The 129,936-nt window shown below is 41.4% G+C and overlaps 2 protein-coding genes, 4 long non-coding RNA genes and 39 other non-coding genes across 48 annotated transcripts; 21 read left to right on the forward strand and 24 right to left on the reverse strand.

The window, feature by feature from the left end:
- Positions 1-223: 223 nt before the first annotated feature.
- On the reverse strand, positions 224-4,824 carry LOC131705102 (uncharacterized). The gene is made up of 3 exons (XR_009310189.1): positions 4,058-4,824; positions 2,070-2,361; positions 224-1,017 (listed from the first exon to the last, which is right to left on the reverse strand). It is a non-coding gene; the product is annotated as an uncharacterized LOC131705102 (long non-coding RNA).
- Positions 4,825-9,745: 4,921 nt separating this feature from the next.
- trnae-uuc (transfer RNA glutamic acid (anticodon UUC)) lies at positions 9,746-9,817 on the reverse strand. The gene has a single exon. It is a non-coding gene; the product is annotated as a tRNA-Glu (tRNA).
- Positions 9,818-11,911: 2,094 nt separating this feature from the next.
- trnae-uuc (transfer RNA glutamic acid (anticodon UUC)) lies at positions 11,912-11,983 on the forward strand. Its single transcript has one exon. It is a non-coding gene; the product is annotated as a tRNA-Glu (tRNA).
- A 396-nt stretch (positions 11,984-12,379) lies between these two features.
- On the forward strand, positions 12,380-12,451 carry trnaw-cca (transfer RNA tryptophan (anticodon CCA)). The gene has a single exon. It is a non-coding gene; the product is annotated as a tRNA-Trp (tRNA).
- A 2,157-nt stretch (positions 12,452-14,608) lies between these two features.
- trnae-uuc (transfer RNA glutamic acid (anticodon UUC)) lies at positions 14,609-14,680 on the reverse strand. Its single transcript has one exon. It is a non-coding gene; the product is annotated as a tRNA-Glu (tRNA).
- A 7,761-nt stretch (positions 14,681-22,441) lies between these two features.
- LOC117395825 (small nucleolar RNA U3) lies at positions 22,442-22,656 on the forward strand. Its single transcript, XR_004543736.3, has one exon. It is a non-coding gene; the product is annotated as a small nucleolar RNA U3 (small nucleolar RNA).
- Positions 22,657-23,334: 678 nt separating this feature from the next.
- trnal-cag (transfer RNA leucine (anticodon CAG)) lies at positions 23,335-23,416 on the forward strand. The gene has a single exon. It is a non-coding gene; the product is annotated as a tRNA-Leu (tRNA).
- A 298-nt stretch (positions 23,417-23,714) lies between these two features.
- trnai-aau (transfer RNA isoleucine (anticodon AAU)) lies at positions 23,715-23,788 on the forward strand. Its single transcript has one exon. It is a non-coding gene; the product is annotated as a tRNA-Ile (tRNA).
- A 170-nt stretch (positions 23,789-23,958) lies between these two features.
- On the reverse strand, positions 23,959-24,040 carry trnas-aga (transfer RNA serine (anticodon AGA)). The gene has a single exon. It is a non-coding gene; the product is annotated as a tRNA-Ser (tRNA).
- Positions 24,041-26,194: 2,154 nt separating this feature from the next.
- On the forward strand, positions 26,195-26,409 carry LOC131705443 (small nucleolar RNA U3). Its single transcript, XR_009310399.1, has one exon. It is a non-coding gene; the product is annotated as a small nucleolar RNA U3 (small nucleolar RNA).
- A 678-nt stretch (positions 26,410-27,087) lies between these two features.
- On the forward strand, positions 27,088-27,169 carry trnal-cag (transfer RNA leucine (anticodon CAG)). Its single transcript has one exon. It is a non-coding gene; the product is annotated as a tRNA-Leu (tRNA).
- Positions 27,170-27,468: 299 nt separating this feature from the next.
- On the forward strand, positions 27,469-27,542 carry trnai-aau (transfer RNA isoleucine (anticodon AAU)). Its single transcript has one exon. It is a non-coding gene; the product is annotated as a tRNA-Ile (tRNA).
- A 170-nt stretch (positions 27,543-27,712) lies between these two features.
- Positions 27,713-27,794, reverse strand: trnas-aga (transfer RNA serine (anticodon AGA)). The gene has a single exon. It is a non-coding gene; the product is annotated as a tRNA-Ser (tRNA).
- A 2,150-nt stretch (positions 27,795-29,944) lies between these two features.
- LOC131705379 (small nucleolar RNA U3) lies at positions 29,945-30,163 on the forward strand. The gene has a single exon (XR_009310334.1). It is a non-coding gene; the product is annotated as a small nucleolar RNA U3 (small nucleolar RNA).
- Positions 30,164-30,841: 678 nt separating this feature from the next.
- trnal-cag (transfer RNA leucine (anticodon CAG)) lies at positions 30,842-30,923 on the forward strand. Its single transcript has one exon. It is a non-coding gene; the product is annotated as a tRNA-Leu (tRNA).
- A 298-nt stretch (positions 30,924-31,221) lies between these two features.
- Positions 31,222-31,295, forward strand: trnai-aau (transfer RNA isoleucine (anticodon AAU)). The gene has a single exon. It is a non-coding gene; the product is annotated as a tRNA-Ile (tRNA).
- Positions 31,296-40,450: 9,155 nt separating this feature from the next.
- On the reverse strand, positions 40,451-43,038 carry LOC131705103 (reticulon-4 receptor-like 2; the record flags this gene model as incomplete). Its single annotated transcript, XM_059007313.1, has 3 exons — positions 40,451-41,408; positions 42,155-42,412; positions 42,814-43,038. Coding segments are annotated over 3 exons (1,314 nt in total), but the record flags the coding sequence as incomplete, so codon positions are not given.
- Positions 43,039-52,375: 9,337 nt separating this feature from the next.
- On the forward strand, positions 52,376-58,860 carry LOC131705104 (uncharacterized). Of its 2 annotated transcripts, none has more exons than XM_059007314.1 (22): positions 52,376-52,490; positions 52,571-52,632; positions 52,724-52,813; positions 53,251-53,378; positions 53,456-53,602; positions 53,717-53,797; positions 54,452-54,622; positions 54,727-54,823; positions 54,917-55,137; positions 55,213-55,363; positions 55,457-55,665; positions 55,781-55,898; positions 55,985-56,184; positions 56,262-56,376; positions 56,501-56,670; positions 57,354-57,406; positions 57,482-57,609; positions 57,687-57,876; positions 57,965-58,106; positions 58,352-58,445; positions 58,532-58,636; positions 58,722-58,860. In XM_059007314.1, the coding sequence occupies exons 1-22, from the start codon at positions 52,465-52,467 to the stop codon at positions 58,829-58,831; spliced, it is 2,808 nt and encodes a 935-aa protein (XP_058863297.1). In that variant the 5' UTR covers positions 52,376-52,464; the 3' UTR covers positions 58,832-58,860. The 2 variants fall into 2 exon arrangements, with proteins under 2 accessions (XP_058863297.1, XP_058863298.1); XM_059007315.1 differs by having other exon boundaries at positions 52,574-52,632.
- A 7,375-nt stretch (positions 58,861-66,235) lies between these two features.
- LOC131705105 (uncharacterized) lies at positions 66,236-69,089 on the reverse strand. The gene is made up of 4 exons (XR_009310190.1): positions 69,069-69,089; positions 68,630-68,650; positions 67,961-68,014; positions 66,236-66,971 (listed from the first exon to the last, which is right to left on the reverse strand). It is a non-coding gene; the product is annotated as an uncharacterized LOC131705105 (long non-coding RNA).
- Positions 69,090-76,178: 7,089 nt separating this feature from the next.
- Positions 76,179-80,495, reverse strand: LOC131705106 (uncharacterized). 3 transcript variants are annotated; one of them, XR_009310192.1, is made up of 3 exons: positions 79,724-80,495; positions 78,028-78,319; positions 76,179-76,972 (listed from the first exon to the last, which is right to left on the reverse strand). It is a non-coding gene; the product is annotated as an uncharacterized LOC131705106 (long non-coding RNA). The 3 variants fall into 3 exon arrangements; XR_009310193.1 differs by having other exon boundaries at positions 77,698-78,319; XR_009310191.1 differs by having other exon boundaries at positions 77,373-78,319.
- Positions 80,496-81,714: 1,219 nt separating this feature from the next.
- Positions 81,715-81,786, forward strand: trnam-cau (transfer RNA methionine (anticodon CAU)). The gene has a single exon. It is a non-coding gene; the product is annotated as a tRNA-Met (tRNA).
- A 6,271-nt stretch (positions 81,787-88,057) lies between these two features.
- Positions 88,058-89,765, forward strand: LOC131705107 (uncharacterized). The gene is made up of 2 exons (XR_009310194.1): positions 88,058-88,168; positions 89,444-89,765. It is a non-coding gene; the product is annotated as an uncharacterized LOC131705107 (long non-coding RNA).
- An 831-nt stretch (positions 89,766-90,596) lies between these two features.
- trnav-uac (transfer RNA valine (anticodon UAC)) lies at positions 90,597-90,669 on the reverse strand. The gene has a single exon. It is a non-coding gene; the product is annotated as a tRNA-Val (tRNA).
- Positions 90,670-92,385: 1,716 nt separating this feature from the next.
- On the reverse strand, positions 92,386-92,457 carry trnaw-cca (transfer RNA tryptophan (anticodon CCA)). Its single transcript has one exon. It is a non-coding gene; the product is annotated as a tRNA-Trp (tRNA).
- A 1,054-nt stretch (positions 92,458-93,511) lies between these two features.
- On the reverse strand, positions 93,512-93,622 carry trnal-caa (transfer RNA leucine (anticodon CAA)). The gene is made up of 2 exons: positions 93,585-93,622; positions 93,512-93,557 (listed from the first exon to the last, which is right to left on the reverse strand). It is a non-coding gene; the product is annotated as a tRNA-Leu (tRNA).
- A 347-nt stretch (positions 93,623-93,969) lies between these two features.
- Positions 93,970-94,042, reverse strand: trnak-cuu (transfer RNA lysine (anticodon CUU)). The gene has a single exon. It is a non-coding gene; the product is annotated as a tRNA-Lys (tRNA).
- A 2,140-nt stretch (positions 94,043-96,182) lies between these two features.
- On the forward strand, positions 96,183-96,388 carry LOC131705538 (small nucleolar RNA U3). Its single transcript, XR_009310491.1, has one exon. It is a non-coding gene; the product is annotated as a small nucleolar RNA U3 (small nucleolar RNA).
- A 716-nt stretch (positions 96,389-97,104) lies between these two features.
- On the reverse strand, positions 97,105-97,215 carry trnal-caa (transfer RNA leucine (anticodon CAA)). The gene is made up of 2 exons: positions 97,178-97,215; positions 97,105-97,150 (listed from the first exon to the last, which is right to left on the reverse strand). It is a non-coding gene; the product is annotated as a tRNA-Leu (tRNA).
- Positions 97,216-97,562: 347 nt separating this feature from the next.
- Positions 97,563-97,635, reverse strand: trnak-cuu (transfer RNA lysine (anticodon CUU)). Its single transcript has one exon. It is a non-coding gene; the product is annotated as a tRNA-Lys (tRNA).
- Positions 97,636-99,781: 2,146 nt separating this feature from the next.
- On the forward strand, positions 99,782-99,987 carry LOC131705539 (small nucleolar RNA U3). The gene has a single exon (XR_009310492.1). It is a non-coding gene; the product is annotated as a small nucleolar RNA U3 (small nucleolar RNA).
- Positions 99,988-100,703: 716 nt separating this feature from the next.
- trnal-caa (transfer RNA leucine (anticodon CAA)) lies at positions 100,704-100,814 on the reverse strand. Its single transcript has 2 exons — positions 100,777-100,814; positions 100,704-100,749 (listed from the first exon to the last, which is right to left on the reverse strand). It is a non-coding gene; the product is annotated as a tRNA-Leu (tRNA).
- A 347-nt stretch (positions 100,815-101,161) lies between these two features.
- trnak-cuu (transfer RNA lysine (anticodon CUU)) lies at positions 101,162-101,234 on the reverse strand. The gene has a single exon. It is a non-coding gene; the product is annotated as a tRNA-Lys (tRNA).
- A 2,147-nt stretch (positions 101,235-103,381) lies between these two features.
- Positions 103,382-103,587, forward strand: LOC131705540 (small nucleolar RNA U3). The gene has a single exon (XR_009310493.1). It is a non-coding gene; the product is annotated as a small nucleolar RNA U3 (small nucleolar RNA).
- A 716-nt stretch (positions 103,588-104,303) lies between these two features.
- Positions 104,304-104,415, reverse strand: trnal-caa (transfer RNA leucine (anticodon CAA)). Its single transcript has 2 exons — positions 104,377-104,415; positions 104,304-104,349 (listed from the first exon to the last, which is right to left on the reverse strand). It is a non-coding gene; the product is annotated as a tRNA-Leu (tRNA).
- Positions 104,416-104,762: 347 nt separating this feature from the next.
- On the reverse strand, positions 104,763-104,835 carry trnak-cuu (transfer RNA lysine (anticodon CUU)). Its single transcript has one exon. It is a non-coding gene; the product is annotated as a tRNA-Lys (tRNA).
- Positions 104,836-106,983: 2,148 nt separating this feature from the next.
- On the forward strand, positions 106,984-107,189 carry LOC131705566 (small nucleolar RNA U3). The gene has a single exon (XR_009310518.1). It is a non-coding gene; the product is annotated as a small nucleolar RNA U3 (small nucleolar RNA).
- A 716-nt stretch (positions 107,190-107,905) lies between these two features.
- On the reverse strand, positions 107,906-108,016 carry trnal-caa (transfer RNA leucine (anticodon CAA)). The gene is made up of 2 exons: positions 107,979-108,016; positions 107,906-107,951 (listed from the first exon to the last, which is right to left on the reverse strand). It is a non-coding gene; the product is annotated as a tRNA-Leu (tRNA).
- Positions 108,017-108,361: 345 nt separating this feature from the next.
- Positions 108,362-108,434, reverse strand: trnak-cuu (transfer RNA lysine (anticodon CUU)). The gene has a single exon. It is a non-coding gene; the product is annotated as a tRNA-Lys (tRNA).
- Positions 108,435-110,580: 2,146 nt separating this feature from the next.
- On the forward strand, positions 110,581-110,786 carry LOC131705541 (small nucleolar RNA U3). The gene has a single exon (XR_009310494.1). It is a non-coding gene; the product is annotated as a small nucleolar RNA U3 (small nucleolar RNA).
- A 717-nt stretch (positions 110,787-111,503) lies between these two features.
- Positions 111,504-111,614, reverse strand: trnal-caa (transfer RNA leucine (anticodon CAA)). Its single transcript has 2 exons — positions 111,577-111,614; positions 111,504-111,549 (listed from the first exon to the last, which is right to left on the reverse strand). It is a non-coding gene; the product is annotated as a tRNA-Leu (tRNA).
- Positions 111,615-111,961: 347 nt separating this feature from the next.
- Positions 111,962-112,034, reverse strand: trnak-cuu (transfer RNA lysine (anticodon CUU)). Its single transcript has one exon. It is a non-coding gene; the product is annotated as a tRNA-Lys (tRNA).
- A 2,146-nt stretch (positions 112,035-114,180) lies between these two features.
- On the forward strand, positions 114,181-114,386 carry LOC131705542 (small nucleolar RNA U3). The gene has a single exon (XR_009310495.1). It is a non-coding gene; the product is annotated as a small nucleolar RNA U3 (small nucleolar RNA).
- A 716-nt stretch (positions 114,387-115,102) lies between these two features.
- trnal-caa (transfer RNA leucine (anticodon CAA)) lies at positions 115,103-115,213 on the reverse strand. The gene is made up of 2 exons: positions 115,176-115,213; positions 115,103-115,148 (listed from the first exon to the last, which is right to left on the reverse strand). It is a non-coding gene; the product is annotated as a tRNA-Leu (tRNA).
- Positions 115,214-117,773: 2,560 nt separating this feature from the next.
- On the forward strand, positions 117,774-117,979 carry LOC131705503 (small nucleolar RNA U3). The gene has a single exon (XR_009310455.1). It is a non-coding gene; the product is annotated as a small nucleolar RNA U3 (small nucleolar RNA).
- A 715-nt stretch (positions 117,980-118,694) lies between these two features.
- Positions 118,695-118,805, reverse strand: trnal-caa (transfer RNA leucine (anticodon CAA)). Its single transcript has 2 exons — positions 118,768-118,805; positions 118,695-118,740 (listed from the first exon to the last, which is right to left on the reverse strand). It is a non-coding gene; the product is annotated as a tRNA-Leu (tRNA).
- Between the last annotated feature and the right edge of the window lie 11,131 nt (positions 118,806-129,936).

Below are 129,936 nucleotides of genomic sequence, written 5' to 3' on the forward strand. Positions count from 1 at the left end.
GTTAAGAAGCAATGGTATGCAGCCCATTAAAGTGCTAAAAGGTCTCTGGCGCACCCTGATGGAAACAGTATTGATTTTCCACTTCAAGCTGCCCGCATGATAACTGTGGTATACTGTACTGGGTCTTGAGGTACCGCAGATTCACCATGGTATCAGGGAAGTTTCCACACAACACACTGCAAGAGGCTGAGCAATGCAGGAGGAAAAAAAGAGAAACTTGCACTCATAATAACAATCTATTTAATATATTACTAATGTGATGTAACACAATCAGAATGCTCAACAACATGATGAACACAGATTTTGGTGAGTTTTTGATCTGAACAGATTGTGATTAGGGGTGACCCTATTTATCAAGCAAGTTTATTCTTTTGTTTTCAGTTAATATTTCTGTATTTAGTTAAATGCACTCCTGTTGTTTAGGTGTCCCCAAGTGTCTGCATTTCTGAGAATGTTCTCAAGTCCTGTAAGAGCATGCAACTGACTTAACTTCTTCACACTAAGTGCAGAGATAGGATTACACATATGTGTGAATGTTATGGTGTCTTGTGCGGTTTCCTAACTGACTGAATCTCTTCCCACAAACAGCACAGTGATAACGTTTCTCTCCTGTGTGAATGCGCTGGTGCCTTTTAAGCAGTGATATATGATTGAAACTCTTCCCACAATCAGCCCAGGAACACGGAGTCCCTCCTGTGGGATTTCCCTTGTGAGTTTTAGGAACATCTAATTGACAGGAACTCTTCCCACCTTTAATAGAATGAGGAAAGGTGTTCAGGTTGCCCTGGGTTTCAGAATTGTTAAAACATACAGAATGTGGCGTCTCTGTACTCTCCACAGTAAGTGGGTGTCTGTCTTGTAAGGAAGGGATTGTAACTGAGTGAGTTCTCAATGTCTTCACATATTCTTCTTGGGGTGTCGTTTCTCTGTGTTTCTTGCACTGTGGTTTGCCTCTAGAAGCGTTTTTGCACTGGGGTGATAGAGTGGAGTCGTGTTCTCCTTCATCTACTTTAGAAGCTAAAGAAAGAAAGAGAAGAGAGACAAAGGTTATTGTACAGCATTTTTCCACATGCACTGTTCTGAACACAAGTGAATGAGCAGTTCAGTGATTGGTTGCTTGAGATGAGGTGGATTCATTCACCAGTTAGTGTCCCGCAAGTTTCAGTCACAGCAAAAATGATGTCAACATGTCAGCCAAGTGGAAAATGAAAAACATGCTTTTTTTTTAATGTTTAAAATGGAATATTTTAAATCGAGCCAACAGAGCATCATGAAAAATCCTATTTAGTACCTGCATTTTGATAGTACTGCAATGTATCTAATATTTAATTTGTTTTTTGATAATTAATAATTAATATAGAAATTATCTGTTGAGCTGGTCTGCTGCACAGAACACCTCCACACACATTCTTACTGTACTGTGACAATAATAACACAGCAATGCTTACTGTGAGACACACAAAAGTGAAATGTGGCATTGCGAGCAAACATTACAATCCTCGGGATAGTTGCAGTGAGATGAGCGTTTAAAAATGATATTGTATTTGCATAAAGTGTAAGAAATAAAATAAGACTCATGTTGGTGATCCTGCTGCATACATTCTCCACAGAAATTCTCTACTGAAATGTTTCTTCTGGTGACGCTGAGCAACCCGACTGAATTTGGCATCACCCAGTGATGGGACATGTGATCCCTGCAGCTCTGTAAAGCTGTGGGAGCAGAACTGCAAACAGCCTACCAGGAATGAGGAAAGGCAAAGATCTAACACAGGGGTGTCCATCCAGACACAGGAGAATCACTTTATATAACTGAACCTGTTCAATGTGGAGTGGAATGGCCTCCAGGAGCGTGATTGGACACCGCTGATCTCACAGCATTCTAAAGAGGCGTGGCAGCGGCTGCACATCTAGCAGGTGCCTCAGAAGCAAGCACAGTGATGTCCTTGTTGACATACTGGTTGGGCAGCTCCCCTTGGTTAAAATATGAATCTCAAGCACACTGCTGGTGTTCAGTACCAGGTTCTGCAGGATGAATAGGCAGCTCAATGCTGCTTGTTTTGTAGGATTACCTCTAAATCCCAGTTCACATTCAGATGGAGAGTCATCACACAGGTTGGATCCCAGCTTGTTGTTCTCCTCAAGGGTACAGACATGATTTTCATGAGGAAGTTCCTCTGCGATGGGGACACATTCCTGCTCTATGAATTCCTCTTTAATAGGAACACATTCCTGTTGAGGGACCTCTTCATCTTTAACACATGCCAGCTCTGTAACCTGCATTAGACTTGCACAGCACTCCTGCTTCTATCTTTGGCCCTTCCTGTGCTTCCGATTCAGGGATAGCGTGGCTCTCTTTGGGATCTGTGGGAAACAAAACTGTATACAATTAGATCTCTTACTTACCAGCTAGGTTTGTTAGTTGCTTTGATCAGGGATTTAAAGTTACTGTTCCTCAGTTATTTCGTATAGGGGTGAGCCGGTATAATAGTTTGGTGGTTTAGGTACATGATGGCATTGATACCATTCCTGTTATTCTACATTGCAATTATCGGTTAACGCTGTGTTTGTGTTCCTATGAACAAAGTGAAGGAAAAGGCATTTTCATATGAACATCTTTTTATTCTACGTCCTGTACAAAACAAGTCTCAGTGCTGCTGGGCTTTCTCACCTCCTGTAGCCTCACACTGGAGCATTGCATCCACTTCTACCTCCCTGTTAATCACCATCATGACCGCCGTTCTGCCTTTGCATTGTTCTAATGCAAACATCCATTTCTCTACTGCAAACATGCTTAGAAACCAAGCCAGGAGACTTGCAGTCTTAGCAAAGTGTCTGAGGAATGTCTTTTTGTTACCTGATCCTGTATTGTGAGAACGGTTTTGAAGGAAACGGTCAACGCAGAATACAAGTTTCAATGTGTCAAATACAATGAGCAGACAAGCGACTGCAGCAGGATAACCTGCTTATTCTCAAAGCAGTTTCATTTAAACAGGTGATTTACACAACTCAAACTTTTTCAAGTGCAGCAATATGTTTTTTGTACAAACTCCACCTGTGTAATAATCATTAGCAACAACACTGGAAGCTTACTTGTGCAATGTCAGGTGACCTGTAGATATAAATCCAATAACATCCCTTGTAGTATTAAAATACATTTGTAATGGTGTGGCTCTCCCTATTGTATGTATCCCGTGCAAACTCATCTCTGCTCTTAAATAATAACCTGGATTAGTAAATGTTTATAAGCAATATGAGCGATCGTTTCCTAATTCTGCTTACCATCAGCTGAACAAAGTACTTTATTTAGAGACTCAATCTAGAGACTCAATAAAATGATACAATTCAGTTGACACCTTACTGTGTTGTATTTACTTCCTCCAACTTCAACCCTTAATTGAACTTGTGGAACCACTCGGGTCCAAAATCTTACAGCGGATTGGTGCAGGCAGGGTGCTGCTGCCGCCCCTTTATTCACACAGTGAGGTCTGGAAAGATCGTGTAAATGTGTGTGTGTGGAACAAGAAGGAAACAGCACTAAAGCAAAAGAACGAGCAGCGAATGAGCCGCGACTGTACCAAAGACAAACTCAACAGCACTGGAGCGGAATACAATGAAACCATTTATCTAACAATAGATTCGCAGTCAAACAGTTCAATCAAACACTGAAACCCCATGTGCTGCTGCCTGTATGTTGATATTAGATCACAAATCATTATTCTAACCCTCTGCAATATGGTCTGTGACTGTCTCAGTGGGACTCTATACAAGACATCACTTTACCAGAAGGATACCATTGAAGCCTCTTAAATTAGACTGGTTAAGATTTACCAATCTAGTACTTTCTAGAATACCTATTTAAATATATAAAATAATACAATGCCTTGATTAGACTCCTTCTAGCCAATATTAGGACAGAACTGTGTTATTAACAACGCTTATAATAATCAAACACTTTAAAACGTGTCCGAAGAGAAATTCTAACCAAGATCTTTCCAATAGAAGGTGGTTTAAGGTGTTTGATTGACCAAGCAATACCACACAATAACATCAATCTTACCTTGAAATATTAAAGGTTGTTTAGTGTCTGCATCTGTAGCGTTTATACACCCTCGCACAGCTTTCAGCTCGGTCTCTGATATTTCCAATCTCAGCTTCAGACTTTCATTCTCTTTCTCCTTTTTGTTCCATTTCCACTCTGAATTCAGTGAATTTGCTGCCGACAGCTTTAGTAATCGCACACAAGACGGTGTGTAGAGCCGCTTTCACTGCGTGCTCGATGGTAGAGGCGAGCTCGTCTTGAGCGACACGGACACACTGACGCGTCCATCTTCACTGGTTTGAGTTTCACACTGGTCTAGCGGAATCCTCTTTTCATTCAGAAACACCGCCTGCGGTTTTTATTTATTAATATTTATTTTTAACTGTAGCCTTCCCATTCAAATATATTCATCACTTCTTCTGGTGTGATAAAGAAAGAACACAAACAACATGCTTTGCAAGGAGTAACTTTACTTTGGTCTTTCAGAATCGCGCAGAGCTCTGCTGGAGCTTCAACGCGTTTGTTTCTCAGTAAATCATCTCATTGAAAAGCTCGACTAGTCTGTAGCTGCGACTGACGCGCTCCGCTCTGTGTGTGAAATTCAACACAGAAAAGGGATGCTTTCCTTTTCACGGAACTCCGTGCAGGTGATAAACAAACACAAAACTCACTAATTATTAGAAAACATTTCATCCCAGCCTAAATACTTTAAACAGCAGGAGACAGCGTGTTGTAAAATCATCACTGACTGCAACCACCTCTCCTCACATGAACAAAACAAACCTCTCTATTTCCTGAACTGACATGAAAGCGTCACTAGCAGAAGGCGGGTCTGGTTGGAGTCATCGCGTATTATTGGCTCTAAACACTCTATCCCCAGCATGTGAGACTGATTGGCTGTAGAAACACTCTATCCCCAGCATGTGAGCCTGATTGGCTGGCTTCCCTGTCGGAGGCGGATATTAAACTGGATGTCAGAGTTCGCCATGTTGGCTCTTTCAGCGCTGTGTTCAATGCGATGCATTCAGGCGCGTTAAGTAAGTGAGCCGCTCAGAAAGCACACGGAGTTTGAATTTCAATGACTTAACGCTCTGCTACAGGAGAGCGCTGAGCGACTTTTAAAAATGGAGAATAATAATGATTTGCTTGTTAGTGTTTGTGAGGTGATGGTTGATGAAATGGCCCCGTGTGAAGTTACTGTCCCCTGCTGGACCTCGCTGAGTTCGGCGCTCTGTTTGGACTGAACCTCATATCTGGCTGTGTTTAATACCGACAATACCGACGTTAATAATGAACATTATGAATAATATTAATACTACAAGCCTAATAATAATACATTAATAAATATAAAACAGCTCTACATTTAAAAAGAAAAATGAAATTAAATGATACAAATTCGAAAACAACAATTTTTACATTATTGTCTACATGCATCATCTCAAATAATTACAATGTCATTCATCAGACCCTTCGGCGTTGTCTTTTGAAGAATTAAACCTGCCAGATCGAACGCAGGCTAACAGTCAATCAATCAATCGATCAATTATTAATATATATTTTCTATAGCGCCTGATATGCGCTTCACAAAATCTACTTAAAAACAAGAAAATATCTAATTGTAAGCCTGGTCGAACAAAATAAGTCTTCAGTGTAATTTTAAACAAAGAGCGCTTTCCAGGATTTAAGATGCTTTAGAGAGACAGAATATTGGAATTGGCAGCCGAAACTGGGGGATAAAACTGCCTGTGATCAAAGTGGGCAAAAAAGTTGCATACTTTGCATACTGTATTTGGTAGAAAAGAAAACGGATCATCTCTGATTTGCAACGTTTCCATGGTTTGGCCCGGCCGCTGCCGTGTGGCTGGTTAAAACGATGAGTTCAGTTTTTTTTTCATCTGCTGCTTGGTAATTCTGTCATGAGGCAGCTGTAGCAGAGTGGCGCAGCGGAAGCGTGCTGGACCCATAACCCAGAGGTCGATGGATCGAAACCATCCTCTACTAGCTTGTTTTTCTTCTGTTAGCAGAGTAGTTTTTCTAAAATATTAACTGAAGGCAATTAATTAATATTACATTTCGCAATCAAGGATAATATAATGCGCAAGGATACTTGTCCATCATAAGAGCTGAAATAAATTATAGCGCTTTGAGATTATATGTTACTAGCGGATTGTTTAGAAATGTACCTAATTATATTACAACTGTTCTAAAAAAAGAATGTTATCTCGAAAAATGAGCCTTGTCAAGCTGAAATAGCTCAGCTGGGAGAGCGTTAAACTGAAAATCTAAAGGTCTCTGGTTCGATCCCGGGTTTCGGCAAACAGCAAGAATTTTTTTTGTTTTGTATTATTTTGAACTAAAAAACAGAGCACATTTTTTTTCTTCGGTGTAATTGGAAGAAATAACAACTTATCAGAGTGCCATTTTCTAATGTGATTAAGAAACGCAAAAAGCATCGTCCCTGGGTGGGCTTGAACCACCAACCTTTCGGTTAACAGCCGAACGCGCTAACCGATTGCGCCGCAGAGACCATCCTGCTCAGCCCAAACTGAGACACATCTAAGAAGAAAGCAACACTGGACGAAAGTCTAATCTCAATGACATGTATGCAAACCAATGCAAGCAAACTTCAAGCCATTTATATTTATTCCCAAATAATACAAACTCTTCAATTGCTAAAAAATATTTAAAAATCTCCCTTTGCGCTTCTCGGAAGGCATACGATGGAGGGCGCACTGCAGTTTTTCAGTATGGGGAATATTACAAATCAGCAGACTATGCTTTAAAATACACATGTAGGGCGGGCGTCTCTGTTACAAAGAATTGTCACACTTTGTATGTATCTCCATAATGCGTTGGGACTAAATACGCAGAAACATTAAAACTATTTGGAGAATGCGGGCATCGATCCCGCTATTTCTCGCATGCTAAGCGAGCGCTCTACCATTTGAGCTAATTCCCCTTGAATTGAGCAAGTGATTCTCATAGGCTACATCGCAGCTTGATACGAGCAATTCAGATTGTCTGACTAGTCTGCCAATTGCAAATTCAAAAAATAAATAAATAAAATAAAAAGCAAATATTTCGACGAGAGGTATGCTTTCAATTTCTTCAAAAAGTAGTCTCAGCTCGTTGATTCAGTCGCTTTAAAATCCACCTCTGTGTCCCGATGCAGCAGCGCTGTGTGCTGTGGCTCGAGCTTGTTTGACGAGGCAGGCAATGCAAAAATGCCAAAACTTGCTTTTGTATCACATGACAAACTTAAGGTCTGCTTTAACGGCTTGGCTGTCTCAAGTTAGTTTGCATTGTTAATGTAACACCTCGTTGTTGCCCAGTCATTGTATCATATGAAGTAGAGCAGCGGAAGCGTGCTGGACCCATAACCCAGAGGTCGATGGATCGAAACTATCCTCTGCTAGCTAGTTTTTCTTCTGTTAGCAAAGTAGTTTTTCTAAAATATTAACTGAAGGCAATTAATTAAAATTACATTTCGCAATCAAGGATGATATAATGCGCAAGGATGCTTGTCTTTCATAAGAGCTGAAATAAATTATAGCGCTTTGAGATTATATATGTTACTAGCGGATTGTTTAGAAATGTACTTAAATGATAGCCTTTAGGTGTAATTCGGGGGATGCCGTAGAGGGCTCTCTCCCGCTTTGCGTTGCTTTTTTCTTATCCTAAATCATTTTCTTTAGCCTATCTTTCCTTCCCTCCGTGGCGTCCTGCCCTGTAACGTCCGCGATCTCTTCCGGGTGGAAGCTGATCCCAGTTCAGCCTCATTTAGTATTTACAGCCAATCACACAATGCAGCGCTCACCTCGTCATATTTTAGGGCAGGGCCAGCGCTGCTCCACGTATGGTATTGGCTGCCCCTCCTGTCTATCTCTCTCTCTTTTTCTACTTTAACCCAGCACTATTTCCGCTTCCTTGTTTGTTTTTTGTTGTTCGTTTCTTTCAATGCTGGCCGTTTCTCTGCTCAGCGCTCGCGAGATAGTATCTGCTGTTTTCCTACCTGCTCAGTCTGCGCCGTTCAAAGCGCAGCGTCATTCTCAGCTTGCTCTGCGTTTTCATCAGAAAGACTGTTCCGACGTCACCGCTGCACTGCAACTCTTTCACACCGGCGCCTCACAGACCATGGTTACCACGGCAACGCCTCATCGAGTGACTACTGGGAGTGGTAAGTTGCCATGACGACCAGGCAGCTTTAACAGGCAATGCGAGCCTGTGCCTCACTACTGCAATCTTCTGGCTCCTGCTGCTGCGCTTTTGCAATATGAGAGCTTCAACTCGCCGAATTATGACATCTAAATACTGCAGGCTCCTCTTCTAGACCTACGTTAACTTACTTATATCATCACTAACTGTTCTAAAGCAAACGTTTTATCCATAGACAAGGATTTTAATCGCAATAACCAAATATATGCTACCCTGCTTCACTGAAGCCAATAGTTTCAATTCCAATCGCAACCTCGAGATGGCAGCATAACACCACAAACTACATAATTTAAACTGATTTGCTATCGCTGCGAATCTCGCACACTCCAAACTTTCTAGCAATTCCTGCAGTTCGTTGTCTTTCCGAGGGATTCTCAGTCCCGTCCTGCCTCAACCTCTTTTGCTTCATTTATTAATTTGATTATTTCAAATCAAAACCCCTCCCTTCGAGGATCTGGTCATGAAGCCATGCTTATCAGCTTTCTGAGATGTTAAGAATCCACTGTCACATTAATTTTCCAGCTTCCTTGCATCAGGCCATTCCTGCAGCCTTCTTGCTCCCGGATTTGCACTTCGTCATTTGCCCCCCACTTCATCAAGGCACTTTATACAACTTTCAAAGTCCATTTCATTCAAATTGAGCTTCCAGGCACATACGGAAACTATGTCCTATGATTATCAACATTTCAGTCAAGAGTCCTCCAGCACCGCAATAGACAATACACTCTTAGACTGCTCCTGATCAAATCAATAGGTTTTGCAGCAGCCTCCGAGCAACGCATTCTCATCCTCTCAGGTTCTGCAGAGGCCTCAGATCTACGCATTCTTCATCTCTGCCCAAAGGCAGACCCATCTCCGACATCATCTTAAACGCCTTAACTCTCAAATACCAATTTCCACTACATTCAGCAGCTCTCTGCTCTCTACAGCAGGCCACTGCACACTACTGACAGCATTCCATCGTTTCTCTGTTTCCGTCTGTCCTAAACGGAGGGGGTTCTCTGTTTTTGTCTCTCCTAAACGGACCCGAGACACATTTCCTAAGCTCTCACCGCTGCCCAGCTGACAGCTTAGCTGCCTGAGGATGCCGCACTGAGTTGCGAAGGATCTGTCCTTTTGTCTTGTTGGTCCCCTTCCTGTCTCTTGTTCCACTAAATGCCCAGCAGCCAGAGGATGCTGCTTGACCCGTCGGGAGCGAGTGTCAGATTGTTGTATGTTATGTGTTTAAACTTTGCTCTTTCTCTCTCACTTTTACGTCACCCCTCTCAAGCCCTCGTAGGCAACCAGTGAAATGTGAGGTGATGTGAATAGAGACAAATACATTGCATCATTCTGTGTGTATATATATATATATATATATATATATATATATATATATATATATATATATATATATATATATAAATTTCAAGTAACTGTAGGTTTATCATCATAATGAAAACACATTACACATGACCACAGTTCTGTAACAAAATGACAATAACAAAGACGTTCTCATACCGGGAGTCGAACCCGGGCCACCTGGGTGAAAACCAGGAATCCTAACCGCTAGACCATATGGGAAGCTGATTAACAAACTCCTGGACATGCAACAGTATTATTATTATTATTATTATTATTATTATTATTATTATTATTATTATTATTATTATTATTATTATTATTATTATTATTATTATTATTATTTATTTCTTAGCAGACGCCCTTATCCAGGGCGACTTACAATCGCAAGCAAATACAAATACATTCAAGTGTTACAATATAAGTCATACAATAAGAACAAGAAATACAATAATTCTCAAGTGTGACAAACCACAATTCAATAATACAGCAGATAATAGTGAAAGTTACATCAGGATATGATTAAGTACAAAATACTACAGATTAAACACTTGGCAGATTACAATATTCTGAGGTACAGGATTAAATGCAGTAAAATAGGGGGCAGATAAGAGCAAAATAAAGCATATTTAAATGAAGGGTGATAGTGTCCCAGGATACAACAGAGGAGTTCTACAGGTGCTGTTTGAAGAGTAGCTAGTATACAGTAGCTAGTATACAGTACAATGATGGTAAAAAACCACTAATTCATTACAAACACGTTACAAATTAAAGCAAACTTCAAGCCATTTATATTTATTCTCAATTAACACAAACTCTTCAATTGCTAAAAACTATAAAAAATCTCCCTTTGTGCTTCTCGGAAGGCATACGATGGAGGGCGCACTGCAGTTTTTCAGTCTGCAGGAATATTACAAATTAGCAGACTGCTTTAAAATACACATGTAGGGTGGGCGTCTCTGTTACAAAGAATTGTCACACTGTATGTATTTCCATAATGCGTTGGGACTAAATACGCAGATATATTAAAACTATTTGGAGAATGCGGGCATCGATCCCGCTACTTCTCGCATGCGAAGCGAGCGCTCTACCATTTGAGCTAATTCCCCTCGAATTATGCCAGTGATTCTCATAGGCTACATCGCAGCTTGATATGAGCAATTCAGATTGTCAGATTTTTGGCAATGTAGTCTGCCATTTGCAAATTCAAAAAATAAATAGATTAACTAAATAGCAAATATTTCGACTAGAGGTATGTTTTCAATTTCTTCAAAAAGTAGTCTTAGCTCGTTGATTCAGTCGCTTTAAAATCCACCTCTGTCCCGATGCAGCAGCACTGTGTGCTGTGGCTCGAGCTTGTTTGACGAGGCAGAAATTAAAATGGTATTGAGTGCTGACAAGAGTTTGGTATCAGCTGTTGATTTCCTTGAAAATCTTTTATAATAAAATGAACACATTTATTCATTTTAAAAATAAGTAAAAGTCAACTGTCAGAAGTGAAATTTGAACCCACGCCTCCATTTGGAAACCAACACACACAATTCTTTACAAAGTCCTTGCTTGTGCTAGAGTGCTGCAGCAAGTTAGTTTTTGAGGTTTGACAGGTTGGTCTCTGTGGTGCAATCGGTTAGCGCGTTCGGCTGTTAATCGAACGGTTGGTGATTCAAGCCCACCCAGGGACGATGCTTTTTGTATTTCTTAATCACATTAGAAAATGGCACTCTGATACGTTGTTATTTCTTCCAATTACACTGAAGAAAAAAATGTGCTCTGTTTTTTAGTTCAAAATAATACAAAACAAAAAAATTCGTGCTGTTTGCCGAAACCTGGGATCAAACCAGGGACCATTAGATTTTCAGTCTAACGCTCCCCCCCCCCACAAAAAAGCGCTTAGCATGCGACAAGTAGCGGGATCAATGCCCGCATTCTCCAAATAGTTTTAACGTATCTGCGTATTTAGTCCCAACGCATTATGGAGATAAATACAAAGTGTGAGACGCCTGCCCTACATGTGTATTTTAAAGCACAGTCTCCTAATTTGTAATATTCCCCAGACTGAAAAACTGCAGTGCGCCCTCCATCGTATGTCTTCCGAGAAGCACAAAGGGAGATTATTTATTTATTTATTTATTTATTTATTTATTTATTTATTAGCAATTAAAGAGTTTGTGTTAATTGAGAATAAAAATAAATGGCTTTAAGTTTGCTTTCATTCGTAACGTGTTTATAATGAAATATCGGTTCTTGTGTTTTTACCAATCATTGTACTGTATACTACTAGCTACTGTTGCATGTCCATGATTTTGTTCCTCAGCTTCCCATATGGTCTAGCGGTTAGGATTCCTGGTTTTCACCCAGGCGGCCCGGGTTCGACTCCCGGTATGGGAACGTTCTTGTTATTGTCATTTTGTTACAGAACTGTGGTCATGTGTAATGTGTCTTCAATATGATAATAAAGCTACAGTTACTCGAAATATATATATTATATATCTACAGAATGGTGCAAATGTATTTGACTCTATTCACATTCCCATCGCGTGGAACCATCGCAGTTTGTTTTTAAATTATATTAATCCCTGGTCAAGACAAAGTCTCTCTGGGGTGGGACGATCATTAGAATGCGGATGTAAGGTCTCCGGTCCCATCATAGAAGCAAGATAGTTTATTCACAAATAAATACCTACACATTTATTTTTGTTTCTTTTTTTGGTAAATTGACACATTGCATTCTGTCACGTCACGCTGTGCACTCTAGGATTGCATAACAAGCATGCACTACGCCAGGACTTCGTGGCGCAACGGTAGCGCGTCTGACTCCAGATCAGAAGGTTGCGTGTTCAAATCACGTCGAGGTCAAAGCCGTCTTTATTTCTATTCCACTATATTTCATTTTTTAACGTGCCTGGATTTGAATGTCTCTGGACATTTATTTATACAATTTATACAATTTATTGATTATATAGCGACAAACAAATTTCAATCAAGTTCCAGTCTCTCTGCCATTATCTTGCGCTGCTGTGTTTGGTCAGGTAAAAAGGGCGTGACCAGAGCGGTATGGGCAATCCCGTTAGGTAGCTTGCATGTCAATCTCTCCTTCTTTTCTATTTATACACCCAGCACTGCTTCCGCACTTCGTCTGTGTTTGTTTTTGGTCTGTGTTTGTTTTTTTGTTGTACGCTCCTTTCACTGCAGGTCATTTCTCTGCTCAGCGCTGGTAGACAGTATCAGCTATTTTCCTACCTGCTCAGGTGATTCTTTTCATCATTCAGCTTTTGTATTTTTCTGCAGGAGCTCCATCGTTAGTCTTCTCTGCTCCCTCCAGTCTCCAGCGCAGCTACAGCGCCGTTCAAAGCGCAGCGTCATTCTCAGCTTGCTCTGCGTTCTCATCAGAAAGACTGTTCCGACGTCACCGCTGCACAGCAACTCTTTCACACCGGCGCCTCACAGACCATGGTTACCACGGCAACGCCTCATCGAGTGACTACTGGGAGTGGTAAGTTGCCATGGCGACCAGGCAGCTTTAACAGGCAATGCGAGCCTGTGCCTCACTACTGCAATCTTCTGGCTCCTGCTGCTGCGCTTTTGCAACATGAGAGCTTCAACTCGCCGAATTATGACATCTAAATACTGCAGGCTCCTCTTCTAGACCTACGTTAACTTACTTATATCATCACTAGCTGTTCTAAATCAAACGTTTTATGCATAGACAAGGATTTTAATCGCAATAACCAAATATATGCTACCCTGCTTCACTGAAGCCAATAGTTTCAATTCCAATCGCAACCTCGAGATGGCAGCATAACACCACAATCTACATAATTTAAACTGATTTGCTATCGCTGCGAATCTCGCACACTCCAAACTTTCTATCAATTCCTGCAGTTCGTTGTCTTTCCGAGGGATTCTCAGTCCCGTCCTGCCTCAACCTCTTTTGCTTCATATATTAATTTGATTATTTCAAATCAAAACCCCTCCCTTCGAGGATCTGGTCATGAAGCCATGCTTATCAGCTTTCTGAGATGTTAAGAATCCACTGTCACATTAATTTTCCAGCTTCCTTGCATCAGGCCATTCCTGCAACCTTCTTGCTCCCGGATTTGCACTTCCTCATTTGCCCCCCACTTCATCAAGGCACTTTATACAACTTTCAAAGTCCATTTCATTCAAATTGAGCTTCCAGGCACATACGGAAACTATGTCCTACGATTATCAACATTTCAGTCAAGAGTCCTCCAGCACCGCAATAGACAATACACTCTTAGACTGCTCCTGATCAAATCAATAGGTTTTGCAGCAGCCTCCGAGCAACGCATTCTCATCCTCTCAGGTTCTGCAGAGGCCTCAGATCTACGCATTCTTCATCTCTGCCCAAAGGCAGACCCATCTCCGACATCATCTTAAATGCCTTAACTCTCAAATACCAATTTCAACTACATTCAGCAGCTCTCTGCTCTCTACAGCAGGCCACTGCACACTACTGACAGCATTCCATCGTTTCTCTGTTTCCGTCTGTCCTAAACGGAGGGGGTTCTCTGTTTTTGTCTCTCCTAAACGGACCCGAGACACATTTCCTATGCTCTCACCGCTGCCCAGCTGACAGCTTAGCTGCCTGAGGATGCCGCACTGAGTTGCGAAGGATCTGTCCTTTTGTCTTGTTGGTCCCCTTCCTGTCTCTTGTTCCACTAAATGCCCAGCAGCCAGAGGATGCTGCTTGACCCGTCGGGAGCGAGTGTCAGATTGTTGTATGTTATGTGTTTAAACTTTGCTCTTTCTCTCTCACTTTTACGTCACCCCTCTCAAGCCCTCGTAGGCAACCAGTGAAATGTGAGGTGATGTAAATAGAGACAAATACATTGCATCATTCTGTGTATATATATATATATATATATATATATATATATATATATATATATATATATATATATAATTTCAAGTAACTGTAGGTTTATCATCATAATGAAAACACATTACACATGACCACAGTTCTGTAACAAAATGACAATAACAAAGACGTTCCCATACCGGGAGTCGAACCCGGGCCACCTGGGTGAACACCAGGAATCCTAACCGCTAGACCATATGGGAAGCTGATTAACAAACTCCTGGATATGCAACAGTAGCTAGTATACAGTACAATGATGGTAAAAAACCACTAATTCATTACAAACACGTTACAAATTAAAGCAAACTTCAAGCCATTTATATTTATTCTCAATTAACACAAACTCTTCAATTGCTAAAAAATATAAAAAATCTCCCTTTGTGCTTCTCGGCAGGCATACGATGGAGGGCGCACTGCAGTTTTTCAGTCTGCAGGAATATTACAAATTAGCAGACTGCTTTAAAATACACATGTAGGGCGGGCAACTCTGTTACAAAGAATTGTCACACTGTATGTATTTCCATAATGCGTTGGGACTAAATACGCAGATATATTAAAACTATTTGGAGAATGCGGGCATCGATCCCGCTACTTCTCGCATGCGAAGCGAGCGCTCTACCATTTGAGCTAATTCCCCTCGAATTATGCCAGTGATTCTCATAGGCTACATCGCAGCTTGATATGAGCAATTCAGATTGTCAGATTTTTGGCAATGTAGTCTGCCATTTGCAAATTCAAAAAATAAATGGATTAACTAAATAGCAAATATTTCGACTAGAGGTATGTTTTCAATTTCTTCAAAAAGTAGTCTTAGCTCGTTGATTCAGTCGCTTTAAAATCCACCTCTGTCCCGATGCAGCAGCACTGTGTGCTGTGGCTCGAGCTTGTTTGACGAGGCAGAAATTAAAATGGTATTGAGTGCTGACAAGAGTTTGGTATCAGCTGTTGATTTCCTTGAAAATCTTTTATAATAAAATGAACACATTTATTCATTTTAAAAATAAGTAAAAGTCAACTGTCAGAACACACAATTCTTTACAAAGTCCTTGCTTGTGCTAGAGTGCTGCAGCAAGTTAGTTCCCTTTCAAGTCGAAAATAACCATCAAGGTATGGGACATTGCCGTCAGGCAGTAGGGATTGGCTGAGCTTTATGTTAAAGCTGCCGATAGGCCTCCGCGCAAGCTGCCGTGTAAGCCCACCCCCCTGGGAGCTTACTATACGCAGCGCGCGGAGAGTCACTTCCTCTTTTGCCTTCAGCATCAGTAGCGGTAGGACTTAGAGCTATTTAACTGATTGTACTCACTAAAGCTTAGGCTTGAGAAGCTGGTTTATCCCCTTCTCCGTGTTTATTTCAGTCATACTCTCCGGAGTTATTATTGTTTATTATTATTGTTATTGTATTATTATTTAGGATTATATATTGTTTAACATTATATATTCCTTTTTGCTTTGCTTCGGCATCGCGTTCTTCGTGGTCTCCATCTTTCCTCTGTTCTTAATTATTATTGTGTGGGTTTTTTGTATATATATATATTTTGTATATATATTTATATTTTATTGTATATATATATATTGTTATATATATTGTATATTGTGTGTTCGGACGCGTGTTGCGTTGGCCTTGGCCCACGCGCATTTTGCATCCTCGGTCTAGCTTAGGCTAGACCGTGTGTGTGTGCGGGTAGTCTGCTCTGCAGTCTTCCCCCGCGCGGCGCATTCCCACCACGTGGTATTGCACTACACTCCCTTACCTTCTGCAGCGTCCACAAAAAAAAAAAATCCCTTCACTATACAGAGGAAGACAACCACCAACGTGCAAAATCCACAGCACCTTTCAGGTAGGTATTGCACAGCATCAGACACTGTACCAGCACTTAGCGTCTCCGCTTGGCGGGTCAGCTGACGCTTAGGCGTCTGTGCTAGCGTTCCACGCTCGGTACTCGCGCATCGGCGCTCGCGCTCCGGCGCTTTTGGTGTCAGCGCTTGTGCGCTTGGTGCAGCGCTTCGGCGCTTTGTGCAGCGCTTCTGCGCTTGGTGCTTAGTGCTTCTGCACTTGGGGCTCAGTGCTCGACGCTCGACGCTTCGGCGCTCGGTGCTCGACGCTCGGTGCACGTTCCATCAGCTCTTGGTGCTCGGTGCTCGACACTCGGTGCTCGACGCTCGACGCTTCGGCGCTCGACGCTCGGTGCTCGACGCTTGGCGCCTCGACGCACGCACCCTCGACGCTCGACGCACGCACCTCGGTGCTCGACGCTTCGGCGCTTGGTGCTCGACGCACGCACCCTCGACGCACGCACCTCGGCGCTCGACGCGGCGGCGCTTGACGCACGCACTTCAGGTGCTCGATGCTTGGTGTCTGACGCTTAGGCGTCCGACGCGCGCACCTCGGCGTTTGACGTGACAGTGCTCGACGCACACTCTTTGGTGCTTGACGTCAATACTAGACGCTTCGGCGTTCTACTATGTCTGGGTTCCACCGTTGCGTGACCTGTCAGGCCAAGTTGCCTGCCAGCGACCCTCATGAAGACTGCGTCGCATGCTTGGGGCCGGACCATGCCGCATCTGCCCTGGCAGATAGGGCATACTGCCAGCTATGTGCAGGGTTTCAGACACGCACCCTTCGCCAGAGAGCGAGGAAGGCAGTTGGAGGTCGTTCCCCATCCTTGGGCTCGTCCCACACCGTCTCGGCCCCACCGTCATCGATCGTGTCGCTGCCGGCGACGTCTCAGCTCCCTCTGAGCCCATCTTCCCAGCTTACAGCTGGTCAGAGATCTCCAGCCAGGCGTGCTCGGGAAAGTTCCCGTTAGTCCCTCCTCTCGCGGGGCACGCCCCCGTCGGGAGTCTCGATCCAGGTCTCGATCGCCTTGCCGGAGAAGGCACTCTCGCTCCCCTCTGAGGGGTAGGCGTTACCAGGACACATCTGGGGTGGCTGAGCTCACCTCCAAGATGTCACAATTTATGGAGCTCATGATGGGACAACAATCCCTCCTTATGACCCTATCAAATGTGGCGCCTCGGGCCCCAGAGCTAGTAACCGGACCCAGCACTAGTCAGCTGACGGTTCCTCCACCAGTGCCCCAGGAAGTAGAGTGGGACGCAGATGCTGTCTCAAGGGACGCATCTGATGCAGACCCGCTCTTTGAGGACACAGAGCCTGAGGTGGCATCCCAGCACTCTGGGCAGGACGACCCTGAAGTGCTGGATACTAATGACCCTATCTGGTCAGTGGTGGAGAGGGCAGCCCGTCACTTAGGCGTGGATTGGCCTGCGTCAGAGCCAACACGACGCTCTTTATTTGAGTTGCCATCGGCTCCGCCGCTTCAGTCCAGGATGCTCCCGGCATTCCCGGATTTTATTAAGGAGGTGCAGTCCACCTGGGGAGCCCCGGCCTCCGCCCCGGCGACTTCTCGCAAGGCTTCGGCTTTTACCATGCACGGGGCGAGCGAAGCTGGATTAGCGTCCTTTCCGCCAGTGGGCGCCGCGTTCGCCGTGCTAGTAAAGGCGCCGACATTATCGGGGCTGGCTAAGGACCATTCCTGCCCTAACAGGCTGTGTAGGATTACGGAGGCCCACCTAAAAAAGGGTTATGCCGCGGCTACAGAGGCAGTTAGACTGTCTAACGTGGCCAGCCTCCTGACACTCTACCAGGCGGCGCTGATTCGCGACCTGCCTGAGTCCCCATCTGTCGGACTTAGAACCGAGCTGGGTGCAGTTGCACAGCTTTTGGTTAAGCTGGCTCAGCTGAATGTGCGAGCACAGGGCAGGAGCATTGCTTCCCTTGTAGTGGCAAGGAGGCAGCTCTGGCTCTCACAGGCCAGTGTACAGGAGCCTGATAAGGCCCCGTTGCTAGATGCTCCTATATCCCCGGGGCACACGTTTGGCCCAGCGGTGGAGGAGATGCTGCAACGCTCCGTCAAGGCGCGTGAGGCGTCGCAGCAGTTGGCTAAGATGTGGCCAAGCAAGCCTTTCCAGCCAAGGCGGCCGCAGGAGCGCCAATGGCGCAGGGCGCCGCCGCAGCAGCAAGTGCACCCACAGGGCAGTAAAACCGCCCCTTTGGGGGTTTCAGCACGCAGCCAACCTGCGTTTGCAAGACCGCAGCGTGGAGGGTGGCGCCCCAGAGGAGGTAGCAGACCACGCCCTCGTGGCTCTGGTCAGGCCCCTCGTGAGCGAGTGCAGCCTAAGCAGCCCTGAGAAACCCTGGCAGCCATTAACCCACCCCTACACTGTTACACAGCTTCTGTTCTGGCAACAATGCACCAACGACATCTGGGTGCGCAAGACTATACTCACCGTGTACACCCTTCAATTCCGGTTAACCCCCCCCCCCCCCCTTCAGGGGAGTGGGGGTAACTGCAGTGAAGGACTCGGTTCAGTCCTCAGCTCTAAATGCAGAAATACAGGCATTGCTCAAGAAGCGTGCCATTCAACTAGTAGACCCTGCTCTGACCGACCAGGGGTTCTACTCCAAGTACTTCCTAGTGCCAAAAAAGTGCCCTATTTTAGATCTGCGACTACTGAACAAATACCTACGGGTGTTGTCGTTCAAGATTCTTACGCACAGGCACATTGTCCAGTCTGTCCGGCAGGGCGACTGGTTTACCACCGTAGACCTCACAGATGCATACTTTCACGTTCCCATCTGTCCGGGTCACAGGAAGTACCTACGTTTCGCATTTCAGAGCAGGGTCTACGAGTTTTGTGTCCTGCCATTCGGCCTGTCTCTAGCTCCTCGAACCTTTTTGAAGTGTATGGACGCCATTTTAGCCCCCTTGCGGGCTCAAGGCATCCGACTGCTGAACTATCTGGACGACTGGCTCGTCTGCGCGCAGTCAAAGGAGCAGTTGGCACAGCACACAGTGATGGTTACAGACCATCTTCAGCGGCTAGGTCTGAAGGTCAATTCAGAAAAGAGCCGCCTCGTGCCGAGCCAACAGACCGAATTCTTGGGTCTGCATCTGGACTCTGTGTCCATGGAAGCGACCCTGTCGACACAAAGAGTTGCCTCACTGGAGCGGTGTCTCTCCCTATTCAGGTTGAGAGAAACAGTCAGCATGGAGCTGTGTCAGTGCATGCTGGGGTTGATGGCTGCTGCCTCGCAAGCCCTTCCTTTGGGCTTACTACACCAGAGACCTCTGCAGGCCTGGTTCAATGCCTTCGCGTTGCATCCGCGGAGAGACAAACACCGCAGGTTGAGGGTATCCCGAACCTGCTGGGAAGCACTGCGCTGGTGGAAAGTTCCGTCGAACATCCGCCAGGGTGTACGCTTGGGTCCCATCTTCCGAAGGGAGGTTATTACGACCGACGCTTCCAACCAAGGTTGGGGAGCAGTCTGGAACGGGTCGGGGACTCGCGGAGTGTGGTCAGGACCCTGGAGGTCGGCCCACATCAATGCTCTGGAACTCAGAGCGGTGGACCTTGCCCTGCGGCACTTCTTGCCAGTGCTTCTAGGCAAGCACGTGTTAGTGCGGTCAGACAACACCACGGTAGTGGCGTATATCAACCGCCAGGGCGGCTTGCGGTCCCCCGGTCTTCACCGGTTGGTAACACGGCTGTTGCTTTGGGCTCAACCGCGTTTAGCCTCTCTGCGGGCGGTTCACCTACCGGGCAGAGTCAATTACGCAGCGGATCTCCTGTCCAGAGGAGGTCCTCTTGCAGGCGAATGGCATCTTCACCCTCGGGTGGTAGAGCGTGAGACCACGCACTGCCCCCTATGGTTCTCGGTGAAGGACCTCGACAGCCCCCTAGGAGTCGATGCACTGGCTCACGAATGGCCGCCAGGGCTCCTGTACGCATTTCCACCGATTCCGATGCTCCCCGCCTTCTTGGAGAAGGTCAGGGTAGAGCAAGCGACAGTGATCCTGATCGCTCCTCGGTGGCCTCGGAGGATATGGTTCCCGAGTCTAGTGCAGTTGTTGCACGGTCGCCCGAGGGAGCTCCCTCTGCGAGCGGACCTGTTGTCCCAAGCCCAAGGAGGGCTATGGCACCCGAACCCCAAGCTCATGCAGCTATGGGCTTGGCCCCTGAGCGGGAGCGCCTGTCAGCCTTAGGGCTTTCGACGGCGGTTATATCCACCATTCAGAGTGTGAGAGCGCCCTCTACTCGGTCGCAATATGCGTATAAGTGGCAATTGTTTCAGAGTTGGTGTCTGGCTGAGGGCCATGACCCGGTCTCCTGCCCTATGGCAGTGATATTACAGTTTCTGCAGAAGCTGTTAGATGAGGGTAAGTCTCCCTCTACACTTAAAGTGTATTTGGCCGCTATTTCGGCTTGCCATGTACGCATTGACGGGTTATCACCTGGTTGCCATTTCCTGGCATCTCAGTTCCTAAAGGGCGCAAGACGCTTGCGGCCTCCAAGGTCGACCAGTTTACCGTCTTGGAGCCTTGATGTGGTGCTAGAAGCCCTTACCAAGGCACCGTTCGATCCTCTCCACAGTGTGGATATGAAGTTCGTGTCTATTAAGACTGCGTTTTTGCTGTCAGTGGTATCAGCAAAACGTGTGGGCGAGTTACATTCACTCTCGGTGCATCCATCATGTACTCGTTTCGCAGGAGACGGTTCTAAGGTCTCCATGCGTCCAAATCCGGCCTTTTTACCCAAGGTCCTGCCTCAATATCCCCGTTTCACATGAACCAAACAGTCGAGTTGATGGCGTTCCATCCTCCTCCTTTTTCTTCCCCAGAGGAAGAGCGGTTACACATGCTCTGCCCTGTGCGGGCATTGAGGTGTTATATTGATCGCACAAAGACTGTGAGGCAAACAGAACAGCTGTTCATATGCCATGGTTCTAAAACTTTGGGTCAGCCGCTGTCTAAGCAACGCCTTTCTCATTGGATAGTGGATGCTATTCAGTTAGCATATGATACTATGGGCCTTCCGCCACCAGGGCAGTTGAAGGCACATTCCACTAGGGGTATGGCAACATCCTGGGCCCTCTTTAGAGGGGTGCCGATGTCTGACATTGGCGCTGCAGCCAGTTGGGTTACAACTCATACATTTACGAGGTTCTACCGGTTAAATGTACTGGAATCCTCTGCTCCGTCATTTGGAGCATCTGTGTTGCACTCTATGACGCCTCAGGTTGCGGACGTCTAGAGTGGTTGACAATATGGTGTGACTATTCCACCTTGGGACAGGTGTCATTGCGAGCATAGACGCTGAGGCGCAGCTCCGCATATGTGTAGATGTACTGCCTACGCAGTTGCGTTATGACGTAAGGCTGTCCTACTGCCGAGAATCCTCCCTCGCGACGGCTTGGGTACACTGTTCCCATACCTTGATGGTTATTTTCGACTTGAAAGGGAACGATAGGTTGCGGATGCAACCCCGGTTCCCTGAAAGAGAAAATAACCATCAAGCCGCCAGGTCGCTCTGGAGGCCTTCACGGCCTGAAGGGCAAAAGAGGAAGTGACTCTCCACGCGCTGTGTATAGTAAGCTCCCAGGGGGGCGGGCTTACACGGCAGCTTGCGCGGAGGCCTATCGGCAGCTTTGACATAAAGCTCAGCCAATCCCTACTGCCTGACGGCAATGTCCCATACCTTGATGGTTATTTTCTCTTTCAGGGAACCGGGGTTGCATCCGCAACCTATCGTTTTATTGGATAACACCCTGGGAGCTCGACAGAACAGTGTGTATGCATATTGCTAAAATGGAAACCAAATATACACGATTCAAATGGGAATCGTATTCAGATTTTAAGCACAAATTAGATAGACTTCACAGTGCAAAGGAGGAAGGCAGACAATGCAAATGAGGCAACTGGCTCCTACTTTTTAAATCATACGAGAAACTTGAACCCAATTAAGCTTTTAACCGCCTGCAGTCTGGAATGAGTTTGAAATGTTGTTGTAACACCTCACTGGGCAACAGCAATTGCATTATATGAAAGCTCCTGTTAATTTGTCAGCGGCACAGCTACCGGTGCCACTCAGAGTTGGAGGGAGACGGTCGGCCACTTGCCCATAAAACAATACTTTCAGGGATCATTTCTATAGTGATTTGCTAGCAAAATGCGTTTTTAAAGTGTTTGGACTCGCTATCCACGAGGAAGAGTGAGAGTGTTCGCTTTTGAGCGTGAAGGAGACAGTGAGTGTTGTTTTTGGCCAACTGCTCCCTGTTATTGATGACCCCTCCAGTGTTCCTTAGGGGGCTGGAGGAAGCGGACACGTTCTGAGTGGGTATCTTGCCTAAAGGTACTCAAGACGAACTACAGTTGCAAAGCACTGCTGCTTTTTCGACGATTGATTAAAACTATCAATCTGACTGAAAACACGGATCACATTAATTGTGATCGGTTTGATACCAATAGGCTTACATGACAGGTATTGTGTATAGACAAAGTCATATACACAGAAATGAACACGGACAGTGTTTATTAAGGGCTGACTCGTTGAAACGTTCGAGAGATCTCGGTGTACTGGACAAATATACTGGATTTTTTCCATGTCGTAATTGTGCCGCCTGTGATAATGCGTTTGAAACTAGAGATAATGTGAGACAATGTCTGTTACTGGCGGATTGTTTACAAATGTACTCAATTATGTTACAACTTTTTTGTCTACGAAACATATCTGTAACATTTATGTAATGCCTGTGTGTTTTTTTCATGAAGTTAATTTGCTAACAGACTGTTCTGATTTGTTTCTAACCGTGAAGCGATCGCTCTGTTTGCCGTATATTTTCTTTCTGTAAGAGGAGTGTCCTTGTGATCCCATATAGAATGCGACGAAACAGGTCGCCCTCCTTAATATAAACAGAAAAAGAATAAGTTCACGCACACCCCAGGTGATTTACTGTAGCGTCAGACATTGGAGATTCAGCAGTGTACTGCAGTGTTGGGCAAAGTCGACGGTGTCAGTCAGGATGGCCGAGCGGTCTAAGGCGCTGCGTTCAGGTCGCAGTCTCTCTGGAGGCGTGGGTTCGAATCCCACTTCTGACAAACCTTTTTGTTCATTTATTTCTTAAAACGTCCACCGAATGCTTTGTAATTTGATTTGTTTTTCTTGTTAGTATTCGAATCACAAGGTCGTTAAATGAGAGAAAGTCACCTCAAGCCTGCACCTCACCACATCCTTCACACTGTTAAACTGCCTCATTATGACGAGGCCTCTAATTATGCCTTTCCGATACTTTGAATGTGTTATTGTTGAGTTTAACATGAGAACATCTTAGTAGAACAATCATAATGTCCGCAGGACTTATTTTCCTCGGCTTCTAGTAACAAGCTTTGAGTGTGTGGCCGGTTAGCTCAGTTGGTTAGAGCCTGGTGCTAATAACGCCAAGGTCGTGGGTTAGATCCCCGTACGGGCCACGGCTTTTCTTCTTTAAAGAAACCACAGCATTTGTAATGGTGCCAAAATGAACAATCTTTAACAAAATGAACCGAAGCGATATGAAGTACAACCAGTAATATTTCAGACTTCCTGAGCTTTAAACATGTATTAACAATGAACACATACAATCAATTAAAAACAAAGCTTACGTAGTGGGCAGGATTCGAACCTGCGCGGGGAAACCCCAATGGATTTCTAGTCCATCGCCTTAACCACTCGGCCACGACTACATGCTCGCTCGGTTGTTTGTGAAAATCTCCAAAAGAAGTAAACGAAACCCGCAGTAATGCTGTAGATGGCAGTATAGGCTAACTAATGAACCGAAGTCAAATGCCTTTGTTGAAACTGTCAGATTTGTACAAGGCAAGCACACGTGGGAAATGTAAATACAATATAATTTTTGTTAACGTTCATAATAATGAATACATCTTTATTTCAAAATACGTAGCTATTTAACTGATCTTTTCAAAAAAACACCCCCATCCACAAAACAAAGTAGTTATTTATTTCAACTGAAAAATTGACTTGCTTCATGGCTGTTCCCAGAGCACTCGAGCACGTTCTGGCTAGCGTGAGCGGACTTAGCAGATAACAAGATCTACAAAATATCACATGCTAATAAAACATACCATAATTATGTTCGTTTTTATTATACATGGTGACTTACAGAGACTAGGGTGTGTGAACTATGCATCAGCTGCAGTGTCACTTACAGTTACATCTCACCCGAAAACGGGGCACAAGAAAGTTAAGTGACTTGCTCAGGGTCACACAATGAGTCAGTGGCGGAGGTGGGATATGTATCGGGGGACCTCCTGGTTACAAGCCCTTCATCTTTAAACACTGGACCATGCAGCCTCCTATAACAAAATCACACCCCAGATTTGACTCCCACCCACAATCCCTGGCATAGAAGGCCAGTGCCTTATCCATTAGGCCACAAGGGCTGACACGATAAACACAGTTGGTAGTACTAAAGAAAGAGGGAACAATAGTATCGTGGTTTAATACATCATATCCAAGCCATCGTTGGTGTTCAAACACAGCAGAGTGTTACATTGGGAAAGGGCCGTACTTGTCAGTACGTATTTGATATTCATGTGGGAAGATTTAAGATTGTGAAGAAGTTTAAGTATGCTGCGTATTTGCGCATTGGGAACCTTACATAATTAGGTTTTTGATTAATGCCACTTTCTTACGGACAGTAATCAAGGTGACGATACAAGACCAGAGCCAATAAAGCAGTTATTTTCCTGTCCTTTCATTACCATATTCTAGTGTGCTTGTTCAGAATATGCGTGAATCGTGAAAACATCTTGCCAATATGTGAACAAAGCCAGCATTCACTTTATTGATCACCATGTGTATTAACCGCTATTGGAAAACAGATGATTGTGTTAAAGATGTTAATAGATTTTTAATGTACACGTTTTAGAGCTAAACGTTTGTTGAGACAGTTCAGGCGCTGTAGCAGTGTTTAACTATTTCCTGGATGTTTGCCTTTTGGTCTTACTCTAGAAAAAGTAATAATAATACTAAAAAGTAGGCAAAACCATTTTTTGAGAAACCGCATTTGGGAGAAAAACTAACAGTTTGGAAACGCATTTGCAAAGGCATTGGATTCTATTGTGGTGTTTCCGAACTGTTGAACGTTTCTCATTACATGCAGGTTTATTGGCTTGACAAAAAGGCGATTGACGAAAAGAATGCTGTCTCGATAGAAAAATCGCGTCCAGCTGAAATAGCTCAGTTGGGCGAGCGTTAGACTGTAACGGTTCCTGCTTCGATACCGGGGTTTTTGCAAACAGCACGACTAGGGGTTTTTTTTTAAATTAATTTTTTGAATTAAAAAAAAAACAGCACATTTTTTCTTCAGTGTAATTGGAGGAAATAAAAACGTATTATAGTGCAATTTTCTAATGCGATTAAGAAATGCAAAAAGCATCATCCCTGCGTGGGCTTGAAACACCAACCTTTCGATTAACAGCCGAACGTGCTAACCGATTATGGTGTTTTATTGGATAACACCCTGGGAGCTCGACAGAACAGTGTGTATGTATATCGCTAAAATGGAAACCAAATATACACGATTCAACTGGGAATCGTATTCAGATTTTAAGCACAAATTTGATAGACTTCACAGTGCAAAGGAGGAAGGCAGACAATGCAAATGAGGCAACTGGCTCCTACATTTTAAATCATACGAGAAACTTGAACCCAATTAAGCTTTTAACCGCCTGCAGTCTGGAATGAGTTTGAAATGTTGTTGTAACACCTCACTGGGCAACAGCAATTGCATTATATGAAAGCTCCTGTTAATTTGTCAGCGGCACAGCTACCGGTGCCACTCAGAGTTGGAGGGAGACGGTCGGCCACTTGCCCATAAAACAATACTTTCAGGGATCATTTCTATAGCGATTTGCTAGCGAAATGCGTTTTTAAAGTGTTTGGACTCGCTATCCAGGAGGAAGAGTGAGAGTGTTCGCTTTTGAGTGTGAAGGAGACAGTGAGTGTTGTTTTTGGCCAACTGCTCGCTGTTATTGATTACCCCTCCAGTGTTCCTTAGGGGGCTGGAGGAAGCGGACACGTTCTGAGTGGGTATCTTGCCTAAAGGTACGCAAGACGAACTACAGTTGCAAAGCACTGCTGCTTTTTCGACGATTGATTAAAACTATCAATCTGACTGAAAACACGGATCACATTAATTGTGATCGGTTTGATACCAATAGGCTTACATGACAGGTATTGTGTATAGACAAAGTCATATACACAGAAATGAACACGGACAGTGTTTATTAAGGGCTGACTCGTTGAAACGTTCGAGAGATCTCGGTGTACTGGACAAATATACTGGATTTTTTCCATGTCGTAATTGTGCCGCCTGTGATAATGCGTTTGAAACTAGAGATAATGTGAGACAATGTCTGTTACTGGCGGATTGTTTACAAATGTACTCATTTATGTTACAACTTTTTTGTCTACGAAACATATCTGTAACATTTATGTAATGCCTGTGTGGTTTTTTCATGAAGTTAATTTGCTAACAGACTGTTCTGATTTGTTTCTAACCGTGAAGCGATCGCTCTGTTTGCCGTATATTTTCTGTCTGTAAGAGGAGTGTCCTTGTGATCCCATATAGAATGCGACGAAACAGGTCGCCCTCCTTAATATAAACAGAAAAAGAATAAGTTCACGCACACCCCAGGTGATTTACTGCAGCGTCAGACATTGGAGGTTCAGCAGTGTACTGCAGTGTTGGGCAAAGTCGACGGTGTCAGTCAGGATGGCCGAGCGGTCTAAGGCGCTGCGTTCAGGTCGCAGTCTCTCTGGAGGCGTGGGTTCGAATCCCACTTCTGACAAATCTTTATTGTTCATTTATTTCTTAAAACGTCCACTGAATGCTTGGTAATTTGATTTGTTTTTCTTGTTAGTATTCAAATCACAAGGTCGTTAAATGAGAAAAAGTCACCGCAAGCCTGCACCTCACCACATCCTTCACACTGTTAAACTGCCTCATTATGACGAGGCCTCTAATTATGCCTTTCCGATACTTTGAATGTGTTATTGTTGAGTTTAACATGAGAACATCTTAGTAGAACAATCATAATGTCCGCAGGACTTATTTTCCTCGGTTTCTAGTAACAAGTTTTGAGTGTGTGGCCGGTTAGCTCAGTTGGTTAGAGCGTGGTGCTAATAACGCCAAGGTCGCGGGTTCGATCCCCGTACGGGCCATGGCTTTTCTTTTTTAAAGAAACCACAGCATTTGTAATGGTGCCAAAATGAACAATCTTTAACAAAATTAACCGAAGCGATATGAAGTACAACCAGTAATATTTCAGACTTCCTGAGCTTTAAACATGTATTAACAATGAACACATACAATCAATTAAAAACAAAGCTTACGTAGTCGGCAGGATTCGAACCTACGCGGGGAAACCCCAATGGATTTCTAGTCCATCGCCTTAACCACTCGGCCACGACTACATGCTCGCTCAATTATCTGTGAAAATGTCCAAAAGAAGTAAACGAAACCCGCAGTAATGCTGTAGATGGCAGTATAGGCTAACTAATGAACCGAAGTCAAATGCCTTTGTTGAAACTGTCAGATTTGTACAAGGCAAGCACACGTGGGAAATGTAAATACAATATAATTTTTGTTAACGTTCATAATAATGAATACATCTTTATTTCAAAATACGTAGCTATTTAACTGATCTTTTCAAAAAACACCCCCATCCACAAAAACAAAGTAGTTTTTATTTCAACTGAAAAATTGACTTGCTTCACGGCTGTTGCCATAGCACTCGAGCACGTTCTGGCTAGCGTGAGCGGACTTAGCAGATAACAAGATCTACAAAATATCACATGCTAATAAAACATACCATAATTATGTTCGTTTTTATTATACATGTCGACTTACAGAGACTATGGTGTGTGAACTATGCATCAGCTGCAGTGTCACTTACAGTTACATCTCACCCGAAAACGGAGCACAAGAAAGTTAAGTGACTTGCTCAGGGTCACACAATGAGTCAGTGGCTGAGGTGAGATTTGTGCCGGGGGACCTCCTGGTTACAAGCCCTTTATCTTTAACCACTGGAACACACAGCCTCCTATAACAAAATCACACCCCAGGTGGGACTCGAAACCACAATCCATGGCTTAGAAAACCAGTGCCTTATCCATTAGGCCACAAGGGCTGACATGAAAAGCACATTTGGTAGTAATAAAGAAAGTGGGAACAATAGTATCGTGGTTTAATACATCATATCCAAGCCAACGTTGGTGTTCAAACACAGCAGAGTGTTACATTGGGAAAGGGCCGTACTTGTCAGTACGTATTTGACATTCATGTGGGAAGATTTAAGATTGTGAAGAAATTTAAATATGCTGCGTATTTGCGCATTGGGAACCTTACATAATTAGGTTTTTGATTAATGCCACTTTCTTACAGACAGTAATCAAGGTGACGCTACAAGACCAGAGCCAATAAAGCAGTTATTTTCCTGTCCTTTCATTACCATATTCTAGTGTGCTTGTTCAGAATATGCGTGAATCGTGAAAACATCTTGCCAATATGTGAACAAAGCCAGCATTCACTTTATTGATCACCATGTGGATTAACCGCTATTGGAACACAGATGATTGTGTTAAAGATGTTAATAGATTTTTAATGTACACGTTTTAGAGCTAAACGTTTGTTGAGACAGTTCAAGCGCTGTAGCAGTGTTTAAATATTTCCTGGATGTTTGCCTTTTGGTCTTACTCTGGAAAAAGTAATAATAATAATAAAAAGTAGGCATTAACCATTTTTTGAGAAACCGCATTTGGGAGAAAAACTAACAGTTTGGAAACACATTTGCAAAGGCATTGGATTCTATTGTGGTGTTTCCGAACTGTTGAACGTTTCTCATTACATGCAGGTTTACTGGCTTGACAAAAAGGCGATTGACGAAAAGAATGCTGTCTCGATAGCAAAATCGCGTCAAGCTGAAATAGCTCTTTTGGGAGAGCATTAGACTGTAACGGTCTCTGCTTCGATAGCGGGTTTTGTAAACAGCACGACTAGGGTTATTTTTTAGTAATTAATTTTTTGAATTAAAAAAACAGCACATTTTTTCTTCAGTGTAATTGGAGGAAATAAAAACGTATTATAGTGCCATTTTCTAATGCGATAAAGAAATGCAAAAAGCTTCATCTCTGCGTGGGCTTGAAACACCAAAATTTCGATTAACAGCCGAATGTGCTAACCGATTATCGTGTTTTATTAGATAACACCCTGGGAGCTCGACAGAACAGTGTGTATGCATAGAGCTAAAATGGAAACCAAATATATACGATTCAAATGGGAATCGTATTCAGATTTTAAGCACAAATTTGATAGACTTCACAGTGCAAAGGAGGAAGGCAGACAATGCAAATGAGGCAACTGGCTCCTACTTTTTAAATCATACGAGAAACTTGAACCCAATTAAGCTTTTAACCGCCTGCAGTGTGGAATGAGTTTGAAATGTTGTTGTAACACCTCACTGGGCAACAGCAATTGCATTATATGAAAGCTCATGTTTATTTGTCAGCGGCACAGCTACCGGTGCCACTCAGAGTTGGAGGGAGACGGTCGGCCACTTGCCCATAAAACAATACTTTCCGGGATCATTTCTATAGTGATTTGCCAGTGAAATGCGTTTATATAGTGTTTGGACTCGCTATCCACGAGGAAGAGTGAGAGTGTTCGTTTTTGAGCGTGAAGGAGAAAGCGAGTGTTTTTTTTTTTTGGCCAACTGCTCCCTGTTATTGATGACCGCTCCAGTGTTCCTTAGGGGGCTGGAGGAAGCGGACACGTTCTGAGTGGGTATCTTACCAAAAGATACGCAAGACGAACTACAGTTGCAAAGCACTGCTGCTTTTTCGACGATTGATTAAAACTATCAATCTGACCGGAAAAACGGATCACATTAATTGTGATTGGTTTGATACCAATAGGCTTACATGACAGGTAGTGTGTATAGACAATGTCATATACACAGAAATGAACACGGACAGTGTTTATTAAGGGCTGACTCGTTGAAACGTTCGAGAGATCTCGGTGTACTGGACAAATATACTGGATTTTTTCCATGTCGTAATTGTGCCGCCTGTGTTAATGCGTTTGAAACTAGAAATAATGTGAGATAATGTCTGTTACTGGCGGATAGTTTACAAATGTACTCAATTATGTTACAACTTTTGTGTCTACGAAACATATCTGTAACATTTATGTAATGCCTGTGTGGTTTTTTCATGAAGTTAATTTGCTAACAGACTGTTCTGATTTGTTTCTAACCGTGAAGCGATCGCTCTGTTTGCCGTATATTTTCTGTCTGTAAGAGGAGTGTCCTTGTGATCCCATATAGAATGCGACGAAACAGGTCGCCCTCCTTAATATAAACAGATAAAGAATAAGTTCACACACACCCCAGGTGATTTACTGTAGCGTCAGACATGGGAGGTTCAGCAGTGTACTGCAGTGTTGGGCAAAGTCGTCGGTGTAAGTCAGGATGGCCGAGCGGTCTAAGGCGCTGCGTTCAGGTCGCAGTCTCTCTGGAGGCGTGGTTTCGAATCCCACTTCTGACAAACCTTTTTGTTCATTTATTTCTTAAAACGTCCACCGAATGCTTTGTAATTTGATTTGTTTTTCTTGTTAGTATTCGAATCACAAGGTCGTTAAATGAGAGAAAGTCACCGCAAGCCTGCACCTCACCACATCCTTCACACTGTTAAACTGCCTCATTATGACGAGGCCTCTAATTATGCCTTTCCGATACTTTGAATGTGTTATTGTTGAGTTTAACATGAGAACATCTTAGTAGAACAATCATAATGTCCGCAGGACTTATTTTCCTCGGCTTCTAGTAACAAGCTTTGAGTGTGTGGCCGGTTAGCTCAGTTGGTTAGCGCGTGGTGCTAATAACGCCAAGGTCGCGGGTTCGATCCCCGTACGGGCCATGGCTTTTCTTCTTTAAACACAGCAGAGTGTTACTATTATTATTATTATTATTATTTATTTATTTCTTAGCAGACGCCCTTATCCAGGGCGACTTACAATCGTAAGCAAAAACATTTCAAGCGTTACAATACAAGTAATACAATAAGAGCAAGAAATACAATAACTTTTGTTCAAGTAAAGTACAAGTTTGACAAACCACAATTCAATAATACAGCAGGTAATAGTGACAGTTACATCAGTATATGATTAAATAGTGATAGTTACATCAGGATGTGAGTAAATACAAAGTACTACAGGTTAAAAACTTGGCAGATTACAGTATTCTGAAGTACAGGATTAAATGCAGTAAAATAGGGGCTGATAAGAGCAAAATAAAGCACATTTACATGAAGGGTGATAGTGTCCCAGGATACAAACAGAGGAGTTCTACAGGTGCTCTTTGAAGAGGTGAGACTTAAGGAGGCGCCGGAATGTGGTCAGGGACTGGGCAGTCCTGACATCTGTAGGAAGGTCATTCCACCACTGCGGAGCAAGGGTGAAGAAGGAGCGGGCTTTGGAGGCAGGGGAGCGTAGCGGTGGTAGAGCTAGTCTTCTAGTGCAGGCGGAGCGGAGAGGTCGAGTGGGGGTGTAGGGAGAGATGAGGGTCTGGAGGTAGCTGGGTGCAGTCTGGTCAAGGCATCTGTAGGCTAGTACAAGAGTCTTGAACTGGATGCGAGTGGTGATCGGGAGCCAGTGGAGCGATTGGAGTAGTGGACTAGCGTGGGCGAAGCGAGGCAGAGAGAACACCAGGCAGGCAGCAGAGTTCTGGATGAGCTGGAGCGGACGGGTGGCGGACACAGGGAGGCCAGCCAGGAGGGAGTTGCAGTAGTCTAGGCAGGAGAGTACCAGGGCCTGGACCAGGAGCTGGGAAGCATAGTTGGTGAGGAAGGGTCGGATTCTTCGGATGTTGCTCAGGAAGAATCGTCAAGTGCGTGCCAGAGTGGAGATGTGCTGGGAATAAGAGAGGCAGGGGTCCAGGGTGACTCCGAATCTTAGCTGAGGAGGAGGGAGAGAGTGTGGTAGTTTCCAGAGGAACAGTTGTTACAAAAAAGTTAGTCTATAATATTAATCCTAACAGAAACAATAGGCTTCCCAGCCATCAGCTTGGAAGCAGAATGGAGATCAAATCGGACGAATAACAAGTGCAAAATGGAATGCGGAAATCAATGTAAAGGCAGTTTAAATAAGAGCAGCTGCAATACATTAAATAGAGTTATATTTAAGAGCAAGTAGTAACTGCAGTAGAGTATTTAATTATGGATGGACCAAACTTGCAGGTCGCCACTGTCACATTTTCCAGGAAATCACGGCTAATACTGAGAAAGAAAACAGATGAGAACCTAACAGAAAACTAGTGAAAAACACTGCATTGATTACCTGAACTTGTCAAATGTAGCCTACTGAATTGCTGAATTGTTGGGGGGAGAATGGCGCATCCAGCTGAGGCGCTTCATCTGAAATGCAGCGTGTGCCCTATAGCCTGGAGATCGCTGGTTCCAATCCAGACTATGCCATCTCCGAGGGGGCGGCGCACAGTTGGCCGACTGCTACCCGGGTTGGGTTGTCTTAGGTCAGCTTGGTAATCATTGTCTCAACAAGCTCCAGCAACTCCTGTGGCGACCGGTTGTCTGCGAGTTGTGGGCGGAACTGCGTTTCCTCCAACACCGCTACAGCCAGGTGCGGTTGTCTTTGCTGTTGCAGTGTGACAAGAGGAGGGTGGCTGACGGCGTTTGTTTCAGAGGATGCGCATGATGAGTCTTCGTTCTGCCGAGTCGATACGGGAAGTTGCAGCAGCGCCATAAACAAAACAATTGGATATTCCAAATTGGGAGATTTTTTTAAATATTACAACAAAAAAATTAAATAGTTAAGCTTCAAAAAATCTATTTTTGACTGAGCGAGTTAAGTGTGTATGGTAACCTGACAACACAACACGTTGAAAACACAGAAAAGACGCTGAGAAAAAAAAAAGTTTCCTATTTTCTGTTTAATTAAGAAAATACAATAAAAAAAGATTATTCTCTTACTTGTCTTCCTGCCATATCCCCTCTTTTTTGGTCAAATATTGAATATATTCGTATTCAAATTCAAACGACTGTTCTTTGTTCCCATGATGCATCAGTGATGGGCTGGGTTTTAGCGATCGCGATAATTTCTGATATTTTACAGTGGCTGGACTTTATAATAATAAAAAATGAAAAAGGGTAACGAGCGACAAATGCATTAATTTCTGTAGATTTGTTCTATTTTAATGGGTTATAATTTTACAAATTTAAAAGACATTCATTAAGAAAAGATAAAACTAATTTAATCACCTTTAAGAATTATGTTTTTATTGACAGAAATATATTTGATGTATGTGTGTTTGGCATGAAATCAAATAAAGTCCCATTGGATTTTGCTTGAAAAGAGGAAACACAAAAGATGTTTTTTTAGTTTTTTTTTTTTTTTTTAAATAAAGCATTTATTCAACATGTTTGTTTTTTTTACAAAAATACAACACAATACAACACGGAATGTTTTTTTTTTGTTAAAAGAATGACAAAAGTTAAAATATTTTCTCGTTTTTTTTCTGTTTGTTGTTGGGCTGCCATCTTGGTAAGAGCTTGTCAATTGTCGCATGTGAACAAAGCCCCTACCAAAATGTCCAGTACAGTACAGTACAGTGCTGTTAGATTAGACTGGACTGTATTGAATTAGCTGGCTCTCAGATCCCCAGTACAGTACAGTGCTGTTAGATTAGACTGGACTGTATTGAATTAGCTGGCTCTCAGATCACCAGTACAGTACCGTGCTGTTAGATTAGACTGGACTGTATTGAATTAGCTGGCACTCAGATCTCCAGTACAGTACCGTGCTGTTAGATTAGACTGGACTGTATTGCATTAGCTGGCTCTCATATCTCCAGTACAGTGCTGTTAGATTAGACTGGACTGTATTGTTAGCTGGCTCTCAGGTCACCAGTACAGTACCGTGCTGTTAGATTAGACTGGACTGTATTGAATTAGCTGGCTCTCAGATCCCCAGTACAGTACAGTGCTGTTAGATTAGACTGGAATGTATTGAATTAGCTGGCTCTCAGATCTCCAGTACAGTACCGTGCTGTTAGATTAGACTGGACTGTATTGAATTAGCTGGCACTCAGATCTCCAGTACAGTACCGTGCTGTTAGATTAGACTGGACTGTATTGCATTAGCTGGCTCTCATATCTCCAGTACAGTGCTGTTAGATTAGACTGGACTGTATTGTTAGCTGGCTCTCAGGTCACCAGTACAGTACCGTGCTGTTAGATTAGACTGGACTGTATTGAATTAGCTGGCTCTCAGATCCCCAGTACAGTACAGTGCTGTTAGATTAGACTGGAATGTATTGAATTAGCTGGCTCTCAGATCTCCAGTACAGTACCGTGCTGTTAGATTAGACTGGAATGTATTGAATTAGCTGGCTCTCAGATCCCCAGTACAGTACAGTGCTGTTAGATTAGACTCTACTGTATTGAATTAGCTGGCTCTCAGATCCCCAGTACAGTACAGTGCTGTTAGATTAGACTGGACTGTATTGAATTAGCTGGCTCTCATATCTCCAGTACAGTACCGTGCTGTTAGATTAGACTGGAATGTATTGAATTAGCTTGCTCTCAGATCCCCAGTACTGTACAGTACTGTTAGATTAGACTGGACTGTATTGAATTAGCTGGCTCTCAGATCCCCAGTACAGCACAGTGCTGTTAGATTCGACTGGACTGTATTGAATTAGCTGGCTCTCAGATCCCCAGTACAGTACCGTGCTGTTAGATTAGACTGGACTGTATTGAATTAGCTGGCTCTCAGATCCCCAGTACAGTGCTGTTAGATTAGACTGGACTGTATTGAATTAGCTGGCTCTCAGATTCCCAGTACAGTACCGTGCTGTTCGATTAGACTGGACTGTATTGAATTAGCTGGCTCTCAGATCATGAGTACAGTACAGTGCTGTTAGATTAGACTGGACTGTATTGAATAAACTGGCTCTCAGATCTCCAGTAAAGTGCTGTTAGATAAGACTGGACTGTACTGAATTAGCTAGCTCTCAGATCCCCAGTACAGTGCTGTTAGATTAGACTGGACTGTATTGAATTAGCTGGCTCTCAGATCCCCAGTACAGTACCGTGCTGTTAGATTAGACTGGACTGTATTGAATTAGCTGGCTCTCAGATCCCCAGTACAGTGCTGTTAGATTAGACTGGACTGTATTGAATTAGCTGGCTCTCAGATCCCCAGTAAAGTACAGTGCTGTTAGATTAGACTGGACTGTATTGAATAAACTGGCTCTCAGATCTCCAGTACAGTGCTGTTAGATAAGACTGGACTGTACTGAATTAGCTGGCTCTCAGATCCCCAGTACAGTGCTGTTAGATTAGACTGGACTGTATTGAATTAGCTGGCTCTCATGTCTCCAGTACAGTACAGTGCTGTTTGATTAGACTGGACTGTATTGAATTAGCTGGCTCTCAGATCCCCAGTACAGTACAGTGCTGTTAGATTAGACTGGACTGTATTGAATTAGCTGGCTCTCAGATCCCCAGTACAGTACAGTGCTGTTAGATTAGACTGGACTGTATTGAATTAGCTGGCTCTCATGTCTCCAATACAGTACAGTGCTGTTTGATTAGACTGGACTGTATTGAATTAGCTGGCTCTCAGATCCCCAGTACAGTACAGTGCTGTTTGATTAGACTGGACTGTATTGAATTAGCTGGCTCTCAGATCCCCAGTACAGTACAGTGCTGTTAGATTAGACTGGACTGTATTGAATTAGCTGGCTCTCAGTTCCCCATTACAGTACCGTGCTGTTAGATTAGACTGGACTGTATTGAATTAGCTGGCTCTCCGATCCCCAGTACAGTACAGTGCTGTTAGATTAGACTGGACTGTATTGAATTAGCTGGCTCTCAGATCCCCAGTACAGCACAGTGCTGTTAGATTCGACTGGACTGTATTGAATTAGCTGTCTCCCAGATCCCCAGTACAGTACTGTGCTGTTAGATTAGACTGGACTGTATTGAATTAGCTGGCTCTCAGATCCCCAGTACAGTACAGTGCTGTTAGATTAGACTGGACTGTATTGAATTAGCTGGCTCTCAGATCCCCAGTACAGTACCGTGCTGTTAGATTAGACTGGACTGTATTGAATTAGCTGGCTCTCAGATCCCCAGTACAGTACCGTGCTGTTAGATTAGACTGGACTGTATTGAATTAGCTGGCTCTCAGATCCCCAGTACAGTGCTGTTAGATTAGACTGGACTGTATTGAATTAGCTGGCTCTCAGATCCCCAGTAAAGTACAGTGCTGTTAGATTAGACTGGACTGTATTGAATAAACTGGCTCTCAGATCTCCAGTACAGTGCTGTTAGATAAGACTGGACTGTACTGAATTAGCTGGCTCTCAGATCCCCAGTACAGTGCTGTTAGATTAGACTGGACTGTATTGAATTAGCTGGCTCTCATGTCTCCAATACAGTACAGTGCTGTTTGATTAGACTGGACTGTATTGAATTAGCTGGCTCTCAGATCCCCAGTACAGTACAGTGCTGTTTGATTAGACTGGACTGTATTGAATTAGCTGGCTCTCAGATCCCCAGTACAGTACAGTGCTGTTAGATTAGACTGGACTGTATTGAATTAGCTGGCTCTCAGTTCCCCAGTACAGTACCGTGCTGTTAGATTAGACTGGACTGTATTGAATTAGCTGGCTCTCCGATCCCCAGTACAGTACAGTGCTGTTAGATTAGACTGGACTGTATTGAATTAGCTGGCTCTCAGATCCCCAGTACAGCACAGTGCTGTTAGATTCGACTGGACTGTATTGAATTAGCTGTCTCCCAGATCCCCAGTACAGTACTGTGCTGTTAGATTAGACTGGACTGTATTGAATTAGCTGGCTCTCAGATCCCCAGTACAGTACAGTGCTGTTAGATTAGACTGGACTGTATTGAATTAGCTGGCTCTCAGATCCCCAGTACAGTACCGTGCTGTTAGATTAGACTGGACTGTATTGAATTAGCTGGCTCTCAGATCCCCAGTACAGTGCTGTTAGATTAGACTGGACTGTATTGAATTAGCTGGCTCTCAGATCCCCAGTACAGTACCGTGCTGTTAGATTCGACTGGACTGTATTGAATTAGCTGGCTCTCAGATCCCCAGTACAGTACAGTGCTGTTAGATTAGACTGGACTGTATTGAATTAGCTGGCTCTCAGATTCCCAGTACAGTACAGTGCTGTTAGATTAGACTGGACTGTATTGAATTAGCTGGCTCTCAGATTCCCAGTACAGTACAGTGCTGTTAGATTAGACTGGACTGTATTGAATTAGCTGGCTCTCAGATCATGAGTACAGTACAGTGCTGTTAGATTAGACTGGACTGTATTGAATAAACTGGCTCTCAGATCTCCAGTACAGTGCTGTTAGATAAGACTGGACTGTACTGAATTAGCTGGCTCTCAGATCCCCAGTACAGTGCTGTTAGATTAGACTGGACTGTATTGAATTAGCTGGCTCTCATGTCTCCAGTACAGTACAGTGCTGTTAGATTAGACTGGACTGTATTGAATTAGCTGGCTCTCAGATCCCCAGTTCAGTACAGTGCTGTTAGATTAGACTGGACTGTATTGAATTAGCTGGCTCTCAGATCCCCAGTACAGTACAGTGCTGTTAGATTAGACTGGACTGTATTGAATTAGCTGGCTCTCAGATCCCCAGTACAGTACTGTGCTGTCAGGTTAGACTGGACTGTATTGAATTAGCTGGCTCTCAGATCCCCAGTACAGTACAGTGCTGTTAGATTAGACTGGAATGTATTGAATTAGCTGGCTCTCAGATCCCCAGTACAGTGCCGTGCTGTTAGATTAGACTGGACTGTATTGAATTAGCTGGCTCTCAGATCCCCAGTGCAGTACAGTGCTGTTTTTAAAATCCATAAAAATGTTGTAAATCTTAAATTCCTGAGATCTAACACTTATGAAAATGAATGAACAAAATAAACAAATAAATACATAAATGAAAAAATCAATACACAACTTTATAAACAAATTCCTAAAATTACACAAATTCAGGCAATCCAACACCTTTAAAAAAAAAGTACAAAGTAACACGGAACAGTCCATTATAGTTAGTATATGGGGTGATTGGTCTAAGGCTATTGTGCATATTATTATCATTATTATTATTATTATTATTATTATTATTATTAAAGTATTATTACTAGTCCAAACTCCCTCACCCCTCTCTTTGACTGCACCTAAATGGATCAGTCCCTTCAAAAAAAAAAAAAATAGTCATTTTGCACTGAAATTAAATAAAATACATGCAATTTCAAAGTAAAAAGAAAACAGTTTCAAATTGTAACATCTGAAACACATTTTGTATATATATATAATCTTTAAACATCTTAAAACAGTTGCAGAATATTTTGTAGTGATTTTCATAGCAATTAAGAAAGTCAAAGAGAGAGAGAGAGAGAGAGAGAGAGAGAGAGAGAGAGACATAAAACTGGGAAAAAAAGGCAAAACACTTTAAAAGAAGTGTAATTTGTAATTCATTATGAACAGAGCTGCACAGAGCAGGTCTGTAGGAAACTCAACACTGCAGAGCTGCACAGAGCAGTTCTATAGGAAACTCAACACTGCAGAGCTGCACAGAGCAGGTCTATAGGAAACTCAAGACGGCAGAGCTGCACAGAGCAGGTCTATAGGAAACTCAACACTGCAGAGCTGCACAGAGCAGGTCTATAGGAAACTCAAGACGGCAGAGCTGCACAGAGCAGGTCTATAGGAAACTCAACACTGCAGAGCTGCACAGAGCAGGTCTATAGGAAACTCAACACTGCAGAGCTGCACAGAGCAGGTCTATAGGAAACTCAAGACGGCAGAGCTGCACAGAGTAGGTCTATAGGAAACTCAACACTGCAGAGCTGCACAGAGCAGGTCTATAGGAAACTCAACACTGCAGAGCAGCACAGTGCAGGTCTATAGGAAACTCAACACTGCAGAGCTGCACAGAGCAGGTCTATAGGAAACTCGACACTGCAGAGCTGCACAGAGCAGGTCTATAGGAAACTCAACACTGCAGAGCTGCACAGAGCAGGTCTATAGGAAACTCAACACTGCAGAGCTGCACAGAGCAGGTCTATAGGAAACTCAACACTGCAGAGCTGCACAGAGCAGGTCTATAGGAAACTCAACACTGCAGAGCTGCACAGAGCAGGTCTATAGGAAACTCAACACTGCAGAGCTGCACAGAGCAGGTCTATAGGAAACTCAACACTGCAGAGCTGCACAGAGCAGGTCTATAGGAAACTCAACACTGCAGAGCTGTACAGAGCAGGTTAAAAGGAAAGACAGATCAACACTGCAGAGCTGTACAGAGCGAGTCTATAGGAAAGACAACATTTCATTTTTTTATATAACTTTTTAGATTAGTTCCTTTTAAAACAGTGCTTTCACTGGGTCTCTCTCAAACACTTTCAATGAGACTCCCTATCACACAGCAGTTTCAATAAGACTCACTATCGCACAGCAGTTTCAATAAGACTCCCTATCGCACAGCAGTTTCAATAAGACTCCCTATTGCACAGCAGTTTCAATAAGACTCCCTATTGCACAGCAGTTTCAATAAGACTCCCTATTGCACAGCAGTTTCAATAAGACTCGTTATCACACAGCAGTTTTAATAAGACTCATTATCGCACAGCAGTTTCAATAAGACTCCCTATCGCACAGCAGTTTCAATAAGACTCCCTATTGCACAGCAGTTTCAATAAGACTCCCTATTGCACAGCAGTTTCAATAAGACTCCCTATCACACAGCAGTTTTAATGAGACTCATTATCACACAGCAGTTTTAATAAGATTCATTATCGCACAGCAGTTTCAATAAGACTCCCTATCGCACAGCAGTTTCAATAAGACTCCCTATCACACAGCAGTTTCAATGAGACTCCCTATCACACAGCAGTTTCAATGAGACTCCCTATTGCACAGCAGTTTCAATAAGACTCCCTATCACACAGCAGTTTCAATGAGACTCCCTATTGCACAGCAGTTTCAATAAGACTCATTATCGCACAGCAGTTTTAATAAGACTCATTATCGCACAGCAGTTTCAGAGCAGAGCTGGTCTATAGGAAACTCAACACTGCAGAGCAGTAATTGAATCGTAATATCTTTTCAATATAGACTTTAAGGGGAAATTCACAAATGCTCTTCACATGGTTTCAGGAAAAAAAAAGTGGAGGGTGAGAGAGAGGGAGAGGGTGAGAGTGAGGGAGAGAGAGAGGAGAAAGAGGGACGCGTCTGGACAAACGCCTCTGGACTTCCCGTTTGCTTCTTTCAAACAATCCAACTTGTAACAACGAATAGTGGAGTCTTCGTTTTCATATTTCTCCCAGTAGTCTTGCTCTTTAACTTTCGTCAATGTGGACTCAGCTTCGTAACTTTTGGTTTGACTTTTATCTGGACTGATGTAACTGTTGTCTTGCTGTTGTCCTTTCTTTCCATCCAAGCCTTTAGATTTGTCCGAATTCCCCCCGCTTGCCTTGCCCGATTTGGGGAACCACCATCTCGTTCTGGTGCTGAAGGTGTAAGTGACGCGGGCTCTCGGATAGTAAGGCATCATGGGGCAGGGAGCGAAATCGATTTCTCTCAAGAACCTCAAATCTAGACCTTTCCTCTCCTCGGGACCGGCGCAGAGGAGCTCGGAGCTGGAGATCCGGACCTGACGGAACCATTCCCAGAGAGGGCGGGCCTGGCAGGAGCAGCTCCAGGGGTTTTCGTTGAGTCTGAGGAACTGCAGGGATGAGAGATCGGAGAGGGCCGAAGCAGGGAGGTCTGTTAGGGCGTTGTTGAAGAGGAAGAGGGTGGTGAGGTGACCCAGGTCCCTGAAGGCTTTGCGGTTGACCTGTCGCACTCGGTTCTCGTGGAGGAGGAGCCTGTCCAGGTTGACCAGCCCTCTGAAGACATTTTCAGACAGGACTCGGATTTGGTTGCCGTGGAGGAAGAGGTGAGTGAGATTCACCAGGTCTGAGAAGAGATTGTCCTGAGAGGGGGAGAGAGAGGGAGGGGGAAGGGGAGGGACAGAGATTGATATTTGGCACATGAAAATTCAGTACTACCAAAAAGTTGTATGTTAAATTATATAATTAAAATTATTTGTGTTATAGCTCTCCTGTATGTATCTGCCTCCTGTCACCCCTTCCCCCCCAGGAGCAGGGTTGAGACAGACTGTATTAGATAGGATAGAGGGGGCTCTCCAGGAGCAGGGTTGAGACACACTGTATTAGATAGGATAGAGGGGGCTCTCCAGGAGCAGGATTGAGACACACTGTATTAGATAGGATAGAGGGGGCTCTCCGGGAGCAGGGTTGGAGACACACTGTATTAGATAGGATGGGAGGGATGGGGGGGGGGCTCCAGGAGCAGGGTTGGAGATGCACTGTATTAGATAGGATGGGGGGGGGGGGGGCTCCAGGAGCAGGGTTGGAGGCGCACTGTATTAGATAGGATAGAGGGGGCTCTCCGGGAGCAGGGTTGGAGACACACTGTATTAGATAGGATGGGAGGGATGGGGGGGGGGGCTCCAGGAGCAGGGTTGGAGATGCACTGTATTAGATAGGATGGGGGGGGGGGGGCTCCAGGAGCAGGGTTGGAGGCGCACTGTATTAGATAGGAGGTCTCTCTCTCTCTCTCTCTCTCTCTCTCTCTCTCTCTCTCTCTCTCTCTCTCTCTCTCTCTCTCTCTCTCTCTCTCTCTCTCTCTCTCTCTCTCTCTCTCTCTCTCTCTCACCTGGATGTGTTGCAGCAGGTTGTCCTGCAGGTAAAGGAACTGCAGGCTGTAGAGTTTTTTGAAGATGTTTCCGGGCAGGGTCCCCAGCTGGCAGCGGTATATGTGCAGGCTCTGCAGCTTGTCCAGCCCCCGGAAGGAGTCAGGATGGAGGGTGCGCAGGGAGGGGTTATCCCCCAGGTCCAGCTCCTCCAGATCTCGCATGTCGCTGAAGGAATCGGGTTTGATGGAGCTGATGTTGTTGGAGTAGAGCCACAGGACCTGATGAGAGGGAGAGAGAGAGAGGTGGGCAGTCAAATAGTGTCTCTTAAAAGATGGACCCCCCCATACATTTTCTATTTGTCTCCAACATCCTACCTTCCTGTAATTATATATGTATGTTTAAAAAACTCTGTAAAAGACTACATATATGAACAAAATAAGTATGTAATTGAATTACATTTAGATTATTGTGTGGGCTTGCACGTTGTTGTTTCGGAGGACAAAAGCTTGAGTGTGTTTGTCTATCTCCAGCCTCTCCCAGCCGAGAAGGAGTCACTGCGGGGGAGATCGCAGCAGCAGCAGCAGTGGTGAGGCAGACATAGTCTTAAAAACAATTTATAAATTGGGGGAGAAAAGGGGGTTACCCATAAATGTGAAGTGTGAACAGGGCAAGACGGTACCTGTGTCTGGAAGCCGAAGGACTCTGCCTGCAGCTCTGTGATGCGGTTGTTTTGGAGGAATACTCTCTGGCTGTCATAGGGAATGCCGGCCGGCACCGCCGAGAAGTTCTGAGACTGGCAGCTGACCATCATCGGGGAGGGGTAACAGACACACAGCCTGGGGCAGGAATAGGCAGGGCTAGGGGAGCAGACTGCCAGCCAGAGCAACAGCCAGACAGACACCGAGCCTGCGTGGGGAGAGAGAGGAGAGAGTGTGAGAGAGCAGAAGGGAGGGGAGAGAGATAGACTGATAGATAAACAGAATGACAGACAAGACAGAAAGGCAGATAAACCAATATACAGACAGATTTGAAGTCATGTCTCAATGAACATTTATTCAGTTGTCTGTCATAGATCTCTCTAAGAGTGACCCCTGACCCCGATTGACCCAATGATATAATATTCTCAGCACATAACAGAACTGACTGGGCGAACAGTCACTCAGAGAGAGGCTCGGAAACTTTGGTGACATTTATAGAGGAACCCGAATACTCGGAAAAACAGGAACGCCTTCTATAATTCAGGGAAGACAATGAATAGAGAAGAACACTGTCAATGAGTGTGTGTGTGTGTGTGTGTGTGTGTGTGTGTATGTCTCTCAATGTGTGTCTGTGTCTCGGTGTGTTTCTATCTCAATGTGTGTGTATATGTGTGTGTGTGTGTGTGTGTCTCAGTGTGTGTCTCTCTCAATGTGTGTGTGTGTCTCTCAATGTGTGTGTGTGTCTCAGTGTGTGTCTATCTCAATGTGTGTGTGTGTCTCTCCCAATGTGTGTGTGTGAGTGTGTGTCTCGGTGTGTTTCTCTGTGTGTGTGTGTCTCAGTGTGTGTCTCTCTCAATGTGTGTGTGTGTGTCTCTCTCTCAATGTGTGTGTCTCAGTGTGTGTCTCTATCAATGTGTGTGTGTGTCTCAGTGTGTTTCTCTCTCAGTGTGTGTGTGTGTCTCAGTGTGTTTCTCTTGCAATGTGTGTGTGCTCCAGTGTGCGTATGTGTGTCTCTCAATGTGTGTGTCTCTCTCAATGTGTGTGTGTGAAAGCCTGAACACATTTCACTCCAGATTAGCACTCTCACACAGCAGCACATCAGCAGCACGGTGGAAATGACTTCATCAGGAACAAGAAGCCGCTTTATTTATGGTGGATCTGTTGACCTACAAATCTGATTATAATATTTTATTATCTTTAACAATAATAGGGGACTCCCGAGTGGTGCATCCTGTAAAGGCACACCCTGGAGTGCAGAATGCACTGTTTCGAATCCGGGCCTATGCCACCGCCAGCTGTGGCCAGGAGCTCCTAGGAGGTACCTAGGGGATTCCTAGAGGATTTCCAAGGGGCTCCCAGGGGACAGTGCACAATTAGCAGAATGCCACCCAGGCAGGGGGGCTCAAGTCAGCTGGGTAATCACGGTCTCACCGCACACCAGTGACTCCTGTGGGTGGCCAGACGCCCGCCTGCCTGCCTGCCTGCCTGCCTGTGAGCCGGCTGTGTTACACTGGGCTTGCAGTGTGAAAGAAAGAAACAAAAAAACAAAGAAAGAAGAAAGTGGACAGCTTGACTTGACAGTTTGAAGTACGGTGTTGTTTCAGAGGACTAAAGCTTGAGTGCGCTTGTCTGTCTCCAGCCTCTCCCAGCCGAGAAAGAGTCACTGCGGGGGTGGGGGGGGGGGGGGGGGGAGGAGGGGAGGTGTGGAGGTGGGGGGGGGGGGGGGTTGTAGAAGCAGTGAGACAGGGGCTGTCTTAAAAACAATTGGGCATTCCAAATTGGGGAGAAATCACGGGGTAAAAATAATTGACGATTCCAAAAAAAAAAAGAAATTAAACTTTGATATGCTTTGATGTTAACATTTGAGGGGGTGACTGCTTGAAAAGGCATTTGTGACGGGGGACTGCCCCGTCTTTAAGAACGTGGTTGGGACTGGCAGGGGGGTTAAATTCCTCCGTGCCAGGAAAACATGTGAGAATGTGGCTGGAGCCCTAATTGAATAATCAGCAATTATTTATTAATTGGGCTCCAGCCACAGGGGATAAAAGCTAGGGGAGAGGCCCTGGCTAGGGGGAGTGTTCTAGAAGGAGAAGAAACAAGAGTGTTTTGTGTGTGCTGGGTTTCTGTTTGTTTGTTTTTGAATCCAGTGAAGGCAAAGCCCAGCCTGGAAACCTTTATTTTTGTAAGTTTTGCTTTTTTTGTTTTGTGTTTATTTTATGTTTAAAACCTTTTTGTTTGGCCCTTGTGCCGGTTTATTTTGTATTTTTGTTTATTAAAAACTTTATTTTTGAACATTTAAACTGTCTCTGAGTCTCAACCTCGGTCATTTTATTATTATTATTATTATTTATTTCTTAGCAGACGCCCTTATCCAGGGCGACTTACAATTCTTACAAGATATCACATTATACGATATTTCACATTATACAGATATCACATTATTTTTACATACAATTACCCATTTACACAGTTGGGTTTTTACTGGAGCAATCTAGGTAAAGTATCTGCCCAAGGGTACAACAGCAGTGTCCCCCACTGGGGATTGAACCCACAACCCTCCGGTCAAGAGTCCAGAGCCCTAACCACTACTCCACATTTCCTGTCACAGCATCCCTCAGACAAACGGTTATAAACTTCTATCTATCTTTCAGTCTCCAGAATTCCAGGGAGTAATTTGTTGATTCATTCATTAGTTCATCCCTTTACACTTCCAAACGAGTCACTCGTTCTCGCTTTCCCTCTTGCTGTTCTTTCTCTCACTTCCTTTTCCTCCCTCCCTCTCCCTCCCACTCTCTCATTAGTTTGTTTAATTTATTTATTTACACATTCATTCACAATTTGAGTGATTCACTATTGCCCTGCAAGCTGTTTGAAAACCAGAATGATTGGTTTACATCATAGACACGCAGAGACACAGGTGCACATTCTGAAACACGCACACAGTGACACATGCACAGAGAAATACGCACACTGACACACAGAGAGACATGAACACACATACACAGGGAAACACACACACACTCACTGAGACATGACCACACACACACACACACAGGGTATACAACTTAATAATTAGCTTGTCAGCTTGTAACCTGCTGATGCAGCCCTATGGCATAAACTTCAGTTAAAAAAGACTATGCCAGTTTCAATAAGACTCCCTATTGCACAACAGTTTTAATGAGACTCCCTATTTCACAGCAGTTTCAATGAGACTCCTATGGCACAGCAGTTTCAATAAGACTCCCTATGGCACAGCAGTTTCAATGAGACTCCTATGGCACAGCAGTTTCAATGAGAATCCTATGACACAGCAGTTTCAATGAGACTCCTATGGCACAGCATACATTCTACTGTTTAGCAGACTCTGATATTTTATTTCTTAGCAGACACCCGTATCCAGGGTGACTTACAATTGTGATATTATTATTTAAATACAATTACCCATTTATACAGTTGGGTTTTTTAATGGAGCAATCTACGTAAAGTACCTGCTTGCTCAAGTGTACAGCAGCAGTGTGTGTGTCCCCACCTGGGACTGAACCCACACAAGAGCCTCTGGTCAAGAGTACAGAGCCCCCCTGACCACTACTCCACACTGCTGCTCCAGATATTGATTGAGACATCTGAAATCTCTTTATAATACACAGCAGCAGATACTGATATTGATTAAGCATGTCTGAAATCTCTTTATAATACACAGCAGCAGACCCGGATATTGATTGACATCTGAAATCTCTTTATAATACGCAGCAGCAGATACTGATATTGATTGAGCATGTCTGAAATCTCTTTATAATACACAGCAGCAGATACTGATATGGATTGAGCATGTCTGAAATCTCTTTATAATACACAGCAGCAGACCCTGATATTGATTGAGCATGTCGGAAATCTCTTTATAATACACAGCAGCAGACCCTGATATGGATTGAGCATGTCTGAAATCTCTTTATAATACGCAGCAGCAGATACTGATATTCATTGAGCATGTCGGAAATCTCTTTATAATACACAGCAGCAGACCCTGATATTGATTGAGCATGTCTGAAATCTCTTTATAATACACAGCAGCAGACCCTGATATGGATTGAGCATGTCTGACATTTCTATCAAACGGAAAACGACTAAAAATAAGGAATACTAAAAGGACCATGTTCGCAAACTCAAAACAAGCGATACAAAGAAATACATACATAGACTAACCCCGTATATTTAATAATATAATATAGATTGTGTTGAATATATATGTGAATGATCAAATATATAACATTTCAAAGTACATAAATGAATATTTGAAAAGAGATGAAAAAAAATAAACAAACGAAGTCTATCTGCTCATTTATGTTATTAGTTGCTCCTCACTGCGTGTTAAACTTAACAAAGACTTAAAATAAATGACAATAAATAAATAAATCAAACACGTCATTGTCAATGTAAATCCATACTGCTATAAGATTCAGTATTTATTTTTACTTACCTTTGACATTTCGAGCACGGGAACCGCTTCGTAAATTCGACCGAGTCCCCATTTCTACTCTGTGCCGGGTGTATTCGTGTGCGGCGCTGCTGCTGCTATCTCTCCGCTGGAGTCTGGTGCTCTCTTTCGGCTCGACTGCGCCTATTATAGAGGGCCACTGCCTACGAAGCACTTGGGGGCTGCGACGGGAAACCCACACGGGCCAAGCCGGGGCATTGTGCGCTAAAGGCGGGGGACAAAACCCGGCACTGTGCCCGCTGACGGAGCTCAGAAGCGAGGGAGGGGGGAGGAGACTCCGAGGAGGTCTATAAAAAGTTCAATTTCTCCGCTAAATATCAAAAGAAAAGAGGAAGGGATGAATGAAGAAAGGATGAAAAGAAGACGTCTGCGTCAATTTTTAATGCTATTCCAAATTAATACGGATCTTATTTTTTTTTTTACTTTGAAGGTTATGCGCTCTAAGACACGGCTCACACCGCCGTTCACTCGCAGACTGACAGGCGCTCCGATACGGCAGGAAAGTTATAGGGGAGCCGCTGCAGGATTGAGGCTCTCTTTAGGACCATGGGTTAACAACTCCTGCACTAGATGGATGGACAGACAGACAGCTAGCAAGTACTTTACCTCCTAGATTGTTCCAGTAAAAACCCAACTGTGTAAAAGGGTGGCAGAATTTGTATACATTTGTGATTCTTGAAATGTGTATTATTATTATTATTATTATTTTATGTAGGCTGTGTGTGACAACTGTAAAATAAATAATAGGCTACTAATGTAAAAATAATGTGATATCGTCATCTCAACACTTAATGTGTCATGAGTATATATTGTTATTTTCCTTGTATAACACTGTACAACTGCTGCGTCTGTGTGTGTGTGTGTGTGTGTGTGTGTGTGTGTGTGTGTGTGTTTTACTGGTAATAGATTTGGTTTGAACCCCCCCCCCCAAAAAAAAACAGTTGAACAAACCTCTTGCAGATCCTGTTCATGTTACAAAGGTAAAAGTTATCATCTTACAAAGCCTGGAGACTGTTCGTGTAAACTGCAAAGCAATATTAAGTCTCTTGGATGATGATGTTAATGTTAAAATTTGATGACCCATATTATTTCAAAGATCAAAACTAATTGTCTCCCAGCAAAACCACAGCAACCTACAATGACCATATTGACACTGTCAGAAATATGTGATTTTAAAAGGACAAGAATATAACATCACTATTAATAAGTAGATGGGTTCATACCTTTATTGACTTGCATTTGGTTCACTGCTACTTAAGTTGCCTTACACTGCTGGGACTGGTAACTGCTGCTGACCGGTAAGACTGGTGCTGATACTGCTGGGACTGGTGCTGACACTGTGACTCCTGCTTTGAAAGAGTTTAGCACACAGTTTCTCACTCAACTTTAATATTCTTTTGTCTGTATAAATCGACGATAGGAAGTAGTACAGTACTTCAGGCGGGAGAAACCGGTCGCAGAGGTCCCGGTGCTGCCTGGCGCACAGGCCGGGTCGCTATAGATGCAAATACACAGCCCGAGATTATAGTAATGTGAAGAAATAAAAAATAACATTTTATATATATATCAATTTTACACTCTTAAAAAAGAAAGTGGGTACATTTTTTATTATTATTTTGGTCTTCACAATTAAGAATTGAGTCGATTTTTACCGAGGGCCTCGGCTGCCTCAATGTGTACACTGTGATTACGCGCCTGGGCACAGCCAGCATGCAAGCAAGCTACAGCAATAAAAACGGAGCTAAATCAAATAATACAATACCTTTCTCATGTTGTTTTTCTTCCTCAGTTTTTTTTCTTTTTACGCTTCTTCGCGCCAGATTGGTACATTCTTGATCTTTTTTCAGTCACAATTTGTTCGCAATCCTCAAAGAAGCCACCGGAGGCAGATATCACCGTGTAACAATTTTTTTTTTTTTTTTTGGTTCCTGGGTAGTAAGTGTTATTTTCTAATTGCTTATGCCTCAAAAGTATAGAAAATGACTATTATTCCCCACAAACTTTGCTTTTGTGACCAGGACAGTGATATTTTGAAATTTACCTATTTTCCAGAACATTCCAGATAGATTCAGTGCTGAGTAAACTTGGAGTAACTTCTAGAACTTTCTAGAACTTTCCAGTAATATAAATAGTAGTATAAATACAGGGGCCGTAAGCCCACCAGTTCAGTTTAGTTCCAGCTGCCTAAGTGGATACATATCTGCATTTTTCTGAGATGGCATCAAGAGGCTGCAAGCATCCGGCAGACGCATTTTGCTATGTCTGCGGCAAATTTATCAAGACAAGAGTGAAAAAGTACTCCGTGGAAGCATCTGCTAAGATGTGTGAGGCCTACAAGGCATATTTTGGCATGCCTGTCGGGGATCAAGACAAACCCTGGGCACCTCATTTCACCTGCGAGCACTGCAAAAAAAACTCTGGAAGGTAAGATGGACAATTATTGCTCGGAATTTTATGTTATAAAATTTGTTAAAATTTTTAAAATTGTAAAAGTTTTTAATTTTAAAATGTTTTACAATTTTCAATGTTATTGAATAAATATATCATATATGAAAAATGTTGCGAGAATCTCTTACACATTAGTCATGGGTGAAATAAATGTATTTTTGTAGGATGGTACAGAGGGGAAAAGAGAGCCATGAAGTTCGCTATCCCAAGAATTTGGCGGGAACCCACTGACCACTTAAGCAACTGCTACTTCTGCATGATGGACCCTTCCAAATGTCGGACTGGCAAGAATGCACCTGCTATCACGTATCCGGACCTTCCTTCATCCATCGCCCCGGTGCCACACTGCCATGAGCTCCCCGTACCCACTCCTCCGGAGAGAGAGAGCAGCCGTCTTTAGAAGTAAAGAGAAGGGTCTTTCAGGTACCTTCAAGACTTCTTCCCTAAGCTGTCTGAGGCAAAGTTCAAAGCCGGTGTCTTCGTCGTACCACAGATAAAGAAGATCCTGGAGTGCATTGAATTCCCCAAGAAGCTCATTAGTAAGGAGAAATCGGCTTGGAACAGCTTTGTCGCAGTGGTTCGGGGCTTCCTGGGCAATCACAAGGCCGAAAACTATGTGGAGCTGGTTGAGACTCTGGTGAAGAACTACGGCACAATGGGCTGAAGGATGTCCCTCAAAGTCCATATCCTTGATGCTCATCTTGATAAATTCAAGGAGAACATGGGAGCGTACTCGGAGGAGCAAGGCGAGCGCTTCCACCAGGATATAATGGACTTTGAACGCCGCTACCAAGGACAGTATAACGAGAACTTGATGGGAGACTACATTTGGGGGCTGATTCGTGAAAGTGATTTACAGTATAATCTTAAATCTCGAAAAACTACTCACTTCTAAATCTTTTGTAGTCATTTTTGTATTACTTTAGTATAAATACATGTTAATTTGGATTCATATGTTGTTTTTTTCTGACTTTATGTGAACCAAAAGACACAAATTCGTCCGTTTTCTCATTGGAAAAAGGTAAATTTCAAAATATCACTGTCCTGGTAACAAAAGCAAAGTTTGTGGGGAATAGTAGCCATTTTCTATACTTTTGAGGCATAAGCAATTAGGAAATAACACCTACTACCCAGGAACAAAAATTGTGTTACATAGTGATATCAAGACGACGGAACAAGCCTGCTTGCTGCTACAAAAGCGGCACTATACTGAACTTTACCGATGCGTTAGGAATAGACACCATTCATTTATTCATGCTTTTACATATCAACTAATTGCATTCCGCATTTACAGAACATACATGATTATCGTGAACATTTGATAAAATCAAACAATCAAAAAATTCCACTGACTTACACTGCTTTCACTTTTTACCATTTACTTCTTAGCCCTTAGCTTGCGTCTCAAAGCGTGATGATGTTGGTTTTGTTGACTCAGTTGCCATGGGAACGTTTAAAACTCCGCGACAAACTTTACTCAAATGCACAGCTGTACAGAACACACCCCCTCAGGCATGTGCTGTCTATTCACGGGAACAGACTACTGAACCAGTTAGTTCAGATGAGCGCTGGATACACAAGAAACAATCTGACAATTTCACAAATAAACCCGTTTGTGTTCAAACCTATGAGAGGTGGAATGTAACAAAAATGTGAACTGCAAAAGCCGGAGCGTCAAACATCAACGACAAAGTTCAACATTTGAATTGAAGTAACAGCTGTCAAATAGACAAAACTCAACATTCGAAGATAATATGCCAAATTGAAAATGCTCAACACACTAATTGAATTAATTATACATAAAATAATGAATGTAATTAAGCTCAATAATTGAAATGTGAACTTCAAATCTTAAATAAATTGATTACAATTCAAATTGCCAACACGCCATCCGATTTGTGTTGATTCTGTTCTAAATCAATACTGCGCGTTGTATTTCAGGTTAAGCGCTGTGCTTTCCATTTGCCACTTGGTCATTCTATTCCCCGGGACTGCCCCTGTCATGGCAAATCTGACATGCTAAAGAGATGCTTTGCACTGTTTCTTAAATCAAGTGGCCTCAAATAAATTGTCTACTTTAATATATGCTTAGCCTACCTATCAGTCTGGGGAAATTGTAAAAATGGGTAATTGACTTGTGAATGTTAACATCAGAACTCGAGCTGTCATTCTCGTCCCCTCAAACTGGCGCAGGCAACACATCTGCCTGGATTCCTGCATGATATAAATGTGTTTCTTCATTTGCGCGGCCTGCTTTTTATTATTCATTGGGGTTTGTTTACTACATGCCTCCATAGCTGAGCCTTTAATCAGACAGTCCTTGTCGGTGACAGTCCAGTTTGTTCCGCACGTACTTCTGCCAAACTTAAATTCAAAGTACAATCTTCTAAATGGGTTATTATTATTATTATTATTATTATTATTATTATTATTATTATTATTATTATTATTATTATTATTATTATTATTATTATTTATTTTAATTAACATACTGATTGAAAATTAGAGGACTAATATGAAAGAGGTGCGCGCATCAATTGCAGCTAATTAGCTCCCATTAGCACCTGAACCTCTTTATAAACCCATTGGGCTCTAAGGAACACCAAACTTAACTACTGACGGGTTTGTTTTTATTATTGTTTCTTTATAACGGTGAAAGAAGTTCACGGTTGGGGCTGCCTTGGATTTAATGATGCCGTGTTGTCTTAGATTTGGGTAATTGTTGATCTTTTCTCTACTTTTAGAAACGTTCATTTTATTGTGTGTTTCTCACTTGCGTGTTTTTTTTTCCAAAGCAGAATAACATTGCTGTTAGCAGTGTTAGTCACTGAAGTTTGGACGCAGAACCCCCCTCTAGGTACGATAACGGTCGCTTCTGCAGAGCTGTTCTTTCAGCTTCCTGTTTATTTGCCGGTTGTGTGTTTTTCATGTATCGTTGTCTTCTGCAGGCTCGGTGAGGACAGAATGTCAAGGGAGTGTTATGATGATGATGTTGGATAAGTCTTTTGTTGGAAAGTATTTTCGTATCAATGTGATTGGTGAGTGATCAATTTTCTTGAATGGAAAGCTTTTGATGTATGTTTTTGAAGCGTGTTGACTCGTAATTTAATAACCTGAATTAAGTACAGAGCACTCCTGCGCTGTATGGCATCAACCAGGCTTCGTTTTTTTTTTCAAATACAGGGTATGAAACTCTTGCGTTGGCTTTAAAAGCATGTTGCTGATCACACTAAATAGACCTGTGCTGCTACAACCTTAGTCAGATTTGTTGACTGCAAGTGCGCAGAATTAGAAATAATTTACTCTAAACCTATTGTTCCGAATGGGCGTATAATTCTACAAATATAAATAGTTTTTTAAAAAATTGCAAAAAGTAGATGGGACGGGGTGGTGGGGGTGTTCACGTTGTTATGTCTCTACATTGTTTGATCATGTGTACAGTTTCTTAAAAGGCCAACTGAATTTCTTTCTATAGACAATAAGGGGGCGCTTGTGTCCCTCTCTCCAAGACTGGCTGCACAGTGTGGATATAGCTTAACTGTTGACTTCTTTGGAAATGCCAAGTTCCTTGCTTCTGTGCTGAGCTGCTTTGCTCAGAACACAGTGAGTCATCATTTTATTTCTTGTAAACTTGTTTCTAATGGTGACATGCTGGGACTAACTTTAGCCTTTGTTTCCAGAATGATGAGACCTACAAGCTGACAGTACAAATCAGTGTCTTCTCAAACAGTGCTATGACTTCAGCTTCCTCCTATGTTCAGAGCATGACATGCCGCTATTCTCCATGGGTGGAGAGGGAGATTCTGTGTGAAAGAAACTACATGGAGGTAAGGGCTGTCAGGATGTGATAATGCTGTTCAGTATAACTTGTTGTGTTGTGTGGGTATTTTAATTGTCATTACAGAAGTGCTTCACTCATGACTAATGTGAATTCTCTTTAGGTTTCTGTGAGAAGAGGTGTGCCACTTATTGAGCCAAACTTTGTTCAAGATGATCCTGATTGGTCCCTTGCATACCCTGAGGTAGAATCATGTGACTTTGCATTTGCTTCATTCACATCCCATTGGTCTTGCCTAATTGAGGTCTAATCTACTGTCTCATCTAGTTTGAAGCAAAATCTAACGGCCCCCTTAACTTTAACCTGTCTCCCAAGAGGGTGGTCATATTGGAATTGTGTAACATTTAAGGCATTGGCTTTGTATACATATTCTGTGATTTGTTGTGGTAAAACATGGTTGTGGTGAAGTTAACACTTTCTTGTCAGTGTGTAAGCTTTGTATTTCAACCACTTAGGTAGTGGCTTCATATGTGCAGGGTTACAAACCCTTCATGATATACCTTTTTGAAGTCTGTTGTATAGGAGCAATTTCAAGTATTGTCCTAAAGATTGGTACACGGATATTAAGGTCCAGTACAAATGAATGGCTACAAACTCTGCCTGTGTCCGATCCAGACCACATGCTTTCACATAGGCTCTTTCGTACGCAGTTGTATTTGAGGATTTACTCTGTTCCTTTAGAGACGTTTGGTGATCATATAACGGTTTCAGTGATACATTTCACCCTTCAGTTTTAGTTCATGTTTTATTAAACAAGCCATCTGCTGTGACAAATCCTTTAGACTGGGGATGCTTTGTGTTCAAACTCCCTATTCTAATGGGGTTTTCTCTTTGCTAGGCAACTGCTGCTGACAACAGCATCTGGAAAATTGTGTTCCATCTCCCAGCAAATAGAAAGACAACCATGACTGTTGCTCAGGCCATGACAAATGGCTATGGCATAAACACTACACCAAGTCGAATTCTGGTTAGAGCTGCATACAACTCCACAGAAAGCCAGCCTCAGGTGGTAAGTAGTCTAGGCTTCATTGTTCTCTAGTACAGTATATCCAGACTATGAAGGTAGACAAGTCTTGCTTTTGTTTTAGTAAAATTCCCCCTCCCCTCTAACAGATCCAAACTGTACCAATGGCTGTGATAAGGTCAACCACCTTTTATAAGCAAAGATGGATGGTCATGATGGTGGACACTGCAGTTACATGTCCTACTGGTGAGTAAGCTTATTGAGGGTAATGGTGCTCAAGAACTGTTCTATGTTTTAAGTATGAATTTTCTATACCAAGTCTATGTTACTTTCTGTCAGATGGAACAGCCTTCACAGAACAGATGATTACATGGAATGTTCCCCGTGTTCTACCTCCTCTTGTTCCGACACCACAAATTACTACCCTTGATGTTCAAATGGGAGTTGATGGTCGCAAGCTTGACCCTGCAACGATTCATAATAGAGATTATAAACTGGATGTCGGTCCCCAGCTAATCACTGTAAAAATTCCTGTGGGAGCTGATGGTGGATATTATAAGGTATGTAGAAGTTCAACAACTTCTAAATCCTTCTCATTTTAAAGCTTGCTTCCTAAGATGCTTCTGTGCTTTCAGAGCCATGTATTGGACAACACCTATGTGATCTCTTACTCTATTGAACCAATGCTGGAGCATACCTGGCAAGATGGGCCTGAGAAGACCAAGTACACAGTACTTCATCCAATAACCACTCCTTTCATGCCTCGGCCTCCAGTTGTCACAAACGGTATGTAGAACTTGTCCACATGCAGTAAATCAAAGGGATTTGTTGCAGTGCTCCACTTCATAGCCTTCATTTAACTGCATGCTTTAATTTCAGACACTGTTCCTAAAGCCAGAGTGTTCAATGTGACCCTGGGGACATTCCTGCCTGATGTGGAGCTGGTCAAAATTATAGTTGGATCAGAGACGTTAACTGTGCCAGAAGCCAACCTAAAAGGTTACAATGTCCAGGAGCATGTCTTTCCCAATGGATCCAAGACCTACACTCTCCAGGTGCCATTTGAGGACCCCAATGTGAAGCAAAAGGTAACATCCCACCTGTTCAACCATCCAATTGCCCTTTGAAAATACTTGCTTCCTGTGGATGTGTTGCTTGCTGTCTGACTTTGGGTTTAATCCTACAAACCCATGTTTCTTTCAGGTAACTCCTCCAGATACCAGAACCTACATTCTGCCCCTGACCTACTTGCTGAATATAGTGCCAGAGAATACACCCTTTACTCATCCTGCTGTAGTTGAAGCCATTCTCAAAGACATCAGTAAGTGCCTGACTGTTTGTGGTCTACAATTACCCTTTTCTGACCAATCCAGTCCATTGCCCTGACAACTGCTCTTCCTCTTGCAGTTCTACCTATAGTAACTGGCTACTGTGATGGTGCTGCATTCTATACCATGGTAACATATGGCAACATGGGTCGCAACTGGGTTCCTTTTGTGGGCTCAAGAGAACTTGGTGGAAGTCTGCTTGCCCTGTACAAGTATAATGCCAACGCTACCAATTTCTGGATGACTGTGCCATACAATTCAGTTGATGCCACATATGAAGTAAGTGATGGAGCTTTAATGTGTTTTTAGTTGTCTTGGGTTCAACACATTACTGACCTGATGTATTGTCTCTGTAGGTGATCAGTTCTTCAGGCATCAGAAGCAGACTTGACTTGACCTTGAAGGATATTGGGACCATGGTTGTGGTGGCTGACTTCTCCCTGTCCTGCAGTTTCCCTACAAAGATGATTGGTAACTCTCCTGCGAACAAAGCATTCTTTAGAATAGCTGCTTTTGAGATTGGAAAAAGGCTGCATGAAGTGGTATTGAAGCTATAATCTGTTTCCTTAACCTGGCTCCAAATGCTGTGTTTCAGATTGCTTCACCAATGGAACTATGGCAGCTCTTGCTGTGAAAGTGGAATCTGTCCCCAGCTTGTCTCCAAGTCAACTAACTCTGAGGGATCCAAGTTGCCGGCCTCTTCAGTCTGATGCTATCAATGCGGTTTTCTACTTCAATGTCAACTCCTGTGGCACAACTAGAAGGGTTAGTATTGACACATTTAAAACCATATTTTGAGGAGGTTCAACATATTGACAAGTTGACCAACACCCCTGGATCACTCTGGGGAGCCATGGTGACTGGTGTTTCCATCAGCTGAATTACTTGCATGAAATGTGTACATCTGAAGGATGCCACCTTTGTATTGAACTGCTTGTCCAGTTGACAAAGGTGCTGCGACACATGACTCTTGGTTTATGGCATTGCATGTGCTGCCTATAGACCTTTTTGGGTCAATGGCAGTGAACTGGAAGGAGCGTACTAACTGGGGAAGATCCAGTGGTTAGTACGTAGGATGGGACTAAACTAGTACAAGAGTTGATACCAATTGCAGCTCAAGAGTCGCCAGCTGTGTATTCAAATGTATATTTGCAACAAATCCAAAATAACTGCTGTTGCCCTCTTAGCGGTTACTAAAACAATACCAAATTAGTCTAGCAGTTTCTGTAGACAGACTTGTGGTATCATACTAACTGTAACAAACATAAGGTCCCAAAAGTGTTCATAATCAATGATTTTTTATTTTTAAATTGTGAAATGGGTACAAAATTAGTACACAGCTGGGGATGATCCTGAGTACCATATTAGCTAGTCTGCAACTTGGTATGCAGCTCCATACTAAATCTACAAGTTCATTGCAACCTGAGCCTTTTGTGATTCTCTTCCAGTTTGACAACAGCCTCCTGACTTATGAGAATGAAGTGCTGTTCACATCTTACCGGTAAGGATTGCAATCAAAGTGAGTATCCTTTGTGGTTGAGCCTGAAACTCTCTTAACCCCATCTCCTCTTTCCAGGTTGAGAGTTGCCTGTCACTATCTGGTCAATGACACCAAGGTAGTACAGTTCTTGTACCAGAATAATCCTGCACCTGTAGTCCAGCCTGGCTTGGGGGACCTTGCAGTCATCATGCAGCTTGCATTGGGTAGGACTGGGCAATTGAAATAATATAGATGCTCTAGTGTGTTTCCACCTATAAAATTCTCCCTTGCATCTCTGCAGATTCAACCTACAATGACTTCTATGGAGCTCGGGATTACCCTGTTGTGAAGTACTTGCGAAGACCCTTGTATTTTGAGGTAGAGCTCCTGTACAGCAGGGATCCACAGGCTGAATTGTTTTTGGAGAACTGCTGGGCAACCTATTCTGTTGACAGGAATAGCTCTCCAAAGTGGGATGTTGTTGTGGACAGGTAAGATGCAGGAATATGATATTGCTGCTACAAAACCTAGGAAATGGAGTTGTGGCTGACGTGCTCCTGACCTACTTTCTCTTTCTAGTTGTGAGAACTCTGCAGATGAGTACTTGACCATCTTTCACCCAGTCTCCAGCAATGCAAGAGTGCTGTTCCCTTCCCATCTGAAGAGGTTTGAAGTGAAAATGTTTTCCTTCACAAGCGGCCAGGATGCACTGAAAGGACAGGTAAAGTGGAGTGTTGGGATGGGGATCTTGTACCACAATGCATGGTTTGGATTGCTTTGCAAGCAGTAAATAGTCGCTGTTCTCAAATCTTTAGTGAGTTGGAATGAAAACATGTAACTGCACTTTTGCAAGAAACACTTATGATGCAATATATTTGTTTTTTCAATTCAGTAATCCTCATTGGATGATGGTACTGCCTGATCTATTGATGCTAGTTTTGCTTGACAAGGTGTGCTGTCTTTCAGATTTACTTCCACTGCGGTGTTGTGATATGTGATTCAACCCGGCCATCAGACAGCCTCTGTAGCAGACGGTGCATTCCAGGGAAACAGAGGAATGGTAAGAGCTCTGTTTGAGAGGAGGGGACATTTTGCATGCTTTTTTGTCAATTTGTTTTGATGGACTCCTCCTAATTCCTCCTGTAGGTCGCAGTGCTGAAGGGATGGATGGTGGTGCAGTAAAGGTGTTTGTGTCTTCTGGCCCAATTGAGCTGAAGAGAGATGGATCCCTTCACTTTATGCCTAGAAGTGGTAATATGCATGATGTGAACACAATTGCAGTTCAAGTAAAATATAACTCCTTTATTCCTCTAATTATTTCTTTCTTCTCTTGCAGCCCAATTCAATGTGTGGTCCCTTCTGGGAGCTGCAATGGGTGTGTGTTCAGTGGTTATCTTTGTAGCTGGAGTTGTATCTTTCTGGAAACTGCCAAAAAGTGTGTATTGATAAATAAAAATCTTGCTTGTAAAAGCTTATTTTTTTTGTGCTTGACTAATTCTACACTTTATGTCAGAATGGCCATGTCAATGGGATTTCCTCCTCCTTGCTGTATCAAATGCTTTGATTTTCCCTGATCAGGCCATTCTCAATATGGTGTGTTACTCAAGGACCCTTCACTAATTCACTGTGTGAACCTGGGGGCAAAGACTTTCCTCCTCCATTGAGCTGTAACCCTATTTTTATATTGAACAGTAACAGGGCAATTACTATACCTTCAGATATTTAGCATGATAAAATTTAAGGAAGAAACCCCCCTTCATTTGTCCCTTTTATTAAATATGTATTAGGTAACAATTTTCATACATAAATTCTATTTCCGTATACAATTTATAGTGTCATGAACCAGGCTTCAACAAGAAACAAACTAGAGCCCCGCTTCACTGATTTAAGAATATATGTTTAACTGTTAATTATTTTGAAGCCTTGTGTGTAGAAATAGTAATGGAGGGGGGTTCATTTGAAAACAAAAGCTGGTGTAAAGTTAAAAGCTGTCCACCAAAGCCAGGCTTTTCCACTTTCCCTTAGGTTGGGCCCTTCTCCCTGACGGATTCTCTTGTCTTTTTTAAATTTACATTGTGGTGGCTTCATAAATGATTTTCCCACTTGTTGGTTTTTGTAGGCTAGGTATCCTCTACATTACGACTCATCATACAGTCACTGTGCTTCACATCACTTCCAGCTCTTAACTTCTAGAATAATTCCAGGTGTGTAAACTTCCCAATCTTCAGAATACAGTAAGCTTTTATTAACTTATATCCAATAATAAAACTAGTGGAAAATCCTTCCAATACAGCAATATGTTCCATACCAGGAACTCCTTTCAAAAGTACAAACTAATTGTCTTCAGTTGAACTGTATGTGTTGTTGCTCCTCCTCACTGTGTCATCTGTGTTCTTTAGTGTTTACTTTCCACACTGAGTTCTATAGTTCATTAGCTATAAAGAAAACTACCACTTGAGGGTGCAGTGCATAAAAAAGGAGCACATACCAATCCATAAACCATAATAATTACACATACCTAAATAAACTAAAATAAGAATACATTCCTGTGACGAGATGAAGTGATCCCCTGCTGTAAGCCATCCTCCCAGCGGGCTGTGAGCCAGCCTAGAAGGCCCCAACAGAGATGGTGTGACGTGGCAGTTATACCTTTGGGGCGGAAGTCCCGAAAGGACGGTCACCATCTTTGTTGAGGGCAACAACACGGAATGTCCTGTAATGTCCCAGAATTGGGAGGAGATTAAAATGCCAATTGCTGATTGGTGTTCTGCTGATTAGGGGGCGTTCCGCGGCACATAAAAAGGGGCCGTGTTGTAGCAGTCGAGGGTGGTATCTGAAAGCACAAAGGAGTGTGGGAGAGATACTGAGGGATAAAACCAAACAAATGCTCACTGACTTTTTTGACAGACATAAACAAACTAATTCAAAAGAGAGACAGCCAACCAGGAGGGTGGACACCAGAAAGGCAAGGACAGCCACCCAGAGTCTGGATAATTTTACTTTGTTGTTTGTTTTGTCTCTCCACATTTCAGTTAGCGTTTCTCTTTTGTTTGGACATTTTCTTTTGTTTGTTGTCCTGATTACCACTGTTTGCAGACACTAATAAAGGAAAAGAAAACAACTTGTGTCATATCATACCATTGTCTGGACTTGATTATTTTTACACCTCCACCCAACTCTGCATTCCGTGACAATTCCTTTTTTTAATAATCAAAATTCCAGTTCAGCTCCTACATACGTTTTTGCAAAAGCAATTATTTTTGCTAACATTTCAGGTTCTAAAATCACTATTTCCAGCAGTGCAGTTCCTTCCTGTCTGTATTGGTCATACTTTAGGGCCCATGGGAAGCCTGTGGCAGGCATGCATTCTGGTTACCATGTGACTCCTTGTTCATTGGGACAATTCAGGCTTTTCCAATTGCAATGCATTGTGGTACATTCTACACCTCTTGGTCACTGTTCACAGCAGGACTACACTTCCCACAATCTTTTGGCGTGTGAGTTGAAGAGCCTAAACTATCCCAGTGTGTTCTAGTGTGCATGAAGTCATATGGTAACTCTGCCTGTGAAGGCCTGTTTCAGAGTCCTGCCCCATGCAGTCTCCCTTATTTTGAAAGCTCAGTGCTGACAGGTATACATATTATAAAACACACACATGCAAAGAACAGAATTCTAGAAACAAACTTTATTATACAGTTCTGTGGGTGATCGTGTTCACAAAAACTAAGTATATTAAGTATTAATCCAAATACATGCAAAATATAAAACATTAATATATCTCTTACATTTTTGCTTAGTGTAGTTTGTATTACTCCCGTTAGATAAAAAGAAAATCGAATACAGTGGCTAATGCAGCCTCCATCGTTCAGCCACAAAACGGTAAAACTGCAAACAAACTACAATTCCCAGAATCCCGTACCAGTTTCTGTAGTCCCATGTGTGATGCCGTAGGTCTGGCTGCCTCTGAGTTGTGATTACACAGGCATAATCTACTTATTAGATTCCTTCTTGCTTTGACATGCTACTTTCAATATGCAAGTTTAGGGTGAAATTATCAACACTCCTTATATATACCTTGTTTTAGCATCACAAAAAAGTGCTACTTAACAACATGTTGTTCTCTTCATGTTTGAGTGTGTGAGTTATTGGAACTGAATTCACTACACTGGAAACACCGTGTGTAGTACGGGGGGGTGTAATGTGTTGATATTATAAAGAGGATGGAGAGTTTGATGCAAGACTCGATCAGACACAGGCACATTCATATTATTAAACCTGCTATCAGACTCTCCGGCGTCGTCACTCTGAGTGCTCTTTGAAACAGACTTAGTTCGTATTTATATTCATGTTGGGTTAATCAGAGATGACTATCGGCGGCCCGTCTGTAGTACTACCGGAGATTTTAATTGCACAGTTTGTACCGCTCTGTGCAGCGCCGTCCCGTTTGTAACACGGTACGTGAACTGCATTCTGCTAAACAAAACATCACAGCAGCAGCAGCGCCATCTACTGGACAAAACCCAGACATACACGTTGAAACAATGATCAGTTCAATATCTACAAAGACTAAACAAGAAGCTATTAGCGAAGCCCCGAAAAAGAAAATATTATACAAAACGGTTTAAAATCATATGTTTTAGATATGATTTAGATATTCGAGTTGGATACCTCGGAAGCCAGCGGAACTCCAGCGTTTCTCTGACAACCACTGATAACCACTCCCGTGATGATCGGCGCTGCCATGACAACCCGTGACATCACCCGCACAAGTTACAACACGTCGAGTCATTTTTTTGTAGCACAGTATTAACGTGTTATTGTTTTCACAAAATAACATCAATAAGATTATCAGATCACCTGCTAGTGTGTACTAAACAAAACCTCAAATATCAGTGAATTGATACAGAGACAAGCCGTGGCACCAGCAAGAGATACAAATGTATTTACTTATTTATTTGGTTAAACTTGAATCCAACCTTACATTTTAACTTCTTGAAGTTACCACAGTGTGTCTGTGTATGAATTACTGACGAGTAATATTTGTGATTTGATTACTCTAACAGATGAACTGATAATGTATGGATGTTATTTTGTGAAAACAATACAATATTAAAAAATAAATACAACATTTAATAAATAAATAAATAAATTATACACCAAACTGTAGCACATTTTTTTAGTCTTAATATCATAACAAATATACTTATTATAAATACGTATCACCTTTTATTTGTTGGAAAACGTTCTGGAACTTCTAGTAAAGTATTTTTTTTTAATACAGTGCTGTTTGAGTTAAAATATTGTTTTCTTCAAAATTAATATACCAGCAACGGTGTGTTAATTTAACGAAGCGCCTAACGCCGCTCGGAACGTTCGCATTTTTAAATCCTAACGGTCTCTCCTCAGCTGAGCGGAATGTTCACAAGCCGGTTGCCTAGCAGCGTCTCCCCCTCCTTCTCTGCCCGCCCTTTCGCCCTCTCTCGTTGCTCCAGCTAGGAGTTCAAATTTAGCTTCGTTATATCTGCGCAATTTTTTCCTAATTTTTACAATTTAGCTTATTAGGGGCTTCGTGTTTTTAAAATGGTTCAGGTGCAGTCCGGGCAGACTGACTGGAGCATCATTACAGTATACCGCACTGCGTTCAGCTTCGTGTGGCGGCTGATACACAAAATAATGAACGACTGTTAAATAAATCACATGTATTGCTTTTTAATGCTAAATATGTATCTGGTATTCTAAGTATTATCTACAATGAATAATTCAGCTATATTCATATTCATAATGTAATACAGTATTAAGACAGGGTCCAGTATTAGAAATAAATAAACACGCTTTAAGAGAAACAGCAGTGATATATATTGTCCATTCCCATACATTCTCTATATGTTTCTACATTGTGGTTGCACAGGGATAAGGGACTCAGTGATGTTAAAAAAAGAAAATAGAGCCCACAATTAACCAATATAGAAAGGAAGGGGGGAGAAATGTATTGCCTGTGTGCAGTACCTTACACATTTCTGTGTCTGCCCAGTTCTGAATGCTGTCTAGATCACTTTGAATGTCCTCTGCTGCTGCAACAGTGTTTGCCACTCCTATTTGGAACTGCAAACACAAGTCAAAAAGGAAGTTAGAAAGGCCAAGAGAGATAGATATAAATGAACATTGCTAAGGGGGCTAAAACCAATTCCAAAATGTTTTTCCAATATTATAACAGCAAGAGAACATTCAAAGAGGAGGTTAAATGTCTAAGAGATACAAATGGCAAAATCATAGATGAAAAAATAAAAAATAGCAAATATATGAAATGATTACTTTTCACAGGTTTTTACAAAGGAGGACACGGACAACATGCCCCACATGTCAACCTGTTTCTATCCAGTTTTAAATAACTTTAGCATAACAGAGGCAGAAGTGTTAAAGGGACGAGGAGCTCTTCAAATAAACAAATCCACTGGGCTGGATGAGATCCTCCCAATAGTACTCAAAGAAATGAAAGAAGTTATTTACAAACCGCCAACCAAGATCATGCAACAGTCTCTTGACACAGGGGTTGTACCGACAGACTGGAAAATTGCAAACGTAATACCGATCCACAAAAAGGGAGACAAAACCGAGCCAGGTAACTACAGACCAATAAGTCTGACTTCTATTATATGTAAACTTATGGAAACTATAATAAGATCCAAAATGGAAAATTACCTATATGGTAAAAGTATCCTGGGAGACAGTCAGCATGGTTTTAGGAAAGGGAGATCGTGTCTAACTAACCTGCTTGACTTTTTTGAGGATGCAACATCGACAATGGATAATTGCAAAGCATATGGCATGGTTTATTTAGATTTTCAGAAAGCTTTTGACAAAGTCCTGCTAAAAGATTAATTCTCAAATTGAATGCAGGTGGGATTCAAGGAAATGCATGCACATGGATTAGGGAGTGGTTAATATGTAGAAAACAGATTAGAGGAGAAAACTCAAAATGGAGCGAGGTAACCAGTGGTGTACCACAGGGATCAGTATTAGGTCCTCTGCTATTCCTAATCTACACTAAGGATTTAGATTCTGGTATAGTAAGCAAACTTGTTATTTACAACAACACAAAAATAGGAGAAGTGGCAAACACTGTTGCAGCAGCAAAGGTCATTCAAAATGATCTAGACAGCATTCAGAACTGGGCAAACACATGGCAACTGACATTTAATACAGAAAAGTGTAAGGTACTGCACGCAGGCAATAAAAATGTGCATTATAAATATCATAATATGACACCTATTGAAACAGAAGTGCAGCGCTTAGAACACATATACAAATAGAACTAATCCACTCTTCTATTAAACTGTGAACTTAGTGTTTGATTGAATCCATCTCTGTGTTTGTATAGCCTGGAAACAGGCATCAGTGCCTTGCATAGCTGCACACACTGCCATCATTCACACTGACCACAAGAGGGAGCCAGAGCACCACTGCTGTTTATAATGTAATAACACAGTAATAAGACAATTGACATAGGCATCAGTTACCTCCCCAGTCAGCCCAGTTCTCCCATTGTTAACACAAAGCTCCTCACATCCAGTCATCTAAACACTACAGTGTGGTCTGTGTCTGTATAGAGCAATACTGAAATTGAAGAAGGAATTTATGAAAAATACCAAGGAGTTTATGTTGACTCAGAAATGTCTTCATCTAGACAATGTGGGGAAGCTATAAAAAAGGCCAACAAGATGCTCGGATATATTGTGAGAAGTGTTGAATTTAAATCAAGGGAAGTAATGTTGAAACTTTACAATGCATTAGTAAGACCTCACCTAGAATATTGTGTTCATTTCTGGTCACCACATTACAAAAAGGATATTGCTGCTCTAGAAAGAGTGCAAAGAAGAGTGACCAAAATTATCCCGGGTTTAAAAGGCATGTTGTATGCAGACAGGCTAAAAGAATTGAATCTATTCAGTCGAACAAAGAAGACTACGCGGCGATCTGATTCAAGCATTCAAAATCCTAAAAGATATTGACAATGTCGACCCAAGGGACTTTTTCGGCCTGAAAAAAAGAAACAAGGACCAGGGGTCACACGTGGAGATTAGATAAAGAAGCATTCAGAACAGAAAATAGGAGGCACTTTTTTACACAGAGAAGTGTGAGGGTCTGGAACCAACTCCCCAATAATATTTTTGAAGCTGACACCCTGGGATCCTTCAAGAAGCTGCTTGATGAGATTCTGATCAATAAGCTACTAACAACCAAATAAGCAAGATGGGCCGAATGGCCTCCTCTTGTTTGTAAACTTTTTTATGTTCTAGAAGCGGGAGTATTTAAATGCTGTCCAAGCCCACTGACATTAATCGACCTTGTTATAATACAAGTTAATACAGACAGCACAGTGAGTCTTTAGAGCAAGGTCAATTCTAGTACATCATGATAATACAATACACACATTTGTGGTTTGTTTCCCCAGAGTTGGAGAGTAATTCACTAGTAGAAGTGAAGGATGAGAGATGGTCCAGGTTCAATAACCAGTTTAATGTAGGGAGCACACAGTAAAGTAAAAGCAGGGTTTGTCATAACACCTCCAGCATCTCATCATGCCTCTTGGTTTACCCACAATATGCAAGTAACAATTACCTTGGAAAGAGCAACGTGCTTCTGAACGGCTAAACCGATGACATTATAGAAACAATCAGGCACTTTCTCCTTTACTAAATATAAAATGCAGAAGAAAGAGGAAATACATGAATCCTCCCTTGCACTGAAAAGAGTTCTTGTTGTCAATAAAGAGTGCTTTTGAATGATTTCAGTGGTGGCAGTTTGACAAGAATACATGTCATGTGAAATAAACCAGTCCAAAACGAGACATTGATGCTAATAGTTTTATTGCTTAAAAAGCTTTACAGAAAGAGACAGGCTTTTACCCAGTTTCATGTAACAGCAGATAGTGTTGTTTCGGCAGGACAGCATTTATACTGGTCAACGGTTTGAGCATTTGTTGTCATGAACGCAAATAAAGATATTTTAAAATAATTGAGAGATGAAGAAAATCTCTATATAAACACAATGTTTTTGTCAGTCTGTGAACAAGACCTGTCACGGGTCACTTGTGACATCACAGGGTGGCTGTGAGGAGCTGGGAGAAGAAAGGAGTCTACTGGTCAAACCTGACTCGGTGCAGTGATTATGAGCTGGGGCAAATCAATCAAGCACGCTCTCCAAGTAACGCTTTGTATATGTGCCCATGTGGAGTTGTATTTCTATTCAAACATGTGTGAGCATGTGATCTCACTGAGAATCTGAGACTACATGTTAAATAAGGACACCTTTCCATACTTTCCATATTATATATCCTTGAAGAGATTGACCAAATGCACAACAGAGAGCAGCTGTTTTAAACAAACTGGGAATGGCCTGATAGAAATAAGTATGGGTGCTGTAGCTGTGTGTTTGGAGAGGGACCACAACAGAAAGGTTACAGCCATGCTGGTGTGTTTAAGCTTTGCTTGCAGGTCTGCTGTCAGGTAAACTCCAGCACTGTGATCCCTGGGCGCTGCTGCTTCTCAGTAGTGCTGGCATCGCCTGCAGCGGTAGGTATGCCAATCTGAAACCAATTGAAGACATTATCAGCAACCTGGGCAGAAAAGCTATTGTTATGATCCATACCCTACAGAGCATTGCACAGCTAGGTAATGGGATTGTGGGGTGGTAATGGTCAGCATTGTCTAATAATATAGACAATCAGTGTCACACTGAGCTGCAGAATTGAACTCCCTCCCATGTGTAGACAGCATCCTCCACACTCTTTGTATTGCACTCCTTTGAATTACAAATTTGAGTAAAGCTTTGTGTAATTCAGCATGCAATTTCACAATCCCAAAGGGTATGGAATCAACTGCTAAACTGTGGAGCCACCACAACCTCGCAATATAATCCTATCAATAAAAAACACGGAAACCCTCTATACTAGTTCAAATGCCAAACATGCTTCTGAGGTTTTATTCAGAGCAATCCTAGATCAAAGCTCCTCTGTTTTGTCCCCTGCTTTTATATTTTGTTTCACTGAAATGACAAAAGTTCCACAGGAGATTGAGGTCAGTGGACCCTTCTTCTCAACTCAAAGCCAACCCTGACATAATGACCTCCCACAGAGAACTACTGTACACACACCATAAAACAGCAGCAATCCCATTCATCAGATCTCCTGGGATTATTTGTGGAGTTGGTTACTCCGGCATGAGATCACACACATGTAATAAGTTTAAATATACATTTCTTGGTTGCAGGAGACAGGTTAGACTTTCCTCTTTCCAATAAGTTACGAATGACCTCAATCGATCAATAGTTTGAGACAATGCAGTTGAAAGATGAATCATAAACTCATCTTGATATTTCCAGTTGAAGGATTATGATGTATGGCATCTGTTATAAAACTTATTCCAACAATTCTGTGTCTCTCTTGGAGTTCCATCCATATTTGACCTGGTCGACCTCATGTTCTAAACTGATATGGAATGACACTTGGTTTTCTATTTCAAATTGTTCTAATATATCCCTCAACCAATGTATACAGAAATAATAAGGCATACTCACGGCGAGCGCAGCGGTACCCATGATGGTAGTAGAAATAGTAGTGATAGTGATGAGCTACACAAAAAAAGAAAAGATAATTAGTAACAGTCTATTTTTAACACAGAGCTTCTTAAACCCACTGCCTTCCACACTGTAGCCCAGAACTCAACCCCCTGAGCTACTCAGGGACAGTGGCCCAGTGGTTAAAGAAAAGGGCTTGATACCAGGAGGTTCACATCCCGGCTCAGCCACTCACTCACTGTGTGTGACCCTGAGCAAGTCAAAACGTAAAACTGGAGTCCTATTGTAAGTGACTGCAGCAGCAGTTGTTGATGCATAGTACACCCCCTAGTCTCGAAGGCACTTTGGAGAAAAGCGACTGCTAAAAGACTAATGAATAAAAAAGTAATACTCAGATCCACAAGCATGCACATTGCCTTCCACTCTGCAGGGCACCACTTTCTCTAAACACTGAGCTATCAAACCCATTAACTCCTAGACTACAGCCCAGCACGAACCACTAAACTGCTCAAACCCACTACCTTCCACACTGCAGCTCTGCACTCTAGTCACTGTGTCACTGAAGCCTCTCAGCAAAGCTACACTGATAAACAATTCATGCCCTGATTGAAAATAATAAATAAAACCCACTGATTGCTGCATAAAATAAAGTAGAATCCATTTACTTACCATAGTAGCATCTGTACCTTACTGTGAAAGATCAAAGTGATATATTGAGTTCAGTCCATTTGAAGTCACTGCAGTGGCTGCTTTATACAAGAATGGGGCCTCAGTAGTGTATTAGAGAGCTATATATTTCAAAGGAGTGTCTCTATTTGTACATTTCTATTACTGGCAAAATCCAAAGACAGGGCTCCTTCTTTATATCCCCTCCCACAGGATACAGAACACCTCACTATGTGAGTATGTATTAAATAAAGATGTCATTTCTTATTAAGAGCAGCTCATTCATACTATTATACAATAATACCCCATTCCATATTCTCAACATCAGCTGTAGGAGGCCCCATTGTTAACATGTATTCATTTCTTGTGACGCGCACAGTACATGTGTATTGTATTGTAGTGTACAGTCACATTTTTATTAAAATATCAGATTCACACTTACCACGAGCACAGATGCTATAATCTGGAAATGAAATAAACATACACCATTAAATACAATTTAAAAATATATATACAATTCATTTCTACATATTAATGTACCATAATAAAATAAAATACTTACAACAGTAAGCTGTTCCAAAGAAAAAGAAAAACAAAAACAGTGGTTATTGGATAGTTCACTTTATATTCATGTTTGAGTTCCATTTACTGGAATGTTTTCTGTTCCTCTGAGAATATCAGTTGATTTTGATAGCTGTTACAGGCTTAATGAAAGCACCAAGGGGCACATTTCAAAGTGTTTCCTCCAGTCTGTCCACAACTATGAAACCACTCCATGGTAGAATATGTTGTAATACTGAAGTGTTTCTCAATGTCTTCAATCAATTGACCTTCAGTCTACAATCCATGCAGTTCACCCAAACCAGGAGCCAGCTCCAGAGAGACACACACTTACTTCTGTAGTATCTTTTGGACAGGGCATCCTTCTTCACTACCATGGACTGTGTCAGGACCACTTCAGAATCCACTTCAGGAGACAGAAAGCACGTGAAGATCATTAAACAAACAGTAGGTTGCATCCCTTCTATTTAAACACAGACCATGTTGAGGAACTCTCCAAATTTGGATTAGGATTTCAATGTACATTAAAGAAGATTGCTGAACAGTAAGGAGCTTCAGATTTCATTTTGTTAGAGTGTGTGTTACAATGTTTTCCCCTGAGTTCAGGAGCTGCTCTTCAGTTCTAGTTGCCTGTCTTAGATATATGTACATAATGTAGGCTGGATCAGTCAAAGTGTCTTTATAGAAGAGCCAGTGACTGGATCACGCTTCCTTCTGCTTTCAATTCACTGCTATGCACTAGATGGTGATGGCACTTACTAACAGAAAGATATTTCAGTCTGCATTACATATGAAAAGAATCACACAGACTTATGCACAAAACAACTGTGGTGAACTATGAAAGGCGCTATATAAAATAAACATTGATTGATAAAAAGGTAAGGGAACAGGACAACCTTTTAGTCAAGTTATTATATCTCAGTTGGGCGATCCTTCTTACTGACATTTAAGGTGATCAATTAATACAATACGTCTTATTAAAGGTGCTGCATCAACACATTTAAATGCACATGTTAAATGCAAACAGGTGAAATATTTTCAAAGTGTATATCCCTCAAGCTTTGTGATTTCCTCTTCCGCATCAGTGTAACAGACAGACAGACAGACAGACAGACAGACAGACAGAAACACACTCAACAGAAGAAGCTATAGGCCATCTGTACTCACTGTCAGCTCTTTTCTCCATCATATTGTCTCCTATCAGGTAAAACAGAAATAGGTTTATACAGTTAGACGTACATTAGGAAACAGATCTGGGTACTTTGTGTTAGTGCCAGTAGAGAAACAGCAGCTAAATGTGCTCAGATTCACTGGGGTTTGGTCTTAAGTCTATCATCTGTAATTCACAATGTGTTCCTCTTGAAGGTTTAACGTTGTACCCACACACTACCCAAACGTGCTTTTCAAAGGACTCACCCAACTCCCGCTCTCCTTTGAGTCCATCACTGTCCAGTTCAGCATCACTGTCACCTGAATCCTCTGCCTCTGGAACAGGGAGAAGAGAGCTTCTTGAAGCAATGAAGGATTCCCTCGACTGCAGTGCACAGCTTCATAGGACACTCAACACAGGGAGGCAGAGAGTTCCCCATTACATTGCAATGCAGAGCTGTGAGGTTTAACCAGGAGATTTCTGGATATACAGTAGCCCTTGATGTTATGCATGATTAGCGATGATTAGTCAGGTTGAGTTTCTAAACAAATTGTGTGGTCTGTGCAGGACTGTGCTTTTTTGTCATTGCTTAACTTAAATCCTGCAAATAAGAAACTTTCTTTCTTTCTTTCTTTCTTTCTTTCTTTCTTTCTTTCTGTTTGTTTCTCTTTCTTTCTTTCTTTCTTTCTTTCTTTCTTTCTTTTTGTTTCTCTTTCTTTCTTTCTTTCTTTCTCTCTTTCTTTCTCTCTTTCTTTCTCTCTTTCTTTCTTTCTTTCTTTCTTTCTTTCTTTCCTTACCCAGCGCTCTCTTGTTCTCCAGTGCTCCTTCCTGCTCCTCTGAGTCTTCCAAAGTGTTGCTGAGATCTGTAAACACAGGCTGTGGTTACATTTTTAATGAGAGCAGTCCTGTGTTGTATCCAGTGCTATGAAAGGAATGACAGCATGGAATGGAGAATGCAAACGGACCGATTAGGAAAACTGGGATTTTTTAAAATTTTATTAAGATTTTTGTATCTGTATTGAAAACATGTAATTATGGTCATAAAATTCTGCACTTTTGTTAATAACTGCAACAGTGTAGAATAGTTGAATTAATATTATATAAATAAACCACTTTAAAGTGCCACATATTATATAAGGCAAGGAATTGTAATAAATCAACTTGCAGTAAACAGTTTGCATTTTTAATATCTCTTAAATAAATTATTATATTAAATCTGCTGTATAAAAAGTGGTTTAAATATTAGCACAATAAATGAAAGAGCAGGTCTATATGTTTCAAGGATCTGTATATTTGGTGAAAAAGGTAAATCAAACTGAATGAACATTTTAAAATCTCAGTGTATTTTATTCACACCCTGCAATGGTTTATTGAAGAGATGAGCAGGAGGCAAGATAGATTCGAAGGGAAATTTCAAATGGAAACCTTGATTTGTTTTTTTCCCCCCCAATATATTTAAATATTTACTGTTTATGACTGTTTCATTTCTAATAAGTTCTTATAAATGATAAGAAAAGATGAGTTTATTAGGCTATTCACGTGGATAAGCCACAGCTGCATTTTACAGTACCAGGGAATCCTTCTGGTCTGAAACAGCCTCTTAATAAGGGGTCCCCATGGTGGGAGGTGGTTGATGCAACACATGGGAGTTTTTAAGTTCTTTAAATGCTGTGTCTTATTCTAGTGGAGTACAGGCTCATCAAATCAATCCCCAAGACAAGTAGACAAACCTCTGTGTTGAGAATATAGGATTGAGTTCTGGAAGAATGGATCTTACCCAGTTCTCTCTTGCTGGCCTGGTAATCATCATCTCCCAGCTCTTCAGAGTCCTCAAGGAGGCTCCTTGCATCTGCACACAGAGGAAATGGAGGGGGTGGAATCATTCTTTTAAATGGCAATGTACAAATTAAGAACAAAGAAGGATATTCTTATGGTAAGTTGATTATTCAATGATGCAGCATTGAGGAAAAGCCTGCCTTCTCCACTATGTTATCTCATGGAAGACTGTCTGCTATCTCCCTACCCTTCTGTTATTCTGATGAAAGTCAGTCAATGACATCTCTTCCCCCATTTATTTTAGGTTGAAGGCAATCAATGCAATCCCTCCCTCCCTCCCCATGTTACTCAGGAGAAAGGCAGTCTTACCAGCCCCTGACAGAAGACATGCTGTCAGGACCGAGAGGAGAATGGCTCTTGTAGTCCAGGCTTTCATCTTGACAAGGTGCTGATGCTGCTTTTCCACTCTTCAGCTGCTCTGGTCCCTCCACCCTGCTCTGTTTTATACCCTCTCCCAGGCAAATGCACTCCTTCACCACTAAACCCTCATCAAGGACCCTTTCTTTCTCTACACTGTGATACTGTGTGATGCCCTCCTCTTCCAAATTTCCATACTTCACTTGAAAACTATTTCCTCTATACCCTATGATCCAAATCTATTGACACAGTGTCAGTTATCTCCATTGTTCTCTTAACACAGAGCAGGATCAGTGCTGGGATCAGCAGGTGCAGACAGGGGGCTCCATATACAGTATTAAAGGCAATAGAATGATTAGTTATCAGTCATGCAAAATGAAGCATTCTCTGGAATTTCATATCTACAGTACAGTACTGCAGTACTACGGTGTGGAGTGCATGTTTCTTATTGAAACATTTCACAATTGTATTACCAAGTCTCTTTTTAGAAGGAAAAAAGTAGGACTGAAATACACAGTGGGTGTGAGAGAAAGACCTTGGTGTTGTGATAGACTCATTTCTACCAGCAACAGGGATGCAATCATAAAGGTGAAGACTAATCCCGGGGCTTAAAGGAACGAGCTGTGAAGAGGGTACTGAATTTGTTTAGCTTGAACACAGAACAATTAGGCGGACTTGACTGAAGTCTTTAAAAACTTGAAAGGTGTTGACAAAGTTAACCCAAACTAATACCTCAAGCATAGCACTGACACCAGGGTCAGAGGGCACTGTTGGAAATTAAGTGTGGATAGCCATAGGACAGAGGGTAGGAGACACCTTCTCACAGAGTGTGGTGAGGGGATGGAATGGGTTACCAAGTCATGTTGTTAGGGCTGGGATCCTTTAAGACCCGACTTAACAGGTTTGAGATCAATCAGCTGCTGCACTGATGGGCCGAATGTCCTCCCTGGTTCTGTGTTCTGAATTCTGGATCTCCAGTGTGCTGGCATTGATTGGTAACTCCTCTCCAGAGTCAGTTGTTTTCCTTGTACACTCAACCAACCCTAAATATGCTGAGAGAACAGTTGAGGGAACTAAATCAATTCAGTCTGGAACAAAAAAAAGACTAGAGGAGACTAAAAAGCTTTTAAAAAGTTGGAGTTAACTGTAGTCACTCTTTCAAGCACAGCAGAGAGACCAGGACTAGAGTACACAGTTATAAACTGAGTGGAGACAGACTTAGGACAGAGGTTAGGAGACACATCTTCTCACAGTAAGTTACTTAACCTCCTTGTGCTCCGTCCTTCGGATGAGATGTAAAACCGAGATCCTATTGGAAGTGACTCTGCAGCAGAAATTGTTGGTGTATAGTTCATTCCCTAGTCTGTGTAGTTGCTTTGGATAACAGCGTCTGCTAATTGACACATTTATTACACCCAGAGTCAAAAAGTGCTCGGGTTGACGTGCTCCTCCGACTGGGCAACATCCCTTGCAGTGGAGTTAACAGACAATCAACAGACAAGGGAACTGAATCTATTTAGCCTGGAACAAAGAAGGATTAGAGGAGACACTTCTCACAGAGTTGGGAGTGTTTGAAATGGGTCACTAGAATGGTGCTGCTGCAGAGTCATCAGGATGTCTTTAAAAGCCAACTAGATGAAAGCCAGGATCAGTCAGCTACTAGAAAAGTATTGATGCATTAAATTCCCTGATTTTGTTCATAACATTTCTTATATTATTAAAGCAATGCCCTATTGTAAGTGACTGCATATAATGCACAGTTCACAGCCTACCTCTTTAAAGCACTGTGAGATGGTGGTCCACTATGAAAGGTGCTATATAAAAATAAAGATATTATTATTATATTATTACAAGCTAAAAAGATTATTATTTATTTATTTTTTAGCAGACACCCTTATCCGTCTTACAACATTTGGAATTCAAAGAGAAAGAATAAATATGGTGTTTAACTTGTAATGCAATATATGAACATGTGAGCCTCCACACCTTGCATTACACTCAAATGCAGGTGCATAAGCATCTATATGAAAACAAAGGAGTAACTGCATCTGCACAGAAAACAGCACAGACTCAAGTATAAGCGCATGCGTCAATTCCTAGTGAGTATACGGTACTAAAACAAAACCTGATCTCATTGCTAAACATTACTACAGTACTAGCTTCAATAGTTCCTTTAAACAAACCTCTCCCAATTCCAATAATATGACATTATTAGTACATAAATAGGTTACTTTTTAAATAACCAACCATTAAGAACACAATGAACAATGTTTGATAGTTTTAATGAGCTCGTTGCTAACAGTTACTAGACTAAACAAGCAGCACTTCAAATGAAGCGTGACCACTGCTCCCACTGAACACCTGATTGTGCATTTCAAAGGAACTTTGATGGATATCACATCACTGATGTATGTGCTGAAATATGGAAATATAAAAAGCAAATGTGTCACCAGTAGTTCAATTGCTTTTTGAGTAATGGCTTCTTTCTTGCCACCCATCCATACAGGCCAGCTTTGTGTAGGGACTGGCTTATTGTTGATGTGTGAATGCTGACTCCCACCTTAGACACAGAACTTTGCAGATCTCTCAAGGTCATTGGTGGCTTTAGTGACATCCCGAACCAGATTCCTGCTTGTCCAGCTGCTCAGTTTGGGAGGGCGACCTGATCTGGGTAGTGTCTGGGTGGTATGATGCATCTTCCACTTCTTAATGATGGCCTTCACTGTGCTGAGAGGGATAATCAGAGCCTTTGAAATGTTCTTGAACCCTTCTCTGTGCCTCTCTACCACTTTATCCCTGACTTGTTTCGAAAGCTCCTTGGTCTTCATGGTTGCTTTGTTGGTTCACTATGTGAGTTGCAGCTTGAAAGTCTTTATATGCCTGAATGTAATTATCTACAAGTTAAACCACTTTGAGTACATACAGGCTAAAACTATTTCACTAATTTTGTGACCTTTAACTTAATCAATGTGGAGTAGTTTGTGTAGATTCTACATGTAAAGTCTAATTTGAAAGCGTCATGCAGTACGCTCAGCTGCCAACAAAATGTGAAAACTTTGCAGGGGGGTGAATACTTCTGCAAACCACTGGAATTGCTTAATAAAAATGTCTTGTGCAAAATGCTTTTTCGGGTTCCCATTCGCTCAGTTTATTTTACTTGAGAAAACCCGGCTTTCATCAGACGTCATGCAAATGAAGGGGAAAGGTGGGGATTGCTATATAAATTAGTCATGTGTAAAGATCTTGTGTTGTTTTCAGAGATGGCTCATGAAAATGTTGTTTCCATGCACAGAGAACTGGTACACGAGAGAATCTAAGCTGATGTAATAAAGCTGTGATTTCTAAATTCCTTGTGCCTGTTTGTTTAATAGAGTCCCCCAGAGAGAGATGGGAGTATTCAACACATCAGGAGCAGAAATCACCTTGTTAAGAAGCAATGGTATGCAGCCCATTAAAGTGCTAAAAGGTCTCTGGCGCACCCTGCTGGAAACAGTATTGATTTTCCACTTCAAGCTGCCCGCATGATAACTGTGGTATACTGTGCTGCGTCTTGAGGTACCACAGATTCACCATGGTATCAGGGAAGATTCCACACAACACACTGAAAGAGGCTGAGCAATGCAGGAGGAAAAAAAGAGAAACTTGCACTCATAATAACAATCTATTTAATATAATACTAATGTGATGTAACACAATCAGAATGCTCAACAACATGATGAACACAGATTTTGGTGAGTTTTTGATCTGAACAGATTGTGATTAGGGGTGACCCTATTTATCAAGCAAGTTTATTCTTTTGTTTTCAGTTAATATTTCTGTATTTAGTCGAATGCACTCCTGTTGTTTAGGTGTCCCCAAGTGTCTGCATTTCTGAGAATGTTCTCAAGTCCTGTAAGAGCCTGCAACTGACTTAACTTCTTCACACTAAGTGCAGGGATAGGATTACACATATGTGTGAATGATATGGTGTCTTGTGTGGTTTCCGAACGGACTGAATCTCTTCCCACAAACAGCACAGTGATAACGTTTCTCTCCTGTGTGAACGCGCTGGTGTCTTTTAAGCAGTGATATATGATTGAAACTCTTCCCACAATCAGCCCAGGAACACGGAGTCCCTCCTGAGGGATTTCCCTTGTGAGTTTCAGGAACATCTAATTGACAGGAACTCTTCCCACCTTTAATAGAATGAGGTAAGGTCTTCAAGTTGCCCTGGGATTCAGAATTGTTAAAACACACAGAATGTGCCGTCTCTGTACTCTCCACAGTAAGTGGGTGTCTGTCTTGTAAAGAAGGAATTGTAACTGAGTGAGTTCTCAATGTCTTCACATTTTCTTCTTGGGGTGTTGTTTCTCTGTGTTTCTTGCACTGTGGTTTGCCTCTAGAAGCGTTTTTGCACTGGGGTGATAGAGTGGAGTCGTGTTCTCCTTCATCTACTTTAGAAGCTAAAGAAAGAAAGAGAAGAGAGACAAAGGTTATTGTACAGCATTCTTCCACATGCACTGTTCTGAAAACAAGCGAATGAGCAGTACAGTGATTGGTTGCTTGAGCTGAGGTGGATTCATTCACCAGTTAAGTGTCCCGCAAGTTTCAGTCACAGCAAAAATGATGTCAACATGTCAGCCAAGTGGAAAATGAAAAACAACATGCTTTTTTTTAATGTTTAAAATGGATTACTTTAAATCAAGCCAACAGAGCATCATGAAAAATCCTATTTAGTACCTGCATTTTGATAGTACTGCAATGTATCTAATATTTAATTTGTTTTTTGATAATTAATAATTAATATAGAAATTATCTGTTGAGCTGGTCTGCTGTACAGAACACCTCCACACACATACTTACTGTACTGTGACAATAATAACACAGCAATGCTTACTGTGAGACACACAAAAGTGAAATGTGGCATTGCGAGCAAACATTACAATCCTCTGGATAGTTGCAGTGAGATGAGCGTTTAAAAATGATATTGTATTTGCATAAAGTGTAAGAAATAAAATAAGACTCATGTTGTTGATCCTGCTGCATACATTCTCCACAGAAATTCTCTACTGAAATGTTTCTTCTGGTGATGCTGAGGAACCCAACTGGATTTGGCATCACCCAGTGATGGGACATGTGATCCCTGCAGCTCTGTAAAGCTGTGGGAGCAGAACTGCAAACAGCCTACCAGGAATGAGGAAAGGCAAATATCTAACACAGGGGTGTCCATCCAGGCACAGGAGTAGCACTTTATATAACTGAACCTGTTCAATGTGGAGTGGAATGGCCTCCAGGAGCATGATTGGACACCGCTGATCTCACAGCATTCTAAAGAGGCGTGGCAGCGGCTGCACATCTAGCAGGTGCCTCAGAAGCAAGCACAGTGATGTCCTTGTTGACATAGTGGTTGGGCAGCTCCCCTTGGTTAAAATATGAATCTCAAGCACCCTGCTGGTGTTCAGTACCAGGTTCTCCAGGATGAACAGGCAGCTCAATGCTGCTTGTTTTGTAGGATTACCTCTAAATCCCAGTTCACATTCAGATGGAGAGTCATCACACAGGTTGGATCCCAGCTTGTTGTTCTCCTCAAGTGTACAGACATGATTTTCATGAGGAAGTTCCTCTGCGATGGGGACACATTCCTGCTCTATGAATTCCTCTTTAATAGGAACACATTCCTGTTGAGGGACCTCTTCATCTTTAACACATGCCAGCTCTGTAACCTGCATTAAACTTGCACAGCACTCCTGCTTCTATCTTTGGCCCTTCCTGTGCTTCAGATTCAGGGATAGCGTGGCTCTCTTTGGGATCTGTGGGAAACAAAACTGTATACAATTAGATCTCTTACTTACCAGCTAGGTTTGTTAGTTGCTTTGATCAGGGATTTAAAGTTACTGTTCCTCAGTTATTTCGTATAGGGTTGAGCCGGTATAATAGTTTGGTGGTTTAGGTACATGATGGCATTGATACCATTCCTGTTATTCTACATTGCAATTATCGGTTAACGCTGTGTTTGTGTTCCTATGAACAAAGTGAAGGAAAAGGCATTTTCATATGAACATCTTTTTATTCTACGTCCTGTACAAAACAAGTCTCAGTGCTGCTAGGCTTTCTCACCTCCTGTAGCCTCACACTGGAGCATTGCATCCACTTCTACCTCCCTGTCAATCACCATCATGACCACCATTCTGCCTTTGCATTGTTCTAATGCAAACATCCATTTCTCTACTGCAAACATGCTTAGAAACCAAGCCAGGAGACTTGCAGTCTTAGCAAAGTGTCTGAGGAATGCCTTTTTGTTACCTGATACTGTATTGTGAGAACGGTTTTGAAGGAAACGGTCAACGCAGAATACAAGTTTCAATGTGTCAAATACAATGAGCAGACAAGCGACTGCAGCAGGATAGCCTGCTTATTCTCAAAGCAGTTTCATTTAAACACGTGATTTACACAACTCAAACTTTTTAAAGTGCAGCAATATGTTTTTTGTACAAACTCCACCTGTGTAATAATCATTAGCAACAACACTGGAAGCTTACTTGTGCAACGTCACGTGAACTGTAGATATAAATCCAATAACATCCCTTGTAGTATTAAAATACATTTGTAATGGTGTGGCTCTCCCTATTGTATGTATCCCGTGCAAACTCATCTCTGCTCTTAAATAATAACCTGTATTAGTAAATGTTTATAAGCAATATGAGCGACCGTTTCCTAATTCCGTTTACCATCAGCTGAACAAAGTACTTTATTTAGAGACTCAATCTAGAGACTCAATAAAATGATACAATTCAGTTGACACCTTACTGTGTTGTATTTACTTCCTCCAACTTCAACCCTTAATTGAACTTGTGGAACCACTCGGGTCCAAAATCTTACAGCGGATTGGTGCAGGCAGGGTGCTGCTGCCGCCCCTTTATTCACACAGTGAGGTCTGGAAAGATCGTGTAAATGTGTGTGTGTGGAACAAGAAGGAAACAGGACGAAAGCAAAAGAACGAGCAGCGAATGAGCCGCGACTGTACCAAAGACAAACTCAACAGCACTGGAGCGGAATACAATGAAACCATTTATCTAAAAATAGATTCGCAGTCAAACAGTTCAATCAAACACTGAAACCCGATGTGCTGCTGCCTGTATGTTGATATTAGATCACAAAGGTAGTTTAAGGTGTTTGATTGACCAAGCAATACCACACAATAAAATCAATCTTACCTTGAAATATTAAAGGTTGTTTAGTGTCTGCATCTGCAGCGTTTATACACCCTCGCACTGCTTTCAGCTCGCTCTCTGATATTTCCAATCTCAGCTTCAGACTTTCATTCTCTTTCTCCTTTTTGTTCCATTTCCACTCTGAATTCAGTGAATTTGCTGCCGACAGATTTAGTAATCGCGCACAAGACGGTGTGTAGAGCCGCTTTCACTGCGTGCTCGATGGTAGAGGCGAGCTCGTCTTGAGAGCGACACGGACACGCTGACGCGTCCATCTTCACTGGTTTGAGTTTCACACTGGTCTAGCGGAATCCTCTTTTCAATCAGAAACACCGCCTGCGGTTTTTATTTATTAATATTTATTTTGTACTGTAGCCTTCCCATTCAAATATATTCATCACTTCTTCTGTTGTGATAAAGAAAGAACACAAACAACATGCTTTGCAAGGAGTAACTTTACTTTGGTCTTTCAGAATCGCGCAGAGCTCTGCTGGAGCTTCAACGCGTTTGTTTCTCAGTAAATCATCTCATTGAAAAGCTCGACTTGTCTGTAGCTGCGACTGACGCGCTCCACTCTGTGTGTGAAATTCAACACAGAAAAGGGATGCTTTCCTTTTCACGGAACTCTGTGCAGGTGATAAACAAACACAAAAATCACAAAATATTAAAAAACATTTCATCCCAGCATAAATATTTTAAACAGCAGGAGACAGCGTGTTGTAAAATCATCACTGACTGCAACCACCTCTCCACACATGAACAAAACAAACCTCTCTATTTCCTGTACTGAAATGAAAGCGTCACCAGCAGAAGGCGGGTCTGGTTGGAACAATCGCGTATTATTGGCTGTAGAAACACTCTATCCCCAGCATGTGAGTCTGATTGGCTGTAGAAACACTCTATCCCCAGCATGTGAGTCTGATTGGCTGTAGAAACATTCTATCCCAGCATGTGAGCCTGATTGGCTGTAGAAACACTCTATCCCCAGCATGTGAGCCTGATTGGCTGGCCTCCCTGTCGGAGGCGGTTATGAAACTGGATGCCAGAGTTCGCCATGTTGGCTCTTTCAGCGCTGTGTTCAATGCGATGCATTCAGGCGCGTTAAGTAAGTGAGCCGCTCAGAAAGCACACGGAGCTGAATTTAAATGACTTAACGCTCTGCTACAGGAGAGCGCTGAGCGACTTTTAAAAATGGAGAATAATAATGATTTGCTTGTTTGTGTTTGTGAGGTGATGGTTGATGAAATGGCCCCGTGTGAAGTTACTGTCCCCTGCTGGACCTCGCTGAGTTCGGCGCTCTGTTTGGACTGAACCTCATATCTGGCTGTGTTTAATACCGACAATACCGACGTTAATAATGAACATTATGAATAATATTAATACTACAAGCCTAATAATAATACATTAATAACTATAAAACAGCTCTACATTTAAAAATAAAAATGAAATTAAATGATACAAATTTGAAAACAACCATTTTTACATTATTGTCTACATGCATCATCTCAAATAATTACAATGTCATTTATCAGACCCTTCGGCGTTGTCTTTTGAAGAATTAAACCTGCTAGATCGAATGCAGGCTAACAGTCAATCAATCAATCAATCAATTATTAATATATATTTTCTATAGCGCCTGATATGCACTTCACAAAATCTACTTAAAAACAAGAAAATATCTAATTGTAAGCCTGGTCGAACAAAATAAGTCTTCTGTGTAATTTTAAACAAAGAGCGCTTTCCACAATTTAAGATGCTTTAGAGAGACAGAATATTGGAATTGGCTGCCGAAACTGGGCGATAAAACTGCCTGTGATCAAAGTGGGCAAAAAAGTTCCATACTTTGCATAACGTATTTGGTAGAAAAGAAAACGGATCATCTCTGATTTGCAACGTTTCCATGGTTCGGCCTGGCCGCTGCCGTGTGACTGGTTAAAACGATGAGTTCAGTTTTTTTTTTCTGCTGCTTGGTAATTCAGTCATGAGGCAGCTGTAGCAGAGTGGCGCAGCGGAAGCGTGCTGGGCCCATAACCCAGAGGTCGATGGATCGAAACCATCCTCTGCTAGCTTGTTTTTCTTCTGTTAGCAAAGTAGTTTTTTCTAAAATATTAACTGAAGGCAATTAATTAATATTACATTTCGCAATCAAGGATCATACAATGCGCAAGGATACTTGTCCATCATAAGAGCTGAAATAAATTATAGCGCTTTGAGATTATATGTTACTAGCGGATTGTTTAGAAATGTAACTAATTATATTACAACTGTTCTAAAAAAAGAATGTTATCTCGAAAAATGAGGCTTGTCACGCTGAAATTGCTCAGCTGGGAGAGCGTTAGACTGAAGATCTAAAGGTTCCTGGTTCGATCCCGGGTTTCGGCAAACAGCAAGAATGTTTTTGTTTTGTATTATTTTGAACTAAAAAACAGAGCACATTTTTTTCTTCAGTGTAATTGGATGAAATAACAACGTATCAGAGTGCCATTTTCTAATGTGATTAAGAAATGCAAAAAGCATCGTCCCTGTGTTGGCTTGAACCACCAACCTTTCGGTTAACAGCCGAACGTGCTAACCGATTGCGCCACAGACACCATCCTGCTCAGCCAAAACTGAGACCACATCTAAGAAGAAAGCAACACGACGAAAGTCTAATCTCAATTACATGTATACAAACCAATGCAAGCAAACTTCAAGCCATTTATATTTATTCCCAAATAACACAAACTCTTCAATTGCTAAAAAATATTTAAAAATCTCCCTTTGTGCTTCTCGGAAGGCATACGATGGAGGGCGCACTGCAGTTTTTCAGTATGGGGAATATTACAAATCAGCAGACTATGCTTTAAAATACACATGTAGGGTAGGCGTCTCTGTTACAAAGAATTGTCACACTTTGTATTTATCTCCATAATGCGTTGGGACTAAATACGCAGAAACATTAAAACTATTTGGAGAATGCGGGCATCGATCCCGCTACTTCTCGCATGCTAAGCAAGCGCTCTACCATTTGAGCTAATTCCCCTTGAATTGAGCATGTGATTCTCATAGGCTACATCGCAGCTTGATACGAGCAATTCAGATTGTCTGACGTCTGCCAATTGCAAATTCAAAAAATAAATAAATAAAATCAAAAGCAAATATTTCAACGAGAGGTATGCTTTCAATTTCTTCAAAAAGTAGTCTCAGCTCGTTGATTCAGTCGCTTTAAAATCCACCTCTGTGTCCCGATGCAGCAGCACTTAAAATTAAAATGGTATTGAGTGCTGACAAGAGTTTGGTATCAGCTGTTGATTTCCTTGAAAATCTTTTATAATAAAATGAACACATTTATTCATTTTAAAAATAAGTAAAAGTCAACTGTCAGAAGTGGGATTTGAACCCACGCCTCTATTTGGAAACCAAAACACACAATTCTTTACAGTCCTTGCTTGTGCTAGAGTGCTGAAGCAAGTTAGTTTTTATAGTTTCACAGGTTGGTCTCTGTGGCGCAATCGGTTAGCGCGTTCGGCTGTTAACCGAAAGGTTGGTGGTTCAAGCACACCCAGGGCCGATGCTTTTTGCATTTCTTAATCACATTAGAAAATGGCACTCTGATACGTTGTTATTTCTTCCAATTACACTGAAGAAAAAAATGTGCTCTGTTTTTTAGTTCAAAATAATGCAAAAGAAAAAAATTCTTTCTGTTTGCCGAAACCCGGGATCAAACCAGGGACCTTTAGATTTTCAGTCTAACGCTATTTCTAAGTTAAACTTGATTGTTTTAATATTCCAAATAACATATTACTTTGAAAAACATCTCCGTCTACCACTGGATCGTGGTCTCAGGCTGGGATGCGGACCATAGAGAACAGTATAAACGATCTATTACTAGACGCAGCTTACAGGAGAAATGCCCTCGTTTTACATGCTAGGATGATCGACTTCGGCATTCTCCAACTGCTGTTTACATTTTCTAACACGTTATGAGGACGAATACAAAGTTTGACACTTTCCTTGTAAGTGGGGGTAAGCACAAGTTATTTTCAGATGTAATGTCTTTATTTCTGCTCAGGTGATTCTTTTCATCATTCAGCTTTTGTATTTTTCAGCAGGAGCTCCATCGTTAGTCTTTTCTGCTCCCTCCAGTCTCCAGCGCAGCTACAGCGCCGTTCAAAGCGCAGCGTCATTCTCAGCTTGCTCTGCGTTTTCATCAGAAAGACTGTTCCGACGTCACCGCTGCACTGCAACTCTTTCACACCGGCGCCTCACAGACCATGGTTACCATGGCAACGCCTCATCGAGTGACTACTGGGAGTGGTAAGTTGCCATGGCGACCAGGCAGCTTTAACAGGCAATGCGAGCCTGTGCCTCACTACTGCAATCTTCTGGCTCCTGCTGCTGCGCTTTTGCAACATGAGAGCTTCAACTCGCCGAATTATGACATCTAAATACTGCAGGCTCCTCTTCTAGACCTACGTTAACGTACTTATATCATCACTAACTGTTCTAAAGCAAACGTTTTATCCATAGACACGGATTTTAATCGCAATAACCAAATATATGCTACCCTGCTTCACTGAAGCCAATAGTTTCAATTCCAATCGCAACCTCGAGATGGCAGCATAACACCACAAACTACATAATTTAAACTGATTTGCTATCGCTGCGAATCTCGCACACTCCAAACTTTCTATCAATTCCTGCAGTTCGTGGTCTTTCCGAGGGATTCTCAGTCCCGTCCTGCCTCAACCTCTTTTGCTTCATATATTAACTTGATTATTTCAAATCAAAACCCCTCCCTTCGAGGATCTGGTCATGAAGCCAAGCTTATCAGCTTTCTGAGATGTTAAGAATCCACTGTCACATTAATTTTCCAGCTTCCTTGCATCAGGCCATTCCTGCAACCTTCTTGCTCCCGGATTTGCACTTCGTCATTTGCCCCCAACTTCATCAAGGCACTTAATACAACTTTCAAAGTCCATTTCATTCAATTTGAGCTTCCAGGCACATACGGAAACTATGTCCTACGATTATCAACATTTCAGTCAAGAGTCCTCCAACACCGCAATAGACAATACACTCTTAGACTGCTCCTGATCAAATCAATAAGTTTTGCAGCAGCCTCCGAGCAACGCATTCTCATCCTCTCAGGTTCTGCAGAGGCCTCAGATCTACGCATTCTTCATCTCTGCCCAAAGGCAGACCCATCTCCTACATCATCTTAAACGCCTTAAATCTCAAATACCAATTTCCACTGCATTCAGCAGCTCTCTGCTCTCTATAGCAGGCCACTGCACACTACTGACAGCATTCCATCGTTTCTCTGTTTCCGTCTGTCCTAAACGGAGGGGGTTCTCTGTTTTTGTCTCTCCTAAACGGACCCGAGACACATTTCCTAAGCTCTCCACGCTGCCCAGCTGACAGCTTAGCTGCCTGAGGATGCCGCACTGAGTTGCGAAGGATCTGTCCTTTTGTCCTGTTGGTCCCCTTCCTGTCTCTTGTTCCACTAAATGCCCAGCAGCCAGAGGATGCTGCCTGACCCGTCGGGAGCGAGTGTCAGATTGTTGTATGTTATGTGTTTAAACTTTGCTCTTTCTCTCTCACTTTTACGTCACCCCTCTCAAGCCCTCGTAGGCAACCAGTGAAATGTGAGGTGATGTGAATAGAGGCAAATACATTGCATCATTCTGTGTATATATATATATATATATATATATATATATATATATATATATATATACATTCTTTTTTAGAACAGCTTTAATATAATTAAGTACATTTCTAAACAATCCGCTAGTAACATATATAATCTCAAAGCGCTATAATTTATTTATGGAGATAGAAGATCCTTTTTGATTCACATTGTAATAGTTTTTGATCGAGATCACCACCACGGCGATCTTGAAATGATTTTTTGTATGACACAGAATTTCAGATCTGAACCGGAATGCCTGGCATCTACAGGCATCTACAAGAACTCTGTCTTTCCAAAGAATTGTGTGTTCTGGTCTCTGAGTGGAGATGTGGGTTCAAATCCCACTTCTGACAGTTCAATTTTACTTATTTTTAAAAGGAATAAATGTGTTCATTTTACTATAAAAGACTGTTTCAAGGAAATCAACAGCTGATACCACACTCTTCTCAGCACTCAATACCATTTTAATTTCCATTTTAAATCCGACTAAAATAGTGTTCCTAACACAGATTGCATTTTGTTGTAAACAGACTACTTGTTAACGTCACTGAAAAATATTTTGTATCCAAACATGTGTTATTTAACTTGATTGTTTTAATATTCCAAATAACATATTACTTTGAAAAACATCTCCGTCTACCACTGGATCGTGGTCTCAGGCTGGGATGCGGACCATTGAGAACAGTATAAACGATCTATTACTAGACGTAGCTTACAGGAGAAATGCCCTCGTTTAACATGCTAGAATGATCGACTTCAGCATTCTCCAACTGCTGTTTACATGTTCTAACACGTTATGAGGACGAATACAAAGTTTGACACTTTCCTTGTAAGTGGGGGTAAGCACAAGTTATTTTCAGATGTAATGTCTTTATTTATGCTCAATCTAGTCCTGCGTAGTGCAAATCACATTACTGTTTAAAGTGTTCTTAAATTGTTTTAACATTAGCAGTGATCCATTTGAAATTTGCTTAATGATTTAAACAACTGAACTTATTGTCAGCTCGGTGCTGAGAAGAAAACACTCCCCCTCCTCCTGGTGGATACCGAGACCAATCCCTTCAAAACATGTTTCACTCTAGAAATGATCCTTGCAAATATAGTCTTATCTTTTATTGGCAGACCATTGCCCCCAACTGGCAAGCTCTACTTCATATGATACTATGACTGGGCAACAACGAGGTGTTACATTAACAATACAAACTAACTTGTTACATTAACAATACAAACTAACTTGTTACATTAACAATACCAACTAACTTGAATTTGCAAATGGCAGACTACATTGCCTTGCCCCCCCCCTCACAAAAAAAAAAAATACAGGACAATCTGAATTGCTCATATCTAGCTGCGATGTAGCCTATGAGAATCGCTGACACAACTCAAGGGGAATTAGCTCAAATGGTAGAGCGCTCACTTAGCGTGCGAGAAATACAGGGATCGATGCCCGCATTCTCCAAATAGTTTTAACTGCGTACTTAGTCCCAACGCATTATGGAGATAAATACAGTGTGACAATTCTTTGTAACAGAGACGCCCGCCCTACATGTGTATTTTAAAGCAGTCTCCTAATTTGTAATATTCCCCAGACTGAAAAACTGCAGTGCGCCGTCCATCGTATGTCTTCCGAGAAGCACAAAGGGAGATTATTTATTTATTTATTTATTAGCAATTAAAGAGTTTGTGTTAATTGAGAATAAAAATAAATGGCTTGAAGTTTGCTTTCATTTGTAATGTGTTTATAATGAAATATCGGTTCTTGTGTTTTTACCAATCATTGTACTGTATACTAGCTACTGTTGCATGTCCATGATTTTCTTCCTCAGCTTCCTATATGGTCTAGCGGTTAGATTCCTGGGTTTCGCCCGGGTTCGACTCCCGGTATGGGAACGTTCTTGTTATTGTCATTTTGTTACAGATCTGTGGTCATGTGTAATGTGTCTTCAATGTGATAATAAAGCTACAGTTACTCGAAATATATATATATACAGAATGATGCAAATGTATTTGACTCTATTCACATTCCCATCGCGTGGAACCATCGCAGTTTGTTTTTAAATTATATTAATCCCTGGTCAAGACAAAGTCTCTCTGGGGTGGGACGATCATTAGAATGCGGATGTAAGGTCTCCGGTCCCGTCATAGAAGCAAGATAGTTTATTCACAAATAAATACCTACACATTTATTTATGTTTCTTTTTTTGGTAAATTAACACATTATTGCATTCTGTCACGTCACGCTGTGCACTCTAGGATTGCATAACAAGCATGCACTACGCCAGGACTTCGTGGCGCAACGGTAGCGCGTCTGACTCAGATCAGAAGGTTGAGTGTTCAAATCACGTCGAGGTCAAAGCCGTCTTTATTTCTATTCAACTATATTTCATTTTCTAATGTGTTTGGATTTGAATGTCTCCGGACATTTATTTATACAATTTAGCCTACACAACATATTGATTATAAAGCGACAAACAAATTACTTCCTGGGGGAGGCAGTTCAGATTCAATCAAGTTCCAGTCTCTCTGCCATTATCTTGCGCTGCTGTGTTTGGTCAGGTAAAAAGGGCGTGACCAGAGCGGTATGGGCAATCCCGTTAGGTAGCTTGCATGTCAATCTCTCCTTCTTTTCTATTTATACACCCAGCACTGCTTCCGCCCTTCGTCTGTGTTTGTTTTTGGTCTGTGTTTGTTTTTTGTTGTTCGCTCCTTTCACTGCAGGTCATTTCTCTGCTCAGCGCTGGTAGACAGTATCAGCTATTTTCCTACCTGCTCAGGTGATTCTTTTCAACATTCAGCTTTTGTATTTTTCTGCAGGAGCTCCTGTCACAGGGTGACTTAATGTTTATAACTTATTTTTTTGTTTTTTTTGCACTTTTATTCTAGGCATCTTAAAGCACCTTATAAGATTACTGTATTAGTTGTATATTAAAGGAAATGAAAGTTTAGGAACCATTTGATTGCAAATAACAACCACGTTTATATATATATATAAATGTTTTTGGAAGATTTTTACGATATGATTGAATGTTTGTTAATCGTTTTTGCAGCTGCCAGAGGTACACACAGTAAGACTGCACGAGTTATTTGAGAGTTGTTTTGAGCACGTTTTATAAAATGTTATATTGGTTTGGTATTTTAAGTTCGATTTTGCTTCACTTGGAGTGAATTGTATGTATTATATTTTTATTATTATGACAGTATGTACACGTTTTTTATTATTAAATTTGGTCTTACCTTGTGTCTTGGTGTGGGACGGCGCTAGGCTGGGAAGGAGCTGAGAGCGAGTGATGTCACTTCCAGTGGGAGGTTTTAAGCAATTTCCGCAATGATGCTGGGAAATGTAGTTTGTACAAATACTGTTAATGGGTCTTGCCAATTGATTCGCTCTGGATAGTTAAGGGAGGAGTTTTATGGATATAAAAGAGCGGAGATAGAGGCAACGGAGAGAACTGCGAGAGACATGGAGTGTGCCACAGAAGAGAGCCAGAGAACCAGAGAGACGGCAGAAGAGCGCTGCAAGAGCCACAGGAGTTCCTGAGAGAGCAGAGACGTGGAGAACAGAGGCTGGGATCCAAGAGGAATTTTCAGGACTAAATGTATTAGTAGAACAAGCAGGCTGTACTGGAGAGTGGATTCAGGACTAAAAGAGTGCAGTTTAAAAGGGAAGTAGCCGGACCACTTTTAATGATTAGTACATTGCCTAATAGGGTTTATGACCCGCTTGCTGTTTAGGGACCCTAGTGCATCTTTATATTTTCTCTGCTAGAGTGATACCTGTGTTTTTAAAAGGAGATAAACCCAATATTTGGTATTTGCCTGTAACTTGTAATTTATGGTTCTTGAACCTGTTCTATTGACATAAATATCTATGATAGAGAGTGGCATTTTGGGGTGTTGCATTTTAAATTACCTGTGGCTATAGGTTGTGCTCTTTAAATATATGGATTGGTATAGTTAACTATAAAGAAATATATTTTAATCTCTGTTGGGGTGTTTTGTATACTGCATAATTGTTAGTCACTCAGTGCTGTTGCTTTTTTTGTCTCCAGGGGGGGTGCCTGCCACATCCAGGGAGGAGCTTGGCACCAGTGTGGGGGGGTCACTAGCTGCACCTTTTCCTGGAGCGGTTGATGAGAATCCAGTGGTGTCTCTTGTGACTTTGGCCTGAAAATTATTTCTTTTGTATACTTTTGCACCCTAGCAAAGTAGTGGGTGCTTTTATTATTTTCTTTTGATACTTTGTGCACTAGTAAATTGGTGTGTGCCTTGTGTTTTTTTTATTTTTATTTTTGGTAACCCCTGGTACTACCGAAATGATATTATCATATTTCAATGATTTTATAAGGATAATAAACATTGTTTATTGCGAAATGGAACAACTGTCTGCCTTTCTTGTCATGGTCGATCTGTTCTGAGTTCCAATTGGTCATAATTACGAACCTGTGTTGTGTTTTAGTGTTGCTAGGGTCCTAGTGCCCCATATATTTAGTTACTAGGTGGCGTAGTTGGCTACTGTTTGAATTTAAACCCCAAAAGAGTGTCCCGTGACAAATGCACGGAAACATTCAAATCCAAACACGTTAAAAAACAAAATTAATGCGGAATAGAAACAAAGAAGGCTTTGACCTCGACGTGATTTGAACATGCAACCTTATGATCTGGAGTCTGACGCGCTACCGTTGCACCACAAAGTCCCGGCATAATATGTGCTTGTTAGGCAATGCTTGAGTGCACAGCAAGCATGCCAAACGCATGGCAATGCCGATGCTGATACTTGGAAAACACTCGGTATCACCAGGGTTATAGGAAACAGCCGACTCGATACGTGTTCGTAGCCAGCAGGGCTATGAAGTTGTCGCAAGTGTGTTTGATTCTCAGCTTTAAAAGTAAAGAAAACATTAAACAACTAGTTTAAATCAGTAAAACTAGTATTTAACTAGGATTCTCTCAGCGCCTCTCCTTTGAATGCGCACTGGCACAAATGGGCTATAATCGTCTAATTACGTGGCAGAATGCAATAATGTATTGGGTTAATTTACCAACAAAAGAAACATAAACAAACGTGTATGTATTTATTTGTGAATACACTATCCTGCTTCTACGATGGGACCAGGGATCTTACATCGGCAATCTAATGACAGGCCAACCCCAGAGAGACTTTGTCTTGACCAGGGATTGATATAATTTAAAAACAAACGGCAGTGGTTCCACTGGGGATCGAACCCAGGGCCTTCTGCGTGTAAAGCAGACGTGATAACCACTACACTATGGAACCTTGTCAGAACTGTGGTGGTGCTCCTACATTATTGTCTACATGCAGCATCTCAAATAATTTCAATCATTTATCAGACCCTTCGGCGTTGTCTTTTTAAGAATTAACCCTGCCAGACCGAACGCAGGCCAACATTCAATCAATTAATCATATATATTTTCTATAGCGCCCCATATGCGCTTCAAAAAATCTATTTGAAAACAAGAAAATATCTAATTGTAAGCCTGGTCGAACAAAAGATGTCTTCTGTGTAATTTTAAACAAAGAGCGCTTTCCACGATTTAAAATGCTTTCGAGAGACAGAATATTGGAATTGGCCGCCGAAACTGGGGAATAAAACTGCCTGTGATCAAAGTGGGCAGAAAAGTTGCATACTTTGCATAACGTATTTGGGAGAAAAGAAAACGGATCATCTCTGATTCACGACGTTTCCATGGTTTGGCCAGGCCACTGCCGTGTGGCTGGTTAAAACGATGAGTTCAGTTTTTTTTCTGCTGCTTGGTAATTCAGTTATGCGGCAACAGCAGCAGAGTGGCGCAGCGGAAGCGTGTTGGGCCCATAACCCAGCGGTCGATGGATCGAAACCATCCTCTGCTCGCTTGTTTTTCTTCTGTTTGCAAAGCAGTTTTTCTAAAATATTAACTGAAGGCAAGACTTCGTATTATATTCGCAATCAGGGAAATGTGCACATTACTGGACAAATTTAAATCGACAACTGACCTCGAAAACGTTAGGTTTTCTATCAAATTCGTTTCTTTACAAATGACATTGCTTTCTTTTCTTTTTAAATTGTTCCCAGAAAGACCAAAAGATAAAGCCCTTGGGAATACGTCAATATTGCCAGCTCCTGCATATGTCAGCTCTTGAACTCTCTTAAAAATTGAGCTCTAAAACGTTTGCTTTGCAAGTTAATTAACAACCGTAACACTCAATAGCGTTTAATCCATGCGTTAATTAAATTTGGTTATTGATTTGTTCACATATTACAATGCTGTTTTCCGGATTCCCGCATATTCTGAACATGCACAATGTAATATGGCAATGGAATGACAGGGAAACCACTGCTTTTTTCCCTCTGGTCGTATTTTGTCACGCTGACTACTATCCATATGAAAGTGCCGCAGTCACCTAAAGGATAAGGCATTAGCCTCCTAAACCAGGGATTGTGGTTTCGTCAATGTTTTATTAAAAACAACCTGTGTGTATTTGTTCTTGGTCTGTGATATGTTTATAGAACTTGGTACTTTACACAAAGTAGTTTTGGCCAAGTAGTTAAGGTGATGGACTTAAAAGATGTTGGAGTTTCCCCGCTCATGTTCACATCCTGCCGACTATGTGCCCCTTTTTTATGTTTTCTTTGTTAATTTGTAAAGGTCTGTTAAGCTTTAAGGCATCAATCATTACTTGCTGTACTTTAAGTTTCTTCAAAACTAGTATTTGTAGAGCTGTTTTCAATATAACATGCAAGGAAGTGTTAATATGACTTTATTACCCAACTATGTCATTGAAGACTGGCCAACATTAATTTGGGAGTCACTTTAATTTATTGTGCAGTATCAAATGAAACATAAAAAAGAATCACAATACAATAAATCTCTGTTTGATCGCTATACAATCGATATGTCGGGTAGGCTAAATTGTTTAAATAAATGCACGGAAACATTCAAATCCAAACACGTTAAAAAACAAAATAGTGCGGAATAGAAACAAAGAAGGCTTTGACCTCGACGTGATTTGAACACGCAACCTTCTGATATGGAGTCAGACGCGCTACCGTTGCGCCACGAAGTCCCGGCATACTATGTGCTTGTTAGGCAATGCTAGAGTGCACAGCAAGCATGCCAAACGCATGGTTTGTTTATTTAATCTGATACCTTACATCTAGACTTAACTGTTACGGTTAACAAAATTAGAGTAAATTATCATAACAATAGAGTTAAAAGAAAATTCAAATAACATGCCAGTTAAAAATGCGCCAAAAATGACAAAGTAGTCTCAGATTAGGACAATGGCACTTAACGGGTAAGAAACACATTTGCAGCAAAACCCTTGAAATCACCAGAGCCTTCCTCCTCCTGAATACTATGTAGGTGGGCGGGGACTGAAACCTCCCCCGGCTAGAAAGATTGGTCACATACTGGTAGAAACTCAGAAAAAAGACAACATCAAGCCTACAATTGCTCACTTGTTAAAATCAATAAGCAAATTTCAAATTGGTCATTGCTAATGCTAAGCAATTTAAGAACACTTTAAATACGGCTTGACTAATATAAAAATATAGTAATTTGATTTGCACTACGCAGGACAATATTGAGCTTAAATAAAAACATTACATCTGAAAATAACTTGTGCTTACCCCCACTTACAAGGAAGCTGTCAACCTTTGTATTCGTCCTCATAACGTGTTAGAAAATGTAAACAGCAGTTGGAGAATACCGAGGTCGATCATCCTAGCATGTTAAACGAGGGCATTTCTCATGTAAGCTACTTCCACTAATAGATCGTTTATACTGTTCTCAATGGTCCGCATCCCAGCCTGAGACCACGATCCAGTGGCAGTCGGAGATGTTTTTCAAAGTAATATGTTATTTGAAATATTAAAACAATCTTTAGTTAAATAACACATGTTTCTACACAAAATATTTTTCAGTGACTTCGACAAGTAGCCAGTTTACAACAAAAATGCAATCTGTGTTAGGAACGCTATTTTAGTCCGATTTAAAATGAAAATTAAAATGGTATTGAGTGCTGACAAGAGTTTGGTATCAGCTGTTGATTTCCTTGAAACAATCTTTTATAGTAAAATGAACAAATTGATTCATTTAAAAAATAAGTAAAAGTGAACTGTCAGAAGTGGGATTTGAACCCACGCCTCCATTCGGAGACCAGAACACACAATTCTTTGGAAAGACAGCGTCCTTGAGTCTGGCGCCTTAGACCACTCGGCCATTCTGACAAGCTGCGTTTGCTTTAGTAGAAAACCGCATTATTTCATTTCAGCACAGACTAGGGTTGTCTATTGTATCAAGGCCCGATTGGGTTTATTACGCACATACTAACTTGCTCCATGAATGATGTAATGACAAGTGTAAAAAAAGAATCAGATTGAAGCCAACCCACGAAAGTAAGATTCTTTATTTCAATATCGGTATAGCTTTAAAGGATGCACGCATTTTACAATAGCAATTGCTATATGACAATGACCAATAAGTAATTGTGTTGCAATACTTTATACAATGTGAACAGAATCAGACATTGCTCCGTTGCCTCGAAGAAACATCTACAATTTGTATTTAAAAAGGACGCCCAACGTGGGGCTCGAACCCACGACCCTGAGATTAAGAGTCTCATGCTCTACCGACTGAGCTAGCCGGGCTGTCGGGAGAAAGTTTCTTTCTTTGAGGCGGGGTGAGAGAGGAAGTACCGACAGGTGCGTGGGACCTGAGATTCGGTGTGCTGCTGCTGTAGATGAGTGTTCTGGAGACGCGCTGTGTCTGTGTCTGCGGTGTTACAGCCGTGTGGGTATATTCCAAAAGTAAAGTGTTGGATAATTCGAGAGCTAGTCTGTTGAATAAAGCTCTGAGACGTGTGGTTAAATCCCGGTCTCATCAATTTTGTTTTGTTAGATTAAAAGTGTTCCAGCAGCAGGTAAATGTCCCCACACCTTTTGGTTCTGTTTACTTATGCTACACCGCTGCTAAACCTGAACGTTGCTGCTAATTATCTTAACTAAACTTGTATTGTTGTTGAATTGCTCTAATATAGTTAAACCTGTAATGTTGCAGCTAACGTTCCCTAATACTGTTAAAACTTGTGTGTATTAACAATCTGGCTTTTGTTGTTGTACCCTTGCTGCGAAGAGCTGTTTCCAATCACCTAGCACTCTTAAAGAGAAGTGTAATCGCTGCTATATGTTGGTCTAATACCCCATGCTTTTAAAATGTGGCTATTGGCTGGCTTTATTCAATTTCCCCTCCTTGTTTTTAGTACAACTTTAATACATTGTATTGTTAGTTATTTGAACTGATTTATGTGACTCATGGATCATTGTAATAAAGCTTTGTGAATTGTTATTCTGCCTTTGTCATTCTGTTGTCATTCCTATTCCAAACCTTTTAATTAATTTTTAGTAGTGTCGGTATTAGGACTCTCACTGGGTGTCACTGGGTGTGGCTGCTACAATCCCATATAGAATGCGACAAAACAGGTCGCCCTCCTTCATATAAACAGAAAAAGAATAAGTACACACACACACGAGTTGATTTACTGCAGCGTCAGACATCGGAGGTTCAGCAGTGTACTGCAATGTTGTAAAAAGACGTGTCTAATTCAGGATGGTTGAGCGAGCTATGGCGCTGCGTTCAGATCACAGTTACCCTGGAAGCGTGGCTTTGAATTCCATTTCTGACAGCTCTGTTTGTTCATTAACCACTCAGCCACGGCTACATGCTCTCACGGTTTTCCGTGAAAACAGCCGTATTATTGTCAAAAGAAGCAAACGACACCCGCAGTAATGCTGCAGATGGCAGTATAGGCTAAATAATGAACCCAAGTCAAATGCCTTTGTTGAAACTCTATCAGATTTGTACAAGTCAAGCACACGTGGGAAATAATAATACCATATCCTTTCTGCCAACGTTCATAATAATGAATACATCCTTATTTCAAAATACGTAGCTATTTAACTGATCTTTTCAAAACACCCATACACAAAAGCCTTATTTCTACTGAAAAACTAACTTGCTTCATGGCTGCTGCTACAGCACTCGGGCACGTTGTGCCTAGCGTTAGCGGACATAGGAGATAAGAAGACCTACAAAATATCACGCGCTGCAGTTTTTCAGTCCGGGGATTATTACAAATTAGCAGACTGTGCATTAAAATACACATGCATGGTGGGCGTCTCTGTTACAAAGAATTGTCACACTTTGTATTTATCTCCATAATGCGCCGGGACAAAATACGCAGATACTTTAAAATTATTTGGAGAATGCGGGCATCGATCCCGCTACTTCTCGCATGCTAAGCGAGCGCTCTACCATTTGAGCTAATTCCCCTTTAATGGTGCCAGGGATTCTCATAGGCTTCATCGCAGCTTGATACGAGCAAATCAGATTGTCAGTTGTTTTTTATTTTTATTTTGGCAATGTAGTCTGTGATTGCAAATTTAAAAAAATAATTTAATTAACTAAATAGCAAGTATTTCGACTAGAGGTATGTTTTCAATTTCTTTAAAAAGTAGTCTCAGCTTGTTTATTCAGTCGCTTAGAAATCCACAATCTGTGTCCCGATGCAGCAGCGCTGTGTGCTGTGGCTCGAGCTTGTTTGACGAGGCAGACGATGCAAAAATGCCAATACTTGCTTTTGTATCACACGACAAACTTAAGGTATGCTTTAACGGCTTGGCTGTCTCGAGTTAGTTTGTATTGTTAATGTAACACCTCGTTGTTGCCCAGTCATTGTTTCATATGAAGTAGAGCTTGCCAGTTGGGGGCGACGGTCTGCTAATAAAAGTTAAGACTATATTTGCAAGGATCATTTCTAGAATGAAACACGTTTTGAAGGGATTGGTCTCGGTATCCACCAGGAGGAGTGGCAGTGTTTTCTTCTGAGCACCGAGCTGACAATGAGTGTTGTTATCGGGAACCTACTCGCTGCAAGGAATGACCACTTCAATCTTCAGTCGGGGGTTGCTGAAGGAAGGGGACACATTTTGAGTGTGTATCTCATTCCGGTAGAAACGTAGAAAAAAGAAACCATCAAGCCCACAATTGTTCAGTTGTTTAAATCAATAACCACATTTAAATTGATCATTGCTAATGTCAAAACAATTTAAGAACACTTTTAATAGGGCTTGACTAATATAAAAATATAGCAATGTCTTTTGCACTACGCAGGACTAGATTGAGTTTAAAATAGACATTACATCTGAAAATAACTTGTGCTTACCCCCACTTACAAGGAAGCTGTCAACCTTTGTATTCGTCCTCATAACGTGTTAGAAAATGTAAACAGCAGTTGGAGAATACCGAGGTCGATCATCCTAGCATGTTAAACGAGGGCATTTCTCATGTAAGCTACTTCCACTAATAGATTGTTTATACTGTTCTCAATGGTCCGCATCCCAGCCTGAGACCACGATCCAGTGGCAGTCGGAGATGTTTTTCAAAGTAATATGTTATTTGAAATATTAAAACAATCTTTAGTTAAATAACACATGTTTCTACACAAAATATTTTTCAGTGACTTCGACAAGTAGCCAGTTTACAACAAAAATGCAATCTGTGTTAGGAACGCTATTTTCGTCCGATTTAAAATGGAAATGAAAATGGTATTGAGTGCTGACAAGAGTTTGGTATCAGCTGTTGATTTCCTTGAAACAATCTTTTATAGTAAAATGAACAAATTGATTCATTTAAAAAATAAGTAAAAGTGAACTGTCAGAAGTGGGATTTGAACCCACGCCTCCATTCGGAGACCAGAACACACAATTCTTTGGAAAGACAGCGTCCTTGAGTCTGGCGCCTTAGACCACTCGGCCATTCTGACAAGCTGCGTTTGCTTTAGTAGAAAACCGCATTATTTCATTTCAGCACAGACTAGGGTTGTCTATTGTATCAAGGCCCGATTGGGTTTATTACGCACATACTAACTTGCTCCATGAATGATGTAATGACAAGTGTAAAAAAAGAATCAGATTGAAGCCAACCCACGAAAGTAAGATTCTTTATTTCAATATCGGTATAGCTTTAAAGGATGCACGCATTTTACAATAGCAATTGCTATATGACAATGACCAATAAGTAATTGTGTTGCAATACTTTATACAATGTGAACAGAATCAGACATTGCTCCGTTGCCTCGAAGAAACATCTACAATTTGTATTTAAAAAGGACGCCCAACGTGGGGCTCGAATCCACGACCCTGAGATTAAGAGTCTCATGCTCTACCGACTGAGCTAGCCGGGCTGTCGGGAGAAAGTTTCTTTCTTTGAGGCGGGGTGAGAGAGGAAGTACCGACAGGTGCGTGGGACCTGAGATTCGGTGTGCTGCTGCTGTAGATGAGTGTTCTGGAGACGCGCTGTGTCTGTGTCTGCGGTGTTACAGCCGTGTGGGTATATTCCAAAAGTAAAGTGTTGGATAATTCGAGAGCTAGTCTGTTGAATAAAGCTCTGAGCCGTGTGGTTAAATCCTGGTCTCATCAATTTTGTTTTGTTAGATTAAAAGTGTTCCAGCAGCAGGTAAATGTCCCCACACCTTTTGGTTCTGTTTACTTATGCTACACCGCTGCTAAACCTGAACGTTGCTGCTAATTATCTTAACTAAACTTGTATTGTTGTTGAATTGCTCTAATATAGTTAAACCTGTAATGTTGCAGCTAACGTTCCCTAATACTGTTAAAACTTGTGTGTATTAACAATCTGGCTTTTGTTGTTGTACCCTTGCTGCGAAGAGCTGTTTCCAATCACCTAGCACTCTTAATGAGAAGTGTAATCGCTGCTATATGTTGGTCTAATACCCCATGCTTTTAAAATGTGGCTATTGGCTGGCTTTATTCAATTTCCCCTCCTTGTTTTTAGTACAACTTTAATACATTGTATTGTTAGTTATTTGAACTGATTTATGTGACTCATGGATCATTGTAATAAAGCTTTGTGAATTGTTATTCTGCCTTTGTCATTCTGTTGTCATTCCTATTCCAAACCTTTTAATTAATTTTTAGTAGTGTCGGTATTAGGACTCTCACTGGGTGTCACTGGGTGTGGCTGCTACAATCCCATATAGAATGCGACAAAACAGGTCGCCCTCCTTCTTATAAACAGAAAAAGAATAAGTACACACACACACACACACGAGTTGATTTACTGCAGCGTCAGACATCGGAGGTTCAGCAGTGTACTGCAATGTTGTGAAAAGACGTGTCTAATTCAGGATGGTTGAGCGAGCTATGGCGCTGCGTTCAGATCACAGTTACCCTGGAAGCGTGGCTTCGAATTCCATTTCTGACAGCTCTGTTTGTTCATTAACCACTCAGCCACGGCTACATGCTCTCACGGTTTTCCGTGAAAACAGCCGTATTATTGTCAAAAGAAGCAAACGACACCCGCAGTAATGCTGCAGATGGCAGTATAGGCTAAATAATGAACCCAAGTCAAATGCCTTTGTTGAAACTCTATCAGATTTGTACAAGTCAAGCACACGTGGGAAATAATAATACCATATCCTTTCTGCCAACGTTCATAATAATGAATACATCCTTATTTCAAAATACGTAGCTATTTAACTGATCTTTTCAAAACACCCATACACAAAAGCCTTATTTCTACTGAAAAACTAACTTGCTTCATGGCTGCTGCTACAGCACTCGGGCACGTTGTGCCTAGCGTTAGCGGACATAGGAGATAAGAAGACCTACAAAATATCACGCGCTGCAGTTTTTCAGTCCGGGGATTATTACAAATTAGCAGACTGTGCATTAAAATACACATGCATGGTGGGCGTCTCTGTTACAAATAATTGTCACACTTTGTATTTATCTCCATAATGCGCCGGGACAAAATACGCAGATACTTTAAAATTATTTGGAGAATGCGGGCATCGATCCCGCTACTTCTCGCATGCTAAGCGAGCGCTCTACCATTTGAGCTAATTCCCCTTTAATGGTGCCAGGGATTCTCATAGGCTTCATCGCAGCTTGATACGAGCAAATCAGATTGTCAGTTGTTTTTTATTTTTATTTTGGCAATGTAGTCTGTGATTGCAAATTTAAAAAAATAATTTAATTAACTAAATAGCAAGTATTTCGACTAGAGGTATGTTTTCAATTTCTTTAAAAAGTAGTCTCAGCTCGTTTATTCAGTCGCTTAGAAATCCACAATCTGTGTCCCGATGCAGCAGCGCTGTGTGCTGTGGCTCGAGCTTGTTTGACGAGGCAGACGATGCAAAAATGCCAATACTTGCTTTTGTATCACACGACAAACTTAAGGTATGCTTTAACGGCTTGGCTGTCTCGAGTTAGTTTGTATTGTTAATGTAACACCTCGTTGTTGCCCAGTCATTGTTTCATATGAAGTAGAGCTTGCCAGTTGGGGGCGACGATCTGCTAATAAAAGTTAAGACTATATTTGCAAGGATCATTTCTAGAATGAAACACGTTTTGAAGGGATTGGTCTCGGTATCCACCAGGAGGAGTGGCAGTGTTTTCTTCTGAGCACCGAGCTGACAATGAGTGTTGTTATCGGGAACCTACTCGCTGCAAGGAATGACCACTTCAATCTTCAGTCGGGGGTTGCTGAAGGAAGGGGACACATTTTGAGTGTGTATCTCATTCCGGTAGAAACGTAGAAAAAAGAAACCATCAAGCCCACAATTGTTCAGTTGTTTAAATCAATAACCACATTTAAATTGATCATTGCTAATGTCAAAACAATTTAAGAACACTTTAAATAGGGCTTGACTAATATAAAAATATAGCAATGTCTTTTGCACTACGCAGGACTAGATTGAGTTTAAAATAGACATTACATCTGAAAATAACTTGTGCTTACCCCCACTTACAAGGAAGCTGTCAACCTTTGTATTCGTCCTCATAACGTGTTAGAAAATGTAAACAGCAGTTGGAGAATACCGAAGTCGATAATCCTAGCATGTTAAACGAGGGCATTTCTCATGTAAGCTACTTCCACTAATAGATCGTTTATACTGTTCTCAATGGTCCGCATCCCAGCCTGAGACCACGATCCAGTGGCAGTCGGAGATGTTTTTCAAAGTAATATGTTATTTGAAATATTAAAACAATCTTTAGTTAAATAACACATGTTTCAACACAAAATATTTTTCAGTGACTTCGACAAGTAGCCAGTTTACAACAAAAATGCAATCTGTGTTAGGAACGCTATTTTAGTCCGATTTAAAATGGAAATGAAAATGGTATTGAGTGCTGACAAGAGTTTGGTATCAGCTGTTGATTTCCTTGAAACAATCTTTTATAGTAAAATGAACAAATTGATTCATTTAAAAAATAAGTAAAAGTGAACTGTCAGAAGTGGGATTTGAACCCACGCCTCCATTCGGAGACCAGAACACACAATTCTTTGGAAAGACAGCGTCCTTGAGTCTGGCGCCTTAGACCACTCGGCCATTCTGACAAGCTGCGTATGCTTTAGTAGAAAACCGCATTATTTCATTTCAGCACAGACTAGGGTTGTCTATTGTATCAAGGCCCGATTGGGTTTATTACGCACATACTAACTTGCTCCATGAATGATGTAATGACAAGTGTAAAAAAAGAATCAGATTGAAGCCAACCCACGAAAGTAAGATTCTTTATTTCAATATCGGTATAGCTTTAAAGGATGCACGCATTTTACAATAGCAATTGCTATATGACAATGACCAATAAGTAATTGTGTTGCAATACTTTATACAATGTGAACAGAATCAGACATTGCTCCGTTGCCTCGAAGAAACATCTACAATTTGTATTTAAAAAGGACGCCCAACGTGGGGCTCGAACCCACGACCCTGAGATTAAGAGTCTCATGCTCTACCGACTGAGCTAGCCGGGCTGTCGGGAGAAAGTTTCTTTCTTTGAGGCGGGGTGAGAGAGGAAGTACCGACAGGTGCGTGGGACCTGAGATTCGGTGTGCTGCTGCTGTAGATGAGTGTTCTGGAGACGTGCTGTGTCTGTGTCTGCGGTGTTACAGCCGTGTGAGTATATTCCAAAAGTAAAGTGTTGGATAATTCGAGAGCTAGTCTGTTGAATAAAGCTCTGAGACGTGTGGTTAAATCCCGGTCTCATCAATTTTGTTTTGTTAGATTAAAAGTGTTCCAGCAGCAGGTAAATGTCCCCACACCTTTTGGTTCTGTTTACTTATGCTACACCGCTGCTAAACCTGAACGTTGCTGCTAATTATCTTAACTAAACTTGTATTGTTGTTGAATTGCTCTAATATAGTTAAACCTGTAATGTTGCAGCTAACGTTCCCTAATACTGTTAAAACTTGTGTGTATTAACAATCTGGCTTTTGTTGTTGTACCCTTGCTGCGAAGAGCTGTTTCCAATCACCTAGCACTCTTAAAGAGAAGTGTAATCGCTGCTATATGTTGGTCTAATACCCCGTGCTTTTAAAATGTGGCTATTGGCTGGCTTTATTCAATTTCCCCTCCTTGTTTTTAGTACAACTTTAATACATTGTATTGTTAGTTATTTGAACTGATTTATGTGACTCATGGATCATTGTAATAAAGCTTTGTGAATTGTTATTCTGCCTTTGTCATTCTGTTGTCATTCCTATTCCAAACCTTTTAATTAATTTTTAGTAGTGTCGGTATTAGGACTCTCACTGGGTGTCACTGGGTGTGGCTGCTACAATCCCATATAGAATGCGACAAAACAGGTCGCCCTCCTTCATATAAACAGAAAAAGAATAAGTACACACACACACACACACGAGTTGATTTACTGCAGCGTCAGACATCGGAGGTTCAGCAGTGTACTGCAATGTTGTGAAAAGACGTGTCTAATTCAGGATGGTTGAGCGAGCTATGGCGCTGCGTTCAGATCACAGTTACCCTGGAAGCGTGGCTTCGAATTCCATTTCTGACAGCTCTGTTTGTTCATTAACCACTCAGCCACGGCTACATGCTCTCACGGTTTTCCGTGAAAACAGCCGTATTATTGTCAAAAGAAGCAAACGACACCCGCAGTAATGCTGCAGATGGCAGTATAGGCTAAATAATGAACCCAAGTCAAATGCCTTTGTTGAAACTCTATCAGATTTGTACAAGTCAAGCACACGTGGGAAATAATAATACCATATCCTTTCTGCCAACGTTCATAATAATGAATACATCCTTATTTCAAAATACGTAGCTATTTAACTGATCTTTTCAAAACACCCATACACAAAAGCCTTATTTCTACTGAAAAACTAACTTGCTTCATGGCTGCTGCTACAGCACTCGGGCACGTTGTGCCTAGCGTTAGCGGACATAGGAGATAAGAAGACCTACAAAATATCACGCGCTGCAGTTTTTCAGTCCGGGGATTATTACAAATTAGCAGACTGTGCATTAAAATACACATGCATGGTGGGCGTCTCTGTTACAAAGAATTGTCACACTTTGTATTTATCTCCATAATGCGCCGGGACAAAATACGCAGATACTTTAAAATTATTTGGAGAATGCGGGCATCGATCCCGCTACTTCTTGCATGCTAAGCGAGCGCTCTACCATTTGAGCTAATTCCCCTTTAATGGTGCCAGGGATTTTCATAGGCTTCATCGCAGCTTGATACGAGCAAATCAGATTGTCAGTTGTTTTTTTATTTTTATTTTGTCAATGTAGTCTGTGATTGCAAATTTAAAAAAATAATTTAATTAACTAAATAGCAAGTATTTCGACTAGAGGTATGTTTTCAATTTCTTTAAAAAGTAGTCTCAGCTCGTTTATTCAGTCGCTTAGAAATCCACAATCTGTGTCCCGATGCAGCAGCGCTGTGTGCTGTGGCTCGAGCTTGTTTGACGAGGCAGATAATGCAAAAATGCCAATACTTGCTTTTGTATCACGCGACAAACTTAAGGTATGCTTTAACGGCTTGTCTGTCTCGGGTTAGTTTGTATTGTTAATGTAACACCTCGTTGTTGCCCAGTCATTGTTTCATATGAAGTAGAGCTTGCCAGTTGGGGGCGACGGTCTGCTAATAAAAGTTAAGACTATATTTGCAAGGATCATTTCTAGAATGAAACACGTTTTGAAGGGATTGGTCTCGGTATCCACCAGGAGGAGTGGCAGTGTTTTCTTCTGAGCACCGAGCTGACAATGAGTGTTGTTATCGGGAACCTACTCGCTGCAAGGAATGACCACTTCAATCTTCAGTCGGGGGTTGCTGAAGGAAGGGGACACATTTTGAGTGTGTATCTCATTCCGGTAGAAACGTAGAAAAAAGAAACCATCAAGCCCACAATTGTTCAGTTGTTTAAATCAATAACCACATTTAAATTGATCATTGCTAATGTCAAAACAATTTAAGAACACTTTAAATAGGGCTTGACTAATATAAAAATATAGCAATGTCTTTTGCACTACGCAGGACTAGATTGAGTTTAAAATAGACATTACATCTGAAAATAACTTGTGCTTACCCCCACTTACAAGGAAGCTGTCAACCTTTGTATTCGTCCTCATAACGTGTTAGAAAATGTAAACAGCAGTTGGAGAATACCGAAGTCGATCATCCTAGCATGTTAAACGAGGGCATTTCTCATGTAAGCTACTTCCACTAATAGATCGTTTATACTGTTCTCAATGGTCCGCATCCCAGCCTGAGACCACGATCCAGTGGCAGTCGGAGATGTTTTTCAAAGTAATATGTTATTTGAAATATTAAAACAATCTTTAGTTAAATAACACATGTTTCTACACAAAATATTTTTCAGTGACTTCGACAAGTAGCCAGTTTACAACAAAAATGCAATCTGTGTTAGGAACGCTATTTTAGTCCGATTTAAAATGGAAATGAAAATGGTATTGAGTGCTGACAAGAGTTTGGTATCAGCTGTTGATTTCCTTGAAACAATCTTTTATAGTAAAATGAACAAATTGATTCATTTAAAAAATAAGTAAAAGTGAACTGTCAGAAGTGGGATTTGAACCCACGCCTCCATTCGGAGACCGGAACACACAATTCTTTGGAAAGACAGCGTCCTTGAGTCTGGCGCCTTAGACCACTCAGGCCATTCTGACAAGCTGCGTTTGCTTTAGTAGAAAACCGCATTATTTCATTTCAGCACAGACTAGGGTTGTCTATTGTATCAAGGCCCGATTGGGTTTATTACGCACATACTAACTTGCTCCATGAATGATGTAATGACAAGTGTAAAAAAAGAATCAGATTGAAGCCAACCCACAAAAGTAAGATTCTTTATTTCAATATCGGTATAGCTTTAAAGGATGCACGCATTTTACAATAGCAATTGCTATATGACAATGACCAATAAGTAATTGTGTTGCAATACTTTATACAATGTGAACAGAATCAGACATTGCTCCGTTGCCTCGAAGAAACATCTACAATTTGTATTTAAAAAGGACGCCCAACGTGGGGCTCGAACCCACGACCCTGAAATTAAGAGTCTCATGCTCTACCGACTGAGCTAGCCGGGCTGTCGGGAGAAAGTTTCTTTCTTTGAGGCGGGGTGAGAGAGGAAGTACCGACAGGTGCGTGGGACCTGAGATTCGGTGTGCTGCTGCTGTAGATGAGTGTTCTGGAGACGCGCTGTGTCTGTGTCTGCGGTGTTACAGCCGTGTGAGTATATTCCAAAAGTAAAGTGTTGGATAATTCGAGAGCTAGTCTGTTGAATAAAGCTCTGAGACGTGTGGTTAAATCCCGGTCTCATCAATTTTGTTTTGTTAGATTTAAAGTGTTCCAGCAGCAGGTAAATGTCCCCACACCTTTTGGTTCTGTTTACTTATGCTACACCGCTGCTAAACCTGAACGTTGCTGCTAATTATCTTAACTAAACTTGTATTGTTGTTGAATTGCTCTAATATAGTTAAACCTGTAATGTTGCAGCTAACGTTCCCTAATACTGTTAAAACTTGTGTGTATTAACAATCTGGCTTTTGTTGTTGTACCCTTGCTGCGAAGAGCTGTTTCCAATCACCTAGCACTCTTAAAGAGAAGTGTAATCGCTGCTATATGTTGGTCTAATACCCCATGCTTTTAAAATGTGGCTATTGGCTGGCTTTATTCAATTTCCCCTCCTTGTTTTTAGTACAACTTTAATACATTGTATTGTTAGTTATTTGAACTGATTTATGTGACTCATGGATCATTGTAATAAAGCTTTGTGAATTGTTATTCTGCCTTTGTCATTCTGTTGTCATTCCTATTCCAAACCTTTTAATTAATTTTTAGTAGTGTCGGTATTAGGACTCTCACTGGGTGTCACTGGGTGTGGCTGCTACAATCCCATATAGAATGCGACAAAACAGGTCGCCCTCCTTCATATAAACAGAAAAAGAATAAGTACACACACACACACACACACGAGTTGATTTAATGCAGCGTCAGACATCGGAGGTTCAGCAGTGTACTGCAATGTTGTGAAAAGACGTGTCTAATTCAGGATGGTTGAGCGAGCTATGGCGCTGCGTTCAGATCACAGTTACCCTGGAAGCGTGGGTTCGAATTCCATTTCTGACAGCTCTGTTTGTTCATTAACCACTCAGCCACGGCTACATGCTCTCACGGTTTTCCGTGAAAACAGCCGTATTATTGTCAAAAGAAGCAAACGACACCCGCAGTAATGCTGCAGATGGCAGTATAGGCTAAATAATGAACCCAAGTCAAATGCCTTTGTTGAAACTCTATCAGATTTGTACAAGTCAAGCACACGTGGGAAATAATAATACCATATCCTTTCTGCCAACGTTCATAATAATGAATACATCCTTATTTCAAAATACGTAGCTATTTAACTGATCTTTTCAAAACACCCATACACAAAAGCCTTATTTCTACTGAAAAACTAACTTGCTTCATGGCTGCTGCTACAGCACTCGGGCACGTTGTGCCTAGCGTTAGCGGACATAGGAGATAAGAAGACCTACAAAATATCACGCGCTGCAGTTTTTCAGTCCGGGGATTATTACAAATTAGCAGACTGTGCATTAAAATACACATGCATGGTGGGCGTCTCTGTTACAAAGAATTGTCACACTTTGTATTTATCTCCATAATGCGCCGGGACAAAATACGCAGATACTTTAAAATTATTTGGAGAATGCGGGCATCGATCCCGCTACTTCTCGCATGCTAAGCGAGCGCTCTACCATTTGAGCTAATTCCCCTTTAATGGTGCCAGGGATTCTCATAGGCTTCATCGCAGCTTGATACGAGCAAATCAGATTGTCAGTTGTTTTTTATTTTTATTTTGGCAATGTAGTCTGTGATTGCAAATTTAGAAAAATAATTTAATTAACTAAATAGCAAGTATTTCGACTAGAGGTATGTTTTCAATTTCTTTAAAAAGTAGTCTCAGCTCGTTTATTCAGTCGCTTAGAAATCCACAATCTGTGTCCCGATGCAGCAGCGCTGTGTGCTGTGGCTCGAGCTTGTTTGACGAGGCAGACGTTGCAAAAATGCTAATACTTGCTTTTGTATCACGCGACAAACTTAAGGTATGCTTTAACGGCTTGGCTGTCTCGAGTTAGTTTGTATTGTTAATGTAACACCTCGTTGTTGCCCAGTCATTGTTTCATATGAAGTAGAGCTTGCCAGTTGGGGGCGACGGTCTGCTAATAAAAGTTAAGACTATATTTGCAAGGATCATTTCTAGAATGAAACACGTTTTGAAGGGATTGGTCTCGGTATCCACCAGGAGGAGTGGCAGTGTTTTCTTCTGAGCACCGAGCTGACAATGAGTGTTGTTATCGGGAACCTACTCGCTGCAAGGCATGACCACTTCAATCTTCAGTCGGTGGATGCTGAAGGAAGGGGACACATTTTGAGTGTGTATCTCATTCCGGTAGAAACGTAGAAAAAAGAAACCATCAAGCCCACAATTGTTCAGTTGTTTAAATCAATAACCACATTTAAATTGATCATTGCTAATGTCAAAACAATTTAAGAACACTTTAAATAGGGCTTGACTAATATAAAAATATAGCAATGTCTTTTGCACTACGCAGGACTAGATTGAGTTTAAAATAGACATTACATCTGAAAATAACTTGTGCTTACCCCCACTTACAAGGAAGCTGTCAACCTTTGTATTCGTCCTCATAACGTGTTAGAAAATGTAAACAGCAGTTGGAGAATACCGAAGTCGATCATCCTTGCATGTTAAACGAGGGCATTTCTCATGTAAGCTACTTCCACTAATAGATTGTTTATACTGTTCTCAATGGTCCGCATCCCAGCCTGAGACCACGATCCAGTGGCAGTCGGAGATGTTTTTCAAAGTAATATGTTATTTGAAATATTAAAACAATCTTTAGTTAAATAACACATGTTTCTACACAAAATATTTTTCAGTGACTTCGACAAGTAGCCAGTTTACAACAAAAATGCAATCTGTGTTAGGAACGCTATTTTAGTCCGATTTAAAATGGAAATGAAAATGGTATTGAGTGCTGACAAGAGTTTGGTATCAGCTGTTGATTTCCTTGAAACAATCTTTTATAGTAAAATGAACAAATTGATTCATTTAAAAAATAAGTAAAAGTGAACTGTCAGAAGTGGGATTTGAACCCACGCCTCCATTCGGAGACCGGAACACACAATTCTTTGGAAAGACAGCGTCCTTGAGTCTGGCGCCTTAGACCACTCGGCCATTCTGACAAGCTGCGTTTGCTTTAGTAGAAAACCCCATTATTTCATTTCAGCACAGACTAGGGTTGTCTTGTATCAAGGCCCGATTGGGTTTATTACGCACATACTAACTTGCTCCATGAATGATGTAATGACAAGTGTAAAAAAAGAATCAGATTGAAACCAACCCACAAAAGTAAGATTCTTTATTTCAATATCGGTATAGCTTTAAAGGATGCACGCATTTTACAATAGCAATTGCTATATGACAATGACCAATAAGTAATTGTGTTGCAATACTTTATACAATGTGAACAGAATCAGACATTGCTCCGTTGCCTCGAAGAAACATCTACAATTTGTATTTAAAAAGGACGCCCAACGTGGGGCTCAAACCCACGACCCTGAGATTAAGAGTCTCATGCTCTACCGACTGAGCTAGCCGGGCTGTCGGGAGAAAGTTTCTTTCTTTGAGGCGGGGTGAGAGAGGAAGTACCGACAGGTGCGTGGGACCTGAGATTCGGTGTGCTGCTGCTGTAGATGAGTGTTCTGGAGACGCGCTGTGTCTGTGTCTGCGGTGTTACAGCCGTGTGAGTATATTCCAAAAGTAAAGTGTTGGATAATTCGAGAGCTAGTCTGTTGAATAAAGCTCTGAGACGTGTGGTTAAATCCCGGTCTCATCAATTTTGTTTTGTTAGATTAAAAGTGTTCCAGCAGCAGGTAAATGTCCCCACACCTTTTGGTTCTGTTTACTTATGCTACACCGCTGCTAAACCTGAACGTTGCTGCTAATTATCTTAACTAAACTTGTATTGTTGTTGAATTGCTCTAATATAGTTAAACCTGTAATGTTGCAGCTAACGTTCCCTAATACTGTTAAAACTTGTGTGTATTAACAATCTGGCTTTTGTTGTTGTACCCTTGCTGCGAAGAGCTGTTTCCAATCACCTAGCACTCTTAAAGAGAAGTGTAATCGCTGCTATATGTTGGTCTAATACCCCATGCTTTTAAAATGTGGCTATTGGCTGGCTTTATTCAATTTCCCCTCCTTGTTTTTAGTACAACTTTAATACATTGTATTGTTAGTTATTTGAACTGATTTATGTGACTCATGGATCATTGTAATAAAGCTTTGTGAATTGTTATTCTGCCTTTGTCATTCTGTTGTCATTCCTATTCCAAACCTTTTAATTAATTTTTAGTAGTGTCGGTATTAGGACTCTCACTGGGTGTCACTGGGTGTGGCTGCTACAATCCCATATAGAATGCGACAAAACAGGTCGCCCTCCTTCATATAAACAGAAAAAGAATAAGTACACACACACACACACACGAGTTGATTTAATGCAGCGTCAGACATCGGAGGTTCAGCAGTGTACTGCAATGTTGTGAAAAGACGTGTCTAATTCAGGATGGTTGAGCGAGCTATGGCGCTGCGTTCAGATCACAGTTACCCTGGAAGCGTGGGTTCGAATTCCATTTCTGACAGCTCTGTTTGTTCATTAACCACTCAGCCATGGCTACATGCTCTCACGGTTTTCCGTGAGAACAGCCGTATTATTGTCAAAAGAAGCAAACGACACCCGCAGTAAAGCTGCAGATGGCAGTATAGGCTAAATAATGAACCCAAGTCAAATGCCTTTGTTGAAACTCTATCAGATTTGTACAAGTCAAGCACACGTGGGAAATAATAATACCATATCCTTTCTGCCAACGTTCATAATAATGAATACATCCTTATTTCAAAATACGTAGCTATTTTACTGATCTTTTCAAAACACCCATACACAAAAGCCTTATTTCTACTGAAAAACTAACTTGCTTCACGGCTGCTGCTACAGCACTCGGGCACGTTGTGCCTAGCGTTAGCGGACATAGGAGATAAGAAGACCTACAAAATATCACGCGCTGCAGTTTTTCAGTCCGGGGATTATTACAAATTAGCAGACTGTGCATTAAAATACACATGCATGGTGGGCGTCTCTGTTACAAAGAATTGTCACACTTTGTATTTATCTCCATAATGCGCCGGGACAAAATACGCAGATACTTTAAAATTATTTGGAGAATGCGGGCATCGATCCCGCTACTTCTCGCATGCTAAGCGAGCGCTCTACCATTTGAGCTAATTCCCCTTTAATGGTGCCAGGGATTCTCATAGGCTTCATCGCAGCTTGATACGAGCAAATCAGATTGTCAGTTGTTTTTTATTTTTATTTTGGCAATGTAGTCTGTGATTGCAAATTTAGAAAAATAATTTAATTAACTAAATAGCAAGTATTTCGACTAGAGGTATGTTTTCAATTTCTTTAAAAAGTAGTCTCAGCTCGTTTATTCAGTCGCTTAGAAATCCACAATCTGTGTCCCGATGCAGCAGCGCTGTGTGCTGTGGCTCGAGCTTGTTTGACGAGGCAGACGATGCAAAAATGCCAATACTTGCTTTTGTATCACGCGACAAACTTAAGGTATGCTTTAACGGCTTGGCTGTCTCGAGTTAGTTTGTATTGTTAATGTAACACCTCGTTGTTGCCCAGTCATTGTTTCATATGAAGTAGAGCTTGCCAGTTGGGGGCGACGGTCTGCTAATAAAAGTTAAGACTATATTTGCAAGGATCATTTCTAGAATGAAACACGTTTTGAAGGGATTGGTCTCGGTATCCACCAGGAGGAGTGGCAGTGTTTTCTTCTGAGCACCGAGCTGACAATGAGTGTTGTTATCGGGAACCTACTCGCTGCAAGGAATGACCACTTCAATCTTCAGTCGGGGGTTGCTGAAGGAAGGGGACACATTTTGAGTGTGTATCTCATTCCGGTAGAAACGTAGAAAAAAGAAACCATCAAGCCCACAATTGTTCAGTTGTTTAAATCAATAACCACATTTAAATTGATCATTGCTAATGTCAAAACAATTTAAGAACACTTTTAATAGGGCTTGACTAATATAAAAATATAGCAATGTCTTTTGCACTACGCAGGACTAGATTGAGTTTAAAATAGACATTACATCTGAAAATAACTTGTGCTTACCCCCACTTACAAGGAAGCTGTCAACCTTTGTATTCGTCCTCATAACGTGTTAGAAAATGTAAACAGCAGTTGGAGAATACCGAGGTCGATCATCCTAGCATGTTAAACGAGGGCATTTCTCATGTAAGCTACTTCCACTAATAGATTGTTTATACTGTTCTCAATGGTCCGCATCCCAGCCTGAGACCACGATCCAGTGGCAGTCGGAGATGTTTTTCAAAGTAATATGTTATTTGAAATATTAAAACAATCTTTAGTTAAATAACACATGTTTCTACACAAAATATTTTTCAGTGACTTCGACAAGTAGCCAGTTTACAACAAAAATGCAATCTGTGTTAGGAACGCTATTTTCGTCCGATTTAAAATGGAAATTTTAAATGGTATTGAGTGCTGACAAGAGTTTGGTATCAGCTGTTGATTTCCTTGAAACAATCTTTTATAGTAAAATTAACAAATTGATTCATTTAAAAAATAAGTAAAAGTGAACTGTCAGAAGTGGGATTTGAACCCACGCCTCCATTCGGAGACCAGAACACACAATTCTTTGGAAAGACAGCGTCCTTGAGTCTGGCGCCTTAGACCACTCGGCCATTCTGACAAGCTGCGTTTGCTTTAGTAGAAAACCGCATTATTTCATTTCAGCACAGACTAGGGTTGTCTATTGTATCAAGGCCCGATTGGGTTTATTACGCACATACTAACTTGCTCCATGAATGATGTAATGACAAGTGTAAAAAAAGAATCAGATTGAAGCCAACCCACGAAAGTAAGATTCTTTATTTCAATATCGGTATAGCTTTAAAGGATGCACGCATTTTACAATAGCAATTGCTATATGACAATGACCAATAAGTAATTGTGTTGCAATACTTTATACAATGTGAACAGAATCAGACATTGCTCCGTTGCCTCGAAGAAACATCTACAATTTGTATTTAAAAAGGACGCCCAACGTGGGGCTCGAACCCACGACCCTGAGATTAAGAGTCTCATGCTCTACCGACTGAGCTAGCCGGGCTGTCGGGAGAAAGTTTCTTTCTTTGAGGCGGGGTGAGAGAGGAAGTACCGACAGGTGCGTGGGACCTGAGATTCGGTGTGCTGCTGCTGTAGATGAGTGTTCTGGAGACGCGCTGTGTCTGTGTCTGCGGTGTTACAGCCGTGTGGGTATATTCCAAAAGTAAAGTGTTGGATAATTCGAGAGCTAGTCTGTTGAATAAAGCTCTGAGACGTGTGGTTAAATCCCGGTCTCATCAATTTTGTTTTGTTAGATTAAAAGTGTTCCAGCAGCAGGTAAATGTCCCCACACCTTTTGGTTCTGTTTACTTATGCTACACCGCTGCTAAACCTGAACGTTGCTGCTAATTATCTTAACTAAACTTGTATTGTTGTTGAATTGCTCTAATATAGTTAAACCTGTAATGTTGCAGCTAACGTTCCCTAATACTGTTAAAACTTGTGTGTATTAACAATCTGGCTTTTGTTGTTGTACCCTTGCTGCGAAGAGCTGTTTCCAATCACCTAGCACTCTTAAAGAGAAGTGTAATCGCTGCTATATGTTGGTCTAATACCCCATGCTTTTAAAATGTGGCTATTGGCTGGCTTTATTCAATTTCCCCTCCTTGTTTTTAGTACAACTTTAATACATTGTATTGTTAGTTATTTGAACTGATTTATGTGACTCATGGATCATTGTAATAAAGCTTTGTGAATTGTTATTCTGCCTTTGTCATTCTGTTGTCATTCCTATTCCAAACCTTTTAATTAATTTTTAGTAGTGTCGGTATTAGGACTCTCACTGGGTGTCACTGGGTGTGGCTGCTACAATCCCATATAGAATGCGACAAAACAGGTCGCCCTCCTTCATATAAACAGAAAAAGAATAAGTACACACACACACACACACGAGTTGATTTACTGCAGCGTCAGACATCGGAGGTTCAGCAGTGTACTGCAATGTTGTAAAAAGCCGTGTGTAATTCAGGATGGTTGAGCGAGCTATGGCGCTGCGTTCAGATCACAGTTACCCTGGAAGCGTGGGTTCGAATTCCATTTCTGACAGCTCTGTTTGTTCATTAACCACTCAGCCACGGCTACATGCTCTCACGGTTTTCCGTGAAAACAGCCGTATTATTGTCAAAAGAAGCAAACGACACCCGCAGTAATGCTGCAGATGGCAGTATAGGCTAAATAATGAACCCAAGTCAAATGCCTTTGTTGAAACTCTATCAGATTTGTACAAGTCAAGCACACGTGGGAAATAATAATACCATATCCTTTCTGCCAACGTTCATAATAATGAATACATCCTTATTTCAAAATACGTAGCTATTTAACTGATCTTTTCAAAACACCCATACACAAAAGCCTTATTTCTACTGAAAAACTAACTTGCTTCATGGCTGCTGCTACAGCACTCGGGCACGTTGTGCCTAGCGTTAGCGGACATAGGAGATAAGAAGACCTACAAAATATCACGCGCTGCAGTTTTTCAGTCCGGGGGTTATTACAAATTAGCAGACTGTGCATTAAAATACACATGCATGGTGGGCGTCTCTGTTACAAAGAATTGTCACACTTTGTATTTATCTCCATAATGCGCCGGGACAAAATACGCAGATACTTTAAAATTATTTGGAGAATGCGGGCATCGATCCCGCTACTTCTCGCATGCTAAGCGAGCGCTCTACCATTTGAGCTAATTCCCCTTTAATGGTGCCAGGGATTCTCATAGGCTTCATCGCAGCTTGATACGAGCAAATCTGATTGTCAGTTGTTTTTTATTTTTATTTTGGCAATGTAGTCTGTGATTGCAAATTTAAAAAAATAATTTAATTAACTAAATAGCAAGTATTTCGACTAGAGGTATGTTTTCAATTTCTTTAAAAAGTAGTCTCAGCTCGTTTATTCAGTCGCTTAGAAATCCACAATCTGTGTCCCGATGCAGCAGCGCTGTGTGCTGTGGCTCGAGCTTGTTTGACGAGGCAGACGATGCAAAAATGCCAATACTTGCTTTTGTATCACGCGACAAACTTAAGGTATGCTTTAACGGCTTGGCTGTCTCGAGTTAGTTTGTATTGTTAATGTAACACCTCGTTGTTGCCCAGTCATTGTTTCATATGAAGTAGAGCTTGCCAGTTGGGGGCGACGGTCTGCTAATAAAAGTTAAGACTATATTTGCAAGGATCATTTCTAGAATGAAACACGTTTTGAAGGGATTGGTCTCGGTATCCACCAGGAGGAGTGGCAGTGTTTTCTTCTGAGCACCGAGCTGACAATGAGTGTTGTTATCGGGAACCTACTCGCTGCAAGGAATGACCACTTCAATCTTCAGTCGGGGGTTGCTGAAGGAAGGGGACACATTTTGAGTGTGCATCTCATTCCGGTAGAAACGTAGAAAAAAGAAACCATCAAGCCCACAATTGTTCAGTTGTTTAAATCAATAACCACATTTAAATTGATCATTGCTAATGTCAAAACAATTTAAGAACACTTTTAATAGGGCTTGACTAATATAAAAATATAGCAATGTCTTTTGCACTACGCAGGACTAGATTGAGTTTAAAATAGACATTACATCTGAAAATAACTTGTGCTTACCCCCACTTACAAGGAAGCTGTCAACCTTTGTATTCGTCCTCATAACGTGTTAGAAAATGTAAACAGCAGTTGGAGAATACCGAAATCGATCATCCTAGCATGTTAAACGAGGGCATTTCTCATGTAAGCTACTTCCACTAATAGATTGTTTATACTGTTCTCAATGGTCCGCATCCCAGCCTGAGACCACGATCCAGTGGCAGTCGGAGATGTTTTTCAAAGTAATATGTTATTTGAAATATTAAAACAATCTTTAGTTAAATAACACATGTTTCTACACAAAATATTTTTCAGTGACTTCGACAAGTAGCCAGTTTACAACAAAAATGCAATCTGTGTTAGGAACGCTATTTTCGTCCGATTTAAAATGGAAATGAAAATGGTATTGAGTGCTGACAAGAGTTTGGTATCAGCTGTTGATTTCCTTGAAACAATCTTTTATAGTAAAATGAACAAATTGATTCATTTAAAAAATAAGTAAAAGTGAACTGTCAGAAGTGGGATTTGAACCCACGCCTCCATTCGGAGACCAGAAAACACAATTCTTTGGAAAGACAGCGTCCTTGATTCTGGCGCCTTAGACCACTCGGCCATTCTGACAAGCTGCGTTTGCTTTAGTAGAAAACCGCATTATTTCATTTCAGCACAGACTAGGGTTGTCTCGTATCAAGGCCCGATTGGGTTTATTACGCACATACTAACTTGCTCCATGAATGATGTAATGACAAGTGTAAAAAAAGAATCAGATTGAAGCCAACCCACGAAAGTAAGATTCTTTATTTCAATATCGGTATAGCTTTAAAGGATGCACGCATTTTACAATAGCAATTGCTATATGACAATGACCAATAAGTAATTGTGTTGCAATACTTTATACAATGTGAACAGAATCAGACATTGCTCCGTTGCCTCGAAGAAACATCTACAATTTGTATTTAAAAAGGACGCCCAACGTGGGGCTCGAACCCACAACCCGGAGATTAAGAGTCTCATGCTCTACCGACTGAGCTAGCCGGGCTGTCGGGAGAAAGTTTCTTTCTTTGAGGCGGGGTGAGAGAGGAAGTACCGACAGGTGCGTGGGACCTGAGATTCGGTGTGCTGCTGCTGTAGATGAGTGTTCTGGAGACGCGCTGTGTCTGTGTCTGCGGTGTTACAGCCGTGTGAGTATATTCCAAAAGTATAGTGTTGGATAATTCGAGAGCTAGTCTGTTGAATAAAGCTCTGAGACGTGTGGTTAAATCCTGGTCTCATCAATTTTGTTTTGTTAGATTAAAAGTGTTCTAGCAGCAGGTAAATGTCCCCACACCTTTTGGTTCTGTTTACTTATGCTACACCGCTGCTAAACCTGAACGTTGCTGCTAATTATCTTAACTAAACTTGTATTGTTGTTGAATTGCTCTAATATAGTTAAACCTGTAATGTTGCAGCTAACGTTCCCTAATACTGTTAAAACTTGTGTGTATTAACAATCTGGCTTTTGTTGTTGTACCCTTGCTGCGAAGAGCTGTTTCCAATCACCTAGCACTCTTAAAGAGAAGTGTAATCGCTGCTATATGTTGGTCTAATACCCCATGCTTTTAAAATGTGGCTATTGGCTGGCTTTATTCAATTTCCCCTCCTTGTTTTTAGTACAACTTTAATACATTGTATTGTTAGTTATTTGAACTGATTTATGTGACTCATGGATCATTGTAATAAAGCTTTGTGAATTGTTATTCTGCCTTTGTCATTCTGTTGTCATTCCTATTCCAAACCTTTTAATTAATTTTTAGTAGTGTCGGTATTAGGACTCTCACTGGGTGTCACTGGGTGTGGCTGCTACAATCCCATATAGAATGCGACAAAACAGGTCGCCCTCCTTCATATAAACAGAAAAAGAATAAGTACACACACACACACGAGTTGATTTACTGCAGCATCAGACATCGGAGGTTCAGCAGTGTACTGCAATGTTGTGAAAAGACGTGTCTAATTCAGGATGGTTTAGCGAGCTATGGCGCTGCGTTCAGATCACAGGTACCCTGGAAGCGTGGGTTCGAATTCCATTTCTGACAGCTCTGTTTGTTCATTAACCACTCAGCCACGGCTACATGCTCTCACGGTTTTCCGTGAAAACAGCCGTTTTATTGTCAAAAGAAGCAAACGACACCCGCAGTAATGCTGCAGATGGCAGTATAGGCTAAATAATGAACCCAAGTCAAATGCCTTTGTTGAAACTCTATCAGATTTGTACAAGTCAAGCACACGTGGGAAATAATAATACCATATCCTTTCTGCCAACGTTCATAATAATGAATACATCCTTATTTCAAAATACGTAGCTATTTAACTGATCTTTTCAAAACACCCATACACAAAAGCCTTATTTCTACTGAAAAACTAACTTGCTTCATGGCTGCTGCTACAGCACTCGGGCACGTTGTGCCTAGCGTTAGCGGACATAGGAGATAAGAAGACCTACAAAATTTCACGCGCTGCAGTTTTTCAGTCCGGGGATTATTACAAATTAGCAGACTGTGCATTAAAATACACATGCATGGTGGGCGTCTCTGTTACAAAGAATTGTCACACTTTGTATTTATCTCCATAATGCGCCGGGACAAAATACGCAGATACTTTAAAATTATTTGGAGAATGCGGGCATCGATCCCGCTACTTCTCGCATGCTAAGCTAGCGCTCTACCATTTGATCTAATTCCCCTTTAATGGTGCCAGGGATTCTCATAGGCTTCATCGCAGCTTGATACGAGCAAATCAGATTGTCAGTTGTTTTTTATTTTTATTTTGGCAATGTAGTCTGTGATTGCAAATTTAAAAAAATAATTTAATTAACTAAATAGCAAGTATTTCGACTAGAGGTATGTTTTCAATTTCTTTAAAAAGTAGTCTCAACTCGTTTATTCAGTCGCTTAGAAATCCACAATCTGTGTCCCGATGCAGCAGCGCTGTGTGCTGTGGCTCGAGCTTGTTTGACGAGGCAGACGTTGCAAAAATGCTAATACTTGCTTTTGTATCACGCGACAAACTTAAGGTATGCTTTAACGGCTTGGCTGTCTCGAGTTAGTTTGTATTGTTAATGTAACACCTCGTTGTTGCCCAGTCATTGTTTCATATGAAGTAGAGCTTGCCAGTTGGGGGCGACGGTCTGCTAATAAAAGTTAAGACTATATTTGCAAGGATCATTTCTAGAATGAAACACGTTTTGAAGGGATTGGTCTCGGTATCCACCAGGAGGAGTGGCAGTGTTTTCTTCTGAGCACCAAGCTGACAATGAGTGTTGTTATCGGGAACCTACTCGCTGCAAGGATTGACCACTTCAATCTTCAGTCGGGGGTTGCTGAAGGAAGGGGACACATTTTGAGTGTGTATCTCATTCCGGTAGAAACGTAGAAAAAAGAAACCATCAAGCCCACAATTGTTCAGTTGTTTAAATCAATAACCACATTTAAATTGATCATTGCTAATGTCAAAACAATTTAAGAACACTTTAAATAGGGCTTGACTAATATAAAAATATAGCAATGTCTTTTGCACTACGCAGGACTAGATTGAGTTTAAAATAGACATTACATCTGAAAATAACTTGTGCTTACCCCCACTTACAAGGAAGCTGTCAACCTTTGTATTCGTCCTCATAACGTGTTAGAAAATGTAAACAGCAGTTGGAGAATACCGAAATCGATCATCCTAGCATGTTAAACGAGGGCATTTCTCATGTAAGCTACTTCCACTAATAGATCGTTTATACTGTTCTCAATGGTCCGCATCCCAGCCTGAGACCACGATCCAGTGGCAGTCGGAGATGTTTTTCAAAGTAATATGTTATTTGAAATATTAAAACAATCTTTAGTTAAATAACACATGTTTCTACACAAAATATTTTTCAGTGACTTCGACAAGTAGCCAGTTTACAACAAAAATGCAATCTGTGTTAGGAACGCTATTTTAGTCCGATTTAAAATGGAAATGAAAATGGTATTGAGTGCTGACAAGAGTTTGGTATCAGCTGTTGATTTCCTTGAAACAATCTTTTATAGTAAAATGAACAAATTGATTCATTTAAAAAATAAGTAAAAGTGGGAGTCAGAAGTGGGATTTGAACCCACGCCTCCATTCGGAGACCAGAACACACAATTCTTTGGAAAGACAGTGTCCTTGAGTCTGGCGCCTTAGACCACTCGGCCATTCTGACAAGCTGCGTTTGCTTTAGTAGAAAACCGCATTATTTCATTTCAGCACAGACTAGGGTTGTCTATTGTATCAAGGCCCGATTGGGTTTATTACGCACAAACCAACTGTTGCTCCATGAATGATATAATGACAATTGTAAAAAAGAAACGGATTGGATGAGGGTGTGTGTGTGTGTGTGTGTGTGTGTGTGTGTGTGCATGTTTGTGTGAGAGAGAGAGCGTCCTGAGACTGAAGCAACACATCCAGGAGGAGAGACTGCTCCCTATGATAGAGCTGACAGCACTGAGGGTGTGTGTGTGTGTGTGTGTGTGTGTGTGAGAGAGAGAGAGAGAGAGAGAGAGAGAGAGAGAGAGAGAGAGAGAGAGAGAGAGAGAGAGAGAGAGAGAGAGAGAGTGTCCTGAGACTGAGGCAACACCTCCAGGAGGAGAGACTGCTCCCTACGATAGAGCTGACAGCACTGAGGGTGTGTGTGTGTGTGTGTGTGTGTGTGTGTGTGTGTGTGTGTGTGTGTGTGTGAGAGAGAGAGAGAGAGAGCGTCCCGAGACTGAGGCAACACATCCTCAGTGCTGTCACCTCTATCGTAGGGAGCAGTCTCTCCTCCTGGATGTGTTGCCTCAGTCTCGGGACGCTCTCTCTCTCTCTCACACACACACACACACACACACACACACACACACACACACACACACACACACACACACACACACACACACACACACACACACACACACACACACACACACACACACAGCGTTCAAGAGATCTACAGTGGCGCATTCTTCATGGCATCATAGCCACTGGGCGCCACGTCCACCGTATTGACCTTGCAGTTAGTAAAGACTGTGATTTTTGTGGAGAGGAAGAAACACTGTTTCACCTTTTTACTGACTGCAGAAGGATGGACCCCTTGTTTAATGTTATTGCTGAATTGCTAAGTTCTTTAAATGTGTTTTTTTTTACTAAATAATTATTCATTTTTAATTTTCCTTACAGTCACAAGACACGATTTAAAAGTGCTTTAATTAATTTTATATTTGGGCAAGGAAAATTAGCAATCTGGAAAACCAGGAAAAACAAGCTGCAGGGGTCGGGAATTTATAACGCTGAATTAATGTTGAAATTGTTGTTGAAAACAAGAATTCAAATTGACTTTGTTTATTTTTCTTTAGTCCATGACTTACAGAGTTTTCAGCAGCGTTGGTGTGTGAATGAGGGATTGTGTGTGCTGGGGGAGGAGGGAGAGCTACAGTTTTTTGTGTGAAATAATCTGGATGTATTTATTTATGTGCATGTATATACAGATTTATCTAATTGGGGGGAGAAAAAAAAAGAAAAAAAAATATATATATATAATTTAGATCTGTTTTATATTTAACTGTTTATTACTTTATTTGTTTTCAAAATGTTTTCAATAAAGGACCCTTAAAAGTCAAAAGTCTCCAGTTTTTTTCCTGTGGACCCCCTGGACTGTCTCTGAGGACCCCAGGTTAAGAACCACTGCTCTGGAATAAAGAGTATCATTTTATTACTCTCTCTATTATCTCTACTATGAAAGACACTAAACCAGAGTTTAAAACATTAGTTATTTAAACCAAAACAAGTGTTTTTGTGAGACAAATATAACACAAATGCATCGAGATTTGAACTCAGCTCGCTGGATTCAGAATGCTAGCCATTACACCATGGAACCGCCCATACAGGACCTCCATTGGAAGGACTCTCGTCAATGTTTCTTCAAAACACCAAACAGAACTACCTGCACTACACTCTGTGACCACAAGAGGGAGAGAGAGAGAGTAATAAAATGATGCTCTTTAATCCAGAGCAGTGGTTCTTAACCTGGGGTCCTCAGAGACAGTCCAGGGGGTCCACAGGAAAAAACTGGAAACTTTTCACTCACCGTTAGGAATGTGGAAAATCAAAATGTTTGCTTCTTGAATGTATTTGATTTCACAAAGTTTATGATGGATCTGTTAACCTGCAGGTCTGATTTTAATATTTTACAATTAATAATTATTTATACTGTGTAACAAAGCTACATAATCACAGCTGTGGCTAAGATGAATTGTTTGAGAGAAGGAAGAAGAGAGAGAAATAGCTGTGTTTGTACAAACTCAACACAAACAAAACTATGAGCTATTTCTTTTGTTTTGTTTGCAAGATAAACTTTTTTTTCAGTTTTTCATCCGAAAGTCAAAGAAACTGCATCAGCTGAAAATGAGTTTAAACTTAAGAGCACTTCTTGGCTAGAAGTGGCTGCTGTGCCAAGGAAGACCATTTGCATAGAAAAGACACTAATAATCTAACTGTACTGTGAGTCACCCAACCCTATCAAGTCCCACCTGTGTTCACAGCTCAGATCTCATAGAACTGTCTGTGACACTTATTGAAACAGAAGTGCAGTGCTTAGAACACATATACAAATAGAACTAATCCACTCTTCTATTAAACTGTGAACTTAGTGTTTGATTGAATCACTCTCTGTGTTTGTATAGCCTGGAAACAGGCATCAGTGCCCTGCCACGCTGCACACACTGCCATCATTCACACTGACACAAGAGGGAGCCAGAGCACCACTGCTGTCTATAATGCAATAACACAGTAATAAGACAATTGAAATAGGCAGCAGTTACCTCCCCAGTCAGCCCAGTTCTCCCATTGTTTGAACAGACCCATAAATGAATATATAGCAACATAAATGAATATATTCACAGACATTTATTTATTCGTTCATTCATTTATTTATTTTAATTTTGATGTAGAATATCCTCCATACAAAGGGAGTAGCCATACAATATTAAGATCTCAATACACCACATACACCGCTGTTATTCCACAGTTCAAGACAAATGCACCACTGCATTTAAAAACAAAGTACAATTAAATCAAATATACTATATATAAAAGGAATAACACAAACGGAAATGTACCACGCTGTGCAGACTGTGCCTTTAACATAAGAACATAAGAACATAAGAACATAAGAATGTTTACAAACGAGAGGAGGCCATTCGGCCCATCTTGCTCGTTTGGTTGTTAGTAGCTTATTGATCCCAGAATCTCAGCAAGCAGCTTCTTCAAGAATCCCAGGGTGTCAGCTTCAACAACATTACTGGGTAGTTGGTTACAGACACTCACAATTCTCTGTGTAAAAAAGTGCCTCCTATTTTCTGTTCTGAATGCCCCTTTATCTAATCTCCATTTGTGACCCCTGGTCCTTGTTTTTTTTCATGTCAAAAAAGTCCCCTGGGTTGACACTGTCTATACCTTTTAGGATTTTGAATGTTTGAATCAGATCGCCGCGTAGTCTTCTTTGTTCAAGACTGAATAGATTCAATTCTTTTAGCCTGTCTGCATATGACATGCCTATTAAACCCGGGATAATTCTGGTTGCTCTTCTTTGCACTCTTTCTAGCGCGGAAATATCCTTTTTGTAATGAGTTGACCAGAACTGAACACAATATTCTAGGTGAGGTCTTACTAATGCATTGTAAAGTTTTAACATTACTTCCCTTGATTTAAATTCAACACTTCTCACAATATATCCGAGTATCTTGTTGGCCTTTTTTATAGCTTTTCCACATTGTCTAGATGAAGACATTTCTGAGTCAACATAAACTCCTAGGTCTTTTTCATAGATTCTTTCTTCAATTTCATTATCTCCTATATACAGACACATACCACACTGTAGTGTTTAGATGACTGGATGTGAGGAGCCTTGTGTCAACAATGGGAGAACTGGGCTGACTGGGGAGGTAACTGCTGGCTATTTCAATTGTCTTATTACTGTGTTATTACATTATGGACAGCAGTGGTGCTCTGGCTCCCTCTTGTGATCAGTGTGAATGATGGTTGTGTGTGCAGCTTCAATTTCAGTATCTCCCATATGATATTTATAATGCACATTTTTATTGCCTGCATGCAATACTTTACACTTTTCTCTATTAAATGTAATTTGCCATGTGTCTGCCCAGTTCTGAATGCTGTCTAGATCATTTTGAATGACCTTTGCTGCTGCAGCAGTGTTTGCCACTCCTCCAATTTTTGTGTCATCTGCAAATTTAAGAACTTTGCTTACTATACCAGAATCTAAATAATTAATGTAGATTAGGAATAGCAGAGGACCTAATACTGATCCCTATGGTACACCACTGATTACCTCACTCAATTTTGAGGTTTCTCCTCTAATCAGTACTTTCTGTTTTCTATATGTTAACCACTCCCTAATCCATGTGCATGCATTTCCTTGAATCCCTACTGCGATGAGGGTGACGCTGCCATTGTTTTACCTCACTCTGTCCGTTACCATGGCAGCTGATGGGGAAACACACTTTCCAGCTTGATTGAACTGCTTTCGACTCCAAGAGAAAGTCTCACAGCAAGGAGCTCTAGAATCTCACATGGAGTGTCTTCCTTATGTGGAGACAGCGGTCACGTGGTGTAAGTACAGCTGGGCGACTTTCAAACGAGAAATACAATTGCAGCGAGTCGGCCAGACCGGACCTGAACTGTATATACAATAATTCAAGGTGTCTGGATATGAGTGTGTGGGTTGGGCTGACAATATTTTAGAAACCAGTCTGTTTTGATCAGCATTTAAAACAGCACCTATAGGAATGTAAAACACTAGTTCATTTATTAATTCATTTATTTATTCATCTATGTATGTATGTATGTATGTATGTATGTATGTATGTATGTGTGTGTGTGTATGTATGTATGTATGTAAGTGTGTATGTATTAATAATTCTCTAACACCCCCTGTTCTCTGTGTGTGATTGAGTGGCACTGCCTGCGCATTAACAAAAAGCTCACTCACAGACTCACGACAGACACTCTAGAGGTGTTCTGAACTCAATACAAGCACAACATTTTGAAGTCCTAATTAAGCACATGAGCAGAGTGCCACCTGAACAATGTATTTGGCCTCGTTGCTCTTTTGACGTGGCACATTACTCCGAGCGGCTCTGCTGCACCTCGGTTTCATAAGGAGCTCCAGCAGCGATCTGAACTCTAAGCTGCACTTAATGCTAATGTAGACAAATGATATACTGAAGAGTATCGTGTATCGCATAAATCATTCATTTTTCCAATACTGAGAGATATTAATTATTATTATTATTATTATTATTATTATTATTATTATTATTATTATACAATAAAAGGAGACATCAATGATGGTTAAATGTGATTCAAACTTGTTTAGCTGTGTATTTGTTTGACACGAGTGAACTGCGCTGTGTAGGCCTGCTGTTCTTTATAATAACCACATGTCATCATTTGTCTCCAATGTGATTTTCCGATGCACTGTGAGAGATTTCTTTGGAATAAGTGCGATTCGCTTCCAGTTCGCCAGTATGAAACCAATTGCTTCATGGAATTTAAATAAGTGCGGCTCTAACGCGTACTTAATTTCAATTGAGTTTGGCATGCCTGTGGAGCATCCGTCTGAAACTGGAATAAGCATCTTTCTCCTGTCAGCAGATCCCTACAGAGCATGGCTGCTGACACACAGCCAGGCGCACATGCGCATTAGCGCAAGCCAGCTGACACAAGGACATCCGCAGTATTATACAATAATCCGTCATGTATCCGACTGCATTGGGACCACAGTAAGGGCGGATATGTAACAAGGTGGATGAATGAATCCTGTTTTAAATACCATTATACACAGCTGTAACAATTAATATATTCACACAATTATTGTTTTGAGATTCAGCTTTTATTAGGGAGCTCCCGTAAATCCCCTGTTTAGAAAGATACAGGGTATTGATGTTTGTGACAGGGTAGCTTTTTGCTGTGTGGGTGCGTGCATTCGCTGCTGAGTGATAGGCAGGAGATCGAGACGGAGGTTGAAGTTGATACACCCCCCGCAGGCGAATAGGATTTATTTACACATCAACACACTGAACAGACCACGTGACACTACCAGCAATGGCAGCGCACGAATCACATACAACACAGTGTATGAAAACCTTGGTAGGATCTACAATATCTGAACTAATCTTCTCTGTTCAATAATAAAACTGCACATGCTCCTCCTCTAAATTCTATTGCACATGCTCCTCCTCTAAATGCTACTGCACATGCTCTGCTTCTAAATGCTACTGCACATGCTCCTCCTCTAAATGCTACTGCACATGCTCCTCCTCTAAATGCTGCTGTGCATGCTCCTCCTCTTAATGCTACTGTGCATGCTCCTCCTCTAAATGCTACTGTGCATGCTCCTCCTCTAAATGCTACTTCACATGCTGTGCCTCTAAATGCTGCTGCGCATGCTCCTTCTCTAAATGCCGCTGCGCATGCTCCTCCTCTAAATGCTACTGCGCATGCTCCTCCTCTAAATGCTACTGCGCATGCTCCTCCTCTAAATGCTACTGAGCATGCTCCGCCTCTAAATGCTACTGCACATGCTCCGCCTCTAAATGCTACTGCACATGCTCCTCCTCTAAATGCTACTGCACATGCTCCTCCTCTAAATGCTACTGAGCATGCTCCGCCTCTAAATGCTACTGCACATGCTCCGCCTCTAAATGCTACTGCACATGCTCCTCTTCTAAATGCTATTGCACATGCTCCTCCTCTAAATGCTACTGCGCATGCTCCTCCTCTAAATGCTACTGCGCATGCTCCTCCTCTAAATGCTACTGCACATGCTCCTCCTCTAAATGCTACTGCGCATGATCCTCCTCTAAATGCTACTGCGCATGCTCCTCCTCTAAATGCTATTGCACATGCTCCTCCTCTAAATGCTACTGCGCATGCTCCTCCTCAAAATGCTACTGTGCATGCTCCTCCTCTAAATGCTACTGCACATGCTGTGCCTCTAAATGCTGCTGCGCATGCTCCTCCTATAAATGCTGCTGTGCATGCTCCTCCTCTTAATGCTACTGTGCATGCTCCTCCTCTAAATGCTACTGTGCATGCTCCTCCTCTAAATGCTACTGCACATGCTCCTCTTCCAAATGCTACTGCACATGCTCCTCCTCTAAATTCTACTGCGCATGCTCCTCCTCAAAATGCTACTGCGCATGCTCCTCCTCTAAATGCTACTGCACATGCTGTGCCTCTAAATGCTGCTGTGCATGCTCCTCCTCTAAATGCTGCTGAGCATGCTCCTCCTCTTAATGCTACTGCGCATGCTCCTCCTCTAAATGCTACTGCACTTGCTCCTCCTCTAAATGCTACTGCACATGCTCCTCCTCTAAATGCTACCGCGCATGCTCCTCCTTTAAATGCTATTGCACATGCTCTGCCTCTAAATGCTACTGCGCATGCTCCTCCTTTAAATGCTACTGCACATGCTCCTCCTCTAAATGCTACTGCGCATGGCTGTATGTAAGTGCCGTGGCTGCAGAGATACCCATCTCTCACAGATTCTCTGCTTTCTTGTCGCGCAGACTCGGCTGCTTCAGTTTAGCAAGGCAGGGGTTGTGTGCGTCTTTCCGTTTATATATTTTTTGATAATATCTGCCATGCATTGTTTTCCGTGGTAAGGTGTTTGTTTGATTCCATGATTGACTGTGTTTAAGTTTGTAGTTTGGTTGATGTTTATAAAGTTTCATGAATCTCGTAGCAGTTGGGCTCTGCACATGAGTGGAGCTCAGAGCTGCAACACGTGTTACAGTTTGTCATGAATGAGAAATCTACTTATTCCGTTGTTCTGCAGTATCAGTACTGTATACCAATATTAGTTAGAGACACTAAACCAGAGGGGTCCTTCGCATATAGCCATACTCCCTTGAAAACGCCTGATCTTGTCTGAGCACAGTAGTTTTGGAGTAGTGGTTAGAGCTCTGGACTCTTGACTGGAGAGTTGTGGGTTCAATTCATGTTGGGGGACACTGCTGTTGTACCCTTGAGCTAGGTGCTCTACCTAGGTTGCTCCAGTAAAAACCCAACTGTATAAATGGGTAATTATAAATAATGTAATGTATAATGTGACATTTTGTAACAATTGTAAGTCGCCCTGTATAAGGGCGTCTGCTAAGAAATAAATAATAATAATAGTTGCATGGTAGATTGCCTGGGAATACCAGGAACTGTGAGCTTTTCTTTCTGCAGCTCGGCAGGGGGTGCTATTTCCCCACATATTTCTAATAATATTCTTGTAGCTCTTGTAGCTCTTTTTTTAAAAAATTCTCACACACAGCAACTATAGAGGATATTCCATGCCAAAATTAAAAATAAACAAATAAATAAATAGATACACTGATATTTATTTATTTATTTCAATATTTATTTATTAATTCTTTTATGTATTAATAAATAAATATCGGAATAAATAAATATCTAAATAAATAAGCACATATTATTTATTGTTGTTAATGTTCTGCATGTGTGGTGATGTATTGTTGTTTTGTTATTCATGTGTGGAGTGTAGGTGCTCTTTTGATTATACAAGCACCGCTACTGTAGCTCAAATTTCCCCCCCAAGATTTTGCACAAATGGCACCACTGCCCGCAGCCAACATCTGAGGCACAATGGACAGCATATTGGACTTCTAGTCAGACACTGAGAGGGTATTCAAAGGTTTGGGGTTCGAGTCCCATCAGAGTCAGTTTTAAACTAGGAGTTTAAAGCATTAGTTATTTAAACCAAAACCAGTGTACAAAGTGTTTCTGTGAGACAAATATAACATGAAAGCAGCAAGATCCACTGAGTTTTGAACCCGGATCACTAGATACAGAGTCCAGAGTGCTAACCATTACACCATGGAACCATCCATATAGATCCCCCCTTGCAGGGACTCTCATCAATTTTGCTTTTATTTGAAACGGTTTCAATGTATTATGGCTGGAGCTATCCTATATAACAGGTGCTGAAACCACATCCGTTCATCTTCCAGGGACAGGTTTCCTGTGAGCCATTGTTTAAACTGCAAGCAAATGTGCATAATCACGCTCTTAAGAACAGGTTAGAGGCTTCTATACCTGTCCTGTTCTGTGAAAAACAGGGAGTGTTCCACGCTATGGAGCCTACTGGAAAAGGAGTGCATGTATTAAAACAATCTGGAAGCAACTGCTTTAACTTGCTGAGGTGACTAAACTTTTATTAGGTCATCGAGTCACACAAAGTGGCTCAAATGCAAATATAAACCAATTAGAGTATCTCAGTCAATTAAAACGGTGAATTCATGAAGATGCCAATACAGCTTTTATGGGGAATTTTCCTGATCTTTACTCTTTGAGAATATTCACAGTAAGTTGAGTCAGCTGAGCCTGTCTCTTATGACATGAGAATATCTCTCTATAACCTTAAAATGAGAAAACACCAAACAGCACAAACTGCACTACACTCTGTGACCACAAGAGGGAGAGGGAGAGGGTGAGAGTAATAAAATGATGCTCTTTAATCCAGAGCAGTGGTTCTTAACCTGGAGTCCTCAGAGACAGTCCAGGGGGTCCACAGGAAAAAACTGGAAACTTTTCACTCAACATTAGCAATGTGCAAAATCAAAATATTTCTTTATTGGATTTGATTTCAAAAAGTTTATGATGGATCTGTTAACCTGCAGCTCTGATTTTAATATTTGACAATTAATAATTATTTATACTGTGTAACAAATCTACATAATCACAGCTGTGGCTAAGATGAATTGTTTGAGAGAAGGGAGAAGAGAGAGAAATAGCTGTGTTTGTACAAACTCAACACAAAGAAAACAATGAGCTATTTTTTTTCTTTTTGATTGCCAGAGACAACTTGTTTTTTTTTCTGAAAGGGAAAGAAACTGCATCAGTTGAAAATGAGTTTGAGCTTAAGAGCACTTCTTGGCTAGAAGTGGCTGCTGTGCCAAGAATATAATTTGCATAGAAAAGACACTTTGCATTGGCAGCACATGCTTCAGTGCTCTGGGAGTGTTTATAGCCCTGTGAGTTTAACACTTCATGATTGAGAGCTGCCCTTCATGGCAACAGAATCCACAACAACAATGACTTTTATCAGCATCTTCATCTGGGCACTTGTCATCTGCACTCAGGTTAAGAATCATTTAGAAAAACACTTTTAAAAAAATCTATTTGTGGGACAATTCTTAATATACAGTATAAGTTTTGAAATTAAACAGGAAAAACTGAAAAAGGCTTGCCATTTAATATGTGTTTTCATAATTCAATTCACTTGTTTATTATAATTTTCTATATTATTATTTATTTTTTTCAGAATCCAGTGGACAGTATATTGTGACTCAGACTCCAGCAGTGAAATCTGTTCTCCCAGGAGACACAGTCGCTCTGAGCTGTAAAACCAGCATCGCAGTGTTCACTTATAGCAATTACCACTACCTAGCCTGGTACCAACAGAAACCTGGAGAAGCTCCCAAACTCCTTTTCTATTATGCAAGTACCCGTCAGACTGGGATCCCAGCTTGTTTCAGTGGCAGTGGATCTGAGACTGACTTCACTCTGACCATCAGTGGAGTCCAGGCTGAAGATGCAGGAGATTACTACTGTCAGAGTCGCCACAGTGGTGCTGTGTTCACACAGTGCTACACACCCGTACAAAAACCTCCCTCAGCAGGACTGCACAGCGACTGCACTGCTGCAGCTGGGACCTACTGCAGGTGCTGAGGGTGAAGGCAATGAAACGGGACCTGGCCTGTGGAGGAGCTCAACTGCACACAAACACACTGAGCTCAATAACAAGGGCTCAAAATAAAAGACAAGATCAATCTGGTAAGTATCGTGATTATTCATGTATTCTAATACATTGCAGAGGCTGAAGGGCTGTCATTGGATTTATATTTACTAATTTAATTTCAAGTAAAAATGAAAATATAATTCTTGATTTATCTCTAGTAAGGAGAACATAAAGGTGAACATTGTTAATTTTCTGATACTTAAATTCAAACTGAAAATAGACTAAATCAGACACACTACTCCTCTTAAAGGTAATAAATAAATATATATATGCATACATACATACATACATAGCATATTACAATCCAACATATTTCTATTGCGTTCCAAGTTTTAAAGCAATCTATGATTTAAAACACATATTAACGTATTTCAATATTAATATACAAGATTTTTTTAATTTCTTTACATATCTTCAAAGCAATTTAATATAGTTCTAATTGAAACTATAAAAGAAAAAAAATATAGTTAAATAAATATGAATAAAAATCTAT

Source organism: Acipenser ruthenus, chromosome 35 (genome assembly GCF_902713425.1).
Source record: "Acipenser ruthenus chromosome 35, fAciRut3.2 maternal haplotype, whole genome shotgun sequence".
Lineage (NCBI taxonomy): Eukaryota > Metazoa > Chordata > Actinopteri > Acipenseriformes > Acipenseridae > Acipenser > Acipenser ruthenus.

Excerpts from the sequence above, each read along its gene's own strand:
- LOC131705104 (XM_059007314.1), top strand. The coding sequence starts at position 52,465 with ATGATGCCGTGTTGTCTTAGATTTGG. Across the intron at positions 53,379-53,455 it reads GCTGCTTTGCTCAGAACACA|AATGATGAGACCTACAAGCT; the intron begins GTGAGTCATCAT and ends CTTTGTTTCCAG. Across the intron at positions 57,877-57,964 it reads TGGGATGTTGTTGTGGACAG|TTGTGAGAACTCTGCAGATG; the intron begins GTAAGATGCAGG and ends TTCTCTTTCTAG.